Raw genomic sequence first — 144,179 nt, 5'->3', positions numbered from 1 at the left:
TAAATAATTTTTTTAGTTTGTGGGGCCTAAGATAATTTTCCCTTCCCCGTAATGGAAATTACTGTTTGTGAGTTTTCCACCCGTATTCAATTGGTGGCGGCAATACACCTTTTTGAGTGTAGTTCGCCATAAAACCTCACCGAAGAGGAAACTAGCTACTCTTCCTGTCTATTTAATATGTATTATTGTTATTCTAATTAAAAATATCGGGCACAAATATTCGTTATAAAAATGATCATCAATCAACAACTTGCATCACTACATCAAACACGTCTACCGCAAAACAAACATCACCACATCAAGTACGTCTTACCGCAAAACAAACATCACTACTTCAAACACATCAACAGCAAAATAAAACACACAATAAAACATCTTAAATATGTTTTATTTAACTAGGCGAGGCAGTTAATTAAGAACAAATTATTATTTTCAATGACAGCCTACTGGGGGAACTGCCTTGTTTCAGGGGCAGAACAATTGATGTTGACCTTGTCAGCTCAGGGATTTGATCTAGGAACCTTTTGGTTACGGGACCAACCCTCTAACTGTAACAGTATAGCATCCACCTCTCTCCTCGCCCCTACCTGGGCTTGAACCAGGGACCATCTGCACACATCAACAACAGCCACCCTCGAAGCATCGTTTACCCATTGCGCCAGAAAAGCTGTGTGAAATGGCTAGCTAGTTAGCGGTGGTGCGCGCTAATAGTGTTTCAATTTGTGACTTCACTCGCTGTGAGACCTTGAAGTAGTTGTTCCCTTTGCTCTGCAAGGGCCAAGGGAAACAACTACTTCAAGGTCTCAGAGCAACGAGTGACGTCACCGATTGAAACACTATTAGCGCGCACCACAGCTAACTAGCTAGCCATTTCACATCGGTTACATAACCACTAGGCTACCTGCGAACAAATAAAACATAAGAAACATCTCATTATAATGCTTATTTTTTTGTTATAAACTAGGTATAATGTCTTAACAAGATGATGCAATTCGAGCAGAAATATTTGTAATTTTGGTTTGTGTATAAAGTATTTTGCGACAAGATTTTTTTTTAAATCACAATAAGTTCTATGGTCTTCTGGTCTATGGTCATCATTGCAATATTCAAATACAGTATCCTTAATGTCAAAACATGGGTAGTGTTCCAAAAGATTGTTTTGGAGAAAATCTATCGCAGATTTACATTTATAGAACACGTGCGTAAGATTTTTGCCTTGTTTTTTTTTTACAGAAAACATCCCAAAATGTGGACAACATGGAATTACATGGATATACAGTATCTTATGTAGAATCTTAAAGTGCACTTCCTTAAAATTGTTTGGTATACAATATTTGTAAGGCATCAACCAAGTTTTTTTTCCATACAATAACCAGGTTTCCATCCAACCTTTGTATGAGAGAGTAAAGTACCTCGGATAAAACATTTCACGACAGGCCTGAGGGAAACAGCAAATTTGGAGGTGAACTTTGAAAATATTCGACAAAACATCCTAGACAAGGTGGGATATTTTTGTAATAAATTATACGAGAAATGGCGGTGGAAATGCTTTTATGTGCAAATATTGATATAATAACCATCATATGGAAGTAAACTTGGTGTCACGGTCGTCATAAAGAGGGGACCAAGGCGCAGAGTGGTAAGCGTACATAACTCTTTAAATTAAAGAGAGAACAGAACTAAACTAAACTAAACTAACCGGGAAGCAAAATGGCTAGTGCAGAACAGGCAACTAAACATAGAATAACAACCCACAAAATAACCAAGGAATATGGCTACCTAAATATGGTCCCCAATCAGAGACAACGATAAACAGCTGCCTCTGATCGGGAACCAATCTAGGCAACCATAGACATATAAACACCTAGAATTAGAAAAACTCCATGACATACAAAAAACCCCTAGACATACAAAAACCTCTAGACAATACAGAAACTAAACAAACCACCCTTGTCACACCCTGACCTAACCAAAATAATAAAGAAAACTAAGATAACTAAGGTCAGGGCGTGACACTTGGAGTCACACTTTGATATAGTATGATGTATGGTCCTCCCACTACGACTGGGAAAGCATGCAGTTTATTACAATTCAGGATGTACAGTCTGCATTTTTCAGCCAAGCTACATGTCCATCACAAATGCACGACAGGAGTCTTCACGGAGCCTGAGGAGGCTGCAAGCTAAGTGTCAAAATGACCCCCTGAAAGGGTGAAAACACTCGTCACAAATGTTTTGGGATATTGCCTGAGCAAACAGTGGATTTTTACGTTTATTCATAAACGGTAACGTATTCATTTGTTTACCAAAAACAACGGAGAGGGCTGTTAAGTTTGAATGTTGCTAGCTTAGTATTAGGTCTGTTTAACGTTTTATTTTCATTCGTACATGTTTGAGATGTTTTATTTGAAATGATATACAGTGCATTCATAACATTTAATAACCACATAATAATGTTTTTTAATTATTGAGAACAACAACAACATAAATACCTTATTTATATAAGTATTCAGACCCTTTGCTATGAGACTCGGAATTCAGCTCAGGCGCATTCTGTTTCATTGATCATCCTTGAGATGTTTCTACAACTTGATTGGAGTCCACCGGTGGTTAATTCAATTGATTGGACATGATTTGGAAAGGCACACACCTGTCTATATAATGTCCCACAGATGACAGTGCATGTCAGAGCAAAAACAAGCCATGAGCTCAAAGGAATTGTACGTAGAGCTTCCGAGACAGGATCTGGGGAAGAGTACCAAAACATTTTTGCAGCATTAAACACATCATTCTTAAATGGAAGAAGTTTGGAACCACCAAGATTCTTCCTAGAGTTTGCCGCCAGGACAAACTGAGCCATTGGGGGAGAAGGGCCTTGGTCAGGGAAGTGATGGTCACTCTGATAGAGTACTAGAGTTTCTCTGTGGAGATGGGAGAACCTTTCAGAAGGACAACCATCTCTGCAGCACTCCACCAATCAGGCCTTTATGGTAGAGTGGCCAGACGGAAGCCACTCATCAGTCAAAGGCACATGACAGCCCGCTTGGAGTTTGCCAGAAGGCACGTAAAGAATCTCAGACCATGAGAAACAAGATTCTCTGTTCTGATGAAACCAAGATTGAACTCTTTGGCCTGAATGCCAAGCGTCACGTCTGGAGGAAACCTGGCACCATCCCTAGGGTAAAGCATGGTGGTGGCAGCATCATGCTGTTGGGATGTTTTTCAGCTGCAGGGACTGGGAGACTAGTCAGGATCGAGGGAAAGATGAACGGAGCAGAGAAATCCTTGATGAAAACCTGCTCCAGAGCGCTCAGGACCTCAGACTGGGGCGAAGGTTCACCTTCCAACAGGACAATGACCCTAAGCACACAGTCAAGACAATGCAAGTGGGGCTTCGGGACGAGTCTCTGAATGTCCTTGAGTGGCCCAGCCAGAGCCCGGACTTGAACCCAATCTAACATCTCTGGAGAGACCTGAAAATAGCTGTGCAGCGACGCTCCCCATCCAACCTGACAGAGCTTGAGATGGGATCTGCAGAGAAGAACGGGAGAAACTCCCCAAATACAGATGTGCCAAGCTTGTAGCGTCATACCCAAGAAGACTCGAAGCTGTAATCGCTGCCCCACGGTGCTTCACGAAAGTACTGAGTAAAGGGTCTGAATACTTATGTAAATGTGATATTTACGTTGTGTTAATTTTAATCAAACAACCTGTTTTTTGCTTTGTCATTGTGGTGTATTGTGTGTAGATTGATGAGTAAAAAAAAAAACGATTTAATACATTTTAGAAATAAGGCTGTAACATAACATGTGAAAAAAGTCAAGGGGTCTGAATACCTACCGAATGCACTGTAAATGCCAGGAAAATATAATGGAGTGTGTCATGGCAGTCTCATGGAATCCCTTGGTGCTGACATGATTTTCCTACAAGAAACACACATAAAAGACCCAGAGCAGAGGCGTCTGAGATCCAATTGGATTTCTCAAGTTTATCAATTACCCTTTTCTTCCAAGGCTGGAGGTGTTGCTATTCTCTATCGTAAAAATATCCCTTTTCAACTCTCGTCCATGTCTACAGACCTGCATGGTAGGTACATCGTAGTATCAGTGAATATTATCTCTTTCCCTGTCACCCTATTGAACGTCTATGGCGTTGTTGAACGTCTTTCTTCCTGTCACCCTATTGAACGTCTATGGCGTTGTTGACCGTCTTTCCCTGTCACCCTACTGAACGTCTATGGCGTTGTTGAACGTCTTTCCCTGTCACCCTATTGAACGTCTATGGCGTTGTTGAACGTCTTTCTTCCTGTTTTTGAATTGATTTACCAGTAATCTAATAATTGGAGGCGATTTTAATTGATCCGTATCTTGACAGAGTGTCCACACACACTCCACCAGAATATCCCGTCTGTCCAGGTTCTGAATAATCTAATCGTAGTCAGTAATCTAGCGGACATCTAGAGACTGCAACATCCCACAGACAAAGATTCAATCATTCTACTTTCATGTTCACAAGTCTTATTCTAGAATCGACTACTTCCTAATAGATTCCAAACTGATACCCAATGTGATCAATTCGAAATACCATAGCATCTTAATAAGTGATCGCAGTCCAATTATATTGTCCCGCAATCTTTCTTTATAAAAAAACAACAACAGAATTACTGTTGATGGCAGACCAAGCATTCGTTGACTGCATGACAGCCAAGTGGAAGGAGTTCCTCGAGACTAATGACACAAGAGTGGTTTCTGATTCTAAACTATGGGAAACTTTTAAAGTGGTTATGAGAGGTCATATTATTTTATACGAGTCTGCCATTTAAAAAAAAGGGAATCGCATGTGACTGAATAAAAAAACAGCTTTAGAGGCATACAGAACTTCACTCTCTCGGGTCGACTAAAACACATTTTTTTTAAAAGTAAAATATGAATACAACTCTTTTCTTGGTTCTCGGATCAGTAACCTCCTGTTAAAGCTGAGACAAAAAAAAACAATTTGAACTAAGGGACAAAACTGGAAAGGTTTGTTGGCTAGACAACTAAAGGGTGCACAAGCTAATAGACCAATCCATAAAATCCGGTCTGGGTTGGACATGTTGCTGACAGATCCTAAAGAGATAAACAACTGCCTGCAAGAGTTTTACTCCGAGCTATACTGTTCCAGATCCGATGCTTCTAGTTCTGATTTATCAGCCTTCTTTTGATTCCATCAGCCTGCCAAAACTTGATGATAGCGCCAAAAGAGAAAAAGGAATTGGACTCAAATTTCACAACAGAGGTGGAAAAAAATGGAGGCAATAAAAAACTCTCCCACCTGGAAAGGCTGCAGGCCTCTAATGGTCCCCCCTCTTACTCAGGAGGATCACTGACTCAACAGGAAATAACAGTTTAAAAATAACAGTCTCTGCCTTCTGTTTTTAAAAGACAGAGAGGGAAAAGATCCTGCAAATTATAGACCAATAGCACCTGCTCAATTTCGTTTAAAAAAAAAGAAGTGAATCACCAAAGTGCTTGCTAACAGGTTGAACAAACATGTAACAGCCATTATTCATCCGGGTCAGACAGGGTTTTATCCCAGACAGGTTCTCTTTTTTCGAATGTACGCAGGCTGCTTAACAATAACATCCTGTATGCAAAATCATGGTGAAGTCTCCAAGGTTGCTATTATGTCGCTCAAAAAAACATTGATGCTCAAAAAAACATTTGACCGAATAGAAGGGTCATACATGTTCGAAGCACTCACTAGGTTTTGATTTAGATGACTCATTTGCAACCGTGGTCAAAATATGCTCTATGCTTGCCCAAAATATGCTCTATGCTTGCCCAAAATATACTCTATGCTTGCCCAAAATATGCTCTATGCTTGCCCAACATCCTCTATTCTGACCGATGGCGACAAATCCAGTCCCATTGAACTACATAGATTTGTCCTGCAGGGTTGCCCACTCAGTCTTGAGTTCTTCACTGTCGCCCTTCAAACCCCTAGAGATAAAAATAAGGTTTATCCTAATATATAGGTCTTAAGGTAGGACACATAGAAAGCCGCATTTTGTTATATGCAGATGATGCGCCTCTCAGACCCAGTAGCTTCTGTCCGTAGTCTATTACAGCTAATCAATTCATTTGTCAATCTATCTGGCTATAGAATTAAATTGGGGCAAAAGTGATCTCATATGTCTCTCAGGCAATATTACAGCAAGTGAGCTAGAGAGGATACGACCACTTAACTTACCTGGGACATGGTGCATGACCACTTAACTTACCTGGGACATGGTGCATGACCACTTAACTTACCTGGGACATGGTGCATGACCACTTAACTTACCTGGGACATGGTGCATGACCACTTAACTTACCTGGGACATGGTGCATGACCACTTAACTTACCTGGGACATGGTGCATGACCACTTAACTTACCTGGGACAAAAAAATCCCTAGAAACCCAAAGCTCATCCTCAAGGTTAACTACAGGGTGCTGGTGCTCATCCTCAAGCTCAACTACAGTGTGTGCTGGTGCTCATCCTCAAGCTCAACTACAGTGTGTGCTGGTGCTCATCCTCAAGCTCAACTACAGGGTGCTGGTGCTCATCCTCAAGCTCAACTACAGTGTGTGCTGGTGCTCATCCTCAAGGTTAACTACAGTGTTCTGATGCTCATCCTCAAGCTCAACTACAGTGTGCTGGTGCTCATCCTCAAGCTCAACTACAGTGTGCTGATGCTCATTCTCAAGGTTAACTACAGGGTGCTGATGCTCATTCTCAAGGTTAACTACAGGGTGCTGATGCTCATTCTCAAGGTTAACTAGTATGTGCTGGTGCTCATCCTCAAGGTTAACTAGTGTGTGCTGGTGCTCATCCTCAAGGTTAACTACAGTGTGTGCTGGTGCTCATCCTCAAGGTTAACTAGTGTGTGCTGGTGCTCATCCTCAAGGTTAACTAGTGTGTGCTGGTGCTCATCCTCAAGGTTAACTAGGGTGCTGGTGCTCATCCTCAAGGTTAACTACAGTGTGCTGGTGCTCATCCTCAAGGTTAACTACAGTGTGCTGGTGCTCATCCTCAAGGTTAACTACAGTGTGCTGGTGCTCATCCTCAAGGTTAACTACAGGGTGCTGGTGCTCATCCTCAAGGTTTACTAGTGTGTGCTGGTGCTCATCCTCAAGGATAACTAGTGTGTGCTGGTGCTCATCCTCAAGGTTATCTAGTGTGTGCTGGTGCTCATCCTCAAGGTTAACTAGTGTGTGCTGGTGCTCATCCTCAAGGTTAACTACAGTGTGTGCTGGTGCTCATCCTCAAGGTTAACTAGTGTGTGCTGGTGCTCATCCTCAAGGTTATCTACAGTGTGCTGGTGCTCATCCTCAAGGTTAACTACAGTGTGCTGGTGCTCATCCTCAAGGTTAACTACAGGGTGCTGGTGCTCATCCTCAAGGTTAACTACAGTGTGCTGGTGCTCATCCTCAAGGTTAACTACAGGGTGCTGGTGCTCATCCTCAAGGTTAACTACAGTGTGCTGGTACTCATCCTCAAGGTTATCTACAGGGTGCTGGTGCTCATCCTCAAGGTTAACTACAGTGTGCTGGTGCTCATCCTCAAGGTTAACTAGTGTGCTGGTTGCAAAGCTAAAACAAAACATAGAGAACTGGAGAATATTGCCTCTTTCTATGATGGGGAACATTAATGCCGTAAAAATGTTTTCTCTTCCCGGGTTACTCAATCTTTGCCAGAATCTCCCAATTTGTCTTACCTCTTCATTTAAAAAAAAGCATTGGACTCGACAATCATTCCATTTGTCTGAGGTTACAAAGCCCATTGTAGTTGTGAAGGCCACTTGCAAAAGCCCAAGGGAAATGGTGGAGTAGACTTACCCATCTTTAAACAGTATTACTGTGCTGCAAATGCCAGGGCATTAACAGACTAGCATCTGGGTTTCACAGATAAATTGGACAAGGGCGCCCCCCTGTGGATAAATATGGAAGTCAATACTGGAACACATTGTTCTCCTCCAGCGATGCTTTCCTCTAAAGCAGAGTTTCCAAACAGTCTGACAGGCAACAAACAACGTTGTTTTGAGAAATTCTTTAAGATATCTAAACCAGACTAAGCATGTTTATAAGGTGCCTGATATCTCTGTATATATATATATATATCCCCGATATGTTTCAATCATTCTTTTTTGTTCCATCTCAGTTTTTTGTTGAGTGGAGGGAGAAGGGACTGGCCACAATTGAAGATCTCTCCAATTTAAAGAACACATTTCAAAGGGAAAATTCAAAATGTTGAAACCCTCCCTGTACAACATTCATTTTATGATCTGCTACGGCAGCCCTCCTAACTCAAAACACCTAGTCTCACAGTGTTATGATCTGCTACGGCAGCCCTCCTAACTCAAAACACCTAGTCTCACAGTGTTATGATCTGCTACGGCAGCCCTCCTAACTCAAAACACCTAGTCTCACAGTGTTATGATCTGCTACGGCAGCCCTCCTAACTCAAAACACCTAGTCTCACAGTGTTATGATCTGCTACGGCAGCCCTCCTAACTCAAAACACCTAGTCTCACAGTGTTATAATCTGCTACGGCAGCCCTCCTAACTCAAAACACCTAGTCTCACAGTGTTATGATCTGCTACGGCACCCCTCCTAACTCAAAACACCTAGTTTCACAGTGTTATGATCTGCAACGGCAGCCCTCCTAACTCAAAACACCTAGTCTCACAGTGTTATGATCTGCTACGGCAGCCCTCCTAACTCAAAACACCTAGTCTCACAGTGTTATGATCTGCTACGGCAGCCCTCCTAACTCAAAACACCTAGTCTCACAGTGTTATGATCTGCTACGGCAGCCCTCCTAACTCAAAACACCTAGTTTCACAGTGTTATGATCTGCTACGGCAGCCCTCCTAACTCAAAACACCTAGTCTCACAGTGTTATGATCTGCTACGGCAGCCCTCCAAACTCAAAACACCTAGTCTCACAGTGTTATGATCTTCTACAGCTCCCTCCTAACTCAAAACACCTAGTAACACAGTGTTATGATCTGCTACGGCAGCCCTCCTAACTCAAAACACCTAGTAACACAGTGTTATGATCTGCAACGGCAGCCCTCCTAACTCAAAACACCTAGTCTCACAGTGTTATGATCTGCTACGGCAGCCCTCCTAACTCAAAACACCTAGTAACACAGTTTTTATTATCTGCTACGGCAGCCCTCCTAACTCAAAACACCTAGTCTCACAGTTTGTCTGTCTCCTTTTCTCCAACTATAGCAGGTAACTTTGTGGTTAGCGCGTCAGGCCAGTAACTGAAAGGTTGCTTTTAATTATTTTACCTTTATTTAACTAGGCAAGTCAGTTAAGAACAAATTTTTATTTTCAATGATGTGGGTCAACTGCCTGTTCAGGGGCAAAACAGCATACTTGTACCTTGTCAGCTCGGGGGGTTGAACTTGCAACCTTCCGGTTACTAGTCCAAAACTCTAACCACTAGGCTACCCTGCCACCCCTGCTTGAACAAATCCCTGAGCTGACAAGGTAAAAATCTGTCATTATGCCCCTGAACAAGGCTGTTCCTCACTGTTTCTAGGCTGTCATTGTAAATAAGATATTTTTCTTAACTGACTTGCCTAGTTAAATTAAGGTTAAATAAAAAACTATACAGAGGGATCTACTAGTCATCTCAAGGAGACCTGGTTTAAAGAGTTAAATATTGAGATCTCAGATAATCCATGGGGAGAAGCCCTGTCTACAATTCACTCCTATTGCATCAATGCCAGACATCAATGGAAACGATACAAAATCATGCATAGACTTCATTACTGCAAAACCAAATGACATAGAGTTCACCTACCAGGTCTCCACTCTGTGTGACTAATGTAAAGCCTTGGAGTGTACATCAACTCATAATTTTTGGGCTCTGCCCCCTACTTCACAATTTTCGGGGTGAACGTCTTTGATTGGTATTCAAAGGTATATGAACCAAGGCCATTGAACCTGACCCAGAACTTTCTGGCTATTCGGACTGTTCTCCTACGAGGAACAACAGACTGATGTTTGAAATGGTGGCTGCTGTGACACACTGCCCCAGACAATGACAGATCCTCCACCGCCAAATCGATCCTGCTCCAGAGTACAGGACTCGGTGTAACGCTCATTCCTTCGACGATAAACGCAAATCCGACCATCACCCCATGTGAGACAAAAACCACGACTCGTCAGTGAAGAGCACTTTTTGCCAATCCTGTCTGGTCCAGCGACGGTGGGTTTGTGCCCATAGGCGACATTGTTGCCGGTGATGTCTGGGGAGGACCTGCCTTACAACAGGCCTACAAGCCCTCAGTCCAGCCTCTCTCAGCCTATTGTGGACAGTCTGAGCACTGATGAAAGGATTGTGCGTTCCTGGTGTAACTTGGGCAGTTGTTGTTGCCATCCTGTAGCTGTCCCGCAGGTGTGATGTTCGGATGTACCGATCCTGTGCAGGTGTTGTTACACGTGGTCTGCCACTGCGAGGACGATCAGCTGTCCACCCTGTAGCGCTGTTTTAGGCGTCTCACAGTAAGGACATTGCAATTTAATATCCTGGCCACATCTGCAGTCCTCATGCCTCCTTGCAGCATGCCTAAGGCACGTTCACACAGATGAGCAGGGACCCTGGGCATCTTTCTTTTGGTGTTTTTCAGAGTCAGTAGAAAGGCCTCTTTAGTGTCCTAAGTTTTCATAACTGTGACCTTAATTGCGTACCGTCTGTAAGCTGTTAGTGTCTTAACGACCGTTCCACAGGTGCATGTTCATTCATTGTTTATGGTTCATTGAACAAGCATGGGAAACAGTGTTTAAACCCTTTACAATGAAGATCTGTGAAGTTTGGGGGATTTTTTCAAATTATCTTTGAAAGACAGGGTCCTGAAAAAGGGAAATTTCTTTATTATTTTATGTTATTTCATAGCTTTGATGTCTTCACTATTATTTTACAATGTGGAAAATAGTAGCAATTAAGAAAAACCCTGGAATGAGAAGGTGTATCCAAACTTTTGACTGGTACTGTATACATAAAAAAATATGTTTTGTTGTCGTGGCACTACTGTTGTAAGGTCATCATTTTTTTAGTGGTCATAACTCCTACATTAAGGTCACCAGTAAAGTGGATTAAAAAGGTTTGCTGAAAGAGGTTCTCATGCTCAGAAAATACCTGTGGGCAGATTGCTGTTGTACTAGGGTTTGTTTCTGAATCAGATCTTTTTTTTTTCACAGCTTGAGTGTCCTGTGTCTGCCTTAGGCATTCAAATGATTCAGAATCTTATATTTCTGTCTCAACCACAGGTTTCCCCAACAAGGAAAATAAGGAGTAGGTTTATTTGGCTGGTACCGTTTCAGTTCCACATGACAGTAACCACCCTGGCATCATAATGGGCTAACTGGTTTGTTTAGTAACTTGCCACTTTGACAACATCTTCACCACTCTCCCTAATTCAGCCCTTTCATGATCCATGAAAATAATGTGTTGTCCAAGCGGGTAACACATACAACATCCCCAGAGCCATGAGGAAGCAAGTTAATACCACCCAGGGTTGTCTAGTGAAGACCACCCAGGGTTGCCTAGTGAATACCACCCAGGGTTGTCTAGTGAATACCACCCAGGGTTGTCTAGTGAATACCACCCAGGGTTGTCTAGTGAATACCACCCAGGGTTGCCTAGTGAATACCACCCAGGGTTAACTAGTGAATACCACCCACAGTTGTCTGGTGTCTAGTGAATACCACCCATTGTGGTCTGGTGTCTAGTGAATACCACACAGGGTTGTCTAGTGAATACCACCTAGGGTTGTCTGGTGTCTAGTGAATACCACCCATGATTGTCTAGTGAAAACCAACCATGGTTATCTAGTGTCTAATGAATACCTCTCATGGCTGTCTAGTGCTTTGTGAATACCACCCATGGTTGTCTAGTGAATACCACCCAGGGTTGTCTGTTTTCTAGTGAATATCACCCAGGATTGTATGGTGTCTAGTGAATACCACCCAGGGTTGTCTGGTGTCTAGTGAATACCACCCAGGGTTGTATAATGCTTTGTGAATACCACCCAGGGTTGTATGGTTTCTAGTGAATACCACCCAGGGGTGTCTGGTGTCTAATGAATACCACCCATGGTTGTATGGTGTCTAGTGAATACCACCCAGGGTTGTCTGGTGTCTAATGAATACCACCCATGGTTGTATGGTGTCTAGTGAATACCACCCAGGGTTGTCTGGTGTCTAGTGAATACCACCCATTGTTGTATGGTGCCTAGTGAATACCACCCATGGTTGTATGGTGTCTAGTGAATACCACCCAGGGTTGTCTGGTGTCTAGTGAATACCACCCAGGGTTGTATGGTGTCTAGTGAATACCACCCAGGGTTGTCTGGTGTCTAATGAATACCACCAAGGTTTGCCTGGTTTCTAGTTACACCACCCAGGGTTGTCTGGTAAATAGTGAATACCACCCCGGGTGGGGTTCAGTAGGGAGAAAACGTTTTGAAATTAAGCGAAACTGGGGGCGGGACTACCTGGTCTTGTCCAATGAGAAACACAATTTGTAGTTTTCCAAAATAACAACTGTAATAATAAAGACATAAGGCCATAAACAGTCTACAGCCGACTGGGAACATAAGAACATGTTGGCCTTTGAGGAGCTGAGTTGCTAGCTGCTGCTCTTTATATATATATATAATGTAACCTTAATTTAACTAGGCAAGTCAGTTAAGATTCTTATATACAATGACAGTCTACCAGGGAACAGTGGGTTAACTGCCTTGTTCAGGGGGCAGAACAACAGATTTTTACCATGTTGGTGATTTGACCCAGCAATCTTTCGGTTACTGGGCCAACGATCTAACCACTAGGCTACTTGCCACCCCCAGGTAACTGAGCAAGCTGTTGACACCTGGCGCTAACATGCGTCCTTGTTCCTGAACTTGTCCATATTATGATTGTGCTCACACATGTTATTAAAGTGTGTCTCTCATCCGTCCACTGTGTCTGCAGTGTGACCAGATTTCCATGGTCCCTCCCTGTAATTCAAATTATTTGACAGATATTCCATAAAAAAATTAATTACGTTCATATTATTTTAAAGACACATATTAATGTCAATAAGTCAATGGTGCCACTTGTTTAAAAAAAAAAAAGGTGGGGATAACGACGATTTAAATGGTTTCGCTGTCCAGATCCGTCTACACTTGTAAGATATCCAGACACAACGCGTGTCCGACCACCTCCGGAGGATCTGTTCACAACGTGTCTTTTAATCATCTACAAACAGGATGTGGACACAGTCAGGACAAAGGAGGACGCATGTCAGTAGCAGGTATAAAACGTGGCTATAAAGGGAGACTTAACATAAAGACATCATGAAAGCTCATTCATGATTTTAAAAAGTCATTTAAAAAAAAATTATATAAAACTGTAGGCTTTAAGTAAGTGCAGAACTAAATTAATATAATTTAACAGCGCATTTCAAATGAAAATGCAATCCAGTAGGGTGCAACATTAAGTGGACATAGTTCTATCCGGACCTTTCACACTCCTGGATAAGAGCCCCTTTTTCAGCTGCATTAAACCTTGAATTGACTGAGTTTTAACATTTCAGTCATTTAGCTGATGCTCTTATCCAGAGCGACTTACAAGGAAGTAAGTAGTGAGTGCAGACATTATCATACTTTTAGGAATCGAATCCACAACCCTGGCGTTGTAGACGCCGTGCTCTACCAACTAAGCAATGTGGGACCATTTCTTTACTCATCAGTTCACTATGTTGTACACTTCAAAAACCAAGGAAAAATCTAAACTCAATAAAATAAAATATATATAAATATATTTATTTTTTTACATACATGACTGGAGATACATATACAATACTGATCTATGTGTTAAAACATAAATGATCTTCCTGACATAAAACAATTATAATATTTAAAAATGAACTAATTAAAAACGTATAAAACATAGAATGCTAGGACAAAAAGGTTTGGTTTTAAATGACCAGAATTGTTCAAGAAAAGTGATATCTTTTGGAAAAAAAATAAAACAAGCTTACAAAACACTTTTTTCCCCCCTAAGAATATGACTTAAAACATAACAATTTTCCTTGTTCAGTCTTCTGTCTCTGTAGATGCATCATCTCGCAGAGGGGTAAACGCGTCAATCTCTTTGACAATCCTTTCAGCGATAATCTTGTTATTTGCAGCAACAACCCTTCTGGACATGAGATCCAATGGTCCACCTAGAAAAATGAACAATTCATGTTGGAATATTTTTTTTATAGCTGTAAAGAAACTTATATCTTATTAACTATTGATAACGAAAGTAAAACTAGTTAAAGTATTCCCTGCAGGAATTGTTCATTAATTAATTGTTAATGAAAATACAACTGCTAAATTACAACAACAACATTGTCATTTTTACAAACTGATCAAATCTCAGCATCTGGGTAATCGATTGTTATTGAGGATTAATTGAAGTCTATGCTGATCTGTGATTGGATCTTGAGTGCTATTGTGCATAATAGTACTATATACTGTGATTAGTACCACTTAGCAGATACTTCCATACAAAGTGACACACAGTACAGTAAGTGTATACGCGTTTCATCCCTGCAGGAATTGAACCCACAACCTTGGCCGTTGTTAGCGCCACACGGTACCACCCATTTTTACGAGTGAACACGCAAACCATTTGGCCGACGCATCAAAATGGGCTGGGAATATGTAGTAGGGAGAAGCGTTTACACATTGTGAAGAGGACGCTGCCGCGACATCATAATAGAACGTCGTTGCCTGGCAACGTAGATCTGTACAACATAGAAAGTAGCCATTCGTTCTGATGTCACCACTGCATCTTCCCAAGGTATCAAATCAAATCAGAATTGTATTTGCCACATGCACTTTACAGTGAAATGCTTTACTTTACAAGCCCTTAACCAACCATGTAGTTTTAAGAAAAATTATTGTTAAGTAAATAATAGAGAAGTAAAAAGAATATATAAAAAATATAAAAGTAACAAATAATGTGTTCATGGTGCCTATGTTTAAAAAAAATAATGTAACCTTTATTTAATTAGGCAAGTCAGTTAAAAACACATTCTTATTTACAATGACGGCCTACACTGGCCAAACCCTAACCCGGACGATGCTGGGCAAATTGCGCACCGCCCTATGGGACTTCCAATCACGGCCGGATGTGATACAGCCTGGAATCGAACCAGGGTCTGTAGTGACGCCTCTAGCACTGAGATGCAGTGTCTTAGACCTCTGAACCAGGGTCTGTAGTGACGCCTCTAGCACTGAGATGCAGTGTCTTAGACCGCTGAACCAGGGTCTGTAGTGACGCCTCTAGCACTGAGATGCAGTGTCTTAGACCGCCTGCGCCACTCAGGAGCCAAATGTGGGGCGGAGGTCTATGTGCTATCTGGGATATACAGTGACGTACCATCTACATCCATGAGGACGCCCCCTGCCTCTGTGACTATGATGGCCCCGGCAGCGATGTCCCAGCAGTGAATCCCTATCTCGTAGTAGGCCTCCACGCAGCCCGACGCCACCAGACACATGTTTGTGGCCGCTGTGCCCACACCTCGAATCCTAGGAAGATGGGACAGAGAGAGGTTGTGTTCATTACCTTAACAAAATGACAACTAAAACTGGCATTTCTTATTGGACAAGACTATTGCTTGCACAAAGCTTTTCCAGCGTCAGAGTCAGGGTTAATGTCATCAAGTTACCCACACAAAGCAGAGTCTTATCTGATGGTATGAAGGTATACATACCAAATGTGAAAAAACTTCCTGAATAGTATGCAGAGTGGTCCCATACTCATTTCTCAGCTAATGTAGTATGCCATCCTAGTCTTTCAAGAAAACATTTAAATACTTGGCCTCCACGCAATGTCTAATAAGTAGTATGGAAGTATGCCATTTGGAAACGTGGCCAGGGCATTCTTACCCGTGGATGACATTCTAAACGTGGCCAGGGCATTCTTACCCGTGGATGACATTCTAAACGTGGCCAGGGCATTCTTACCCGTGGATGACATTCTAAACGTGGCCAGGGCATTCTTACCCGTGGATGACATTCTAAACGTGGCCAGGGCATTCTTACCCGTGGATGACATTCTAAACGTGGCCAGGGCATTCTTACCCGTGGATGACATTCTAAACGTGGCCAGGGCATTCTTACCCGTGGATGGGTAAACACAGGATCTTCCTCATGCTGGAGAAGATTTTGTCAACCACCTCTGTGTCTCTGTTGGAACCAAACTCAGTAGCAATGATAGACTGGCTGATTTCTGTAATGAGAAAGTTCAGCACTTCAGTGACATTCCTATTTCAGGTTTTTTGGATAGACAGGGTAAGAGAGACAGGGAGGGAAGGTTAGCAGGGGAGTGTGAGGAGGGAAGTAGGTCAGAACTGAATGATGATGTGTATAAAGGATTACAAATTTGTGTTAAGTACTAAAGATGTTGCAAATGCTCGTGAATTGTAATGCTCGTGAATTGTAATGCTTGTGAATTGTAATGCTCGTGAATTGTAATGCTTGTGAATTGTAATGCTCGTGAATTGTAATGCTCGTGAAATGTAATGCTCGTGAATTGTAATGCTCATTAATTGTAACGCTCGTGAATTGCAACGCTCGTGAATTGCAACGCTCGTGAATTGCAACGCTCGTGAATTGCAACGCTCGTGAATTGCAACGCTCGTGAATTGCAACGCTCGTGAATTGTAATGCTCGTGAATTGTAATGCTCATGAATTGTAATGCTCATGAATTGTAATGCTCATGAATTGTAATGCTCATGAATTGTAATGCTCATGAATTGTAATGCTCATGAATTGTAATAGTTATTTTAACAAAAATGAAATACTAGTTTAAATGCAGCACTACAATGTAAATCTGGACTCAAACGGAGTAGGGAAATGTAAATATGTGGCTTCTCACCTAATAAAAGATTGGGAAACACTGGTCTCTAGTAAAGTAAAATATGAATAGTAGTGAACTCAGAGAGACATAGTAATACTAGTATTATACAGCACTATAGATGCACTGGTTGAACTAACTACTGAACCTTTCTGGTCTGACACATTAAGGAGCTGTCCATTGCAGAAGGCCCCCTTCCCTTTCCTGGCTGTGTACATCTTGTCTTCTATGCAGCTGTACACCACTCCAAACTCCAGCTGAGGGAAACAAGAGAGGAATGTCTGTTGCGGTGGCAATCTGAACAGGGATTCACTACCCCCCTATACACCGTGAAAGAGGTTAGGGTACACAATCAACCACAATTCAAAATCCAAAAAGAGAAATCTAAATTCAATAACATTTTAGACTTTTACAGCCCCTTTAATGACTGATGATGAATATACATTATACTGGTTTAAACATAGCCCCTTTAATGACTGGTGATGAATATACATTATACTGGTTTAAACATAGATGATCTTCCCGGTCAGTTGACCATTTAAAAAAAAATCTAATTTATGAAACACAGAATGCTGTAAAAGAGAGAGACAGTCAGACAGAGACAAAAACAGACAGAAAGGAAAGACAGACACAAAAACAGACAAAGACAGACACAGACAGACAGACAGACAGAGACACTCACTCAACTGCAACAATTATGTTGCAGATTTAACACTTGTAGGTGCAAAACTTTGCAATTTTAAAATGAAGAATGAACAATGAAATGTCTCACGAGTTCTCTAGGCTCAGAAAAACTCTGAATGATTAATAGGAAATCTTGCCTTTCTGTCGACTGCAAAGCCAATAGACACGGCAACAAATGGATATCTGTTGGAAGCCATGAATTTCAGAAAGACGGTGTTAAATAAGATAACCAGTGCTACAGTAAGATGAGAAAATGTGCTACATAATGACAGGATTAAATGGAAATCAGCTGTTTGATAAGATATTTTAAAATCGACACAAAACGATTACCACATTTTATTTGAGAAAATAACAATAATTTAATAAATTACCCGTGGACAAAGTTAGTGGTTCCGTCTACCGGGTCGACAATCCAGGTTGGGTTGTCAGTTAGAACACAGGGCTCTCCAGCAGCCACCGACTCCTCGCCTATAAAACTGCAACACAAGGAGAACAAGGTCATGTTCACAAAGCTGCTTAAACACACACAGGAAAAGAACAACCCAGTCGACCTCCATTTGTTTCTATGTAAAGCCAGAGGCGGCTTCGCCTGTGTTTTCAGCTCTCTCTCTGCGTGCAACATCATTAAGGCACTAAAGGAAACAGACTGCAACAGAGAGGGACAATCTGAAATGCTCATTTTCATTTTCCGTAGCACAATGTTTTCTTATTGGACAAGTCTAGATCGCCCCCTCTCCGTAAAACTACCTACTAAACTATCGCCATTAAAGTCCATATAGTCTGCATCATTTAGAAACACCAAACACCTTTATCATGTCTGCATCATCTAGAAACACCTTTATAATGTCTGCATCATCTAGAAACACCACACACCTTTATAATGTCTGCATCATCTAGAAACACCTTTATAATGTCTGCATCATCTAGAAACACCACACACCTTTATAATGTCTGCATCATCTAGAAACACCACACACCTTTATAATGTCTGCATCATCTAGAAACACCTTTATAATGTCTGCATCATCTAGAAACACCTTTATAATGTCTGCATCATCTAGAAACACCTTTATAATGTCTGCATCATCTAGAAACACCACACACCTTTATGTCTGCATCATCTAGAAACACCTTTATAATGTCTGCATCATCTAGAAACACCTTTATAATGTCTGCATCATCTAGAAACACCTTTATAATGTCTGCATCATCTAGAAACACCTTTATAATGCCTGCATCATCTAGAAACACCTTTATAATGTCTGCATCATCTAGAAACACCAAACACCTTTATAATGTCTGCATCATCTAGAAACACCTTTATAATGTCGGCATCATTTCAAAAAAATGATTTACCTTTATTTAACTAGGCAAGTCAGTTAAGAACAAATTCTTATTTTCAATGACGGCCTAGGAACAGTGGGTTAACTTCCTGTTCAGGGGCAGAACGACAGATTTGTACCTTGTCAGCTCGGGGAAACCTTTCGGTTACTAGTCCAACGCTCTAACCACCAGGCTACCCTGCCGCCCCATCTGCATCATCTAGAAACACCATGTATAATAACACCTTTATAATGTCTGCATCCTCTAGAAACACCATGTATAATATCACCTTTATAATGTCTGATTGAACACCAACAGATACTGATTGGGAGGTTCTGTAATATACCTGTAAAAATCCTTCTCCTTTTCTTGGGCTATAAGAAGTGTGCCGGTGTGTGTGTGAGTGTGTGTGTGTGTGTGTATGTGTGTGTGTGTGTGTGTCTCAGGATATGTCTTTATATATGCAAAGCCACAGTAAGTTATTGTACCTGTGCGTGGGGAATTTCTCCTTCACAGAGTCTATAATGAGTTGCTCCACCTTTTGGTCAGTTTTAGTCACCAGGTCCACAGAAGAACTCTTCAACATAACCTTCATGTCATTCTGTACTGCATCCCTTACAAGCTGCAGCAGATAGATACACAGTTGAATACTGGAACTTCTGTCTGAAGCCAAAAGGTCAGTGAAGAAAACCACAAGACAAGCAGCACCACCACACGCTCTGACAGACACAAAGTCAGTCAGTCCGTCAGTCAGTCAGTCAGTCAGTCAGTCAGGACACAAATTAAGACACAAACTCAGTCAGACAGAGACAGTCAGACAGAGACAGTCAAACACAAAAACAGACAGAAAGACAGACAGACAGGACACAAATTCAGACACAAACTCAGTCAGACAGAGATAGTCAGACAGAGACAGTCAGACAAACACAAAAACAGACAAAGGAAAGACAGACACAAAAACAGACACAGACAGACAGAGACACTCACCGAGCCTGCTTTCCTGGCCAGAGCCACAGCATGGTCCATGGCATTCTGCCAAAGGTCAGTCATGGTATGGTGCCTTGATGTAAGAACTATGTCCTTAAAAGGATGCTGTGGAACAGACAGTGAAAAGGTTTTACTTAATACATAAAACATTGATAAAATAACACCTCAAAGTTTATCGATCATACTATGGTTATGTTGGAGAAATTTGCAAATAAACTAGCTACCCCAATACTGGGTCCAGTATGTGCTTGTAGCAATGGAGCTGAAAATGCTGTCAATTCCATCAGAATAAGAGCTTTATGAAACCTGAGGCAAATCCTCCTGTAATTTCAATTTTCCAAGAGCATGACCTTTGTAAAAATAGCAACCCTAGAGGGAAGAACGACTGATTGCTCCTATACTGATGGGAAGAATGTGAAAGTACATTGACAGATTATGGTATAATCATTTAATTAAAACAAATAGCGATATTCTATAATAAAACTGTTTGCATTGCAAATGTTTTCAGATAAAGTCTTGTTTATCCATTTAAAAAACGATTTACAGTACTGATCCGAGATTGGTTTAGCCTAACAGTCCTCGAGCTATATGCGAGGATTTATAACCATTCCATCTTAAAATGTAACACACAACACGTTATCGAGCTAGTCTGTGCACAGAATAGGAAATAAGAGACTGTAACTAGCATACGAATGATCGAGAAAAAAAGAGACTAAAATCTCACCGTTGGGAAAAGTCAATAAGCCACCACTTCCGCATAAAACAATTTTTTTTTTTTTTTTACTTCCGCATAGAATGGTCTTCTTCTTGGCTATTTTGCCCAACAAGACGAATGACGGGTATGTGCTGCCGCTTACTGGCCAGTGTTGCGCCATTGCACGCCATTAGCAATACTGAACAAAACTTTTACACGCAACATGTAACAATTTCAAAGATTTAACTGAGTTACAGTAGTTCATAAAGGGAAATCAGTCAATTGAAATAAATGCATTACGCCCTATTCTATGGATTTCACCATGACTGGGAATGCAGATATGCATCAGTTGGTCACAGACGTTTAAAAAAATAAAATAAAAAGGATACAGATACATTTGAAAAAAAGAAAAGAAAAGGTAGGTGCGTGGATCAGAAAACCAGTCAGTATCTGGTGTGACAAACCATTTGCCTTACGCAGCGCGACACATCTCCTTCGCATAGAGTTGATCAGGCTGTTGATTGTGGCCTGGGGAATGTTGTCCCGCTCCTCTTCAAGCTATGCGAAGTTGCTGGATATTGGCCGGAACACGTTGCAGTACACATCGATCCAGAGCATCTCAAATATGTTCAAAGAGTGACATGTCTGGTGAGTACGCAGGTCATGGAAGAACGGGGACATTTTCAGCTTCCAGGAATTGTGTACAGATCCTTGCGACATATGGCCGTGCATTATCATGCTGAAACATGAGGTTATGGTGGCGGATGAATGGCGCGACAATGGGCCTCGGGATCTCGTTACTGTATTTCTGTGCGTTCAAATTGCCATCGTTAAAATACAATTGTATTCATGGTCCGTAGCTTATGCCTGTTTATATCATAACCACACCACCAACATGATGGACTCTGTTCACAACGTTGACATCAACAAACCGCGTGTTCAGTGTATTTTAAAAATCCACAATCCCCCTACATTATCCATAATCCCCTCAGATATCCACCTCCATTATCCACAATCCCCCTCCATTATCCATAACCCCCATTATCCATAATCCCCCTCCATTATCCATAACCCCCATTATCCATAACCCCCCTCCAATATCCATAACCCCCATACATTATCCATAATCTCCTCCAATATCCCCTCCGTTATCCATAACCCCCATACATTATCCTTAATCACCATACACTATCCATTATCCACCGCCATTATCCATAATCACCATCCATTATCCATAATAAACCTATTAGCTCTACATCACAAAAGGTTAAGGTAAAGCTATAGGTCACAAGTTTAGAGGAGGAAACCACAATGCTATTCACAGTTCAGCGGGTTTGAACACATTGACACCTCTCTCACTATCACAATGGAGAGTAGGAGCGCATTTGAAGCGGTTGTATTTTTTATCATATCCATAATCATATCTCTTATTTGGGAAAATAAAATGTTTATAACAAATTCCCACTAGTTCCCACGATGGCCTATGCCGAAACACGTCAAGATGCTTTAAAGACATTTTAGTTGTATGAAGAGTGCCGTGTTCCTCCTAGTTTTTTTTTAATGCCCAAATAACCCCTTTACCAAATCACATGATCATGAGAAATATTGATCAAGATGTAATAACATGGCAAAGTCAATATTTCAACTTGTGATAACAGGGAACAATGCTTTCTACATTTCAAGAGTATTGTCAATCACTGTTTGGTGGGATACAATTCATAGCTAAGTGCTCTGGACAGGTGACAATGAGGCTTTTAAAGGCATTTCACTCCATGCAGTTCCAACTTGCGAAACCGTCCATGCTTTCCAATGCTGGCTGGTCATTGGTTAAAGTAGGATTCTGTTTCAATGTTGTTGTGGCTGCAGTAACTGACCCTATTGGCTCAAATAGTGCATCTCTTATGGCTCATCTCCAGATGGGCCATATCGCTGAGGAAAGGGGTCCTCCTGATTTGAATGTCATGATGGGCTTGCCTGGTATAATACAAAATACTTGTTTTGAAATATTAGCCAGGCTTGATGGTTGAATGTAGGGCATTGCAACCTGGACTCATGGGCAGGCGTAATATAGTAAATGTAAATCCGAGGACATTCCAATTAGTGTGATATGTTACGAATTACAATTCGTATGATACTGTACGTTTCAGATTGCACTTGGTTGTTGCTAATTTTAGCTAGGTGGCTAACGCTAATGTTAGCTAGGTGGTTAACATTAGCTAGGCTAGGGGTTGGGGTTAGAGTTTAAGGTTAGGGTTAAGAGTTAGGTTAAAGGGTTAGCTAACATGCTAAGTCATTTTAAAGTAGCAAGTAGTTGCTAATTAGCTCAAATGTTCAAGTTGTCCATGTGGAGATTTGAACAGGCAAAAGGTTACTAGACGTTTGCATTATACGCCCATCCATCCACCCTGACCAACCACTCTACTTTCAGTTTTTTTTATGCCTTAATTAACCCTCTGTCTTATGTAATGAGACCAGACTCGGCATCCATCTGATATAGGCAGGCATCAATGCATTCATTAAATGAAATGGTGGCCTCACCAAAAATAACACCAAGATGAGAATTCAATGTGTAGCCTAAACGTTATAACAGTGTCTGTGTTTATTTGGATTTTTAAATTATTTTTTTTAATCTACCTGAATATGATAGCAGATTTTTACTGTACCCAAAACCATTCTGTGATTTTATTTGACCAATATGGGATTGACATTATATGGCATTACTGCATAAATGTAATGGAGATTTAACTGAATTGCGCATCAAGAGATGTTATTATAACCATTTCGTTTCACTATGTCAATGGTAAAAGACATGTAGGTAGAACACACAAACAGTAGGTGGCAGCATAACCTCAACGATGAGAATCCACACATTTGTATATTCAATTAAATTGGTCTTTATTTCACGAAGACGTACCTCTCCAAAGCAATGGCGGTTCATTGTTCAAATGGCTAAACAAGGAGAACGCTGTGCCGTGCCTAATGTCCCGTTTTGAACACTGTCCGTTGCTAGGCATCCCACAGGTGCACTTACTTGGCTTTAGGATCCTCGTTGTCATGGGTACAGGGGAAGGCCTGGACCACCTGTGCGTTTTGATTGGCTACGGCCGAGCTGCTCGCTGCAATAACCTTCCTTGACATCATGTCAAACTCAGTGCCTGATGGTATGAAGAGGAGTAACACTTCAGCGGATACAACATGGAGACTTCTGAACATCTTCACAACTGACATTGATGTCCAAAAGATATGGCTCATGAATTGACATTGTAACAGTGTTATATAGCGCTATGCGTTTCTGCACACACCTGAGTTCCTACTCCCTTACCTGCATGTTTCATTTACATTTCTTCGTCTGTAATGTATGCTGAGCCCTTTGAAAATCATACCTGTATTATTGGGTTGAAAAATGGCACATTTGGGAACTTATAACTGTCTAAATTGCAACGTAGTGTCTGACTTGCCTAGTTAAATAAAGATAAAATAAATAGAGGCACACCGTTGAGGAAAGCCCCTTTGCCCTTCTGAGCACAGTAGAGTTTGTCCTCCACATGGCTGTAGATGATCCCAAACTCAGTCTAGGGACCAAAGGTGAATGATTACTACAGTGTACTATTATGGTCTGGAGAAGTGGGACCAAGTCATTGTTTTACAAGTCCCAAGTCAAGTCCCAAGTCCGAGTCAAGACCATCTCAAGTATCAAGTCCTAAACTTTGTGTTTCGAGTCCTAAACAAGTCATAATGTGCTCTTCACCAAATGTAATACCATTTCATATTCTTAACAAGAGTAATAGTTAGTATATTACATTTACGCAAATCATGAATGCTTAAAAAAAATCTCTATATATTTATTACTTTCCATATACATTTTATATTTCCATGGAAATACATGGGTAGCCATGAGAAAGACACTCCAATAGTGATCGACTATCGAGGATCGTGCCATCGGGCCATGTAGGCTTGTACACAATCGCCCAACCTTAACACACACACTGTCACGCAGTTTTATTCTCTATTTTGGTTAGGCCAGGGTGTGACTAGGGTGGGCATTCCATGTTCATTTTCTATGTTTTGTATTTCTTTGTTGTTTGGCCGGTGTGGTTCTCAATCAGAGGCAGCTGTCTATCGTTGTCTCTGATTGAGAACAATACTTAGGTAGCTTTTTCCCACTGTGTTTTTGTGGGTAGTTGCTTTCTGTTTTTGTGTCTGCACCAGACAGAACTGTTTTGGTTGTTCTCGTCGTCATTTTGTTAATCAGTGTTCAGTTCCATTAAAGGATGAACACGTACCACTCTGCACCTTGGTCCTCACCTTCTTCCACCAACAGCCGTTACACATACACACACTCTTTGTGTGGTTACAGTAGGCGTACAGTAACGTATGTCAATGGTTTTAGGAACAGCAGTAACATCAGGCAGGATTTAGGCTACATACTGCCTAGTGGGTCCTCACTGCCTAGTGGGTCCTCACTGCCTAGTGGGTCCTCACTGCCTGGTGGGTCCTCACTGCCTGGTGGGTCCTCACTGCCTGGTGGGTCCTCACTGCCTAGTGGGTCCTCACTGCCTAGTGGGTCCTCACTGCCTAGTGGGTCCTCACTGCCTGGTGGGTCCTCACTGCCTGGTGGGTCCTCACTGCCTGGTGGGTCCTCACTGCCTAGTGGGTCCTCACTGCCTAGTGGGTCCTCACTGCCTGGTGGGTCCTCACTGCCTAGTGGGTCCTCACCGCCGATGGTGGGTCCTCACTGCCTAGTGGGTCCTCACTGCCTAGTGGGACCTCACCGCCGATGGTGGGTCCTCACTGCCTAGTGGGTCCTCACTGCCGATGGTGGGTCCTCACTGCCTAGTGGGTCCTCACCGCCGATGGTGGGTCCTCACTGCCGATGGTGGGTCCTCACTGCCTGGTGGGTCCTCACTGCCTAGTGGGTCCTCACTGCCTAGTGGGTCCTCACTGCCTAGTGGGTCCTCACCGCCGATGGTGGGTCCTCACTGCCTAGTGGGTCCTCACTGCCTAGTGGGTCCTCACTGCCGATGGTGGGTCCTCACCGCCTAGTGGGTCCTCACTGCCGATGGTGGGTCCTCACTGCCTAGTGGGTCCTCACTGCCGATGGTGGGTCCTCACTGCCTAGTGGGTCCTCACCGCCGATGGTGGGTCCTCACCGCCGATGGTGGGTCCTCACCGCCGATGGTGGGTCCTCACTGCCGATGGTGGGTCCTCACTGCCTAGTGGGTCCTCACTGCCTAGTGGGTCCTCACTGCCTAGTGGGTCCTCACTGCCGATGGTGGGTCCTCACTGCCGATGGTGGGTCCTCACTGCCTAGTGGGTCCTCACTGCCTAGTGGGTCCTCACTGCCTAGTGGGTCCTCACTGCCTAGTGGGTCCTCACTGCCTAGTGGGTCCTCACTGCCGATGGTGGGTCCTCACTGCCGATGGTGGGTCCTCACTGCCGATGGTGGGTCCTCACTGCCTAGTGGGTCCTCACTGCCTGGTGGGTCCTCACTGCCGATGGTGGGTCCTCACTGCCTAGTGGGTCCTCACTGCCTAGTGGGTCCTCACTGCCGATGGTGGGTCCTCACTGCCTGGTGGGTCCTCACTGCCTGGTGGGTCCTCACTGCCGATGGTGGGTCCTCACTGCCTAGTGGGTCCTCACTGCCTGGTGGGTCCTCACTGCCGATGGTGGGTCCTCACTGCCTAGTGGGTCCTCACTGCCTAGTGGGTCCTCACTGCCTAGTGGGTCCTCACTGCCTAGTGGGTCCTCACTGCCTAGTGGGTCCTCACTGCCGATGGTGGGTCCTCACTGCCTGGTGGGTCCTCACTGCCGATGGTGGGTCCTCACCGCCGATGGTGGGTCCTCACCGCCGATGGTGGGTCCTCACCGCCGATGGTGGGTCCTCACTGCCGAGAACAGCAGTAGAGACACCCTGCCCCCCCATGGCCAGGTCGGGTAATACAGGTATCATTAGTCATTACTAACACCAATCAGAACAGCAGCTTCAAATGTCAAACTTGCGCCTTCCTCTTATTTTCTTCTCGCATGTTTTGCAGGTTGCAATCCATTTTTTTGTTGATACAGCGTCGTCTTTATATCGGAAAATATATAAATTAAAAATTATAATTTGGGGTATCATCTTTCCAAGGGCTCCATCTGAACTCACCCGCCGATGTTCCTCTGCACTGACACGCACGCACAACTTTTTCTCAGCTGGCACAATTTGATTGGCTGCTGTCCGATTCAAACTGTAATCCGTTAAATGAAGAGTTGATGCGCTGCACACTTTTTAAGAGCATCATTTTTCATATTTGGGCTTGGGGAGGGTGTCGAGTCATAAGGCTTAAGTCTAAGTCAAGTCACGAGTCATTGGTGTTAAAACTTCTTATGGCTGGGGGGGAAGTATTGAGTAGCTTGGATGAATAAGGTGCCCAGAGTAAACTGCCTGCTCCTCAGTCCCAGTTGCTAATATATGCATATGATTAGTATATTTGGATAAAAAAACACTGACGTTTCTAAAACTGTTTGAATGATGTCTGTGAGTATAACAGAACTCATATGGCAGGCAAAAACCAACCTGGAAGTGGGAAATCTGAGGTTGGTCGATATTCAACTCAGCCCCTATTGAAGATGCAGTGGGAGATTGATCATGTTGCACTTCCTAAGGCTTCCACTAGATGTCAACCATCTTTAGAAACTTGTTTGATGCTTCTACTATGAAGGGAGGCTGAATGAGAGGGGAATGAGTCAGAGGTCTGCCAGCAGTCACGCGCTGGTCACGCGCATTTCACATGAGAGGTATCTCCCGTTATTTTGCTTTTCTGAAGAGAAAGGAATTCTCCAGTTGGAATATTATTGAAGATTTATGTTAAAAACATTCTAAAGGTTGATTCCATACATCGTTTGACAAGTTTCTACGGACTGTAACAGAACTTTTTGACATTTCGTCTGCAACTAGTGAACGTGCTTCATGAGTTTTGATTTGTTTACCAAACGCGCTAACAAAAGTAGCTTTTTGGATATAAATTATGGAAATTATCGAACAAATCAAACATTTATTGTGGAACTGGGATTCCTGGGAGTGCATTCTGATGAAGATCATCAAAGGTAAGTGAATATTTCTAATGTTATTTCTGACTTCTGTTAACTCCAACATGGCGGATATATGTATTTGTTCTCTGAGCGCCATACTCAGATTATTGCATGGTTTGATTTTTCGGTAAAGCTTTTTAAAAATCTGACACAGCGGTTGCATTAAGGAGAAGTGTATCTAAAGTTCCATGCATAACACTTGCATTTTCATCAACATTTATAATGAGTATTTTTGTAAATTGATGTGGCTCTCTGCAAAATCACCGGATGTTTTTGGAACTACTGAACATAACGCGCCAATGTATACTGAGATTTTTTTTATATAAATATGAACTTTATCAAACAAAACATACATGTATTGTGTAACATGAAGTCCTATGAGTGTCATCTGATGAAGATCATCAAAGGTTAGTGATTAATTTTCTCTTTCTGCTTTTCTGCTCTTTGGCTGGAAAAATGGCTGTGTTTTTCTGTGGCTTGGCTCTGACCTAACATAATCGTTTGTAGTGCTTTCGCTGTAAAGCCTATTCGAATTCGGACACTGGTGGGATTAACAACAAGATTAAAATTGTATAGGATACTTGTATGTTTGAGGAATTTTAAGTATGAGATTTCTGTTGTTTTGAATTTGGCGCCCTGCACTTTCACTGGCTGTTGTCATATCGATCCCGTTAACGGGATTTCAGCCCTAAGACCAGGTGACCAGATGTCCCCGTTCACCAGGGACAGTCCCCGTTTTTGATGGCCTGTCCCCGGCTGGAGCTGTCCCCGGAAATGTCCCCGTTTTTAACTGTGCATTAAAAACAGACCGCAAAATGAAATATGTTACTTGGCAAGAAAGACCTGGCAGCAGAGCCTACGGGTTGACGTCTCAATCACATTGTGCTTGTTTTGTCCAGCAGAGGGGGCTGCTCGCTATAGCAGCTTCATTCACTCTTCTTCTTCTACTAACTACTTGCTCGCGATAGTTTTAGAGAAAACTGCTGTGGAAAACTCGGCCAGAAGCAAGCGAATCCACAACATTACCACAAATGTCTTTTCAAGCCAGGTAAGTTACAATTGTTTGAGATACTAGCTAGTGATGTTATAATGTCACAATTTATTATATAGATAGATTGTCTGTTCTATAAGGTTTTAAATAGGCTATGCTAGCTAACGTTAGTTATGTAGACTAAGTTAGCTAGCTACTGTTATGGTAGCTAGGTTAAAAAACGTTCACATGTAAACATGCGGGCTATTTTGAAAATATGATTATATCAAATGAACGCAATTAATTCTGAGAATATTTTTTGTAGATAACAATTTTAAATGGTTTGGCATTATAAGTAGTGTGGAAATATATTGAGAAATGTTCATGGATAACATTAGCAGTGGAGAGGAAGGAGATGAGGAAGACTGGATAGGAAAAAGAGTGAAGGAGATAGAAGAGGAAAGCTGTCACATGGTGACAGAGACAATTCATTTTTCCAAACAATGTTTATGAAAAAAAAATAATAATAAATGAGGCAAACAATGGCAAGCAATCAGAATCTATTAACCAAAGTATTTTATCTAATAGTATGCTATTTATTAACACAGATTGGAGAGGAAGGAGAAGGAGAAATTAAAGGAGTAAAAAATAGTGAAGCAAGGAGAGTGTAGAAGAGTGAGGTGGAAAGGTGAAGAGAAGGACAGGAAGAAAAGAGGAGGAGAAAGATTGGAGGAGAAGAAAAAGTGAAGAGAGTAAGTAGAGTGACACAAGGAGAGTGAAGAACAGACACTATGACTCTTTCCAAGAAACGGAAATGCACTTTTTATAACAGACATGAGAGAATTTCCATTTATACGCTCAGGTCAAGACAATAGAATGGTTCACTGCACCCTTTGTAATTCCTCTCTTTCAATTGGTAGCAATGGTGGAACATCAACAGATGAAAAAGCATAAAGCCTCTCCGATTGGCCGTGTTGGTTTGCCCTCTGTCACCACATTCTTCAAGAAGGTAGAGCCTTCCCAAGAAGAATATGGTTTAGCTGTGCAGGAGGGTGTCTTTGCATACCACACTATGCGACACAATCATAGTTACAGATCTATGGACTGCACAGCACAACTGACACGGAAGCTTTATGAGCCAACGTTTACATGTGCTAGGACAAAATGTGAAGCCATAGTGAGTAACGTGTTAGCACCATGTGCTAGGACAAAATGTGAAGCCATAGTGAGTAACGTGTTAGCACCATGTGCTAGGACAAAATGTGAAGCCATAGTAAGTAACGTGTTAGCACCATGGGCAACTACTTTGGTAACACAGGACCTAGACCAGGTTGAATTTGTGTCCCTGGCCATTGATGTGTCCAATCATGAACATGTAAAGCTGCTGCCAATAGTGGTCAGATATTGTAAGATATATGATGGCAGCACATCTGTGGAAACAAAACTGCCTGATTTTGTTGAATTGAATGGAGAAACAGCAGAGGACCTTGCAGCTGAGGTCCTGGTGGTCATCCCAAAATGTAACCTGGAAAATATTCTCTGCCGACAACAAATACCTTCTTTGGAGGTCTGAATAGGCTGGGGAGGGTCAATGTCCATACCAAAGTTAAAAATGCTCTGCCGCGGGAGGTGATTGGCTGAGGTTGTCCTGCACACGTCATTCATAACACGGCCAGAACAGCTTTGGATATGATGTTGAGTACCTGCTCACAAAGATATTTGGATATGTTCATATTTTCACCGTCAGAGTAGAAAGACTGAAGGGCTTTTGTGAGTTGTTGGCCAGGAGTACCATAACATTTTAGGACACAGCTATGTTCGCTGGATGTCCATGCTCCCTGCTCTAGAAAGAGTGCTGAAAATGTGTCATTCCAATCCTTTTTTCTTTCTGAAGACAAATGCCCTGTTGTCCTGCGAACAATGTTCGAAGATCCACTGACTGAACTTTGGCTGGCCTTTGTCCATGGAAACTTGACACGAATTCCGTGACACGATCAAGATGCTTGGAGGCCAGGACCACTGTGCTGTGGAGTCCGCTGCTATTCTGAGAAACGTTGAGGCAAAATTGACTGCAAGACGTGATGACAACTTCATTCCAGTTTTGGTCAGAGGACTTCTTAAGAGCTAGAGGGAAATGGAGACATGTCTAAAGAGAGCTTCCTCAAAACATCCCAATCGTTCTTCACTACGGCTGTGAACTACTTGCAAGCATGGGGAAAGCACACAGATAATCTAAAAGATTCACATTGTCTCCTTTTAAAAAGGCAACTTCAGCGTGAAGAGATCCAGAAGGCAGCAGGCACACTGCAGGAAAAATGCCCCAATGTGACCATCAATGAGGATGCATTGTGTGACGAGGTTAGGGCCTGCAAGAATTCCTAAAGAGGGGATCGCTTGAAGAATGGAAGCGTGTCTGACTAAGAATCTCTTAGTCAGAGATGGAGCACGGTGGTTACCCACTTCAAAGAGAATGACATCCCACACACTAACCTGGCTAGATTAGCGTCTGTTGTCATGTGCTTACCTGGAAGTAATGCACCAGTCGAGAGAGTATTCACCCAAACTAATGATATATGGACAGCAGCAAGAAATAGGTTCACTGATCCTACCATCAAGTCCATTCTTATTGTGAAGACAAACTTCAACCTCCCCTGCCAGGAGTTCATGGAGAAGCTGGCCAAAGACAGAGCAATCCTGAAGAAAATACATTCTTCTGAGAAATATACAGATTCGGTTGGTATAAGTATATTATGTAGTTACCAATATCATCAGCATCTTATTTCTTTATTATGTTGTTAAGTATTTCATATATACTATTGTCTCTTTTTTTCAATTTTGCTCATGTTCTCTTCTGTTCTTAGTCTACCCAGACCACTGAATGGCTGTTCAGATTGGACAGTTCTGTCTTGTCTATAGTGTTTCTGTAGTATAGTTGTTTTCTCAATCACAATGTGCCTGTTAGACGAAACACATGAAACCGGAATTGTCCCCCTTTTTTAAAAAAAATCCTAGATAATAACATTGGATATTTTAATTATATATTGACCGCCAAACTGGAAATGTCCCCGGTTCTCATTCCAGAAATCTGGTCACTTTATGTTAAAGTCGAAGTCGAGTTGCAAGTCATCATATTTGTGACTCATGTCTGACTCAAGTCCAAGTCATGTGACTCGAATCCACACCTCTGCTGGTCTGTATATCTCATATTTTCAATAATGACACAATTCGCACACGACAAACACTTGCATAATATGGCCGAGCCTAACCGAACAACAGACTGAATGTTGTCACACTCAATCAGCTGGCAAATTTCACAAACACTTCCAGCTGATTGCGAGGAAATGCTTTGGTCAGCTGCCTTCGGTTACATTTGTCTATTTACATATTGTGCATCACCTGCATGGGACAGGAGATTGAAAATACAAGTGACAATTTAGCTAACGAGATTGCAGTACGATAGAAAGAGGGTGTCTATGGGAACTATTTCACGCTCTGAGTATTTTTACATGACACTTCCGGACGGATGCTTGCCTAAACGTCAGACTGTCACCATTTTTACCCCGTGGCTATTCAGTCTGAAATAAGTCTGTCTAAAAATTAAAAATAAACGACTCGAGTCTCTACGAGGCAGAATGTTGACTAAAATGATATTTACACTTACTTGACTTGTTGCACATGCTGTTGGTCCATTTGATGGTAGGTTGGAGGAGATTGGTTATCTGCAGGAAAGCGTTGTCTACCTGACTTTTTGCTGTAGGTTATGTTAAACTTGTTACATTTACCAGTAATGAAGTGTGCGCTAAATACCCGTTTGTATTTTTGACGCTGGCGTCCAACCACCTCGTTTTACAGCAAGTATCCATGCATCTCGTTGCGCTGCTCCTTTGGGAAAATCTATACACTTTTCATTTCTGTCAATCGGGAACACCCCACCAGCGAACATGATTGTCCAAAGCTTTTTACTCTCTACATGGATCTTAATGTCCTCATATTACTAGCCTAATTCTAGGAGGTAGCTCTTTTTTTAGACGTTCTTTAGCTGATGGTTTACATTCGCACAGGAAGTTCTCTGGGAATAACGGTTGCGGAACACTTCCGAACATAGCTCCTTGAAAACGGTTCCCAACTGAGCGATATCATTTGCCGCTATGGCCAAGCTGCAAAGTCAACATTGGCTATATCGTGAAATGTATTGGCTAGAATATGGCTATAAATTAGCCAGAATCGAATATATTTAGAATAGAAGTGTATTGTCCCTCAGAATGGTCCATTTGTATTTTTTTTAGTGCCAACAATAAAACAAGAAGAGGATGTTGTACACAAACGCCTTAATCACACCGATAGTATATGTTTACGCAAAATAGTACGCAGCATCATTTGGATATGTTTGCAACAAATGTTCAACATTCACCTTCCCCTACCATTTCTGTCAAGCCATCTACGCATATATTTTGACGCTTAACTTCGATAAATCCAACGTATGCACAACACAGAACGCAGTGCAACTGCCTCCAACGCAATGCCGCAAGACAAACGCCGTGTTCCATATCATATCCATCACACCAATGCTGTTGCTAAACGTTTCTTAAACAGAAGAAAAATTGGGCGGGAGCTACCTTTATTTGTCCTATAGAAACTTTTGTTTTAGTTGCAAAACGTTTACAAAACTGTTTTGACTAATAATTACACACCTGACATCTCACTGCCATGCTAGATTCAGATTCCAAGAACACAGGATGAGATGTTACTATCCTTTGTGAAAGCACTTCCAAGAGTTAATGAACAGTGAGCCTGGTGAAATTTGGGGAGCGCATCTTCAGTAGTGTACCTTTGGTTCCTAGGGTGTTTCGGCCTTTCACACTATACACCCTCCCCAAAGGCGGCCAGCGACAGGGTGATCAATCCTACGCTTGCGTCCCATTCCCAATTAGTCATAGGAGTTGCCTTGTTGTTGATAGCCAACATCCCCATTGGATGTAGTTAGCACATTCACCACTACGTGGCAGAATTTGACAGGTTTCAGTAGATCAAAGGCGATGGGTTATGTAAAGTTCAGGAATGTGATTGTACTTGTTCATAATGTTGACATTAAACAGGGAAAATTAAATTAAATACATATATAAAATAAAACACAAAGATTAGATTATTTGTGGGCATGTGGTGGTCGATGTAATGCCGAGAATGGAAGCAGGAGACCATATTCTTTGTGGGCATGTGGTGGTCGATGTAATGCCGAGAATGGAAGCAGTAACTATATTCTTTGTGGGCATGTGGTGGTCGATGTAATGCTGAGAATGGAAGCAGGAGACCATATTCTTTGTGGGCATGTGGTGGTCGATGTAATGCCGAGAATGGAAGCAGTAGACCATATTCTTTGTGGGCATGTGGTGGTCGATGTAATGCCGAGAATGGAAGCAGGACACCATATTCTTTGTGGGCATGTGGTGGTCAATGTAATGCCGAGAATGGAAGCAGGACACCATATTCTTTGTGGGCATGTGGTGGTCGATGTAATGCCGAGAATGGAAGCAGGACACCATATTCTTTGTGGGCATGTGGTGGTCAATGTAATGCCGAGAATGGAAGCAGGACACCATATTCTTTGTGGGCATGTGGTGGTCGATGTAATGCCGAGAATGGAAGCAGGAGACCATATTCTTTGTGGGCATGTGGTGGTCGATGTAATGCCGAGAATGGAAGCAGGACACCATATTCTTTGTGGGCATGTGGTGGTCGATGTAATGCCGAGAATATGATCTGTAGAGCAGCCAGGGGAATAATAATAACAATATGATCTGTAGATTAGCCAGGGGGAATAATAATAACTATATGATCTGTAGAGCAGCCAGGGGGAATAATAATAACGATATGATCTGTAGAGCAGCCAGGGGGCATAATAACGATATGATCTGTAGAGCAGCCAGGGGGCATAATAACGATATGATCTGTAGAGCAGCCAGGGGGCATAATAACGATATGATCTGTAGAGCAGCCAGGGGGCATAATAACGATATGATCTGTAGAGCAGCCAGGGGGAATAATAATAACTATATGATCTGTAGAGCAGCCAGGGGGCATAATAACGATATGATCTGTAGAGCAGCCAGGGGGCATAATAACGATATGATCTGTAGAGCAGCCAAGGGGCATAAACACACCTATGAATGGAAGTCACCGTTCCAGACAGAGTTGCATGGCGAGCTCCTTAGTGTCTCATTAGTTTGTAATCACAAGCAGTGTTTTGCATGGACCATTTCCTGAAATGTTTAAAGAAAAAAAAGATATGTTATTTGTGTAAAAACCCAAAAATGGATGTGATCAGCACAGACAAATCAGGAAATCAATTATTAGGAACATAACAGTAATTCATTCTGCAATGAAAATACAAAATAAAACGTATTATGACAGATGACCAACCTTGACTGAGGTGCGGGTTTGACCCTTGTTTACATAGAAGAAATCTAACTCCTCAATGTCTGAGGGCAGAAAAATCATTCATTCCTGATAATTGCACATGTTCATTTTAACATTAGGTAGCGTCTCTGTTTGATTGCGTACTATTTCTATAATAAGAACTTTGAGACATACATGACTCAGAGGCCATCCTCATTTAGGACATTATTTTATTCCACTATTATGTCAATAAAAAATAGAGAAGTGAACACACTTGTTCTAGTGATTGTCTGAGCATAGTTAGTGTACACAATTCTTTAACAAAATGGAACTGGACATTGAATTCCAAAAAAACAACAACCCCACACTTCACTAACCACGGACATGATATGTAGGATTGTCTAGCATTTAAAAAGCTGCAGAAGAATGACATGTAAACAATGAATAAGAGCAGATTTTAGGCTCTAGTTGAAAAGCCAACATAAAAATGAAAAAACAATCTAAAGGTTTTTAAAAGGAAATACAGAACGTTTGCCTCTGGGGCCAAATGGGGTCCCCTTAAATGTACAGAAATATTGCTCATCACCTGATTGGACAGGAAAGGTGCACGCCTCTCCACGGCACTGGTAGAAGCATATTGTTAATTAAAACTAAGGGTTTTATGTGGTTTCATGAGTTAAGAAAAGGACTAACGTTCTATCAAATGAACTGTACAGCCTCTTTAAGCAATGTGGAATGATTGGGAGTTACTGGATCCAGCAATGCCAACTGAAAGGGAGACCTCTTCAGTGGAATGTCACACGTGAACCTTTGACACAAATAAGATAATTATTACTCATAATTAAATTGCATTCCATTTCAAATTCTTGGCCTGACAAAGATACTGAGAAAGCACTAGGAGTTGAGTTTTTTTCATGCTATTATAGTTGTTCCTTTTAAAATGAATATACACTAGTGTTTTATTACATACAGCAGTCATCTGCTTAAAAACGAATCCCTTTTAGAATTAAAATATGTTCTGAAAAACATAACAAAATTTGAAAGTTGAGAAACAGCTTGTAGTGAGGGAATAGGGAGGGGAAAAAAATAACTTAAAAACAGTCTTATGAGTGCTATAATAACATCTATGATAGATTGTCATGTGCACATTACATTACGTGTAGGTGTGGGATACAGGCTTCAGTTTGTAGCCCATTCCCCCCCCCTCAGAAAAAGGCAGGGTTTGTAGCCCATTCCCCCCCCCCCCCCTCAGAAAAAGGCCGGGTTTGTAGCCCATTTCCCCCTCCCCCCCTCAGAAAAAGGCAGGGTTTGTGTGCTCGATGACACAGCGCTTGCAGTGGCGCTTCACGAATCGCAGTGCGTCCAATGGCGCGTCGCAGTCCTGCACGTTGAGCAGCTGCAGGTCGAAGCAGTTGGCCGCCACCACTTGCAGCCCGCGGCCCGTGATGCTCTCGCACGACTTGAGGCTCAGCCGCTTCAGATTGAAGCAGTTGAGCGCCAGCAGTTCCAGGCCTGCATCCGACACCAGCGGACACTTTCCGATGTCCAGCGACTTCAGCTTGGGGCAACTCTTGGCCAGGTACTCCAGGCCGTGGTCCGTGAGGCCCTCGCAGCCCCGCGCGTTCAGGTATCGCAGCCGTGAGCAATACTTAGCGACATACCGAACCCCGACGTCAGTGATCTTTCCACAATGCGCAACGCTCAAGTAGCGCAACCGGCCTTCGAGCTTGGCGATCTCGCGCAGGCCGAAGTCGCTGACGTAGCGGCAGTCGCTGACGCTGAGCTCGCGCACGGCGGGGCAGTAGATGACCAGGTAACGAAGGCCCTCGTCAGTGAGGCGCATGCAGCGCCGCAGGTAGAGGTGGGTAAGCTGGGTGCAGTGGGCGGCGATGGTGTGCAGGCCTTCGTCCTCCAGGGCCAAGCAGTCAGTCATGTCCAGGTAGCGGATGGAGATCTGCTGGCCATGCATTGGCGATAGTTTAAGGGAGACCTCCCGCGTCAGACTGATGCAGGTCACCTTGGAGCAGCCTAGAGAGAGAGAGAGAGAGAGAGAGAGAGAATGTAGTATTTAGGTGTATTCAGGATTTAGAGAGCGTATCAAAACTACCAACAACAAACAAAACAAAAGTGAAATACAGTCGACCACAGAACCCTTTTTTAAAAAACAGTCCCAACAGTCAGAGCATAGCTACTTTCTTATGGCCCACTAATTACATTTTATGGAATTCCATGTCCTGACCATTCTACTCCTGTTTGTTTTAATTCCCAGAGCGATATTAAAACCAGAAGTCTTGAGCATTGAGATCTGCTACTGATCTACAAATGGAAAGCAGCACGGCGCTCCATCTTAAGGGGGGGGGGGGGGGGGGGGCGAATTCAATGTAAAAACACAATGGATAGTAGGGGACACGTCTGGGTTTTCTAGTTCCACACTTCTTTTTTCATGCCGGATGTTTTTAATTGTGACTGGCCACAGCCTTTCTTCTTTCACCAGGCCACCCCTTCCTGAAAAACATGATGTTGAGTTGAGCACCTTTATAAGGCTTCTCTTTCCTTCCTCCTATAACCTCTCAGACTGAAACGTGGGATGCCCAGTTGAGAGGAAAAGGAAGCAAGGTACGACAGCTCTGAGATAGCAAGAAGAACGATTCGGGAAAGTGCTGAGCTGCCAAATAGGTTAGTTGATGGTCTTGCCTTTCGGGAAGTTTATGAAAGCTATGAAGTGGATGGAATGGTTTTGTATCTAGGGGAAACATCTGAGATGTGTTACTCCGCTTTGTTTCTGAACATTTTTCTTCCATTTGAGGCCTAATGAACAGAACCCAGATTCCTTCAACAGAGGGAACTCCAGCAGACCTATGACACGCACCGGGACGGCAACAATCTACTCCGGCAGGAAGAAGGGCACAGGAAGTGGGAAATAAAACACCAGGAAAGAGACTGAAGTCGCATTCCATTCAGTATGCAGTGAGAGTGTAGAGAGAGAAATACTGTGGCAAACAACACTGGGCTCTGGACAGTTTGTACCACAGAGAACATAGGAAGTTTGTTAGGTTGTCTCAGCAGGGTCAAATACATACTGGTATACATGTAACATTTGTGGTGCACTTATCTTGAGATTTGCACTTTTAGGAGTATTCCATTGGTTCGTTCCATTGTGCCAGGGAAACTAGTGATTGAAAGTATTAAATAATGACATTCGACACACAGTATGTATTTCCCCTAGGTCTGCAAAGCTGGGTTGACTTGGACATGGTGTTAACTCAAAGAGGCCCTTTTTTCACAGTGCTAGTCAAATTAGGGTTGTGTTATAAGCCTACATGCATTTTGACTAATCTTTCATAGATTAGTCATTTGACTCATGTCAGGTTTTCTGCATGGGAAATAATACTAACATCTGAACGCATTATTCAAAGAGTAGGTCTTTGAAGAGATGAGAGAAGAACATTCCAGAACATTGTGATCCTGTAAGTCCGACATGTTGTAATGTAAACAGAGATAACGCCGTGGGGGGGGGGGGTTCCTGGGAGTGGGAGGGACAGTCAGAAGTAGTATTCATTACTGCCGGCCCCTGGTTCCTGAAGAACAGGAGAGCTAGGTCATAGGTCATACTTTAGGAATGTACCACCTTACTTACACAAGGTTGCTCTGGTTTGTCTTCTTTAAAATAACAACTCACAAGTTGTTTCAATGTATCCCCTTCCGTACCCGGGAAATTAGTGCATAGAGGTGGCCTTGCTGTATGGGAGACTACCTCTCCAAGAGGAGAGTTGACACCTTAGATACATTAGTCACCATAATGATTTCTGTATGGGAGACTACCTCTCCAAGAGGAGAGTTGGCACCTTAGATACATTAGACACCATAATGATTTCTGTATGGGAGACTACCTCTCCAAGAGACGAGTTGACACCTTAGATACATTAGTCACCATAATGATTTCTGTATGGGAGACTACCTCTCCAAGAGGAGAGTTGGCACCTTAGATACATTAGTCACCATAATGATTTCTGTATGGGAGACTACCTCTCCAAGAGGAGAGTTGGCACCTTAGATACATTAGTCACCATAATGATTTCTGTATGGGAGACTACCTCTCCAAGAGGAGAGTTGGCACTTTAGATACATTAGTCACCATAATGATTTCTGTATGGGAGACTACCTCTCCAAGAGACGAGTTGACACCTTAGATACATTAGTCACCATAATGATTTCTGTATGGGAGACTACCTCTCCAAGAGGAGAGTTGGCACTTTAGATACATTAGACACCATAATGATTTCTGTATGGGAGACTACCTCTCCAAGAGACGAGTTGACACCTTAGATACATTAGTCACCATAATGATTTCTGTATGGGAGACTACCTCTCCAAGAGGAGAGTTGGCACCTTAGATACATTAGACACCATAATGATTTCTGTATGGGAGACTACCTCTCCAAGAGACGAGTTGACACCTTAGATACATTAGTCACCATAATGATTTCTGTATGGGAGACTACCTCTCCAAGAGACGAGTTGACACCTTAGATACATTAGTCACCATAATATCTCTGAGCAGCAGTTTTTATTTATTTATTTAAGGCAGGAGGAGGCTAAGTGTACTTTTCTTTCTTTCACACACAGTTTTTTCTTTGTGGCACTGATTCTGCTGACTGCGGGTATTGGTCTACTTGTGATAACTGTGATATGTGGTGAGGGTTTTTTCCCCTACTGAACCTAGTGAATACACTTGACATTAAGTCTGCTAAATGATTCAAATGTTCAATGTAAATGTAGATGTTTACCTGAAACGTCTAGATGCTCCAGGTTGGGACAGCGCGACACCACCTCGAACACGGCGTCATTGGACACGTTATAGCAGCCCGCCACCTCCAGGCGGCGCAGCTCGGGGCAGCACTGGGCCACCGTGAGTAGACCGCGGTCCGTCAACCTCCGGCACCCGCTCGCCACAAGGGTCTCCAGCATCAGGCACACGTTGGGCGTGTCCTGGCAGAGGCGCCGCGTCAGTACCCGCAACGCCCGGTCGACGTGCAGCACGTCCCCCGTCAGCCGGATGCTCCGCCACAGCCGGGGATCCCACGCCAGGTTGTACCAGCGGCGGCAGACGCGGGCGCAACGGCACAGCTGGTTGGTGGGCAGGCGGGCAAAGACGTCCAGGAAGATCTGGTCCGGCAAGAGGTCGATGGGCACCGATGCCCCCTGGTGGTGGTCCCGGGTGGCGCGGCGGCGTGAGTGGGTGGCGGAGAAGAAAGGGGGAGGGGAGGTGGCGTGCACCATGGCAACCGTCTCAGAGGAGGAGGTGGAGGAGGAGCTGTTGAAGGGGGCCGACAGGGGAAGGAGAGGAGAGAGAGGGTGGAGGTGAGGAGGAAGGATGAGAGCAGGGCTGGGGGTGCTCAATGTCCGCATGCTCAGGTCCGAATCTGGGTGGGAGCGAAGGAGAGAAAGAAAGGGAGAGAGAGCGAGAGAGTGGGTTAATTGTTGCCTCTGTGTGTGTGAAACAACATACTGTCAGGTGACCAATAGGAATGACTCTTTGTTCTCTGCGGCATCAAATTCTTCAGTGCTCACCCTGAGTTGACCTCGACAGCAGGGATGACTTTAGTAGGCATACTGCAACCATCAAATAAACTAAATAATCAATAATGTGTAATCACTGACTACATCAGGGATGGCTGCTGTATCCATTGTACCCAGATAACCACTGTAGACCACGTGAACCATGAATCAAAATGAATTATATCCTACAAACCATGAATCAAAATGAATTATTTCCTACGAACCATGAATCAAAATGAATTATTTCCTACGAACCATGAATCAAAATGAATTATTTCCTACAAACCATGAATCAAAATGAATTATATCCTACGAACCATGAATCAAAATGAATTATTTCCTATGAACCATGAATCAAAATTAATTATTTTCCTATGAACCATGAATCAAAATGAATTATATCCTACACACCATGAATCAAAATGAATTATATCCTACAAACCATGAATCAAAATGAATTATTTCCTACGAACCATGAATCAAAATGAATTATTTCCTACGAACCATGAATCAAAATGAATTATTTCCTACGAACCTTGAATCAAAATGAATTATTTCCTACAAACCATGAATCAAAATGAATTATTTTCTACATTTTTAAACCATGTTTGGGTAATTTGCTCTACAGGAAATGAGGTATGAAAACAGACAGGTCCCGTCTATTATGGCCGTGGGCCTGAACTCTGCAGCGTTCCTTCAACAGTCATGTCTATCTCTGTTACAAGACATCCTTGAAAGTACTTTTCCCCCAATGATCACTTACATAACTCTAATGACTTCAATGATGAGTTATGTCTAATTGGGTTAGGTATACATTGTTTAACCTCTTTGATCTCTAGGGGCGCTATTTCATTTTTGGATAAAAAACGTTCCCGTTTTAAGCGCGATATTTTGTCACGAAAAGATGCTCGACTATGCATATTCTTGACAGTTTTTGAAAGAAAACACTCTGAAGTTTCAGAATCTGCAAAGATATTGTCTGTAAGTGCCCCAGAACTCATTCTACAGGCGAAACCAAGATGATGCATCAACCAGGAAATGATCAGAATTTCTGAAGCTCTGTTTTCCATTGTCTCCTTATATGGCTGTGATTGCGCAAGGAATGAGCCTACACTTTCTGTCGTTCCCCCAAAGTGTTAGCAGCATTGTGACGTATTTGTAGGCATATCATTGGAAGATTGACCATAAGAGACTACATTTTCCAAGTGTCCGCCTGGTGTCCCTGCGTCGAAATTGGAGCGTAAAGCCAGGTGCAATTATTTTTCCATTTGAGAGCAAGGAGAAACCAGGCTTCCACGAAGGATATATCATTGAAGAGATATGTGGAAAAACACCTTGAGGATTGATTCTAAACCACGTTTGCCATGTTTCAGTCGATATTATGGAGTTAATTTGGAAAAAAGTTCACGTTTTGAGGGCTGAATTTTCGTTTTTTTTTTTTTTTTTTTTTTTTTTTTTTGGTAGCCAAATGTGATGTACAAAACGGAGCTATTTCTAATACACAAAGAATCTTTTTGGAAAAACGGAGCATCTGCTATCTAACTGAGAGTCTCCTCATTGAAAACATCAGAAGTTCTTCAAAGGTAAGTTATTTTATTTGAAGGCTTTACTTGTTTTTGTGATAGTTGCCTGCTAAATGCTAACGCTAATGCTAACGCTAATGCTAACGCTAAATGCTACGCTAGCTAGCTACTGTTACACAAATGATTGTTTTCCTATGGTTGAAAAGCATATTTTGAAAATCTGAGATGACAGTGTTGTTAACAAAAGGCTAAGCTTGAGAGCTAGCATATTTATTTCATTTCATTTGCGATTTTCATGAATAGTTAACGTTGCGTTATGGTAATGAGCTTAGGTCTATAAATAGAATCCCGGATCCGGGTTTGGTCGTCGCAACAGGTTAAATGGTCATGCCAAAGATGTCTATAAATCAGAATTTTGCTGCTTTGCTAGCACAGACTGGAACATGTTCCGTGATTCTTCCAAATGGCATTGAGGAGTACACCACATCAGTCACTGGCTTTATCAATAAGTGCATCGAGGATGTCGTCCCCACAGTGACTGTACATACATACCCCAACCAGAAGCCATGGATTACAGGCAACATTCGCACAGAGCTAAAGAGTAGAGCTGCCACTTTAGAGGAGACTTTAACCCGGAAGCTTATAAGAAATCCCGCTATGCCCTCCAACGAACCAACAAACAAGCAAAGCCTCAATACAGGACTAAGATCGAATCGTACTACACCGGCTCCGACGCTCATCGGATGTGGCAGGGCTTGAAAACTATTACAGACTACAAAGGGAAGCACAGCCGAGAGCTGCCCAGTGACACGAGTCTACCAGACGAGCTAAATAACATTGATGCTCGCTTCGAGGCAAGTAACACTGAAACATGCATGAGAGTACCAGCTGTTCTGGAAGACTGTGATCATGGTCTCCGCAGCCAATGTGAGTAAGACTTTCAAACAGCTCAACATTCACAAGGCCGCAGGGCCAGACGGATTACCAGGACGTGTATTCCGAGCATGCGCTGACCAACTGGCAAGTGTCTTCACTGACATTTTCAACCTCTCCCTGTCTGAGTCTGTAATACCAACATGTTTCAAGCAGGCCACCATATTCCCTGTGCCCAAGAACACTAAGTTAACCTGCCTAAATGACTACTGACCCATAGCACTAACGTCTGTAGCCATGAACTGCTTTGTAAGGCTGGTCATGGCTCACATCAACACCATTATCCCATAAACCCTAGACCCACTCCAATTTGCATACCATACCAACAGATCCACAGATGATGCAATCTCAATCGCACTCCACACTGCCCTTTCCCACCTGGACAAAAGGAACACCTATGTGAGAATGCTGTTCATTGACTACAGCTCAGCGTTGAACACCATAGTGCCCTCAAAGCTCATCAATAAGATAAGGACCCTGGGACTAAACACCTCCCTCTGCAACTGGATCCTGGACATCCTGACAGGCCGCCCCCAGGTGGTAAGGGTAGGTAACAACACATCCGCCACGGTGATCCTCAACACTGGGGCCCCTCAGGGGTGCGTGCTTAGTCCCGTCCTGTACTTCCTGTTCACTCGTGACTACACGGTCAGGCACAACTCCAACACCATCATTAAGTTTGCTGATGACACAACAGTGGTAGGCCTGATCACCAACAACGATGAGACAGCCTATAGGGAAGAGGTCAGAGACCTGACCGTGTGGTGCCAGGACAACAACCTCTCCCTCAATGTGATCAAGACAAAGGAGATGATTGTGGACTACAAGACAATTAGGACCAAGCACGCCCCCATTCTCATCAACGGGGCTGTAGTGGAGCAGGTTGAGCGCTTCAAGTTCCTTGTCGTCCACATCACCAACAAACTAACATGGTCCAAGCATACCAAGACAGTCGTGAAGAGGGCATGACAAAACATATTCCCCATCAGGAGACTGAAAAGATTTGGCATGGGTCCTTAGATCCTCAAAAGGTTTTACAGCTGCACAGAGCATCCTGACGGGTTGCATTACTCCCTGGTATGGCAACTGCTCGGCCTCCGACCACAAGGCACTACAGAGGGTAGTGCGTACGGCCCAGTACATTACCGGGGCCAAGCTTCCTGCCATCCAGGACCTCTATACTAGGCGGTGTCAGAGAAATTCTTAAAAAATGGTCAAAGACTCCAGCTACCCCAATCATAGACTGTTCACTCTGCTACCGCACAGCAAGCGGTACCGGAGCACCAAGTCTAGGTCCAAGGGGCTCCTAAATAGCTTCTACCCCAAGCCATAAGACTCCTGAACAGCTAATCAAATGGCTTCCCAGACTATTTGCATAGCCCCCCCCCCCTCCCCACGTCTGTCTGATTGAGGTACTATAATTACAGTCTGTCTGTCTGTCTAATTGAGGTACTATAGTTACTGTCTGTCTCTCTGTCTGTCTGTCTCATTGAGGTACTATAATTACTGTCTGTCTGTCTGTCTGATTGAGGTACAATAATTACTGTCTGTCTGTCTGTCTGTCTGTCTGATTGAGATACTGTAATTACAGTCTGTCTGTCTGTCTGATTGAGGTACTATAATTACAGTCTGTCTGTCTGTCGGTCTGATTGAGGTACTGCAATTACTGTCTGTCTGTCTGTCTGTCTGATTGAGGTACTACAATTACTGTCTGTCTGTCTGTCTGATTGAGGTACTATACTTACTGTCTTTCTGTCTGTCTGATTGAGGTACTATAATTACTGTCTGTCTGTCTGATTGAGGTACTATAATTACTGTCTGTCTGTCGGTCTGATTGAGGTACTATAATTACTGTCTGTCAGTCTGATTGAGGTACTATAATTACTGTCTGTCTGTCGGTCTGATTGAGGTCCTATAATTACTGTCTGTCAGTCTGATTGAGGTACTATAATTACAGTCCTTCGGTCTGTCTGATTGAGGTACTATAATTACTGTCTGTCTGTCTGTCTGATTGAGGTCCTATAATTACTGTCTGTCTGTCGGTCTGATTGAGGTACTATAATTACAGTCCTTCGGTCTGTCTGATTGAGGTACTATAATTACTGTCTGTCTGTCTGTCAGATTGAGGTCCTATAATTACTGTCTGTCTGTCGGTCTGATTGAAGTACTATAATTACTGTCCATCGGTCGGTCTGATTGAGGTACTATAATTACTGTCTGTCTGTCTGTCTGTCTGATTGAGGTACTATAATTACTGTCTGTCGATCTGTCTCATATTAGGTACTATAATTACAGTCTGTCTGTCTGAGGTACTATAATTACAGTCTGTCTGTCTGTCTGTCTCATTGAGGTACTATAATTACTGTCTGTCTGTCTGTCTGTCTGTCTGATTGAGATACTGTAATTACAGTCTGTCTGTCTTTCTGATTGAGGTACTATAATTACAGTCTGTCTGTCTGTCTGTCTGATTGAGGTACTATAATTACAGTCTGTCTGTCGGTCTGTCTGATTGAGGTACTATAATTACTGTCTGTCGGTCTGTCTGATTGAGGTACTATAATTACAGTCTGTCTGTCTGATTGAGGTACTATAATTACAGTCTGTGTCTGAGGTACTATAATACTGTCTGTCGGTCTGATTGAGGTACTATAATTACAGTCCTTCGGTCTGTCTGATTGAGGTACTATAATTACTGTCTGTCGGTCTGTCTGATTGAGGTACTATAATTACTGTCTGTCTGTCTGTCTGTCTGTCAGATTTAGGTCCTATAATTACTGTCTGTCTGTCGGTCTGATTGAGGTACTATAATTACAGTCTGTCTGTCGGTCTGATTGAGGTACTATAATTACAGTCCTTCGGTCTGTCTGATTGAGGTACTATAATTACTGTCTGTCTGTCTGTCTGATTGAGGTACTATAATTACTGTCTGTCTGTCTGTCTGATTGAGGTCCTATAATTACTGTCTGTCTGTCGGTCTGATTGAGGTACTATAATTACAGTCCTTCGGTCTGTCTGATTGAGGTACTATAATTACTGTCTGTCTGTCTGATTGAGGTACTATAATTACTGTCTGTCTGTCTGTCAGATTTAGGTCCTATAATTACTGTCTGTCTGTCGGTCTGATTGAGGTACTATAATTACTGTCCATCGGTCGGTCTGATTGAGGTACTATAATTACTGTCTGTCTGTCTGATTGAGGTACTATAATTACTGTCTGTCTGATTGAGATACTGTAATTACAGTCTGTCTGTCTGATTGAGGTACTATAATTACAGTCTGTCTGTCGGTCTGTCTGATTGAGGTACTATAATTACTGTCTGTCTGTCTGTCTGATTGAGGTACTATAATTACAGTCTGTCTGTCTGATTGAGGTACTATAATTACAGTCTGTCGGTCTGTCTGTCTGTCTTTTCTATCTGTCAGTCAGTATGTCTTTCTAATACTCAACCAACTTGTGTTTCGAGGGGTTTAGCGAAAGCACAAAGTGTTTTCACTTGCATGGACTTTTTCTATGTGTCACATGTTTGGTGGATGTGTTTCTGCAGGTACATGACATTTGACCACTTGCTATTTTTGATATTGGAGTAGGCTATCCTCAAGCCATTCTCAACACACCATGGTGTTCACCAACCATAAACACACCATGGTGTTCACCAGCCTCAAAACATCTTCAAGGTCCATTTATGTGAATATACTATTATAGCCACAGCAATAAGAACCAAAATCTTCCCTCTTTTTCATTTTGTCTTGGAGATTAGTATTCCAGACCCTTCTGAGGTTTATCCCCACACTCTGATGAAGAACACAGGCACAACGTCTGACAAAATGCCCTCGAAATGTCAAGTTCCTCCAGACTGAAACTAACAAAATGGCCTCAAAATGTCAAGTTCCTCCAGACTGAAACTAACAAAATGGCCTCAAAATGTCAAGTTCCTCCAGACTGAAACTAACAAAATGGCCTCAAAATGTCAAGTTCCTCCAGACTGAAACTAAACAAAATGGCCTCGAAATGTCAAGTTCCTCCAGACTGAAACTAACAAAATGGCCTCAAAATGTCAAGTTCCTCCAGACTGAAACTAACAAAATGGCCTCAAAATGTCAAGTTCCTCCAGACTGAAACTAACAAAATGGCCTCGAAATGTCAAGTTCCTCCAGACTGAAACTAACAAAATGGCCTCAAAATGTCAAGTTCCTCCAGACTGAAACTAAACAAAATGGCCTCGAAATGTCAAGTTCCTCCAGACTGAAACTAACAAAATTTCCTCAGTTGCAACATGTTTTTTATTTTCTCCAATTAGACCAACGGACCAGGAGGAAAGTCTTAATCAAACATTGTGGAGAAACAAAACAAAACTAGATCAAACACATAAGCTACTGTACATGTTCTACTTTGACAGAAGAAATATTGTGGCGCACGTCTATTGTTTTGGTCCTATTAAGTATTAGTGAGTTTTTATTTGGTCTCATTTGACGCAAGCAGAGCTTATAGGGGCAGCTAAAGACAAGAACGGGACTGGACCTTCTCAAACACAGCTTATAGGGGCAGCTAAAGACAAGAACAGGACTGGAGCTTCTCAAACACAGCTTATAGGGGCAGCTAAAGACAAGAACGGGACTGGACCTTCTCAAACCCAATTGGTTTGAATACTCCAAAGGTGATTTTGAGAAAAAGGAGTCTCCTTTGAGATATAACCGTATTTAAAAAACTAAAAACAATAACCAGTTTTACTGATCTCAAAAGACCGTCAGTTGAGAATGCAAAAAATGTCATTTTCTCAACCAGCACGGAAGGTGTGGGAGTCCTGCAAACACTCAACTTAATCTAAGGCTAGTCGACCCTGTCCCCGTATAGATAGTTTGTAGCTACACTGTGTGATGACTGTGGCCCTTTAGCTACACTGTGGCCCTTTCACCATTCATCATTTTAACCCTCAATAGTCAAGTTCAGGATCTGGTTAGAGGGTAAGGTAGCATATATCCTAGATCTGTGCTTGTGAAAAGCCTTCAACGAGCGTCAGCCAAGTTGCTGCTCACAGAGCAAAACATATGACACTTGTCAACAAAAAAAAAGAAGGTACTTCTGAGCTCATTAAAAAGTAAGAACGATACATCTGTTGACCAACCGTCTCTTGAAGATTGAGAAATAAAGGACAAAATCATGCCTGTCGTGTGATATATCTACAATATGGCAATTAGAGCACTCAATGAAAATGTAGCAAAGAAATATGGACTCTTTCATCTCACGAGAGCATTAACAGTAATTACTCCAAAATACGAGAAGCAACTGAGATTGCAAGTTTATCTCACATACTGAACCCATTGTTGCAGTCTGGAAAGAATCTTTCCCCCTCTTTGAAAGTCGAAAACGAGATGTCTTGAGCGCGGGGCCAAAGCTACACAATTATTCGGTGGGCTCCTCGAGTCCTGTCGTGAAGGTGAGTTAAGAAGAGGTCAAGCCTGTTGTTGACTTTCAACAAGTTTCCCTGGAGGTGTGTGGTCAGCAGAAGTTATAGTCAAAGCATTGGATGGGTGTAATCATGGGCTATAGAGGGAGTTTTTTCATTCCTTTCTTCCGACAGACGTTTCCTTTAGGGTTAATCCTTTAATCCACAAAAGGAGATGAAGAAGTGTGCATTTAGGGAGAACGGACAGAGAATTGGCACGCAGGACATGTCATTCCTACAGACCTAGGACGTCACACCAACTTTAGACCTACTACAGTGTATATAGGAACTAAAACACAATTATTAATTTTTACCATTATTTAACAAGGCAAGTCAGTTAAGAACAAATTCTTATTTTCAATGAACTGCCTTGTTCAGGGGCAGAACGACAGATTTGTACCTTGTCAGCTCGGGGATTTGAACTTGCAACCTTTCGGTTACTAGTCCAATGCTTTAACCACTAGGCTACCCTGCCGCCCCATATTGTTCCATAACGGGATAGTCCTCGTATGTTTGGCGTCTCCCCCTCTCGTGCTCTCTCTCACTCACTTCATCTCTGTTTCTATATCTCTCTCCTCTCTCTCTGGTGTCTTTGAACAAAATTCATACCTCCAGCCCTGACAATCATGATCACTTTCCTCGGCAACTCTAAAAAGAAATTCAGAGGCCTAATAGCCTATTGAGTTTCACTAGAAATGCTTCATATGTTTTGCATAAAGAGAAACAGACAGTGATTTCACAGGTCGTTATTCACACAGGCTTGACCCATTGGTTTCTATGGTAACCTGACTCACCACCACACCCGGGCTAACAGGCTAGTAGGAAACTCACCACAGCACCAAGGCTAACAGGCTAGTAGGAGACTCACCACAGCACCCTGGCTAACAGGCTAGTAGGAGACTCACCACAGCACCCTGGCTAACAGGCTAGTAGGAAACTCACCACAGCACCAAGGCTAACAGGCTAGTAGGAGACTCACCACAGCACCAAGGCTAACAGGCTAGTAGGAGACTCACCACAGCACCAAGGCTAACAGGCTAGTAGGAGACTCACCACAGCACCAAGGCTAACAGGCTAGTAGGAGACTCACCACAGCACCAAGGCTAACAGGCTAGTAGGAAACTCACCACGGCACCAAGGCTAACAGGCTAGTAGGAGACTCACCACAGCACCAAGGCTAACAGGCTAGTAGGAAACTCACCACAGCACCAAGGCTAACAGGCTAGTAGGAGACTCACCACAGCAACAAGGCTAACAGGCTAGTAGGAGACTCACCACAGCACCAAGGCTAACAGGCTAGTAGGAGAGACCTGTATCCTAGAAACATACTGTTCTCATAAGAAACAAATTGACTGTTTGGTGGTGTCACAATGGAAAAGCAAGCGCTTGGAGGGAAATGACCCGTCTCAGAAGTGACGTCGGATTTCTTTTATCCTGTTCTCAACATGCAATTGCCCTGCCTTCAGCTTTTCCTCTTTCTTTTTTTTCAAGTACACTAAGCGTTATGTACTTTTATTTTGGTTTTCAGACAGAACAAAACATATCTGTATACAAAGAAAACAAACAACTTAACATTCCTCAGTCATAGACCCACTAGATCAGGGGTGTCAAACTCATTCCGTGGAGGGCCTAGTGTCTGCCGGGTTTTTGGTTTTTCCTTTCAAATAAGACCTAGGCAACCAACTAGCGACCTTAATTCATCAATAAAAAAGTTGTGTTTAAACCCGCAGACACTCATCCCTCTGTGGAATAAGTTTGACACGTGCACTAAACTAAACATGATGTTGGCGGGTACTTAATGCCCAACCTTTAACATAAAAAAAAGTAAACTGCCCAGAAGCTAGGACGAATATGCATATAATTGGAAGATTTGGATAGAAAACACTCTAAAGTTTCTAAAACTGTTAAAAGTATGTCTGTGAGTATAACAGAACTGATATTGCAGGCGAAACCCTGAGGACAAACCATCCCTCTCCCAAAACAAAAATTTCAGCCTACTACTGTTTTCAATGGCTGTCACTTTCAATATAAGGCGAAGTCCTCCCAGATTGCAGTTCCTAGGGCTTCCACTAGATGGCAACAGTCTTTAGAAAGAGTTTCATGCTGGTTTTTGGAAAAATGAGCCAGAAATGGTAGTTTTTCTAGGTGGCTCCCATTTTGGCTGTAGTGTTTCCAAGCGCGTGGAAGAGAGCGCGTTCTTTGGTATTTTTCTCCGGTAAAGACAATAACGTTTCTCAGTCTTGAATTTTATTGTTTATTTCCGTATTAAGGTACCTAAGGTTTGATTATAAATGTTGTTTGACTTGTTTGGAAAAGTTTATTAGTAACGTTTGGGATTAATTTTGTATGCATGGAGGGAAACTGGGTGGATTATTGACTGAAGCGCGCCAGCTAAACTGTGTTTTTATGGATATAAAGAAGGACATTATCGAACAAAAGGACCATTTGTGATGTATGTGGGACCTTTTGGAGTGCCAACAGAAGAAGATCAAAGGCAAGGCATTCATTATATCGCTATTTCTGACTTTCAAGGCACACCTGCCTGGTTGAAATATGTTTTCATGCTTTTCTATGCAGGGCGCTGTCCTCAGATAATCGCATGGTGTGCTTTCGCCGTAAAGCCTTTTTGAAATCTGACACAGCGGCTGAATTAACAAGAAGTTTAGCCTTATTTTGATGTATTACACTTGTTATTTTATGAAAGTTAAATATAATTCTGTAGTTTAAATTTCGCAATTTCACCGGATGTCCCACCTGCCCATAAGAAGTTAATGATGGAGGATAAATTTGATTTCCAATTAAGTATTTATTTTCTTTAATTGATTGATGAGAAAAGTATGGTCCAACCCTTTGGGTATATCACCGTACCCTTGAAATATGCAGATTAAAATTAAACTTACAGTGTAAAACATCTGACAGCCATCTTTCAAACTCTGCCCATAACTTTAGGACTTCATAGCACTCCCAGAAGGCATGAATCATTGAGTCATTGTTAGTTTTACACTTAAGACATGACTCTGCCTTTGTGCTGTTGAATTTGTGAATTTTGTATAATACATTCTGTACATTAGTACAGTAGGTGGAGTGAACCAGGGCAGAGTTTGATCCAGTAGGGGGAGTGAACCAGGGCAGAGTTTGATCGAGTAGGGAGAGTGAACCAGGGCAGAGTTTGATCGAGTAGGGAGAGTGAACCAGGGCAGAGTTTGATCGAGTAGGGAGAGTGAACCAGGGCAGAGTTTGATCCAGTAGGGAGAATGAACCAGGGCAGAGTTTGATCCAGTAGGGGGAGTGAACCAGGGCAGAGTTTGATCCAGTAGGGGGAGTGAACCAGGGCAGAGTTTGATCCAGTAGGGGGAGTGAACCAGGGCAGAGTTTGATCCAGTAGGGAGAGTGAACCAGGGCAGAGTGAATGCACTCCAGGTAGCAAGTTGGTGAACTGGAACTCGTGTCGATGTCTACAGTGTTTCCGATCAGTCACTATGGCTTTTTCCTTGCACACACACACACACACACACACAGAGAGAGAGAGAGCATTGCAAGAAGAACCCCAAGAGCTCCGGCAGCCGGCGAGGACCGGCCTGCCTCGCATGAGAAACACAGAAGGCATTTTAATTAGAGCAAGGTGCCCCGCTGGCGGCCACACAGCAAATGGCAGCAGCCCCGGCAGGCTCGCTGAAGAAAGACGAAGGGCCTGCCAGCTAGCTGCTAGTTTGTCTGGGAGAGGGGGATGGGAGAAAGGGGAGAGGGAGGGAGGATGGAAGAGAGGGAGGGGGGATGGGAGAAAGGGAAGAGGGAGGGGGGATGGGAGAAAGGGGAGAGGGAGGGGGGATGGGAGAAAGGGAAGAGGGAGGGGGGATGGGAGAAAGGGAAGAGGGAGGGGGGACGGAAGAAAGGGGAGAGGGAGGGGGGACGGAAGAAAGGGGAGAGGGAGGGGGGACGGGAGAAAGGGAAGAGGGAGGGGGAATGGGAGAGAGGGGAGAGGGAGGGGGAATGGGAGAGAGGGGAGAGGGAGGGGGGATGGGAGAGAGGGGAGAGGGAGGAGGATGGGAGAAAGGGGATAGGGAGGGGGGATGGAGGAAAGGGGAGAGGGAGGGGGATGGGAGAAAGGGGAGAGGGAGGGGGGATGGGAGAAAGGGAAGAGGGAGGGGGAATGGGAGAGAGGGGAGAGGGGAGAGGGAGGGGGATGGGAGAAAGGGGAGAGGGAGGGGGGATGGGAGAAAGGGGAGAGGGAGGGGGGATGGGAGAAAGGGGAGAGGGAGGGGGGATGGGAGAAAGGGGAGAGGGAGGGGGATGGGAGAAAGGGGAGAGGGAGGGGGGATGGGAGAAAGGGGAGAGGGAGGGGGGATGGGAGAAAGGGGAGAGGGAGGGGGGATGGGAGAAAGGGGAGAGTGAGGGGGGATGGGAGAAAGGGGAGAGGGAGGGGGGATGGGAGAAAGGGGAGAGGGAGGGGGGATGGGAGAAAGGGGAGAGGGAGGGGGGGATGGGAGAAAGGGGAGAGGGAGGGGGATGGGGGAGAGGGAGGGGGGATGGGGGAAAGGGGAGAGGGAGGTGGGATGGGAGAAAGGGGAGAGGGAGGGGGGATGGGGGAAAGGGGAGAGGGAGGGGGGATGGGGGAAAGGGGAGAGGGAGGGGGGATGGGAGAAAGGGAGAGGGAGGGGGGATGGGATGGGAGAAAGGAGAGAGGGAGGGGGATGGGAGAAAAGGGAGAGGGTGGGGGGATGGGAGAAAGGGAAGGAGGGGGGATGGGAGAAAGGGAAGGGGGAGGGGGGATGGATGAATGAATGAGAAGGGGGAAGTGGGGATGGATTAATGAATGAGAAGGGGGAAGTGGGGATGGATTAATGCAAAGGGGGAAGTGGGAATGAATGAATGAGAAGGGGGAAGTGGGGATGGATGAATGCGAAGGGGGAAGTGGGGATGGATGAATGAATGAGAAGGGGGAAGTGGGGATGGATTAATGCAAAGGGGGAAGTGGGGATGGATGAATGAATGAGAAGGGGGAAGTGGGGATGGATGAATGCGAAGGGGGAAGTGGGGATGGATGAATGAGAAGAGGGAGGACGCATGGATGAATGAATGAGCGCAACAGGACAGAGCGAAAAGCCATCCGAGGAGACTGGATCTCTGAGTAGCAGGAGGAACTACGTCAGTGCCTATGTCACTGCCGCCCCCAAAAAAAATACTAAATAGGAGCTAGCAAGATGAGTGCATTTCACAAGTGGCTAGTTTACATCAACTACCTTCACTAAAACAACTGCAAAAAGTTTTGCCTGCCTTGATTTGTTGGGAAGAGACCCCCGGAATATTCACTTTTGTCAATTGATGTTCATTAAAAATGCAATGTTTGAAAGCAAAGTTGTTGTTTTGTTTTTTTTACTTGCCCTTTTCTGAGTGAGCAGCCTACACTTTTGGTGGGTCACATGGTGAAAGGACTGTTTTTAGCCTCTCACTTTTTAAATTGTTTTCATACCATATTGTTATCTTTCTTTTACATTGTTGCTCCTCTCATAAGCCAGCCACTGCAGGTTGGAATGGGCTACTGAATGAAAACCCATATGAATCTACCTCGATCAACAAGGCAGCTGCTCCCAAAATCCTCTCTCTCTCTCTCCATCTCCTATTTCTTACACTCTCGGGCCCTGTTAAGAGGATACATCCTATTTTCCTCCTGTCCTTGAGGAAAGGGGTCTCTGTGTGCTGACCTGTGTCTGATGATTCCACCTACAGCTGCAAGATACAGAATACTTCCCTGATTTTTTAGAAGTCACAGTCAGAGGATCCCCAGAATCATAAGGGAATAGATAAGGAGGAAATCCTTTATCCTGGATTTCTGGAAAAACCCAGGAACACCCTACTGCTTTCATAAATCTTACTGGGACGATCTCTTGTGCAAAACTCAGTTGTCTATTGAAAGCAAATGGGTGACTCCCTTAAAAAGTTTACCTCACATAGAAAGAAGTACACAGAGTGAACTCTGCTTGAGATCGACGATTCCGAGTGAAACTGTGCCAAAGGTATCTTTGCTTAGGATTTGTTTCAGTGCAAAGTAGATAGGACATGGCAGACTGTGGAATAAACCAGTGAGTTAGGCCTACAAAAGGTACTAAACTTTATAAAGCATTATGAGACAGAGAGGAAGAGTAAAGGGCCATTAGACCATGGGAAAGTGAGAGACTAGGTAGCCACATTATGAGGTACATTTGTATGTGAACTATTCCTTTGAAGGGGTCTGATTTCTTTGCGGCTGTCCTTATTGAGTCATCCTGTTCTGGCTAACCCCTAAAGCCTTTTTTCCTATAGAGGCATTGGGGTTCTTTATGAAATCCAAAAACATCATAAAAAAATATAAAAAAATATTTAAACATCTGGTCTGAAAACACTGACTTTGCCACAGCAGAGGGGAAGAGAAAAGAGAAACCACTTCAGATGACTTTCTCTTTCCTTTGAATGATGGAGCCTTGCTAGTGGTCTGTAAAGCAGAGAGGATCTGGAGAAGTGTTCTGAGACGCTGTGTGTTAGGAGAGATCCTCCACTCCAACACAAACAGACCCAGACACGCTGAACAAAGCTAGACCCACTGGCCTCGACATTAGTGGAAATGAGATGTCTGAAAGAAGAGAAGATACATATGTTTGTTATTTTTCCTCTCTGAAAGCGTGCAGCTCTAATAAACCCCATTTTAATTAACTGGAATGGAAAAATACAGAAGAAATCTTCCAGAACGGTATAAAAATAACTGTAGTCCATTTCAAAATGGTTCCAAGATGAAAAAAAGCATACTGCTGAGTGACTAATGTGTGTCCTCTTTCACAGAAGTATTGCCAGCTGTCTCCTAATTCAAAACAAATATTGGTACTACTCAGCTATGTATAATTGTTTTAAGAAAGTCATACCAAGCAAAACTTTGCTATTTGACTTTGAAGTTTAAGACACCTTCTAATTTGAGGTCTAAGGCACTGCATCTCAGTGCTAGAGGCGTCATCACAGACCCTGGTTCGATTCCAGGCTGTATCACAACCAGCCGTGATTGGGAGCCCCATAGGGCGGTGCACAATTGGCCCAGCATCATCTGGGTTTGGCCGGGGTAGGCCGTCATTGTAAATAAGAACTTGATCTTAACTGGTTAAATAAAATACATTTTTGTCAGTAAACAATCTCCATGTACAGTACCAGTCAAAAGTTTGGACACACCTACTCATTCAAGGTTTTTCTTTATTTTTACTATTTTCTACATTGTAGAATAATAGTGAAGACATCAAAACTATGAAATAACACATATGAACTTATGTAGTAACCAAAAGTGTTAAACGAATCAGAATATATTTTATGTTTGAGATTCTTCAAAGTAACCACCCTTTGCTTTGATGACAAATTTGCACACTCTTAGCATTCTCTCAACCAGCTTCACGAGGTAGTCACCTGGAATGTATTTCAATTAACAGGTGAGCCTTGTTAAAAGTTAATTTATGGAATTTCTTTCCTTCTTAATGCGTTTGAGCCAATCATTTGTGTTGTGACAAGGTACGGGTGGTATACAGAAGATAGCCCTATTTGGTAAAAGTACCATATTATGGAAAGAACAGCTCAAATAAGCAAAAAGAAACGACAGTCCATCATTACTTTAAGACATGAGCGTCAGTCAATATGGAAAATTTCAAGAACTTCTAAAGTGTCTTCAAGTGCAGAAACCATCAAGCGCTGTGATGAAACTGGCTCTCATGAGGTCCGCCACAGGAAAGGAAGACCCAGAGCTACCTCTACTGCAGACTTTCAGAGGATACGTTCATTAGAGTTACCAGCCTCAGAAATTGCAGCCCAAATAAATGCTTCACAGAGTTCAAGTAACAGACACATCTCAACATCAACTGTTCAGAGGAGACTGCGTGAATCAGGCCTTCACGGTCAAATTGCTGCAAAGAAACCACTACTAAAGGACACCAATAAGAAGAAGACTTGCTTGGGCCAAGAAACATGAGCAATGGACATTAGACCGGTAGAAATCTGTCCTTTGGTCTAATGCCATGTCTTTGTGAGACGCAGAGTAGATGATCTCCTCATGTATAGTTCCCACCGCGAAACAGCAGCCAACAAGTGTTCAGCATATGTGGGAATTCCCTCAAGACTGTTGGAAAAGCATTCCAGGTGAAGCTGGTTGAGAAAATGCCAAGAGTGTGTAAAGCTATAATCAAGGCAATGGGTGGCTACTTTGAAGAATTTGTTGAACACTTTTTTTGGTTACTACATGGTTCCATGTGTGTTATTTCATAGTTTTGATGCCTTCACTATTATTCTACAATGTAGAAAATAGTACAAATAAAGAAAATCTCTTGAATGAGTAGGTGTGTCCAAACTTTTGACTGGTACTGGGGGACATTCAGACGAGTCTTGTGAGGCCTGTGGTTGTCCTAGAGCAAAACATGTACGTGTTTGTGAGAGTATCACCTTTACACAGAGGGGTCATATTAGTGTGTAGCCCAAATTCTTCGGAATCTACAGACAGAAGTTGGCAGATGGGCTATACCGACTTCAGACGAGTCCCAAGACTCTTGTGGGAGTCGTAGAGCAAAACGGAGAACACCTTGTGTTTGTGAGAGTCTCTTTTTCCAATGAGAAGACCAATTTTCAGGATGTCTCATGATCTGCCAAACACTGCTCTCTCTCTCTCTCTCTCTCTGTCACCTTTCAGGATGTCTCATGATCTGCCAAACACTGCTCTCTCTCTCTCTCTCTGTCACCTTTCAGGATGTCTCATGATCTGCCAAACACTGCTCTCTCTCTCTCTCTCTCTCTCTCTCCTTTCACCACTGATGCGGAAGTGTTACAGTGGATTGAGACCAACTTAAACTGACAGATTTTTATGGTGATTTTTTTATTGTGTTAATTAGATTTCCGTGGGAGCGCGGACATCAACCTTAGTGCATTCATCCCAAAAAAATTACGAACTGTATGCCTCTCTGCTAAATGACTAAAATGTAAAATGTACCACCTGGGCACACCTGTAGATCTGAGAGGAGCAGATATGTGGATAGCCATAAGCTATATGGCTAGTATTCCATCTACAGTAGAGGGAACCCCTAACCCTATCAGAGGGAGAGTTGTAGCTACTACCATGTAGAGGGAACCCCTAACCCTATCAGAGGGAGAGTTGGAGCTACTACCATGTAGCGGGAACCCCTAACCCTATCAGAGGGAGAGTTGGAGCTACTACCATGTAGAGGGAACCCCTAACCCTATCAGAGGGAGAGTTGGAGCTACTACCATGTTATTTACACTCTCCGGTCCAGAGAGATGGAGGGTGGAGTGGATGCTCACCGCGGGTAGCAGAGCAGCTTGGAGCCAAAAGCCTATTATACTACAGCATCAACTTAAAGTATACTAATCTCTACAACGGAAGAAAATGTCTAATCTGCAGCCCAGGGAACACAACACACATCTCAATGGAAACATGTTTAGCGCCAGACCAAGGCACCAGCAGTGACTAGGGTCAGTTTTTACACTGTCATAAATCGGAGGATGTAGGAATCCCCTTTCGAGTTGACACTACAGTTTAAAGTCCTCCTTCCCGCAGAGCCACAATAATCCCACGGACCACTGTGACATGGTGTATCTACACCCACAGATCCCCCCCCCCCCCCATGTTTGTGCTTTGCCCTAACAACAACACACACACACACACCAAAGAACACCAGCGACCGCCCATGTCTCTCAGCAACTACTGCAGTAGGAGTTCTGGCTGAAGACATGCTTCTTTAGGCCCCAGCAGTAAACCACTATGGTCACGTGAATTGAAATCATACAGTATTTCTGAAAATGCCAGAGTTGCAAATTTTGTCCCCAAAAAAAAGGGGGGCCATTCTGACTCCGTCCTCTCTCTCTCTCTCTCTCACACACACACACACACACACACACACACACACACACACACACACACACACACACACACACACACACACACACACACACACACACACACACACACACACACACACACACACACACACACACACACACACACACTTTAAAAACAGACATCAAACTGATGTAAAAGTCCCCAATCAAAAGCCTGTAATTCTGAGGTTTTACATTGGTATAAAAGTCCCGATCAAAATTCTGTAATTCTGAGGTTTTCCATTGGTGTAAAAGTCCCCAATCAAAAGCCTGTAATTCTGAGGTTTTACATTGGTGTAAAAGTCCCAATCAAAATCCTGTAATTCTGAGGTTTTCCATTGGTGTAAAAGTGTCCATTCAAAAGCCTGTAATTATGAGGTTTTCCATTGGGGTAAAAGTCCCAATCAAAAGCCTGTATTCTGAGGTTTTCCATTGGTGTAAAAGTCCCCAATCAAAAGCCTGTAATTCTGAGGTTTTCAATTGGTGTTAAAGTCCCAATCAAAAGCCTGTATTCTGAGGTTTTCCATTGGTGTAAAAGTCCCCAATCAAAAGCCTGTATTCTGAGGTTTTCCATTGGTGTAAAAGTCCCCAATCAAAAGCCTGTAATTCTAGGGGTGTAAAAGTCTACTGGTGTTGTCCATGTAATGTCAAGGTGACACTAGATACGCAGTTCAAGGACATGCATGACCGCTCAATGAAAAGGAAGTGACTCCGGTAGAAGTGGTCAACAGTGTCGCTAACCCCAAACTCCAGAATAGTAGGGCAGTTGACCAATACAATGGCTGCTGCCTGTCAATAAAAACAGAATAAATCAAATTATACCCAAACACCATAGAGTATGGGGTACAAAAATATATATATATATTTTTTGTAATTATACTTGATAGGTGAAAAACTATACAAGACACCATAATGATGTGATTAACAGCACTAGCTGATGCTGTGTACTTCCCCCATCACTGTCACCTATTTGGCAAAAGGAGATTAACAGCCCCTTCGACTACAGTACAAATCCACAGATCAAGTGTTAAGCTTATCCTAGCTATTGTCTCAGCTAGGCTAAAGATGCTATAGTCACTGATTAAAAACAAAGAAGAAAAAAAAGTTGTATCTTGTCTTTTCTTACTAGCACTGACTTTGCTAATAGCTACTTTAATAAGGGAAAATGAATACTTGCTACGACTGAGCTGGGTGAAGACAACCACATATCAATCTTAAAATGAAATGCAACTTTAATAAGGGAAAATGAATACTTGCTACGACTGAGCTGGGTGAAGACAACCACATATCAATTTAAATAAGAGCGTCTGCTAAATGACTACAATATAAATGTCGAATGTTGATTCCAAAAGGGTGTGTTGTTTTTTAGTCAGTGTGGTTTAAGTTTTTCCCCGACTCCGTTCAAAGCCAAAAGGTAGAAAAGACCGCAAACCACAGAGTTTTCCACCCAGAAATCCACCAAGATTGATTTGGTCTACTTAGAAAGTAGCTCAAGATTGTCCCAAAAAATGTCACATCTCCATAACTCCATAACTAAGTTTACAGCTTACAATGAAATATATATTGCAATGCTAATTTCTCAAATTAGGCAGGTAGCCTTGTGGTTAGAGGCAGGTAGCCTAGTGGTTAGAGGAGGCAGGTAGCCTAGTGGTTAGAGGCAGGTAGCCTAGAGGTTAGAGGCAGGTAGCCTAGTGATTAGAGGCAGGTAGCCTAGTGGTTAGAGGCAGGTAGACTAGTGGTTAGAGGAGGCAGGTAGCCTAGTGGTTAGAGGCAGGTAGCCTAGTGGTTAGAGGAGGCAGGTAGCCTAGTGGTTAGAGGCAGGTAGCCTAGTGGTTAGAGGCAGGTAGCCTAGTGATTAGAGGCAGGTAGCCTAGTGGTTAGAGGCAGGTAGCCTAGTGGTTAGAGGAGGCAGGTAGCCTCATGGTTAGAGGCAGGTAGCCTAGTGGTTAGAGGCAGGTAGCCTAGTGATTTGAGGCAGGTAGCCTCGTGGTTAGAGGCAGGTAGCCTAGTGATTAGAGGCAGGTAGCCTAGTGATTAGAGGCAGGTAGTCTCGTGGTTAGAGGCAGGTAGCCTAGTGGTTACTCGAATTCCCGAGCTGACAAGGTAAAAATCTGTCGTTCTGCCCCTGAACAAGGCAGTTAACCCACTGTTCCTAGGCCGTCATTGTAAATAAGAATGTGTTCTTAACTGACTTGCCTTGTTAAATAAATAAAACACAAAAGATAATTTGCTTTGCTATTCCATGGGCAAAATGATTATTTCAGTTTCAGGAATGCCGTGTTCATTATTTCAGTATATGAACCTATTTTCTTGAACAACAGGCCTCTTTTCCTCCAGTCAGCCTCACTCCACAACATTGTTCCAACCCTGTTCACAGTGCTAAGCCAAGCCAAAGCTGAGTCGCGCTGTGGGCTGCACCCACCACAGCTACTGGAACCATGCTAGAAAGGACAATAGGGAAAAGACAAGAAACACACTAGCATAGTACAGTTCCATAGTGTATAATAGGTACAACACTATGGCCGTGAATGTGTTCACGTTAAACTTTTTAACATGTTTTTTTTGTTGCATGATAAACCTGTGAACCGAAGCAAATCTGCTTGGAATGTTTTGTTGGATGAACAACGTGTCTAAGGAGTGGTCTCAATACAAACACATGCATGACATTTTCTCTTCCAAAAAAACCCCAACAAGTTTCCCTTTTCTGATCAGCAGCCTTGTTAAGACAGATTTAGGGCATATGAAGTACTGTCACCGTAATAGTCTGTTTACGATGGAAATCACAGTCAGGGCGTGCCCTCCCCCCCCCCTTAAAATAACCCTTAGTCTCAAACGTGCACAGATCTTTTGTGGGGGGCTCAAACAAACAAACAAACAACCCCCCCCCCCCCCCCCCCCAAAAAAAAGACAGTCCTACAGCTGCGATCATAGACTTGTTAAGCAATTATTAGTCTACTTTTATTACTTAGGTACATTAAAACAATACATCCCCGCATCTTAATGGCAGATTAAATGAATAAAAAACTGACCCTTAGTCTCAAACTAATTTAATATTTAATAAATCTATAGTCATGTAGCACATATCTGTTACATGTATTGCTTTGCCTAATTTAGACAGGTGGAAATGGGCCTAGATGGACAACTCTTTAGACTGGTGGAAATGGGCCTAGATGGACAACTCTTTAGACTGGTGGAAATGGGCCTAGATGGACAACTCTTTAGACTGGTGGAAATGGGCCTAGATGGACAACTCTTTAGACTGGTGGAAATGGGCCTAGATGGACAACTCTTTAGACTGGGGGAAATGGGCCTAGATGGACAACTCTTTAGACTGGTGGAAATGGGCCTAGATGGACAACTCTTTAGACTGGTGGAAATGGGCCTAGATGGACAACTCTTTAGACTGGTGGAAATGGGCCTAGATGGACAACTCTTTAGACTGGTGGAAATGGGCCTAGATGGACAACTCTTTAGACTGGTGGAAATGGGCCTAGATGGACAACTCTTTAGACTGGGGGAAATGGGCCTAGATGGACAACTCTTTAGACTGGTGGAAATGGGCCTAGATGGACAACTCTTTAGACTGGTGGAAATGGACCTAGATGTATAGGGACAAATTTAAATGTTTCTAACAGATAAAACTATAAAAAGTATATGCATGACCATGGTAGCAATTGAAAGAGAACACAAGAGATTATGGGGAAATTATCAAACCAAAATGCGAGGACAGTTTACCGGACACAAGACTGAATACAAACATTACACTGTTCACTGTTTACTGTGCATTAGAAATTGCAATCTGTGTCAGGTGAGCATCATCTGAAAGCTTATTATATTGCCAACATGGCTGGCTAAATTATAAAATACTAGATTACAGTGTTAGGCTTTCACAAATCACTTCAGGCAAACATACGGTTCATTCGGAAAGTATTCAGACCCCTTAACGTTTTACACATTTTGTTACAGCCTTGTTCTAAAATGGATTAAATATGATTTTTGTTCTCTCATGAATCTTCACACAATACCCCATAATGACAAAGCAAAAACATGTTTTTATACATTTCTGGTCTGATGAATCCAAGATTGAACTCTTTGGCCTGACTGCCAAGCTTCAAGTCTGGAGGAAACCTGGAACCATCCCTACTGTGAAGCATGATGGTGGCAGCATCATACTGTGGGGATGTTTTTCAGCGGCAGGGACTTGGAGACTAGTCAGGATCGAGGGACAGATGAACGGAGCAAAGTACAGAGAGATCCTTGATGAAAACCTGCTCCAGAGCGCTCATGACCTCATACTGGGGCGAAGGTTCACATTCCAACAGGACAACGACCCTAAGCACACAGCCAAGACAATGTAGGATTGGCTTCGGGACAAGTCTCTGAATGTCCTTGAGTGGTCCAGCCAGAACCCGCACTTGAACCCGATCGAACATCTCTGGAGAGACCTGAAAAAAGCTGTGCAGCGACGCTCCCCATCCAACCTGACAGAGCTTGAGAGGATCTGCAGAGAAGAATGGGAGAAACTCCCCTAATACAGGTGTGCCAAGCTTGTAGCGTCATACCCATGAAGCCTCGAGGCTGTAATCACTGCCAAAGGTGTTTCAACAAAGTTCTGAGTAAAGTGTCTGAATACTTATGTAAATGTAATATTTCTGTTTTTTATATATATATATATATATATATACATATGCTAACATAAAAAATAAAAAATGTTTTTGCTTTGTCATTATGGGGTATTGTGTGTAGATTATTTAATCCATTTTATAATAAGGCTGTAACGTAACGAAATGTTGAAAAGGGGTCTGAATACTTTCCTGATTAACTGTATATTGGAGTCATGAATACATTTAAGTGCGTGTTCCACGACAACTTTTCTTCACAATACGACAAACATTCTGTTTCAGGACAACCCAGGTCATAACAGCATGTCGTCCTTGTAACTGTGGATCAAACAGGCTCATTCTGTTTCAGGACAACCCAGGTCATAACAGCATGTCGTCCTTGTAACTGTGGATCAAACAGGCTCATTCTGTTTCAGGACAACCCAGGTCATAACAGCATGTCGTCCTTGTAACTGTGGATCAAACAGGCTCATTCTGTTTCAGGACAACCCAGGTCATAACAGCATGTTGTCCTTGTAACTGTGGATCAAACAGGATCATTCTGTTTCAGGACAACCCAGGTTATAACAGCATGTCATCCTTGTAACTGTGGATCAAACAGGCTCATTCTGTTTCAGGACAACCCAGGTCATAACAGCATGTCGTCCTTGTAACTGTGGATCAAACAGGCTCATTCTGTTTCAGGACAACCCAGGTCATAACAGCATGTCGTCCTTGTAACTGTGGATCAAACAGGCTCATTCTGTTTCAGGACAACCCAGGTCATAACAGCATGTCGTCCTTGTAACTGTGGCTCAAACAGGCTCATTCTGTTTCAGGACAACCCAGGTCATAACAGCATGTCGTCCTTGTAACTGTGGATCAAACAGGCTCATTCTGTTTCAGGACAACCCAGGTTATAACAGCATGTCGTCCTTGTAACTGTGGATCAAACAGGCTCATTCTGTTTCAGGACAACCCAGGTCATAACAGCATGTCGTCCTTGTAACTGTGGATCAAACAGGCTCATTCTGTTTCAGGACAACCCAGGTTATAACAGCATGTCGTCCTTGTAACTGTGGATCAAACAGGCTCATTCTGTTTCAGGACAACCCAGGTCATAACAGCATGTCGTCCTTGTAACTGTGGATCAAACAGGCTCATTCTGTTTCAGGACAACCCAGGTCATAACAGCATGTCGTCCTTGTAACTGTGGATCAAACAGGATCATTCTGTTTCAGGACAACCCAGGTTATAACAGCATGTCGTCCTTGTAACTGTGGATCAAACAGGCTCATTCTGTTTCAGGACAACCCAGGTCATAACAGCATGTCGTCCTTGTAACTGTGTATCAAACATAGCGATCATAAAACATGGATACTGTAAATTACATGATGAGTTTTAGGACATGGAAATGTGAAGTGAACATTTGGACTCATGGGTGTGTGTGGTTTTGCTTGTATGACATCAAAGCAGTAATATATTATAATCCTCAATGTCTCATCTTTCGACATCTGGATTTACAGCATCATTTCAGACAACAAATGCTGAAAAGTTGCCCAATTAGCAGGAAGGGATGGGGGGCAACTTTACGTCGCTGCCGCAGTGCTCTAGCTTAGAACAGCTGTGAACATCACGTCATGCATAGTAGCATGTGTAGCCCCCTGTGTTTCATTTTAGGCGCTTATCAATGACCATATCTGCCAAAATTATCGATTACTTTAACGATGACTTGCGGGCAGTGGGTTTCAAAACAAAAACTACGCAACATTTATGGAAATTATACTACCAAACAAAAGGGCACTTTGGAGACTAGAAGAGCAAAGGTGCACATGCTCTGCACAGGTAGAGCCCGATCTGTAGAGCGACCCGGTCTGGACATACCGGACTTGAATGTTATTCTTTCTATGTGTTACGTAATCCACCTTGAACCTAGGATCCTATGCCATGCTTCCATCAAAAGGATATCGCGCAGCTTGCTTAGCGAGTACTGCTTCCTCCGGATCAGGTTCATACCGAGGATCCAACCCAGGACCGTGGGAAGGCCCTCCTGAAGCTTCTTACCCAGTCCCACCACCGAAAAGCTATTTGGCAGTGCAAGTAGAGATACTTCAGGTTGAGGAGTGAGTTTCACAGATCCCCATCTGCTACACTTCCACCAGTCGCCTGCAATCCAAAGAAGACCGTTGTTGGCCAGCTAAGCTGAAGTCTTTGCGTCTCGGGTAGGGTGATGTCACTGTCCATGAAGGCTACTTATCTTCGGCAGCAAAACCAAAATGTCCGTCTCTCAATTTACCTTTCTATTGGACCAGGGAAAGGAAAATTGTCTTTCTTCTGTATATTAGAACATAGTGGTAAACCGGGTGGGAATCTAATTCTTAAATTAAAGGGAAAGCATTGCTACTGTACTTGTAGCATTTCAGTAATTGCGCTAACACTAGTTAGCATAGCCTTGCAAAACTAGCGCTTAACGTCCTTCATATTGCACGCAGAGACATAAAAATGGTACCCACGAATTCATCTGACTCTGGGTAAGTAAAACAAGCCTTAACCCTTAAATGCCAGAATCTTGTAGTATCCCTTTAAAACATTATGCCTTCCTATCAATTTCTTTGTAAAAATGTTCCCCACCTGCTTTGTTTTCAATTAAATCAGGAAAGAGGGAAGGAGGATGTGTGTATTTACATTATGTGTCACGTGTGCTCCCTCTCCGGTCACTAGGCTGCTCGTCATGGTGCACACCTGCCACCAACGTTAGGCACACCTGCGCGTCATCAGACTCACCTGGACTCCACCTCCCTGATAACCTTCCCTATATATGTCACTCCCTTTGGTTCCTTCCCTATATATGTCTCTCCCTTTGGTTCCTTCCCTATATATGTCACTCCCTTTGGTTCCTTCCCTATATATGTCACTCCCTTTGGTTCCTTCCCTATATATGTCTCTCCCTTTGGTTCCTTCCCTATATATGTCACTCCCTTTGGTTCCATCCCTATATATGTCACTCCCTTTGGTTCCTTCCCTATATATGTCCCTCCCTTTGGTTCCTTCCCTATATATGTCTCTCCCTTTGGTTCCTTCCCCAGGTGTTATTGTTTCTGTTTCGTGTCTGTACGTTGTTCGTGTTTCGGATTATGTTGCATGTATTCATTAAAACACTCACTCCCTGAACTTGGGGTGGCGGCATCATGTTGTGGGGGTGGCAGCATCATGTTGTGGGGGTGGAAGCATCATGTTGTGGGGTGCTTTGCTGCAGGAGGGACTGGTGCACTTCACAAAATAGATGGCATCATGAGGTAGGAAAATTATGTGGATATATTGAAGCAACATCTCAAGACATCAGTCAGGAAGTTAAGGCTTGGTCGCAAATGGTTCTTCCAAATGGACAATGACCCCAAGCATACTTCCAAAGTTGTGGAAAAATGGCTTAAGGACAACAAAGTCAAGGTATTGGAGTGGCCATCACAAAGCCCTGACCTCAATCCCATAGAAAATGTGTGTGCAGAACTGACAAAGCATGTGCGAGCAAGGAGGCCTACAAACCTGACTCAGTTACACCAGCTCTGTCATGAGGAATGGGTAAAAATTCACCCAACTTATTGTGGGAAGGTTGTAGAAGGCTACCCAAAACGTTTGACCCAAGTTAAACAATTTAAAGGCAATACTACCCAGTACTAATTGAGTGTATGTAAACTTCTGACCCACTGGGAATGTGATGAAAGAAATAAAAGCTTGAAAAAATAATTCTCTCTACTGTTATTCTGACATTTCACATTCTTAAAATAAAGTGGTGATCCTAACTGACCTAAAACAGGGAATTGTTACTAGGATTAAATGTCAGGAATTGTGAAAAACTGAGATTAAATGTATTTTGCTAAGGTGTATGTAAACTCCTGACTTCAACTGTAAATATATAGATGAGCGATGGCCGAGCGGCATAGGCAAGGTGCAATAGATGGTTTAAATACAAGTATTTACATGTGATATGAGTAATGTAAGCTTTGTAAACATTCTTAAAATGGTATTATTTAAAGTGACTAGTGATTCATTTATTGAAGTGTCCAGTGATTGGGTCTCAATGTTGACAGCAGCCTCTCTGTGTTAGTGATGGATGTTTAGCAGTCTGATGGCCTTGAGATAGAAGCTGTTTTTCGGTCTCTCGGTCCCAGCTTTGATGCACCTGTACTGGCCTCGCCTTCTGGATGATAGCGGGCAAAGAAAGTGTTTTGTTTGTCTGGAAAAGTGACGTCGGTGTCCGTGACGTGGCTGGTTTTCTTTTTTTGTAGTCCCTTATTTCCTGTAGACCCTGCCACATACGTTTCGTGTCTGAGCCGTTGAATTGCAACTCCATCTTGTCCCTGTACTGGCATTTCGCTTGTTTGACTGCCTTGCGGAGGGAATAACTACACTGTTTATATTCAGTCATATAGACCAGACCTCTTTCCATGGTTAAAAGTGTTTCATCATCCATCCACGGTTTCTGGTTAGGGTTTTAATAGTCACAGTGGGTACAACATCTTCATTGCACTTCTTTATAAACGTACTCACTGAGTACAGCGTATAGATGTTGTTCTCTGACTCCAATAAAGTTGTAGAAACATCTCAAGGATGATCAAAGGAAACAGGATGCACCTGAGCTCAATTTCGAGTCTCGTTGCAAAAGGTCTGAATACTTATGTAAATAAGGTAATTCTGTTTTTGTTTTATACATTTGCAATTTTTTAAAATAAAAAACCTGTTTACACTTTGTCATTATGGAGTATTGTGTGTAGATTGATGAGATGTTTTTATTTATTTAATTAATGTTAGAATAAGGCAGTAACTTAACAACATGTGGAAAAAGGAAAGGGGTCTGAATACTTTCCGAATGCACTGTATCTAGCTCAATACATTTGGTTATCAAAATAACAGCTTTGAACGATGTCAAAGTAACTGGTGGAGATGAAACAGTTGTTTATACTTTGGTTAAACACTAGCTTTCATGTTTGTTTATTTAGCTATACAAACAATCAAAAACTGCACACCTCCGAGAACAAGCCACATTGACCAGCTGGCAGCTAATAATGCAAGCTAGCAATCAGAACGATTGGGAACTAACTAACTAACTAACTAACTAACTATTTTTACATGACACCATGGCACGGGTATGAATTTTAAGCCAGAGCCTTACCCATGCCCACAACATTCAGGCCTTACCCTTATTAGGCCTGACTGCTTCTTCCAAATTTAAGGCAAACCCCCTTTCTGAAACCAGAAATAACTTCCTCAGTTAGTAAATCAATTAGCTGTTCCTCTCTGTCTGTCACTCGCTCCTTGCGCAGCTCACTCTGCATGCGCTCTGCTCATGGTGGCTCTTTGTGTTTGTGAGTATCCTTAGCAACAGCTTCACTTGGGCTGCTCTGATCAATGAAGAGACATGAGAGAGCAGTTGGCTACTTTTTGTCACTCTAAACTTCCACAAAACTCAAGGAACATTATTATTTTAGGTGAAATAATCACTCCTGTCTTATAATTTAACGAGGTTGAAGCACTTCTGACTCCATGTTACGATCTTAGTCAGATATGACTGTATATAGTTGTGTCTTCTTTAATGTTAAACTGCTTACAGTAATGTTAATGTTCTCTAGGACCAAACTGTCAACATTACTTATGAGTGTCACGTTCTGACCTTAGTTCCTTTGTTACGTCTTTTGTTTTAGTAAAGGTCAGGGCGTGAGTTGGGTGGGTTTGTCTATGTTCCGTTTTCTATGTTGTGTGTTTTTGCGTTTGGCCTGGTATGGTTCTCAATCAGAGGCAGGTGTTGTTAGTTGTCTCTGATTGAGAATCATACTTAGGCAGCCTTTTTTCCCACTTGTGTTTTGTGGGTGTTTAATTTCCGTGTCTGTGTTTGTTCCACACGGAACTGTTTCGGTTTTGTTATTTCACTTGTGGTTTATTGTTTTGTTTCAGTGTTCTCTTGTTTTAATAAAGAGCATGAACACGTACCACGCTGCGCATTGGTCCTCCGATCCTTACTACTCCTCCTCGTCAGAGAGACAGCCGTTACAATGAGGTTTCAAGAAAAACCAAGACGGTCTTGTTTCGAATTAACGAGTGAAACTGGCATTTGTGTATTCATTGTATTATTGTCAATTTGCTTAAACACTGAACAAAAATATAAACGCAACATGTAAAGTGTTGGTCCCATGTTTCATGAGCTGAAATAAAAGATCCCAGAAATGTTCCATAGGCACAAAAAGCTTATTTCTCTCAAATGTTGTGCACAAATTGGTTTGTATCCATGTTAGTGAGCATTTCTCCTCTTCCAAGACAATCCATCCACCTGACAGGTAAGGCATATTAACAAGCTGATTAAACAGCATGATCATTACATAGGTTCACCTTGTGCTGGGGAAAATAAATGGCCACCGTAAAATGTACAGTTTTGTCACACAACACAATGCCACAGATTGCAATTGGCATGCTGACTGTTGGAATGCCCACCAAAACTGTTTCCAGAGAATTGCATGTCATGAAACAAAGCTGACAATGTCAGTTCTTCCATGGCCTGCATACTCACCAGACATTTCACCCATTGAGCATGTTTGGGATGCTCTGGATGGACGTGTACGACAGCGTGTTCCAGTTCCCGCCAATATCCAGCTACTTTGCACAGCCATTGAAGAGGAGTGGGACAACATTCCACACGCCACAATTAACTACCTGATCAACTTTATGTGATGGAGATGTGTCCGCGCTGCATGAGGCAAATGGTTTGTCACACCAGATACTGACTTGTTTTCTGATCCAGACCCTTACTTTTTTTAAGGTATCTGTGACCAACAGATGCATATCTGTATTCCCAGTCATGTGCAATCCATAGATTAGGGCCTAATTCCTTTATTTTGAATTGAATGATTTCCTTATATGAACTGTATCTCAGTAAAATCTTTGAAATTGTTGCATGTTGCATTTATATTTTTGTTCAGTAATGCAAACTGTCATGACCACAAACCATTGTTAAAGTCAGGAAACTGACTTGACAGAATGCTAGCTAACTAGCTCAGTGCATTAGGAAAGTATTCAGACCCCTTGACTTTTTCCACATTTTGCTACATCACAGCCTTAATCTAAAATGTACTTTTTTTAATTTTTAAATGTTTTTAAAAATGGAAACACGATGCACCTGAGCTCAATTTCAAGTCTCAAAGCAAAAGGTCTGAATACTTATGTAAATAAGGTATTCATGTTTTTATTCTATTTTATTGCAGACATTAAAAACAAATATTTGTCAATATGTGTGTAGATTGATGAGCAAAAAGTTTTTAATTTAATCAATTTTAGAATAAGGTGTGGAAAAAAATGCGTGGAAAGACAAAGGGTATGTTTGAGCCTTTATAATGTCAGAACATTCAGCAGGACTGCCACCATTTTGTATTAGTGACAATGGACAAAATCTATACAGTAGGGTATCACCAAATATTTTTTGCTGATTTTTATATCGATGTCGTTTATGTTAGCTCGAGTCGGTTATGCTGTACCTGCAAATTTCCTCCTGTTCAATTGTTGTTCATCAGTCTCTTTCCCACACAATTTATAATATTGTCACCCATCAGACTATTATCAATTAAATGGCGTATTTATGCTACATCTATTATATGTGTGAAGTTAGTTTTGATATAGTTTAGGTGTAGTTTCGATGGGCTATTATCAGCTGGGCAGGTAACTGTCGTGAATAAGGGGCAAGGGGGGGGGGGGGAATGTCCTCCTAAAACTGCTTATAACACATTCTGTTTGTGATATTGAAATTCAAAATATGTATAGTGTATTAAATATACTTATTTTGGAAAAGGACAGAGTGGAACATGAGTAAAAACAAACAAAAAATGCAGAGATATTAGTTTTAAATTCACATGATGTTCAAAATACGTCCTAAAAAATAAAGAAATATTCACACGTTTGAGCTTAAATTTCACATGTGAAACCATGTTTTCACTTGTATTAAAGAGTTCAAATGTTAAAATTTCACATGTGAGAATCGGATATGCAGTTTCACAAAAAACCTCCAAGTGAAAATCTCACTTTCACATGTGAAATTGCAAGTTCAAGTGAAAATCAATCACGTAAAAAAAAAAAATCTGATTTGCAGATTTACATGTAAGAAAACTCCACATGTTAAAATTTCATGGAATTGCATTTTTACATGTGAAAAACATTCACATTTGAAAATCACATTTGCTGTGATTTTACATTCACATGTAAAATAGCTACACATGTTAAAATCTAATTTGCAGTTTCATGTGTGAAATTGTAAATGGATGCAAAAATATTTGTACATTTTTTTTGAATGATAAATAAAATACCTCCAATGGCAATTTAATTTGTGTTTTGACACATTCATTCCAGAAACAAAGCACCCTTCACCCCATTGATGGTTTTCCTCTGAAACTAAGCAGGGTCCTAGTCGGTCCCTGGATGTGAGACCAGATGTAGCTGGAAGTATTGCAAAATAATACTGTGAAAAATAAACGTGTGGAGAAAAATAAAATCACATTTGAATTTAAAATGTGACACTTCATGAAAACCACGTGTCTGGCTTTGTTTTTAGTAGGGGCGTCGTTGGCGGTGCCTGAGTATTACCACGGGTATTGTGGTAATATTGAGGCGTGTGTTTGTTTGGTGAAAATATGAGCACACACTGTAAATCATACACATAGATAGTGAGAAACAGAACGTGCATGTTTTCGTTTTTAGGGTTGGAATTTGCCTTGTTAATGTTTGTGCGCGTGTATGTTTGTGTGGTCCGCATTAGTCGTTTGTTTTTCTGCCTTCCAAAAAGGAGGAGACAGACAGACAGAGGGAGGGAGGGAGGGAGGGAGGGAGGGAGGGAGGGAGGCAGACAGACACAGACAGACAGACAGACAGAGGGAGAGAGACAGACGGACAGAGGGAGAGAGAGACAGACAGAGGGAGGGAGAGACAGACAGACGGACAGAGGGAGAGACAGACAGACGGACAGAGGGAGAGACAGACAGACGGACAGAGGGAGAGACAGACAGACGGACAGAGGGAGAGAGACAGACGGACAGAGGGAGAGAGAGACAGACAGGCAGAGGGAGAGACAGACAGACGGACAGAGGGAGAGACGGACAGAGGGAGAGAGAAACAGACGGACAGAGGGAGAGAGAGACAGACAGGCAGAGGGAGAGAGAGACATGCAGAGACAGACAGACAGACAGATAGACAGACCGACAGACAGGCAGAGGGAGAGACAGATGGACAGAGGGAGAGACAGACAGACAGGCAGAGGGAGAGACAGACATGCAGAGACAGACAGATAGACAGACCGACAGACAGGCAGAGGAAGAGACAGGCAGAGGGAGAGACAGATGGACAGAGGGAGAGACAGATGGACAGAGGGAGAGACAGATGGACAGAGGGAGAGAGAGACAGACGGGCAGAGGGAGAGAGGGAGGCCATGTAAACATATGTTTCCCATGCCAATAAAGCCCCTTAAATTGAATTTGAGAGAGAGAGAACAAGCCAAAGCAATGTCGGTCTGATTTTATCAGATGTAATTATCTATGTTGGCTTTGCTACCCCGTTGTTATTGGCTAGGTTGGCTATGCTAATCCGTTGTTATTGGCTAGGTTGGCTATTCTACCCCGTTGTTATTGGCTAGGTTGGCTTTTCTACCCCGTTGTTATTGGCTAGGTTGGCTTTTCTACCCCGTTGTTATTGGCTAGGTTGGCTTTTCTACTCCGTTGTTATTGGCTAGGTTGGCTTTGCTAATCCGTTGTTATTGGCTAGGTTGGCTTTGCTACCCCGTTGTTATTGGCTAGGTTGGCTTTGCTACCCCGTTGTTATTGGCTAGGTTGGCTATGCTAATCTGTTGTTATTGGCTAGGTTGGCTATGCTACCCCGTTGTTAATGGCTAGGTTGGCTTTTCTACCCTGTTGTTATTGGCTAGGTTGGCTATGCTACCCCGTTGTTATTGGCTAGGTTGGCTTTGCTACCCCGTTGTTATTGGCTAGGTTGGCTATGCTACCCCGTTGTTATTGGCTAGGTTGGCTTTGCTAATTCGTTGTTATTGGCTAGGTTGGCTTTGCTAATCCGTTGTTATTGGCTAGGTTGGCTTCTCAACCCTGTTGTTATTGGCTAGGTTGGCTTTGCTAATCCGTTGTTATTGGCTAGGTTGGCTATGCTACCCCGTTGTTATTGGCTAGGTTGGCTTTGCTAATCCGTTGTTATTGGCTAGGTTGGCTTTGCTAATCCGTTGTTATTGGCTAGGTTGGCTTTTCAACCCTGTTGTTATTGGCTAGGTTGGCTTTGCTAATCCGTTGTTATTGGCTAGGTTGGCTATGCTACCCCGTTGTTATTGGCTAGGTTGGCTATGCTACCCCGTTGCTGAACGTCATCATTTTTCTCATGCTCTTCACAGCTTTAATGCAGCATATGTTCTCCCCTGTAAATCCCCTGCTGAAAACAACCAAGCACTTCAGTTGTGTTTCCCTGTGAGGCCTATGCCCAGGCTATGACCTGTCCCATCCCATTAGAAAACAATGAGCCTCGCTCTTTTTTAGCTAAACTCAATGAGCTCTTAAAACTATTGTCAAGAGGTTTATAAGGAACTAGCAGATTGTCTTAAAGCGTAAATGGCCTTGGCCTTGTCTGTGTTAAGACCCTTATACATACAAACTCAGCTTTTACCAGGCCAACTCTAGACCCATTGACACAGGACTTACAGAAAAGCCATAGAAATCAAACGAAGTGTTTTGATCAAGTCAAAACAGCTTGCATTGTTTCAGAATGCATGTAGAGGTGCATTTGCTCTCTCTCTCTGGTGCTCTCTCTCTCTGGTGCTCTCTCTCTCTCTCTCTCTCTCTGGTGCTCTCTCTCTCTCTCTCTCTCTCTCTCTTTGGTGCTCTCTCTCAGATACATACTGATAGTGAGTACTCACCTAGATACATACTGCTAGTGAGTACTCACCTAGATACATACTGTTAGAGTAGTAAGACTGGCCCCACAAGCAGTAAGACTGGCCCCACAAGCAGTAAGACTGGCCCCACAAGCAGTAAGACTGGCCCCACAAGCAGTAAGACTGGCCCCACAAGCAGTAAGACTGGCCCCACAAGCAGTAAGACTGGCCCCACAAGCAGTAAGACTGGGCCCACAAGCAGTAAGACTGGCCCCACAAGCAGTAAGACTGGGCCCACAAGCAGTAAGACTGGCCCCACAAGCAGTAAGACTGGCCCCACAAGCAGTAAGACTGGCCCCACAAGCAGTAAGACTGGCCCCACAAGCAGTAAGACTGGCCCCACAAGCAGTAAGACTGGCCCCCAAGCAGTAAGACTGGCCCCACAAGCCTTAAGACTGGCCCCACAAGCCTTAAGACTGGCCCCACAAGCAGTAAGACTGGCCCCACAAGCAGTAAGACTGGCCCCCAAGCCTTAAGACTGGCCCCCAAGCAGTAAGACTGGCCCCACAAGCAGTAAGACTGGCCCCCAAGCAGTAAGACTGGCCCCACAAGCCTTAAGACTGGCCCCACAAGCCTTAAGACTGGCCCCACAAGCAGTAAGACTGGCCCCACAAGCAGTAAGACTGGCCCCACAAGCAGTAAAACTGGGCCCCAAGCAGTAAGACTGGCCCCAAGCAGTAAGACTGGCCCCAAGCAGTAAGACTGGCCCCACAAGCCTTAAGACTGGCCCCCAAGCAGTAAGACTGGCCCCACAAGCAGTAAGACTGGCCCCCAAGCAGTAAGACTGGCCCCACAAGCCTTAAGACTGGCCCCACAAGCCTTAAGACTGGCCCCACAAGCCTTAAGACTGGCCCCACAAGCCTTAAGACTGGCCCCACAAGCCTTAAGACTGGCCCCACAAGCCTTAAGACTGGCCCCCAAGCCTTAAGACTGGCCACACAAGCCTTAAGACTGGCCCCACAAGCCATAAGACTGGCCCCCAAGCAGTAAGACTGGCCACCAAGCAGTAAGACTGGCCCCCAAGCCGTAAGACTGGCCCCCAAGCCATAAGACTGGCCCCCAAGCCTTAAGACTGGCCCCCAAGCCTTAAGACTGGCCCCCAAGCCTTAAGACTGGCCCCCAAGCAGTAAGACTGGCCCCACAAGCAGTAAGACTGGCCCCACAAGCAGTAAGACTGGCCCCACAAGCAGTAAGACTGGCCCCACAAGCAGTAAGACTGGCCCCACAAGCAGTAAGACTGGCCCCACAAGCAGTAAGACTGGCCCCACAAGCAGTAAGACTGGCCCCACAAGCCGTAAGACTGGCCCCACAAGCCATAAGACTGGCCCCACAAGCAGTAAGACTGGCCCCACAAGCCGTAAGACCGCTGAACAATTAATCAAAAGGCCACCAGGACTATTTACATTGACGATGCCACCCCCCTTTGTTTTCACACTACTGCTACTCGCTGTTTAATATCTATGCATAGTCAGTTTACAAATTACCTCAACTGACCTGTGCCCCCGCACATTGACTCGGTACCGGTACCCCCTGTATATAGCCTCCACATTGACTCGGTACCGGTACCCCTTGTATATAGCCTCCACATTGACTCGGTACCGGTACCCCCTGTATATAGCCTCCACATTGACTCTGTACCGTAATACCCCCTGTATATAGCCTCCACATTGACTCTGTACCGTAATACCCCCTGTATATAGCCTCCACATTGACTCGGTACCGGTACCCCCTGTATATAGCCTCCACATTGACTCTGTACTGTTACCCCCTGTATATAGCCTCCACATTGACTCTGTACCGTAATACCCCCTGTATATAGCCTCCACATTGACTCTGTACCGGTACCCCCTGTATATAGCCTCCACATTGACTTTGTACCAGTACCCCCTTTATATAGCCTCCACATTGACTCTGTACCGTAACACCCTGTATATAGCCTCCACATTGACTCTGTACTGGTACCCCCTGTATATAGCCTCCACATTGACTCTGTACCGGTACCCCCTGTATATAGCCTCCACATTGACTCTGTACCGTAATACCCTGTATATAGCCTCCACATTGACTCTGTACCGTAATACCCTGTATATTGACTCTGTACCGTAATACCCTGTATATAGCCTCCACATTGACTCTGTACCTTAATTCCCTGTATATTGACTCTGTACCGTAATACCCTGTATATAACCTCATTTTTTATTGTGTTACTTTATTATTATTAAAAAATATATAAATGTTTTACTTTAGTTTATTTACTAAATATTTTCTTAACTCTATTTCTTGAACTGCATTGTTAGTTAAGGACTTGTAAGTAATCATTTCAGGGTAAGGTGAGTTGTATACCTGTTGTATTTGGTGCATGTGACAAATAACATTTGATTTATAAAGTCACTTTTCATTAATAAAAGCATTGCCCCAAACGGCTAACCACTTCCAACTGTTGATACTCAGTTGTTCACATTTCATAAACCCCCAACCCACAACATTTCTGAGAATGGTAGAATGGTAGTATGGTAGAATGGTAGTATGGTAGAATGGTAGTATGGTAGAATGGTAGTATGGTAGAATGGTAGTATGGTAGAATGGTATTATGGTAGAATGGTAGAATGGTAGAATGGTAGAATGGTAGAATGGTAGTATGGTAGAATGGTAGTATGGTAGAATGGTAGTATGGTAGAATGGTAGTATGGTAGTATGGTAGAATGGTAGTATGGTAGTATGGTAGAATGGTAGTATGGTAGGGAGTCCAAAGAAGATGAAGGAAGTCAAAGGCAAATTGCTAGAATAGGGAAATTACTCATGATATTTCTTGGGAGAATTCAAACATTTCTACACAAGAGATGGAGTCAGAGGGTCGGAGTCAGAGGCCGAGTCTTCTCTGGTCTCTACTCCTCCCGTTACGGGGTCTGAGACGCCGAAGCTTCCCACAATTAGCTGTGACAAATTGAAAACTCTAGTCATTGGCGACTCCATTACCCGCAGTATTAGACTTAAAACGAATCATCCAGCGATCATACACTGTTTACCGGGGGGCAGGGCTACCGACGTTAAGGCTAATCTAAAGATGGTGATGGCTAAAGCTAAAACTGGCGAGTGTAGAGAGTATAGAGATATTGTTATCCACGTCGGCACCAACGATGTTAGGATGAAAGAGTCAGAGATCACCAAGCGCAACATAGCTTCTGCGTGTAAATCAGCTAGAAAGATGTGTCAGCATCGAGTAATTGTCTCTGGCCCCCTCCCAGTTAGGGGGAGTGATGAACTCTACAGCAGAGTCTCACAACTCAATCGCTGGTTGAAAACTGTTTTCTGCCCCTCCCAAAAGATAGAATTTGTAGATAATTGGCCCTCTTTCTGGGACACCCACAAACAGGACCAAGCCTGACCTGCTGAGGAGTGACGGACTCCATCCTAGCTGGAGGGGTGCTCTCATTTTATCTACCAACATAGACAGGGCTCTAACTCCTCTAGCTCCACAATGAAATAGGGTGCAGGCCAGGCAGCAGGCTGTTAGCCAGCCTGCCAGCATAGTGGAGTCTGCCACTAGCACAGTCAGTGTAGTCAGCTCAGCTATCCCCATTGAGACCGTGTCTGTGCCTCGACCTAGGTTGGGCAAAACTAAACATGGCGGTGTTCGCCTTAGCAATCTCACTAGGGTAAAGACCACCTCCATTCCTGTCATTATTGAAAGAGATCATGATACCTCACATCTCAAAATAGGGCTACTTAATGTTAGATCCCTTACTTCAAAGGCAATTATAGTCAATGAACTAATCACTGATCATAATCTTGATGTGATTGGCCTGACTGAAACATGGCTTAAGCCTGATGAATTTACTGTGTTAAATGAGGCCTCACCTCCTGGCTACACTAATGACCATATCCCCCGTGCATCCCGCAAAGGCGGAGGTGTTGCTAACATTTACGATAGCAAATTTCAATTTACAAAAAAAAAAAAGACGTTTTCGTCTTTTGAGCTTCTAATCATGAAATCTATGCAGCCTACTCAATCACTTTTTATAGCTACTGTTTACAGGCCTCCTGGGCCATATACAGTGTTCCTCATTGTGTTCCCTGAATTCCTATTGGACCTTGTAGTCAGAGCAGATAATATTGTAATCTTTGGTGACTTTAATATTCACATGGAAAAGTTCACAGACCCACTCCAAAAGGCTTTCGGAGCCATCATCGACTCAGTGGTTTTGTCCAACATGTCTTTGGACCTACTCACTGTCACAGTCATACTCTGGACCTAGCTTTGTCCCATGGAATACATGTTGTGGATCTTAATGTTTTTCCTCATAATCCTGGACTATCGGACCACCATTTTATTACGTTTGCAATTGCAACAAATAATCTGCTCATGCCCCAACCAAGGAACATCAAAAGTCGTGCTATAAATTCACAGACAACACAAAGATTCCTTGATGTCCTTCCAGATTCCCTCTGTCTACCCAAGGACGCCAGAGGACAAAAATCAGTTAACCACCTAACTGAGGAACTCAATTTAACCTTGCGCAATACCCTAGATGCAGCTGCACCCCTAAAAATTAAAAACATTTCTCATAAGAAACTAGCTCCCTGGTACACAGAAAATACCCGAGCTCTGAAGCCACCTTCCAGAAAATTGGAACGGAAATGGCGCCACACCAAACTGGAAGTCTTCCGACTAGCTTGGAAAGACAGTACTGTGCAGTACCGAAGAGCCCTTACTGCTGCTCGATCATCCTATTTTTCTAACTTAATTGAGGAAAATAAGAACAATCCGAAATTCCTTTTTGATACTGTCGCAAAGCTAACTAAAAAGCAGCATTCCCCAAGAGAGGATGACTTTCACTTTAGCAGTGATAAATTCATGAACTTCTTTGAGGAAAAGATTATGATTATTAGAAAGCAAATTACGGACTCCTCTTTAAATCTGCGTATTCCTTCAAAGCTCAGTTGTCCTGAGTCTGCACAACTCTGCCAGGACCTAGGATCAAGAGAGACGCTCAAGTGTTTTAGTACTACATCTCTTGACACAATGATTAAAATAATCATGGCCTCTACACCTTCAAGCTGCATACTGGACCCTATTCCAACTAAACTACTGAAAGAGCTGCTTCCTGTGCTTGTCCCTCCTATGTTGAACATAATAAACGTCTCTCTATCCACCGGATGTGTACCAAACTCACTAAAAGTGGCAGTAATAAAACCTCTCTTGAAAAAGCCAAACCTTGACCCAGAAAATATAAAAAAACTATCGGTCTATATCGAATCTTCCATTCCTCTCAAAAATTTTAGAAAAGGCTGTTGCGCAGCAACTCACTGCCTTCCTGAAGACAAACAATGTATACGAAATGCTTCAGTCTGGTTTTAGACCCCATCATAGCACTGAGACGGAACTTGTGAAGGTGGTAAATGACATTTTAATGGCATCGGACCGAGGCTCTGCATCTGTCCTCGTGCTCCTAGACCTTAGTGCTGCTTTTGATACCATCGATCACCACATTCTTTTGGAGAGATTGGAAACCCAAATTGGTCTACACGGACAAGTTCTGGCCTGGTTTAGATCTTATCTGTCGGAAAGATATCAGTTTGTCTCTGTGAATGGTTTGTCCTCTGACAAATCAACTGTAAATGTTGGTGTTCCTCAAGGTTCTGTTTTAGGACCACTATTGTTTTCACTATATATTTTACCTCTTGGGGATGTTATTCGAAAACATAATGTTAACTTTCACTGCTATGCGGATGACACACAGCTGTACATTTCAATGAAACATGGTGAAGCCCTAAAATTGCCCTTGCTAGAAGCATGTGTTTCAGACATAAGGAAGTGGATAGCTGCAAACTTTCTACTTTTAAACTCGGACAAAACAGAGATGCTTGTTCTAGGTCCCAAGAAACAAAGAGATCTTCTGTTGAATCTGACAATTAATCTTAATGGTTGTACAGTCGTCTCAAATAAAACTGTGAAGGACCTTGGCGTTACTCTGGACCCTGATCTCTCTTTTGAAGAACATATCAAGACCATTTCAAGGACAGCTTTTTTCCATCTACGTAACATTGCAAAAATCAGAAACTTTCTGTCCAAAAATGATGCAGAAAAATTAATCCATGCTTTTGTCACTTCCAGGTTAGACTACTGCAATGCTCTACTTTCCGGCTACCCGGATAAAGCACTAAATAAACTTCAGTTAGTGCTAAATACGGCTTCTAGAATCCTGACTAGAACCAAAAAATGTGATCATATTACTCCAGTGCTAGCCTCTCTACACTGGCTTCCTGTCAAAGCAAGGGCTGATTTCAAGGTTTTACTGCTAACCTACAAAGCATTACATGAGCTTGCTCCTACCTATCTCTCTGATTTGGTCCTGCCGTACATACCTACACGTACGCTACGGTCACAAGACGCAGGCCTCCTAATTGTTCCTAGAATTTCTAAGCAAACAGCTGGAGGCAGGGCTTTCTCCTATAGAGCTCCATTTTTATGGAACGCTCTGCCTACCCATGTCAGAGACGCAAACTCGGTCTCAACCTTTAAGTCTTTACTGAAGACTCATCTCTTCAGTGGGTCATATGATTGAGTGCAGTCTGGCCCAGGAGTGGGAAGGTGAACGGAAAGGCTCTGGAGCAACGAACCGCCCTTGCTGTCTCTGCCTGGCCGGTTCCCCTCTTTCCACTGGGATTCTCTGCCTCTAACCCTATTACAGGGGCTGAGTCACTGGCTTACTGGGGCTCTCTCATGCCGTCCCTGGAGGGGGTGCGTCACCTGAGTGGGTTGATTCACTGATGTGGTCATCCTGTCTGGGTTGGCGCCCCCCAAGGTGGGAGAGAGAAGTCAAGGTGGGAGAGAGAAGGGAGGGTGGGAGAGATAAGGGAGGGTGGGAGAGCGAAGGGAGGGTGGGAGAGCGAAGGGAGGGTGGGAGAGAGAAGGCAGGGTGGGAGAGAGAAGGGAGGGTGGGAGAGAGAAGGGAGGGTGGGAGAGAGAAGGCAGGGTGGGAGAGAGAAGGCAGGGTGGGAGAGAGAAGGCAGGGTGGGAGAGAGAAGGCAGGGTGGGAGAGAGAAGGCAGGGTGGGAGAGAGAAGGGAGGGTGGGAGAGAGAAGGCAGGGTGGGAGAGAGAAGGCAGGGTGGGAGAGAGAAGGCAGGGTGGGAGAGAGAAGGCAGGGTGGGAGAGAGAAGGCAGGGTGGGAGAGAGAAGGGAGGGTGGGAGAGAGAAGGCAAGGTGGGAGAGAGAGCACTGGTTGGTGTTCTGCGTGGTCCTCCCTGCTAGAATCTGCAGGAGAAATCTGATATACGTTGGAGGTGGACCAAGTGCATAGCCTGGGCTGGACCCAGCGCATAATCTGGGTTGGACCCAGCGCATAATCTGGGCTGGACCCAGCGCATAGTCGGAGGTGAACCACAGTTCACCGACAGACACACACGCCACCATATACGCTACCGCCACCCACCCATCTCAGAGGAGAATGCAGCCACACAGGCTCCTCCATCTACGCCCCAAGGCCTGGCTCAAACTTACATAAGCAAGGCCTGTAACACACACCGTGTTTCTCAGCACTCAAAGATTCTCTGTGATTTACAGGAAATGCATTTTAACATTTACATTTTAGTCATTCAGCAGACGCATTTATCCGGAGCGACTTACCGTTAGTGCATTCAGCTTAAGATCACTAGGTGGGACAACCACATATCTCTGTCATAGTACATTTTTCATCAACAAAGCAGCTGTGTTCTTTCGACAAAAATAAATAAATAAACATGTCAAAATGGTTCACTTTAGTCCATATATCTCTACGGTTATTCACCTGAAGTCCATATATCTCTACGGTTATTCACCTGAAGTCCATATATCTCTACGGTTATTCACCTGAAGTCCATATATCTCTATGGTTATTCACCTGAAGTCCATATATCTCTACGGTTATTCACCTGAAGTCCGTATATCTCTATGGTTATATACCTGAGGTCCATATATCTCTACGGTTATTCACCTGAAGTCCGTATATCTCTATGGTTATATACCTGAAGTCCATATATCTCTATGGTTATTCACCTGAAGTCCGTATATCTCTATGGTTATTCACCTGAAGTCCGTATATCTCTATGGTTATATACCTGAGGTCCATATATCTCTACGGTTATTCACCTGAAGTCCGTATATCTCTATGGTTATATACCTGAAGTCCATATATCTCTATGGTTATTCACCTGAAGTCCGTATATCTCTATGGTTATTCACCTGAAGTCCATATATCTCTATGGTTATATACCTGAAGTCCATATATCTCTATGGTTATATACCTGAAGTCCATATATCTCTATGGTTATATACCTGAAGTCCATATATCTCTACGGTTATTCACCTGAAGTCCGTATATCTCTATGGTTATATACCTGAGGTCCATATATCTCTACGGTTATTCACCTGAAGTCCGTATATCTATGGTTATATACCTGAAGTCCATATATCTCTACGGTTATTCACCTGAAGTCCGTATATCTCTATGGTTATATACCTGAGGTCCATATATCTCTACGGTTATTCACCTGAAGTCCGTATATCTATGGTTATATACCTGAAGTCCATATATCTCTACGGTTATTCACCTGAAGTCCGTATATCTCTATGGTTATATACCTGAAGTCCATATATCTCTATGGTTATATACCTGAAGTCCATATATCTCTACGGTTATTCCCCTGAAGCCCCTGAAGTCCATATATCTCTACGGTTATTCCCCTGAAGCCCCCGAAGTCCATATATCTCTACGGTTATTCCCCTGAAGCCCCCGAAGTCCATATATCTCTATGGTTATTCACCTGAAGCCCCTGAAGTCCATATATTTCTATGGTTATTCACCTGAAGTCCGTATATCTCTATGGTTATATACCTGAGGTCCATATATCTCTACGGTTATTCACCTGAAGTCCGTATATCTCTATGGTTATATACCTGAAGTCCATATATCTCTATGGTTATATACCTGAAGTCCATATATCTCTACGGTTATTCACCTGAAGTCCGTATATCTCTACGGTTATTCACCTGAAGTCCGTATATCTCTATGGTTATATACCTGAGGTCCATATATCTCTACGGTTATTCACCTGAAGTCCGTATATCTCTATGGTTATATACCTGAAGTCCATATATCTCTACGGTTATTCACCTGAAGTCCGTATATCTCTATGGTTATATACCTGAAGTCCATATATCTCTATGGTTATATACCTGAAGTCCATATATCTCTACGGTTATTCCCCTGAAGCCCCTGAAGTCCATATATCTCTACGGTTATTCCCCTGAAGCCCCCGAAGTCCATATATCTCTACGGTTATTCCCCTGAAGCCCCCGAAGTCCATATATCACTATGGTTATTCACCTGAAGCCCCTGAAGTCCATATATCTCTATGGTTATTCACCTGAAGCCCCTGAAGTCCATATATCTCTATGGTTATTCACCTGAAGTCCATATATCTCTATGGTTATATACCTGAAGCCCCTGAAGTCCATATATCTCTATGGTTATTCACCTGAAGTCCATATATCTCTATGGTTATATACCTGAAGTCCATATATCTCTATGGTTATTCACCTGAAGCCCCTGAAGTCCATATATCTCTATGGTTATTCACCTGAAGTCCATATATCTCTATGGTTATATACCTGAAGTCCATATATCTCTATGGTTATATACCTGAAGTCCATATATCTCTATGGTTATATACCTGAAGTCCATATATCTCTATGGTTATATACCTGAAGTCCATATATCTCTATGGTTATATACCTGAAGTCCATATATCTCTATGGTTATATACCTGAAGTCCATATATCTCTATGGTTATATACCTGAAGTCCATATATCTCTATGGTTATTCACCTGAAGTCCATATATGTCTACAGTTATTCACCTGAAGCCCCTGAAGTCCATATATCCCTACGGTTATTCACCTGAAGCCCCCGAAGTCCATATATCTCTATGGTTATTCACCTGAAGCCCCCGAAGTCCATATATCTCTATGGTTATTCACCTGAAGTCCATATATCTCTATGGTTATATACCTGAAGCCCCTGAAGTCCATATATCTCTATGGTTATTCACCTGAAGTCCATATATCTCTATGGTTATATACCTGAAGTCCATATATCTCTATGGTTATTCACCTGAAGCCCCTGAAGTCCATATATCTCTATGGTTATTCACCTGAAGTCCATATATCTCTATGGTTATATACCTGAAGTCCATATATCTCTATGATTATATACCTGAAGTCCATATATCTCTATGGTTATATACCTGAAGTCCATATATCTCTATGGTTATATACCTGAAGTCCATATATCTCTATGGTTATATACCTGAAGTCCATATATCTCTATGGTTATATACCTGAAGTCCATATATCTCTATGGTTATATACCTGAAGTCCATATATCTCTATGGTTATTCACCTGAAGTCCATATATGTCTACAGTTATTCACCTGAAGCCCCTGAAGTCCATATATCCCTACGGTTATTCACCTGAAGCCCCCGAAGTCCATATATCTCTATGGTTATTCACCTGAAGCCCCTGAAGTAATAACAGAGGAAGAGACTGTAGAAATACTTTTACATTTGGACCATTTCTCTCCTTTTAGACAACTCTGGATTTGGATTGATACAGTGCGAATAAAACCATTTGAATCAAATCAAATCATATGTTGTCACATGCGCCGAATACAACAGTGAAATGCTGAATACAACAGGTGTAGTAGACCTTACAGTGAAATGCTTATTTACAATCCCGTAACCAACAATGCAGTTTTAAGAAAACACCCCCCCCCCCCAAAAAAAAGTAAGATATAAAAGTAGCAAGTAGCAGGGGGTACTGGTACAGAGTCAATGTGGAGGCTATATACAGGGGGTACTGGTACAGAGTCAATGTGGAGGCTATATACAGGGGGTACCGGTGCAGAGTCAATGTGGAGGCTATATACAGGGGGTACTGGTACAGAGTCAATGTGGAGGCTATATACAGGGTATTACGGTATAGAGTCAATGTGGAGGCTATATACAGGGTGTACCAGTACAGAGTCAATGTGGAGGCTATATACAGGGGGTACCGGTACAGAGTCAATGTGGAGGCTATATACAGGGGGTACTGGTACAGAGTCAATGTGGAGGCTATATACAGGGGGTACCGGTGCAGAGTCAATGTGGAGGCTATATACAGGGGGTACTGGTACAGAGTCAATGTGGAGGCTATATACAGGGGGTACTGGTACAGAGTCAATGTGGAGGCTATATACAGGGGGTACCGGTACAGAGTCAATGTGGAGGCTATATACAGGGGGTACCGGTACAGAGTCAATGTGGAGGCTATATACAGGGGGTACTGGTACAGAGTCAATGTGGAGGCTATATACAGGGGGTACTGGTACAGAGTCAATGTGGAGGCTATATACAGGGGGTACCGGTACAGAGTCAATGTGGAGGCTATATACAGGGGGTACCGGTACAGAGTCAATGTGGAGGCTATATACAGGGGGTACCGGTACAGAGTCAATGTGGAGGCTATATACAGGGGGTACTGGTACAGAGTCAATGTGGAGGCTATATACAGGGGGTACCGGTACAGAGTCAATGTGGAGGCTATATACAGGGGGTATTACGGTACAGAGTCAATGTGGAGGCTATATACAGGGGGTACTGGTACAGAGTCAATGTGGAGGCTATATACAGGGGGTACCGGTACAGAGTCAATGTGGAGGCTATATACAGGGGGTACTGGTACAGAGTCAATGTGGAGGCTATATACAGGGGGTACCGGTGCAGAGTCAATGTGGAGGCTATATACAGGGTATTAAGGTACAGAGTCAATGTGGAGGCTATATACAGGGTATTAAGGTACAGAATCAATGTGGAGGTTATATACAGGGGGTACTGGTACAGAGTCAATGTGGAGGTTATATACAGGGGGTACCGGTACAGAGTCTATATGGAGGCTATATACAGGGGGTACTGGTACAGAGTCAATGTGGAGGCTATATACAGGGGGTACCGGTACAGAGTCAATGTGGAGGCTATATACAGGGGGTACCGGTACAGAGTCAATGTGGAGGCTATATACAGGGGGTACTGGTACAGAGTCAATGTGGAGGCTATATACAGGGGAGTACCGGTACAGAGTCAATGTGGAGGCTATATACAGGAGAATCTCCCACCTCAGCTGTAGATCTCTGCAGTTCATCCAGAGTGATCATGGGCCTCTTGGCTGCATCTCTGATCAGTCTTCTCCTTGTATGAGCTGAAAGTTTAGAGGGACGGCCAGGTCTTGGTAGATTTGCAGTGGTCTGATACTCCTTCCATTTCAATATTATCGCTTGCACAGTGCTCCTTGGGATGTTTAAAGCTTGGGAAATCTTTTTGTATCCAAATCCGGCTTTAAACTTCTTCACAACAGTATCTCGGACCTGCCTGGTGTGTTCCTTGTTCTTCATGATGCTCGCTGCGCTTTTAACGGACCTCTGAGACTATCACAGTGCAGGTGCATTTATACGGAGACTTGATTACACACAGGTGGATTGTATTTATCATCATTAGTCATTTAGGTCAACATTGGATCATTCAGAGATCCTAACTGAACTTCTGGAGAGTTTGCTGCACTGAAAGTAAAGGGGCTGAATAATTTTGCACGCCCAATTTTTCAGTTTTTGATTGTTAAAAAAGTTTGAAATATCCAATAAATGTCGTTCCACTTCATGATTGTGTCCCACTTGTTGTTGATTCTTCACAAAAAAATACAGTTTTATATCTTTATGTTTGAAGCCTGAAATGTGGCAAAAGGTCACAAAGTTCAAGGGGGCCGAATACTTTCGCAAGGCACTGTATCTCCCTCACAAGCTTTAAGCACCAGCTGTCAGAGCAGCTCACAGATTACTGAACCTGTACATAGCCCATCTATAATTTAGCACAAACAACTACCTCTCCCCCTACTGTATTTATTTATTTTGCTCCTCTGCACCCCATTATTTCCATCTCTACTTTGCACATTCTTCCACTGCAAATCTACCATTCCAGTGTTTTACTTGCTATATTGTATTTACTTCGCCACCATGGCCTTTTTTTGCCTTTAACTCCCTTATCTCACCTCATTTGCTCACATTGTATATAGACTTATTTTTCTACTGTATTATTGACTGTATGTTTGTTTTACTCCATGTGTAACTCTGTGTTGTTGTATGTGTCAAAATGAGTTGCTTTATCTTGGCCAATTGTAAATGAGAACTTCTTCTCAACTTGCTTACCTGGTTAAATAAAGGTGAAATATATATTTATTTTAAATCTCTGGAGAGACCTGAAAAAAGCTGTGCAGCGACGCTCCCCATCCAACCAGACAGAGCTTGAGAGGATCTGCAGAGAAGAATGGGAGAAACTCCCCTAATACAGGTGTGCCAAGCTTGTAGCGTCATACCCAAGAAGACTGGAGGCTGTAATCGCTGTCAAAGGTGATTCAACAAAGTACTGAGTAAAGGGTCTGAATACTTACGTAAATGTAATATTTCCGTTTTTTATTTGTAGTAAATTTGCTAAAATGTATAAAAACCTGTTTTTGCTTTGTCATTATGGGGTACTGTGTATAGATTGATGAGGGGGGAAGAAAAGGTAATCCATTTTAGAATAAGGCTGTAACGTAACAAAATCTGGGGTCTGAATACTTTCCGACTGCACTGTACCTGCAGGTTTTACATTCTACATTTGCAAAATGAATTTTCTGCTATCTGTTGTACGTTGACTGTTCCGCAAAATCAACCACACAGTTCCCCCTAAAAAAAACACAGTTCCCGCCCAAAAAACACAGTTCCCCCCCAAAAAACACACAGTTCCCAACAAAAAAACACAGTTCCCCCCCAAAAACACACAGTTTCCCCAAAAAAACACACGGTTTCCCCCCAAAAACACACGGTTTCCCCCCAAAAACACACGGTTTCCCCCCAAAAACACACGGTTTCCCCCCAAAAACACACAGTTTCCCCCCAAAAAACGCTGGTAAAAAAACGGTAAAGAAAATATCCCTCACTATTACAGCACAACTGCCAATGAGCCTAGTCCATTGTGTTACGTTACTCCGAATGACCTTAAATGAGCCTAGTCCATTGTGTTACGTTACTCCGAATGACCTTAAATGAGCCTAGTCAATTGTGTCACACTACTGCTAATGACCTTAAATGAGCCTAGTCCATTTTGTTACGTTACTCCGAATGACCTTAAATGAGCCTAGTCCATTGTGTCACACTACTGCTAATGACCTTAAATGAGCCTAGTCCATTTTGTTACGTTACTCCAAATGGCTTTAAATGCCACGTGGCCAATATTAGCGGAGTTCAAGAGGCACATAAGCATAAGACATTGACTCATTTGAGGGAAATTGGCTCTATTTCTGACTCCTTCCTATACTGAACAAGTATGTGAGGAATGTGAATGAAATCATAGCAGAGAACTGGAACACAGACTCAAGTGCAGAGAGAAGTTGTGCCAAGTGTACAAATCTGATGTAAGGTCACAATATTTGAACACACAGAAAATAAGAAAACTGGACTGACCACTGAGCTGGCCACTGTCTGGGTGTGAGCATACAGGCACGGTCAAGTTGCGGTCAACCTCTTTTAAAAAAAAGTTTTACTACGACCCATTTCCTGGAACAAGCTACCGGTTGACTGTTCAATACACAGTTCCAACATCACAATTGTCACGCCATAGAGAGGCTTTTATTCTCTATTTTGGTTAGGCCAGGGTGTGACTAGGGTGGGCATTCTATGTTCATTTTCTATGTTTTGGATTTCTTTGTTTGGCCCGGGTGTGGTTCTCAATCAGAGGCAAGCTGTCTATCGTTGTCTCTGATTGAGAACCATACTTAGGCAGCCTTTTTTCCCACCTGAGTGTTGGTGGGTAGTTGGCTTGGTTGTTTTGTCATTCAGTGTTCTGTTCTATTATGATGAACACGCTGCACCTTGGTCCTCACCTTCTTCCACCAACAGCCAGTACAACAATAACATTGTTGAATTCGACGTTTGAATAGTTTATATTTCTATGTCACTGTCCCCAAGGATCATAATGCGACTTAAATACAGTTTCCAGGATGGATAAAGGTAAACACAGATTAAAAGATATAGATACAGATATAAAGTACCTAATTAGAAAGTTCCTCCTTGCTATAGAATAACACACGCACGCGATCCCGATGGTCTATTTTATGTGCTTATTACGGCTCATTCACGCACGCACACACACACATTGCTTGACTGCCGTGATGGCGATAAGCACAATATCGTTTGCGAACTGCTGTGCGAACTACCGCCCTTACAGGGGAGTGTATGCCACCCTCGTCAATCTGCCGCAATAGGCAGCCGCCTCATCCTGCCTACTGGGCAGGCCGGGCCCTGGAAGCAAGTCTCTGGAGCCACTGAGCGGAAGGGGTGTGTATGAGTCCTGCTGTAGGACTCATTGGGCCAGCACTAGCAGGTCAAACCAATAACTAAAATGAATGAGTCACTCAGAAAAAAACTAATCATGACTCTCGAGTCAGCAAAAATAATTGTTCAAAAAAGAACGAATCGTTTGCGAACTGCACATCACTAACACACACACACACACACACACACACACACACACACACACACACACACACACACACACACACACACACACACACACACACACACACACACACACACACACACACACACACACACACATCCTTTGGAGGTTTATCACAAGGGCAATGGTGAAAGGAGAGGCCCCACTAGGAACAATGTTATCTCACAGAGTGCTCTAACCAGGCCACACACTGCCATTTCAAAAGAGCCCATCACAGTTTTTTTTCTGGATCAAAACGAGGCGTAGGTGATGGGGCACGGCCATGGGCACCAATTTTTTGTTGTTGTTTTAAAGCTAATTTCCTGCAATTCTACACATTTCTGCCATGCCTTATGCTATCTGAGTGACTCCAACATTATAACAAAATCAATGGGGGCCCCATGCCATGACAAAAAATACTCCAAAATGCATCATTTTGGGGAATTTGAGATTCTCTCTGACTGTCCAGCTTTTATTTTGGTGATTGTTAGTTCTCAAATGTGATCTTATTGAAAAATATATATGTCTATTATATTTTCTGCATACTTTAGATCTTGTTTTACACACACGCTGCCATTTCAATAGAACTCATCAATGTTCTCTCACAGAGAGCTCTAACCAGGTCACACACGGCCATTTCAATAGAGCCCATCAATGTTATCTCACAGAGAGCTCTAATCAGGTCACACACGGCCATTTCAATAGAGCCCATCAATGTTATCTCACAGAGAGCTCTAATCAGGTCGCACACGGCCATTTCAATGGAGCCCATCAATGTTCTCTCACAGAGAGCTCTAACCAGGTCCCACACGGCCATTTCAATAGAGCCCATCAATGTTCTCTCACAGAGAGCTCTAACCAGGTCCCACACGGCCATTTCAATAGAGCCCATCAATGTTCTCTCACAGAGAGCTCTAATCAGGTCACACACGGCCATTTCAATAGAGCCCATCAATGTTCTCTCACAGAGAGCTCTAATCAGGTCACACACGGCCATTTCAATAGAGCCCATCAATGTTCTCTCACAGAGAGCTCTAACCAGGTCACACACGGCCATTTCAATGGAGCCCATCAATGTTCTCTCACAGAGAGCTCTAATCAGGTCACACATTGCCTATGTTGCAGTTGCTGCCATTCCCCAAATGTTCCATCTTAGCTCGTGGAGATGGAGGATAGTTTATCAGCCGATTTACTCCTGGCAGAGCGCTATTAGCTACAGCCACTTTAATCTCGTGAAGGAACCAAATCTCGCTAGCTACTCCATTTGATCCTGGGGCGAAAGTGTTCAAATGGAAACTGGTTAGAAAATGTTTTATGACCTCATTTAAGCCATTTTTTTTTTTTCACGTTGGGAATCCATTCCTGATAGCTACAGTTGTAAGTAGCTTACAAGCCTGCAACAGTCACCATTTTGTGGCTGAATTGGAGCCACAGGCCAAGACCACAGTCACCACGGGTCAGTGCTGAGGGTGCCTTCTCTAGAATACAGGCCGTTTTGGCCTTGCTACACCATTGTTATTTTAGAGAGGAGAGGACAGCCCTCCCTGCTATTATTTTGGCGGCTGGAAGTTCAGTGTGTGTGTGTGTGTGTGTGTGTGTGTGTGTGTGTGTGTGTGTGTGTTAGAGAGAGAGAGAGATAGAGAGTGTGTGTGAGAGAGAGTGTGGGCTGAAGCAGAATAGACAGGCAGACAGGCAGACAGACAGGCAGACAGGCAGACAGGCATACAGGCATACAGGCATACAGGCAGACAGGCAGACGCCTCTTCTAATCTTGGGAAACAGTTCTCATCTCTCCTCCCTTCCACAGACACACGCTGGTACACACACACACACTCTCTCTCTCTTTCCAAAGCAGCACCACAGAGTTGGAGTCAGTATTCTCCCTCCGCAGGGCCAGAATTTACTGTTAACAACAGAGTTGGAGTCAGTATTCTCCCTCCGCAGGGCCAGACTCTACTGTTAACAACAGAGTTGGAGTCAGTATTCTCCCTCCGCAGGGCCAGACTCTACTGTTAACAACAGAGTTGGAGTCAGTATTCTCCCTCCGCAGGGCCAGACTCTACTGTTAACAACAGAGTTGGAGTCAGTATTCTCCCTCCGCAGGGCCAGACTCTACTGTTAACAACAGAGTTGGAGTCAGTATTCTCCCTCCGCAGGGCCAGACTCTACTGTTAACAACAGAGTTGGAGTCAGTATTCTCCCTCCGCAGGGCCAGACTCTACTGTTAACAACAGAGTTGGAGTCAGTATTCTCCCTCCGCAGGGCCAGACTCTACTGTTAACAAACCAGAAAAAGAGAACAGCTCACAACAGCAGTGATGGCAGTTTGTTTTCCAACAAAGTATCTCTCAAAAAAAAAAAAACTTGGTTTTGTCCAAAAATAGTCAACAGTGCAGGAAAAAGAGAGGGAGAAAAAAGACAACATGTAAACAGATTTGGCCTAACGAGGTCCAGATGCCCTTACCTTCGCTGGTAGCTGCATTCTTGGGAGCTTTGGTTGACGTCTGATCCGTACTTGAACTCAGGTCGGAGGAAATACTGGAGCTGCCTTTACCTAGAGGAACACAGGATCAAATCAGGACGGGACGTATCACAGTGGAACACACCACGAAAAAGCCAACCAGACAGGCAAACAATCCCACTAAAAAGTCAACAGCGGACGGGTACACCAAGTAGTCTTTTCAGCAGTTTTAAACCAAAGTCACTAACATCCTATTTGATTCCAGGTTGAACCCTTTCCAGAGGGTTATATCTGGAATTAAAAAGGGCTTTCTACTATGGGAACAGTCTAAGAACCCTTTCCAGAGGGTTATATCTGGAATCAAAAGGGCTTTCTACTATGGGAACAGCCTAAGAACCCTTTCCAGAGGGTTATATCTGGAATCAAAAGGGCTTTCTACTATGGGAACAGTCTAAGAACCCTTTCCAGAGGGTTATATCTGGAATTAAAAAGGGCTTTCTACTATGGGAACAGTCTAAGAACCCTTTCCAGAGGGTTATATCTGGAATTAAAAAGGGCTTTCTACTATGGGAACAGCCTAAGAACCCTTTCCAGAGGGTTATATCTGGAATCAAAAAGGGCTTTCTACTATGGGAACAGCCTAAGAACCCTTTCCAGAGGGTTATATCTGGAATCAAAAGGGCTTTCTACTATGGGAACAGCCTAAGAACCCTTTCCAGAGGGTTATATCTGGAATTAAAAAGGGCTTTCTACTATGGGAACAGCCTAAGAACCCTTTCCAGAGGGTTATATCTGGAATCAAAAAGGGCTTTCTACTATGGGAACAGCCTAAGAACCCTTTCCAGAGGGTTATATCTGGAATCAAAAGGGCTTTCTACCATGGGAACAGCCTAAGAACCCTTTCCAGAGGGTTATATCTGGAATCAAAAAGGGCTTTCTACTATGGGGACAGCCTAGGAACCCTTTTTTTTCTAAGAGTGTAGACTGGACCCAGATCTGTTTTTAGGCAACTGACACATTATTTTGAATCCCGTTTAAGTCTGAACGAGTGACACTAGTATGTCAACTTGAAAATTGATGGTTGTACCTTGACATTAACATATTCCAAATCAAGTATAACGGGGCATTCAGTATAACAAGGAACAATGTGTCAAATCATGTGGTATTACTTTAACACCCATACATAAGCATTGTAGTGGACAGTTCAGGTACAGTTGTAACATTAAAGAATAAACTCTTTGTTGTTTCCATCTGAGATGACAGGTTGGGATCCACTGCAGGGCGAGTCCCCTTGTGGGCTCTGGTTCAAAGATGACAGGTCATGGGATCCACTGCAGGGCGAGTCCCCTTGTGGGCTCTGGTTCAAAGATGACAGGTTGGGATCCACTGCAGGGCGAGTCCCCCTTGTGGGCTCTATTTCAACGATGACAGGTTGGGATCCACTGCAGGGCGAGTCCCCCTTGTGGGCTCTAGTTCAAAGATGACAGGTCATGGGATTCACTGCAGGACGAGTCCCTCTTGTGGGCTCTGGTTCAAAGATGACAGGTCATGGGATTCACTGCAGGGCGAGTCCCTCTTGTGGGCTCTGGTTCAAAGATGACAGGTCATGGGATTCACTGCAGGGCGAGTCCCTCTTGTGGGCTCTGGTTCAAAGATGACAGGTCATGGGATTCACTGCAGGGCGAGTCCCTCTTGTGGGCTCTGGTTCAAAGATGACAGGTCATGGGATTCACTGCAGGGCGAGTCCCTCTTGTGGGCTCTGGTTCAAAGATGACAGGTCATGGGATTCACTGCAGGGCGAGTCCCTCTTGTGGGCTCTGGTTCAAAGATGACAGGTCATGGGATTCACTGCAGGGCGAGTCCCTCTTGTGGGCTCTTGTTCAAAGATAACAGGTCATGGGATTCACTGCAGGGCGAGTCCCCCTTGTGGGCTCTGGTTCAAAGCACGGTGCCATTTGAAACACACTACAGGATCTAAGGTCAGTTATGCAGCATGTTTATAATCCCATTCACAACACAAACAAAACAGTCCTCGCTACATTTCACCATAAAAGGTAAGAGTCTTGCACCTCTAACATGATAAAACTATCCATTACAGTGCTTCTATAATGGCTATAAGGCCCCTTCTACATTACAGTGCTTCTATAATTGCTATAAGTCCTCTTCTACATTACATTACAGTGCTTCTATAATGGCTATAAGGCCTCTTCTACCTTCAAGGCATATCCACATATGGGAGAAGTCAAAGACCGACAGACAGGAGGACATGAGGAAGTGGCCTTTACACAGAATTACTTCCAGGTGACATTCCTGTCTCCTTCTCTCTCTTTCTCAGTCCATCCTGTTGTCAGAATAGTCCGTATGTTGTTGATTTTTCATCAGAATAGTCCGTATGTTGTTGTTGTTCTATGAGAATAGTCCGTATGATATTGTTTAATCAGAATAGTCCGTAGTGTTTTGTTTAATCAGAATAGTCCGTAGTGTTTTGTTTAATCAGAATAGTCCGTAGTGTTTTGTTTAATCAGAATAGTCAGTAGTGTTTTGTTTAATCAGAATAGTCAGTAGTGTTTTGTTTAATCAGAATAGTCCGTAGTGTTTTGTTTAATCAGAATAGTCAGTAGTGTTTTGTTTAATCAGAATAGTCAGTAGTGTTTTGTTTAATCAGAATAGTCAGTAGTGTTTTGTTTAATCAGAATAGTCCGTAGTGTTTTGTTTAATCAGAATAGTCAGTAGTGTTTTGTTTAATCAGAATAGTCAGTAGTGTTTTGTTTAATCAGAATAGTCAGTAGTGTTTTGTTTAATCAGAATAGTCAGTAGTGTTTTGTTTAATCAGAATAGTCCGTAGTGTTTTGTTTAATCAGAATAGTCCGTAGTGTTTTGTTTAATCAGAATAGTCCGTAGTGTTTTGCATTGTGGAGATCAAAAACATGCTCAGTCTGTCTCAAACTATAAAGAAGTGGCCCACAAACTCTGCACAAATACAACTGAAGTACTAAGATAAGATGTTATATTGTCACATACAGCAGATAGGTGCAGTGTAATGTGTTGTTTTACAGGGTCAGTCATAGTAGTATGATAGGTGTTGTTGTACAGGGTCAGCCATAGTAGTATGATAGGTGTTGTTTCACAGGGTCAGTCATAGTAGTATGATAGGTGTTGTTTTACAGGGTCAGTCATAGTAGTATGATAGGTGTTGTTTCACAGGGTCAGTCATGGTAGTATGATAGGTGTTGTTTTACAGGGTCAGTCATAGTAGTATGATAGGTGTTGTTTCACAGGGTCAGCCATAGTAGTATGATAAGTGTTGTTTTACAGGGTCAGTCATGGTAGTATGATAGGTGTTGTTGTACAGGGTCAGTCATAGTAGTATGATAGGTGTTGTTTCACAGGGTCAGCCATAGTAGTATGATAAGTGTTGTTTTACAGGGTCAGTCATAGTAGTATGATAGGTGTTGTTTTACAGGGTCAGTCATAGTAGTACGATAGGTGCAGTGTAATGTGTTGTTGTACAGGGTCAGCCATAGTAGTATGATAGGTGTTGTTTCACAGGGTCAGTCATAGTAGTATGATAGGTGTTGTTTTACAGGGTCAGTCATAGTAGTATGATAGGTGTTGTTTTACAGGGTCAGTCATAGTAGTACGATAGGTGTTGTTTCACAGGGTCAGTCATAGTAGTATGATAGGTGGTGTTTTACAGGGTCAGTCATAGTAGTATGATAGGTGTTGTTTTACAGGGCCAGTCATAGTAGTATGATAGGTGTTGTTTTACAGGGTCAGTCATAGTAGTATGATAGGTGTTGTTTTACAGGGTCAGTCATAGTAGTATGATAGGTGTTGTTTTACAGGGTCAGTCATAGTAGTATGATAGGTGTTGTTTCACAGGGTCAGTCATAGTAGTATGATAGGTGATCTGGAACCATTTGACCCGGTGTAGATCAGTGATCTGGAACCATTTGACCCCGGTGTAGATCAGTGATCTGGAACCATTTGACCCGGTGTATATCAGTGATCTGGAACCATTTGACCCGGTGTAGATCAGTGATCTGGAACCATTTGACCCCGGTGTAGATCAGTGATCTGGAACCATTTGACCCCGGTGTAGATCAGTGATCTGGAACCATTTGAGCCGGGTGTAGATCAGTGATCTGGAACCATTTGACCCGGTGTAGATCAGTGATCTGGAACCATTTGAGCCCGGTGTAGATTAGTGATCTGGATGATAAGTTTCAGATCTGACTTGTTATTTCTGTTACCACATCTGCTCCCCCTCCATTTTTTTTCTACTCCCGGTTTCCCTTCCAGTTTACAGTAATTAGAATGACTTATCTTGCCTCTAAGAAAAGCACATTTGAACTCAAGTAGCTAATTCTATTACCCACACTGGGCCTTATTATCCATGTCTAGTTGAGGTGGAAGGAGTTTTATGTGTAATTCTATACCCCTTACTACTGATACAAGGTCCAATAGTTTCTCATGACCCAAACGGTTAATGTTAAGAAGTTAATCTGATCCTAGATCTGTGGTTATGGGCATCTTATATCTCAAGCTATTGCTACAGTGGAAATTTGCTGGTGTCATCAACGTGAGCCAGTTGGGAGGACGACCCAAAACGTAACCTTATAAGAAGGAGCTGGTTTATTGGTTTGCTTACCGCAGGTTTAAAACTCCAGCCAACAAGTCACTCAGCGGGAGAAGAATGTGGCAGAGGCATATTGCATAAAAAATATTTTTTAAATTAGTCCCTGCTCTGAGTTTTGCATTTGACAACAAATGAGAAACTAAACAATGAAATGGATCTATTATATATATATATATATATGCATATATATATATATATATATATATATATATATATGCATATATATATATATATATATATATATATATATATATATATATATATGTATGTATGTATGTATGTATGTATGTATGTATGTATGTATGGGAACACACAGGTCGACCAAGATTTAATTCCCAGGTGAGGCACAATAGCCTATGGTCAGAATCTAGTCTACTGTAAATCCTTATTCTCATCTAATTCCCTAACTAATCATGTTAATGTTGAACTCCACAAAGGGGTGAACATATACCAACATAGCATCAACTATACCAGACTCATTACTGCTGCGATCCCGGGTAGTGAACCAGGTCTCGTAATATCCAACACATACAAAATGGATGAAATATTACCGTGCCATATAAATATAATTACAGAATGTTGATTTGAATGGGGATGCATGTTCTAGAAACTCTATTTCTATGGCATTCCTAATTCCTCTTACCAGCGTAAGAGGCTGGTAATAACACTTCCTGTATGAGTGGCATTTTGGCCACATGGCCTGTACAGGAATAGGGAATGACAACTTAAGCTGGTGTTTTATCCCACCTCATTACACGGAAAACAACTTTGGTCACCAGCTGTCGATTTTTCTCTTTCACACCTCAATTATTGTTGCCGACAGCCACTGTCCAGTAAAACGGTATGAGGTTTTATAACATGAAAAAAAACACAAGGACAACATTCTTGGTACAAATAGCTTTGACAGCTGCATCACAAGCACAAGGTCATTTTGGGTAGTGAGGAGGGCTTGACCCACAAGCACAAGGTCATTTTGGGTAGTGAGGAGGGCTTGACCCACAAACACAGTATAATTTTTTTTTTAATAATTTTATACTGTGTTTGTGGGTCAAGCCCTCCTCACTACCCAAAATTATACTGTGGACCCCACTCCATAATAGTTTTAGTCCATACTCCTGCTGTCCATAACGTCCCGAGCGGTCATTAAGGAGGGTAACCTATCTAGGGACGCTAAGGAGGTGGACTAAAACGATTATGGAGTGGGGTCCACGTCCAGCGCCAGAGCCGCCACCGCGGACAGATGCCCACCCAGACCCTCCCCTATAGGTTCAGGTTTTGCGGCCGAAGTCCGCACCTTGGGGGGGGGGGGGGGGGGGTACTGTCACACCCTGACCATAGTTTACTTTGTATATTTCTATGTTGTGGTTGGTCAGGGTGTGATCTGAGTGGGCATTCTATGTTACATGTCTAGTTTGTCCAGTTCTATGTTCGGCCTGATATGGTTCTCAATCAGAGGCAGGTGTTCGTCATTGTCTCTGATTGGGAACCATATTTAGGTAGCCTGGGTTTCACTGTGTGTTTGTGGGTGATTGTTCCTGTCTATGTGTTTTCACCAGATAGGCTGTTTAGGTTTTCGTTACGGTCTTTATTTTGTAGTGTTTGTATTGATTCGTGTTTTACGTTTGTTTATTAAAACATGGATCGAAATCTACACGCTGCATTTTGGTCCGACTCTTCTTCTCATATAGAAAACCGTTACATGCGTGATCGTGAGAAGAGAGAGATGTCGTGTGGGGAAACGGCTTTTTTCACTCGATCTGTCCAACTTTTCACCTCTAAAAATCTAAATAAAACACTACAAAGGGTTTATATAATGTGTCATTACATACCTTTTTTGAAGGTTTGTGTTGAATTTGAATCGTGCTTTTAGGGCGGTGCTAAAGTGATCTTCAGAAGTAAACAGCGGCTTTGAGAGTCATGATGGCTTGCAGTGACGATGCAAAAAAATGACTAGGTATCCCCCCCTTACCCTGTCCCTTTCTTGTTTTTAAACGATGAGAGAAGTGCCTGGTGTAGGGAGACTAAGACAGAATGAGTTGCTTTATGCGTGCTGTACGTTACGACGTGACACGTCAAGATGTAGCGTACAGCATCGGAGAGGCCCGTTTTTTAAATTACTTTTCTCCAATACTACAGAGCCGTTACCATGAATAGAAACTTGGTTCACACCCCAGATTCTGATGTCAACACAGTCGCTACAGTCCCATTAGATTTCATTGCAGCCTCGTTTGAATGTCGCGGTTGCGCAAATTTGTACGGAATGGCGTTCATCACTGTTAGTACGAAATCGGGGGAACTATTGGCACAGTAACTGTTGTCCTTATGACCAATAAGCATACTACATACTCAACTTACATCACAAATAGTAGCGTTAGTACGGTTAGTATGAGTATTCGGACACAGCTACAGTGTGACGCCAAGCAAAAATCAGCGCACATGAATACCACTCATTTCAAACAGCTGTCAAAACCAGTCCCCTAAAAGGTATGACAGATGAGGCCATTGAAAGTGTAAAAAATATAAATAAATTTGACAATGGCAACAGAGAAGCATATTTCTTTATTTTTTTGCTGTTATTTTAGGTTTTCCCTGCATAAAAGTAGAATGAGAACGATTGAAACACTAATTTTTGTCTACGAGGGTTAGTTCGCCCCCCCCGCCCCCCCAAAAAAAATTAGGCCTATACGATTTTCCACTTTTAACTTGGCTGTTGTCAAACAACAGACCATTTCTCCATATTTGTGCAATTCAGTTACTTACAGCAGCCTCTGGTTAGCATTACCGTATACAGGACCTGACATAATTGAAACCAAGAAGACCATATAAAGCAGGAACATGGCCTTAAAGTAGCTCCAAAGTAGTTTGGATTTCGTTGATATCATTAATGATAATTTCCACTGTGCATAACACTTGTCAGCGATCTGCAAAATCTGTAACATTTTGTTGCAAGTGAGATACAGTGCATTCGTAAAGTAATAAGATCCCTACCCTTCTTCCACATTTTGTTAAGTTATAGCCTTATTCTAAAATGGATTAAATGATAAATCTACACACAATACCCCTTAATGACAAAGCGAAAACATTTTTTTCAAAAAACCTGATTTTAAACCGAAATGCCTTATTCAGACCCTTTGTTATAAGACTCTAAATTGAGTTCACGTGCATCCTGTTTCCATTGATCACCCTTGAGATGTATCTACAACTTGATTGTGGACCACCTGTGGTAAATTTAATTGATAGGACTTGGAAAGGCTCTCACCTGTCTAGATTTGATAGTGCATGTCAGAGCAAAAACCAAGCCATGAGGTCAAAGGAATGGCCCGTAGAGCGTCGAGACAGGATTGTGTCAAGGCACAAATCCGGAGAAGGGCACCAAAACATTTCTGCAGCATTGAAGGTCCCAAAGAACATAGTGGCCTCCATCATTCTTAAATGAAATAAGTTTGGAACCACCAAGACTTTTCTTAGAGTTGGCCACCAGGCCAAACTGAGCAATCAGTGGAGAAGGGCCATGGTCAGGGAGGTGACCGATGGTCACTTTGACAGAGCTCCAGAGTTCTTCTGTGGAGATGGGAGAACCTCCCAGAAGGACAAACATCTCTGCAGCACTCTACCAATCGGGTCTTTATGGTAGAGTGGCCAGACCGAAGCTACTCCTCAGTAAAATGCACATAACAGAATCCACTGGGATTCTCTGCCTCTAACCCTATTACAGGGGCTGAGTCACTGGCTTACTGGTGCTCTTTCATGCCGTCCCTAGGAAGGGTGCGTCACTTGAGTGGGTTGTCACTGATGTGATATTCCTGTCTGGGTTTGCGCCTCCCCTTGGGTTGTGTCGTGGCGGAGATCTTTGTGGGCTATACTCGGCCTTGTCTCAGGATGGTAAGTTGGTGGTTGAAGATATTCCTCTAGTGGTGTGGGGGCTGTGCTTTGGCAAAGTGGGTGGGGTTATATCCTTCCTGTTTGGCCCTGTCCGGGGGTATCATTGGATGGGGCCACAGTGTCTCCTGACCCCTCCTGTCTCAGCCTCCAGTATTTATGCTGCAGTAGTTTGTGTCGGGGGGCTAGGGTCAGTTTGTTATATCTGGAGTACTTCTCCTGTCTTATCCAGTGTCCTGTGTGAATTTAAGTATGCTCTCTCTAATTCTCTCTTTCTCTCTTTATTTCTCTCTCTCGGAGGACCTGAGCCCTAGGACCATGCCTCAGGACTACCTGAAATGATGACTCCTTGCTGTCCCCAGTCCACCTGGCTGTGCTGCTGCTCCAGTTTGAACTGTTCTGCCTGTGGCTATGCAATACTGACCTGTTCACCGGATGTGCTACCTGTCCCTGACCCATTATTTGACCATGCTGACAACCATTGACCAACATTTGAACATCTTGGCCATGTTCTGTTATAATCTCCCCCCGGCACAGCCAGAAGAGGACTGGCCACCCCTCATAGCCTGGTTCCTCTCTAGGTTTCTTCCTAGGTTTTGTCCTTTCTAGGGAGTTTTTCCTAGCCAACGTGCTTCAACACCTGTATTGCTTGCTGTTTGGGGTTTTAGGCTGGACTTTGAAGGGCTATATAAATAAATTTTATTTGATTTGAACAGCCCGCTTGGGAAAAAAAGGCACCTAAAGGACTCTCAGACCATGAAAAACAAGATTCTCTGGTCTGATGATACTAAGATTGAACTATTTGGCTTGAATGCCAAGCTTCAAGTCTGGAGGAAACCCTGGCACCATCCCTACGGTGAAACATGGTGGTGGCAGCATCATGCTGTAGGAATGTTTTTCAGCGGCAGGGCCTGAAGACTAGTCAGGATCGAGGGATGGACGAACGGAGCAAAGTTGAGAGATATTTTAATCAAATTTCTTTGGTACTTTTAACCCTTTTTCTCCCCAATATCGTGAAGATATCTCACTTCCTGTTTTGATTTCTCCTCAGGATTTTTCTAAATCGGTAGTCACAATCCTGTCCCATTGCTGCAACTCCCGTACGGACTCGGGAGAAGCGAAGGTCGAGAACCGTGCGTCCCCCGAAACACGACCCTGCTAGGCCGAACTGCTTCTTGACACACTCCTCTCTTAACCTGGAAGCCGTACAAACGGCAACCGAGGTCAGCTTGCAAGTGCCCGGCCCGCCACAAGGAGTCACTAGATAGAAGAAGGACATCCCAGCCGGCCAAACCCTCCCCTAACCTGGACAACGCTGGGCCAATTGTGCGCCGCCTCCTGGGACTCCCGATCACGGCCGGCTGTGACACAGCCTGGGATCGAATCGGGTTGATCCCACACAACAGGAGTGGCTTCGGGACAAGTCTCTGAATGTCCTTGAGAGGCCCAGCCAGAGCCCGGACTTGAACACAATCGAACATCTCTGGAAAGACCTGAAAAAAGCTGTGCAGCGATGCTCCCAATACAACCTGACAGCACTTGAGAGGACCTGCAGAGAAGAATGGGAGAAACTCCCCAAATACAAGTGTGCCAAGCTTGTAGCGTCATACCCAAGAAGACTCATGACTTGTAATTGCTGCCTAAGATGCTTCAACAAAGTACTGAGTAAATGGTCTTAATACTTATGTAAATGTGATATTTCCATTTTTTTTATATATTTACACATTTGCAAAAATGTCTATAAACCTGTTTTTGCTTTGTCATTATGGGGCATAGTGTGTAGATTTATGGGGGGGAGGGGGAGGGGACTATTTAATCAATTTGAGAATAAGACTAACGTTAACAAAATGTGGAAAAAGTCAAGGGGTCTGAATTACTTTCCAAATGCATTCTATGGGAAATTTCTAATGCTACATACAGAGTCAAATCACATCGAGAAGACCAACAAGAAGATAACATGTATATTCTTCATGCTTTAATTTATACAAAGGGTATTTCTGAATCTGTGTGTCTATTCTTTGCTGAACTGTCAAAAGATGTCCATCACCAGAACGGGTGTGATCATTTCCACCACTAGAACAGGTCAGATCATTTCCACCACCAGAACAGTCAGATCATTTCCACCACCATAACAGGTCAGATCATTTCCACCACTAGAACAGGTCAGATCATTTCCACCACCAGAACAGGTCAGATCATTTCCACCACTAGAACAGGTCAGATCATTTCCACCACTAGAACAGGTCAGTTCATTTCCACCACCAGAACAGGTCAGATCATTTCCACCACTAGAACAGGTCAGATCATTTCCACCACTAGAACAGGTCAGTTCATTTCCACCACTAGAACAGGTCAGTTCATTTCCACCACTAGAACAGGTCAGTTCATTTCCACCACTAGAACAGGTCAGTTCATTTCCACCACCAGAACAGGTCAGTTCATTTCCACCACCAGAACGGGTCAGATCATTTCCACCACCAGAACAGGTCAGATCATTTCTGAGTTCTGGTGAGAAAGGTTAAGCTTTTCAGATGCTGCTCTATGGGATGTGGTGTGATCTGTTTTCTTTAAATCAATAATTCAAACTATTTAAAATGAATAGAACTTTTAGTCGGTTATACCTGAGATATACCAACGACAAGGCTACCAATGGCCCAATGTAAATCAAATGGCAGGAAGCTTGGCACCGGTGATGTACTGGGCCATACGCACTACCATCTGTATGAAATGTAATGTAAATCGAATTTAGATAGGCATATCTAGGACAGACAGTTTCAGATCAAATCAGCTTTTTTTCGGGATATAGCAATATTTCATAGCTATACATAACTGGCGACACTGTATAAAGAAAGATCAGGTCAATTGTGTAGCCTGGATGATTATATTACTGAAACAATGTAGCCTGCAAAATGGTATGACGTTGCCACAAGTATGGCTTCAGAACGTACTGTAAAACTCGTTCCTTTTCTCCAGTTGCACTTACCCTCACTCCCACTTTGTTTCCCATTGTTCGCACCCATCCTGTGTAATGCATTATCTATTCACAGAGCTCGGAGGTATCCATCAAATAAAAAGTATTCCTACAAAAACGTGCGCGTTATATGAGGAGAAATGCGCGTGGATCCTCTTTTTTTTCCCCAGCGGAAGATAGTCCCCCAAAAAACGTTCTTCTCAAACCATAAATCCAAACATAGTCAGCATGTCATTACAGATATTTTTTTACTGAATACATTTTGATTTTAAACTAAATTCTTACAAGACGTGCAGGTAATAGTGCACGATTCCAACAACTGTTGAAGGCTAAAAATGTATTTTATCTCCGAGTGTTACAAATGGAAACTTATTCGCATCCAGTATTTGATATAAACAAAACCCGAAACTTGTTGCGTCAAGACGCAATGCCACCACTCCTGCCGAGTATGAAACCGTTACCATTTAGACATACTTTCGGCGGCCGCGAGAGGCAACGGCGATTTGCTGTAAACCCCCCCTTTCCCCGGTGTCAATAGCCTACCATAGGAATGAGGAGAGGTAGGCTACAGTTTTAAAGAGACAGTGGACCCAAAAAGAAGTAACAACCCATGATTACGTTGATATTATCCAGATACTTAAATAAGATCTTGGAAAATGAACTCAAAGATTGTTATAATATTCATTGGGGATTTTGGCGTAGCTGCAGAGGTGCACCACATGAAGCAACTTGGACAGTTGCTTGCAACAAAGTTGCATTTGGGTTTGCTCCCAATCATTGGTTGTCTCTTTAAAAAAAATGCCTGCAACTTACTTGCAACTCATTACACGTTGTAGCAAAGTGAAGTGCACCCGTGTGTGCATGCGCAGATACTCTGTGTGACATACATGAGAGAAAAGTATGTATGTAACAGATTTTGGGGTATCGTGGGGATCGGCTCCCCCTGGTGGACAGTTTCTCATCCAGTGATCCAGACATCCAGGCCAAGGTCCAGTACCAGCAGAGCTGAACCAGTGGTCAAACTGTCTGGGCCCGTGTGAACAACCCGAGGGATAGAGGCCCTCCACTGCATGTGCGGTCAGCTGATGTACTCTTATATATATAAAATATATATATATATAATAATAATATATAGAAATATATATATTTTTAATTATATATATATATATAATTTTAAAAATATATATTTTTATCTATTATTATTATTATTATATTTTTTTTTTAAATATTTGAACATTAATTTTACTAGGCAAGTCAGTTAAGAACAAATTCTTATTTACAATTACGGCCTACCCCGGGCCAAACCCGGACGATGCTGGGCCAATTGTGCGCCACCCTATGGCACTCCCAATCACGGCCCATTGTGATACTGGCTGGAATCGAACCAGGGTGTCAGTAGAGACGCCTCTAGCACTATGATGCAGTGCCTCCGGGAAGTTTTCAGTAAAGCTTGTGCTACCTCCCTTCCTCCACATCGTCCTTATGATTGTGCGATTTTACCTGCTCCTGGGCACCACACCGCCTCGAGGACGGATTTATTCCCTGTCTGGCCCTGAGACCAAGGCTATGGAGGAGTACATTGATAACTCTCTGGCGGCTGGAAGCATTCGCCCTTAGCCCTCTCCTGCCGGCGCAGGATTTTTCTTTGTGGGAAAGAAGGACAAGACCCTGCGTCCATGTACTGATTACCGGGGTGTCAATGACATCACAGTCAAGAACTTTTCCCCGCTACCACTCCTCTCCTCAGCTTTCGAACCTCTCCAGGGGACAACCATATTTTCTAAACTGGACCTCCGAAATGCCTACCACTTTGTTCGGAGACGCGAAGGAGACGAGTGGAAGAGTGCATTCAATACAGCAAGTGGACACTATGAGTGCCTGGTCATGCCGTTTGGACTCACTAACGCTCCTGCTGTCTTCCAGGCTCTGGTTAACGATGTGCTCGGGGACATGTTGTATCGTTTTGTTTTTTTGTGTACCTTCGACGACATCCTGTTTTTCTCCTATTCTGCCCAGGAACACGTTCTCCATGTGTGACAAGTTCTTCAGGAGAACCAGTTGTTTGTTAAAGCCGGAGAAGTGAGAGTTCCACCGCTCCACAATCACTTTTCTGGGATACGTCATTTCCGAAGGGAATGTTCAGATGGGATCTGGAAAAAGTGAGAGCAGTGGTGAATTGGCCCCATCCAGGGTGCAGCTACAGCGGTTTCTGGGGGTTTGCTCATTATTACCTCCATTTCTTTCGGGCTACAGCAACCTGGCGACTCCCCTCTCTGCACTCACCTCTCCCAAGGTACCGTTCACTTGGTCCCCAGAAACAAACAAGGCTTTTGTGGATTTGAAGCAATGATTTACCACTGCCCTCATCCTCATCCATACGGATCTGACCCATCAGTTTGTGATGGAGGTTGACGCTTCCAGCGTGGAAGTAGGGGCCGTTCTTTCCCAGCGATCCGTAAAGGAACAAAAGCTTCATCCCTGTGCCTTCATGTCCCATTGTCTCAACTAGGTGGAGAGGATCTATGACGTTGGCAACCGGGAACTCTTAGCAGTAAAGATGGCCCTGGAGGAGTGGAGGCATTGGCTGGAAGGGGTGCAACATCCATTTTTGGAATTTGGAATAACTCCACACAGCCAAGCGCCTTAACTCTAGACAAGCCCGGTGGGCTCTGTGAATCACTAGGTTTAATTTCACCATCTCCTACCGCCCAGGGTCCAAAGATGTGAAGCCGGACACCCTTTCCCGCCTGTACAGTTCCGCTCCCACACCCTCGGAATCAGAGACCATTCTCCCTGCCTCATATTTTCCGGCTGTGGTTGTCTGGGGTATTGAGGCTCTGGTTCGCAAAGCACAACTTTCCCAGCCAGACCCCGGGGGAGTCCCGGCTTACCGGATGTTTGTTCCCGATTCGGTCCGGTCCCAAGTCCTGGAATGGGCTCACTCCTCCAGGCTTACCTGTCATCCTGGTGCTTGCATTACCTTGGCTTTCCTCCGCCAGCGCTTCTTGTGGCCCACCATGGCTCCTGATGTCTCGGCCTTCGTCACCACATGCATGGTGTGTGCCCAAAGCAAGACTTTGCAGCAAGCTCAGTCTGGTCTCCTTCAGCCACGTCCTGTTCCTCATCGGCCCTGGTCTCATATTTCCCTGGATTTTGCCACTGGGCTTCCTCCGTCAGATGGCAACACCACCATCCTGACGGTGATTGACAGGTTCTCCAACGCCACCCATTTCATCCCTCCTCCTAAATTACCTTCAGCCAAGGAGACAGCCCAGTTCATGGTGCAGCACGTCTTCCAAATCCATGGACTCCGTTCGACATTGTCTCGGATCGGGGTCCTCAGTTTTCGCCCCGTTTCTGGAAGGTGTTCTGCACCCTTATCGGGTCGTCGGCCAATCTGTCCTCCGGATTTCATCCCCAGTCCAATGGCCAGTCGGAGTGAGCTAATCAAGATATGGAGACGAAACTCCAGTGTCTTGTTGCCAGTAACCACACCACCTGGAGTCAGCAACTGGTCTGGGTGGAATATTCCAGGAACACTCTCCCCTGCTCAGCTACTGGACTACCTCGAATGCTCCATGGGAAATCAGCCCCCGCTCTTCCCAGAACAAGAAGCGGAGGTCAACATACCTTCAGCCAAGATGTTCGTCCGTCACTGTCGGCGTACCTGTAAAAGAGCCTGGGCAGCTCTTCTCAAGACAACCTCCAGATGTCGTTGACAAGCAGACCGCCACGGACTCTGGCTCCTCGCTATCGGCTCAGGCAGAGGTCATGGTTGTACTGTCACACCCTGGTCTGTTTCACCTGTCCTTGTGATTGTCTCCACCTCCTCCAGGTGTCACTTATTTTCCCCAGTGTATTTATCTCTGTGTTTCCTGTCTCTCTGTGCCAGTTCGTCTTGTATGTTTTCAAGCCAACCAGCGTGTTTTTTCCATGCTCCTGTTTTTTAGTATCTTTTTCTAGTCTTCCCGGTTTTGACCCATGCCTGTTTTTTTCTGGACTCCGTACCCGCCTGCCTGACCCTTCTGCCTGCCCTGACATCGAGCCTGTCTGCCACTCTGTACCTCCTGGACTCAGAATCTGGTTTTGACCTTTTGCCTGTCCACGACCATTCTCTTGTCCACTCCTTTTTGATTATATATAAACTACAAAGACTCTAAACATCTGCATCTGGTTCTCGCCTTGTGCCCTTATAAAACCTGTGGTTGTCAGAGGTGACATCTGAAGAGGCCGTAAACCTGTGGTTGTCAGAGGTGACCTCTGAAGATGGTGTAAACCTGTGGTTGTCATAGGGGAGCCCCGAAGATGCCGTAAGCCTGTGGTTGTCAGAGCTGACCTTTGAAGAGGCCGTAAACCTGTGGTTGTCAGAGCTGACCTCTGAAGATGCAAGGTCAGAACCCTCTGAAGAGGAAATGCAGCTCTTGGACACACAGGAAGATGAGGTTTGACTATTAGATGTTCAACATTTCTTTTGAAAATAATATTTAAAAGATGCACTATGCAGAAATTGCTCTGCCATTTCCTGATTCCTAAAATTATAATAGTTTGGTTAATTTCACTTTATTTGACAAAACAAGCAAGTATAGTGTAGAGAATTATTATACCATCTAAACCGATGTGAAATATGTTTTCCATAACCAATAACATTGCATTTTCAGCTGTTTGAAGCTGGTGTACAAAACCCAAAGTAAAAGATGCAAAAACTAAACTTAAGAACTGGAAGCATAGAAAAATTGCACATACTTGCAAATACACCATAGTGCCCTCCAAGCTCATCACTAAGCTAAGGACCCTGGGACTGGGCACGACAAAATGTGGAATAAGTCAAGGGGTATGAATACATTCTGAAGGTATTGTACATATTACCTCAAATACCTTGACTAACCCATACCCCTGCACATTGACTCGGTAACTGGTACCCCTTGTATATAGCCTTGTGGTTGTCATTGTATTACTATTTTTCCTTTAGTTTATAAAGAAAATGTTTCTTACTTTTTGTATATTCTGCATTGTTGGTGAAGGGCTCATAAGTAAGCATTTCACTGTAAGGTCTACTACACCTGTTGTATTCAGCATTTCACGGTAAGGTCTACTACACTTGTTGTATTCAGCATTTCACGGTAAGGTCTACTACACCTCTTGTATTCAGCATTTCACGGTAAGGTCTACTACACCTGTTGTATTCAGCATTTCACGGTAAGGTCTACTACACCTGTTGTATTCAGCATTTCACGGTAAGGTCTACTACACCTGTTGTATTCAGCATTTCACTGTGAGGTCTACTACACTTGTTGTATTTCACTGTGAGGTCTACTACACCTGTTGTATTCAGCATTTCACTGTGAGGTCTACTACACTTGTTGTATTTCACTGTGAGGTCTACTACACCTGTTGTATTCAGCATTTCACTGTAAGGTCTACTACCCTGTTGTATTCAGCATTTCACGGTAAGGTCTACTACACCTGTTGTATTCAGCATTTCACGGTATGGTCTACACATGTTGTATTCGGCGCATGTGACAAATACAATTTGATTTGATATGAATCACATTAAATAAATCATCTTCAGAAATGACTTTGTCAAAGCAACTGGGGCTTTATAAAGATAGTGAAACTTGGAGAAATGTTGGGATTAATTGGGTTAAAATCTTCCTAGAAGTGACAAAGGGTTGACTGTCCCTCCGTTGAGTTTCGGCACTTTAGCAGGCCTTTATTTATAATAAAAATGGCCACTTCATTTAATAACAGGCTTTTAAAATTCAATATCGGTTCATCATTTCTACCTAAAATATCAAAGGGATTTGCAAGAGGCACTCTTTTTGTGGAATGACCCATTGTAATTGTATTGTATTGTATTGTATTACACCCTATAAACATTTTCTGGTTTCAGACGATCCCGCAGGTGAAGAAGCCGGTTGTGGAGGTCCTGAGCTGGCGTGGTTACATGTGGTGTGTGGTTGTGAGGGCGGTTGGACGGACTGCCAAATTCTCTAAAACAATGTTGGAGGAGGCTTATGGGAAAATGAACATTCAATTTCTGCACATTTTAGAGTGGCCTTTTATTGTCCCTAGCACAAGGTGCACCTGCGTAATGATCATGCCATTTAATCAGCTTCTTGATTTGCTACACCTGTCAAGTGGAAGGATTATTTTGGCAAAGGAGAGATGCTCACTGAAGGGGATGTAAACAAATTTGTGCTCAACATTTGAGAAGAAAATAACTTTGTGTGGATAGATTTTTTTGGGGGGAAATCTTTTATTTCAGCTCATGAAACATGGGAGCAAAACGTTACATGTTGCTATTATATATTTGTTCATAAATGCTTCCAAATTTCAAGGCCCCCCCCCCCCCCCCAAACAAAAGTGATGTTAGCTGATGAAGATTATGTCATAGTCCTGAGATCTTGTATGTTTTGTTCTAAGTCTGTTTACAGCAGACCTTATTTTCAGCGTTTTTCCAAAACCCATACAAAAACTGAATTCGTTTCTCCAAAGGGTTTGTTCAACAGAACCATGGCAGAGTCAGTGCCTACAAAAAGACAAAATTACTATTACTCTCAATTGTGGTCATGGTTAGAAGGGAACCAGTTGTCTGCTGTGTGTTGAATTGTGTAGTTGTGATTTTTTTTTTTTTTCATTTTCAAAGAGGCTGAATTTTCGGTGGAAATAGCACATACATTGATGAAAATGCGTTCACTTGTGATTTGTAGATTCAAATAAAGTAAGCCTATTTTAAATGGTGTGAGAGTAGACCTACTTCAACTCCAAGGTAGATGGCGACAGAGGTATTTTTTCCCCACTGTTTCACTGCATTCTGCTTGATATGAGCAGAGCGCGACCACCGACCAGACAGCTGAGAGAGGCGGACAAGCACCGTCACCGGGCCCGGGGTACACGTATCAAGGTAGCTGCAACGCAGCATAGTAATTTACCGGCTTTTTTTTGACCGTAAGTGTTTTTGAATAATTATGATACATTTTCATACTGTGCGGTGTTTCGTTTTGTTAAAATTAAAACCCAAACATAATTTCAATTTGACAGGCACACTACAGTCGGTAGTGTAAGCAAACTTTAGCTATAGCTAGCTAGCTTGCTGGTTAATGTTGCTAATGAAACCATATGTTAGCTACCGACAACCACTAGTAAACGGGAAAAACGAACGAGATACTAATTGTTAGCATGTTGTAAGGGCGTTTTTTGTTGTTGTTTGTCGATAAAACACATAGCTGACCTGTAATAACGGGCTTCTACTCAACTGATGTTAATTTGTTACAAAGTTAGCTGTGTCACAGGCGGTGCATCAGGGAAAACATTCCGTATAGCACTAGGAACAATGAACTCCGCAAGCAACTGGTGCTCTAGTCCTAAAACTACAGTGTTTTCAGAAAGTATTGACACACCTTCTTTTTCTCCACATTTGTGTTATGTTAACAGCCTGAATGTGAAAATGTTTTAAATGAATTCATTATTTTTTTGTGGTGACTGCCTTCACACAGCTCCCTATATTGTCAAAGTGGAATTATGTTTGTTTTCAACCCCTTTTATTATTGGCAAAAATAGATCAGTTCCGGAGTTAAATAAGTGCATAACAAGTCACATAATAAAGTTGCATGGACTATGTGCAATAATAGTCTAACATGATTTTTGAATGACTACCTCCATCTCTGCACCCTACCACATAAAAATAATTGTAAGGTCCCTCAGTCGAGCAGTGAATTTCATACACAGATTCAACCACAAAGACCAGGGAGGTTTTCCAATGCCTCTGTAGATGGGTAAAAAATAAAAAGCAGAAATTGAATATCCCTTTTGAGCAGTTAATTACACTTTGTAGTGACTGGGTGTATAGATACACCATCCACAAAGACACAGGCGTCCTTTCTAACTCTGTCGCCGGAGAGGAATGATTTCACCATGAGGCCAATGGCGACTTTTTAAAACCAGTTAGTTTAAAATTGCTGTGATGGGATAAAACAGGATGAATCAAGAACATTCTAGTCACTCAACAATGCTAAACTAAATGACAAATATTCCAAAAACATGCATCCTGTTTGCAACAAGGCACTAAAGTAATACTGCAAAAAAATGTGGCAAAGCAATTCACTTTTTGTCCTGAATACAAAGTGTTATGTTTGGGGCAAATAGAACACATTACAGAGTACCACTCCATATTTTCAAGCGTAGTGGTGGCTGCATCGTGTTATGGGTATGCTTGTAATCAATAAGGACTGGAGTTTCAGGATGAAAAAAAAAAAAAGAAACAGAAGACAGGGAAAGTTCCTGAGTGACCCGAGTTAGTTTTGACTTAAATATACTTGAAAAAAGTATATGGAAAGACCTGATAATGGTTGTCTAGCAATGATCAACAATTAATTTGACAGCTTGAAGACTTCTGAAAGAAATGATGGGTAAATGTAGCAAAATCCAGGTGTGGAAACCTCAGATTTACCCCAAAAGACTCACAGCTGTAATCGCTGCCAAAGGTTATTTTCTAAAGTATTGACTGAGGGGTATGAATACTTATGTAAAGGAGATATGTGTTTCTATCTCAATAGATTTGCAAACATTTCTAAACATGTTTGCACGTTGTGTGTGTGTGTGTGTGTGTGAAAATATCGATTTAAATCAATTTTGAATCCAGGCAACAAAATGTGGAACAAGTCAAAGGATGTGAATACTTGCTTCTACACCTGCTTCACCGTGCTTCTACACCTGCTGTTTGGGGTTTTAGGCTGGGTTTCTGTACAGCACTTTGATATATCAGCTGATGTTAGAAGGGCTTTATAAATACATTTGATTCGAATACTTTCTGAAGGCATTTTATCTAAGACAACTGGCAATCTGCTGCTCCCTATAAATTATTCTCTTACAAATAATTATTACAAATAATAATAATACGGTTTGGATACTGATGTGTTTACTCGCCCAGTTGGAATTCCGTCTCTGTTTGACTCGTTTACGATTAAGTTCTGAAAGTGCCACGTGTGATTCTAACACTCACTAGTGTTATTACGTAAATTGACATAGCTCAATGTGGAGTTTGTTGATTGATTTGAATGTTCCATCCCATGCTGAAACAAACAGTATATTCAGGCGCTTTGGTTAAATTGAATGTTGAGTAAGGCTAGACGTTGTAGTTTGTGTTGATACGCAAAAATGATTGAAGTTGTTCGTATCATGTTTTTGAAATCCAATGGTTGTATTAGTTTTTCACATTTACTACATTTACAGATCAATGCAGAGTCTGCATGCTTAAGAACATACAAGTTTTGTTATTGGTGGTGTAAGCAACCACCCTAATGTGTGAGTCTATCCTTGGTCTGTCTCTTCAGGAATAATGCACCAAAGATGGCTGCCACACACTCCATGCTGCAGGAGCGTATCCAGGTGGCCCAAGAGCTGCTCAAGCGTGTGGACCAGCTCTGTGCGAGGCAGGTGCGCGATGTGGAGGGCCGGGCCAAGCTCTGCAGCAAGCTGCGAGCCGAGCTCAAGTTCCTGACCAAGGTGGAGGCGGGCAAGGTGCTCATCAAGGAGTCCCACCTGCAGAGCACCAACCTCACCCACCTGAAGGTGGGTCTTGTTTATATATTGTTTATATATTGTATATATATTGTTTATATATTGTATATATATTGTATATATATTGTTTATATATTGTTTATATATTGTATATATATTGTTTATATATTGTGTATATATATTGTTTCTATATTGTATGTATTTTCCAATTGAATTATGTTGAAACGGTTCCTATTTTTAGAGTGCCCAGTGGACAATTAGTCTTGCTCTATAGCTGTCCATTGTTTTACCCATCTGACAACGAGGACCATATTGAAAATATGTTGGTTGACTTTTTTGGTTTAATCTTCACTGGTTTTTTACTGTGTATCGTTGTATTCACATCCAATTTGTTTTTGTAAATCTGTCCAATAAATCTATTTGAAAACAGGCCATTGTGGAGTCGGCGGAGTCACTGGAGATGGTGGTGAGCGTGCTGCATGTGTTCGCCTACGAGGACGGCGGCGGCGCCAAGCAGACGCTGGTGGTGGACGTGGTGGCCAACGGCGGGCACACCTGGGTCAAGGCTATTGGGCGCAAGGCAGAGGCACTGCACAACATCTGGCAGGGTCGGGGCCAGTACGGCGACAAGAGTGTGGTGGAGCAAGCTGAGGACTTCCTGCAGGCCAGCCGCCAGCAGCCTGTGCAGTACAGCAACCCACACATTATCTTTGCCTTCTACAATGGCGTCTCCAGCCCAATGGCCGACCGCCTGAGAGAGATTGGCATCTCGGTGCGCGGGGACATCGTGGCGGTAAACTTGGTGATGGCGGAGGAGGAAGGAAGCGAGGAGGAAGAGGGGGAGGGAGCAAACAAGGAGGGTATGGAACACTGCTACGAAGAGGAAGAGCGAGAAGGCAAGGCAGCGGAAGAAGATGAAGACGTTGAAAACTTTGTCGAAGAAGACGACGACGCAGAAGATGTCGAGCACACGCGAGTTGACCGCGACACCATCGTGGCCAGCCTGGCATTCCCCACCGGGGTCAAGGTAGATGTGTGCCGGCGGGCCAACCTGGACATCACTACACTCATCACGTACGTGTCGTCACTGAGCCACGGCCACTGCCGCTTGGCCTTCAAGGAGCAGGTGCTGACTGAGCAGGCAGCCCAGGAGCGTCAGGACAAGGTCCTCCCTCGCCTCCAGGAGTTCATGGCGGGCAAGGAGCTGTACGCGTGCCAGTCGGCCGTAAACGACTTCCGCGTCATCCTGGACACGCTCGGCGGCCCCGGCGAGAAGGCGCGCGCCGATGAGCTGCTGAGGCGGCTACGGGTGGTACCCGACCAGCCGTCGGAGCGCACCCAGCGCCTCACTGCCAGCTCCAAGGTGAACCCCCGCTCGCTCATGATTTTCGGCACGGGCGACACACTACGGGCAGTCACAATGACGGCGAACAGTGGCTTTGTGAGGGCGGCGGCCAATCAGGGCGTGCGGTATAGCGTGTTCATCCACCAACCGCGCGCTTTGACGGAGGGCAAGGAGTGGAGGGCCACGCCCATATGAGAGAGGGAGAACTAACACCCCCACAGCGGCAGGAGGAAGAAGACTGATGATGAGCGAAGGGCTCCGACAGTGAACAGGAAGGAGAAAATTAAGGAAGGAGACAATGTTTGTGGAATGTACCACTGAACAGACATTAATTAAAGGGGTGTGGAATATACCACTGAAGAGTAATTAAATGGGTTGGGTGACTGCCAGAACAGTGAACTCTCTTCTTTTTCTTTTTTTGGGGGGCGGGGAGGGGAGGGAGACAAAATATATATCACAGCTTTTTTTTTGCTCTGTGTCACTGAAATGTAAAGGCATTGTGCTCAGTTGTTGAAAAAACCACTACTGGTTTAGTTTAACACGCAGTCGGTACAGGAGCATTTTTTTTGCAACAACTGCAGACATTGGCGATAGTTGTTGTGTAGCCTATACTGTATATGCAAAAATAGTTATTGATATGATGAAATATCAGCTTATTGTATTTTAGGGCAATTTAAAAAAAAATGTGCTGAGGGTGAATTAATATTTTGTTTTATTGTATTGCAAGTCTGAATTACATGTGAATAAAGCATCTCTAAAAAAAAAAAATGTAGACATGCAATTTCATTGAATTAAGCTATTTCATTAAACATTGTGTGTGTGGTTCTAAACTGCTCCGATGACCACTTCATTGTGAGACCAGTGCTGAATTTACAGTACTTTTTAATCCAATTAACCATTTCAAGGCAAAGCTATCACACTATATTATTGTGTAGGCCTACAATTTAAGACCGTATGCTTGAAAACAAAACTGTTGGATACTTAACCTCTCGTTATTACCAATCACATCGGCCTACTGGTTAATATAAACTCGGCAACAAAAAAACATCCTCTCACTGTCAACTGAATTGGGGGGGGGGGGGGGGGTCAAAATCAAAAGTCAGTATCTGATGTATCAACAGTATCTGGCCACCAACTGCATTAAGTACTGCAGTGCATCTCATGGACTGCACCAGATTTGCCAGTTCTTGCTGTGAGATGTTACCCCACTCTTCTACCAAAGCACCTGCAAGTTCCTGGACATTTCTGGGAGGACTGGCCCTCGCCCTCTGATCCAACATCCTAGATGTGCTCACGGGCTCTTCTCTGGCCATGGCAGCACACTGACATTTCCTGTCTTGCAGGAAATCACGCACAGAACGAGCAGTATGGCTGGTGGCATTGTCATGCTGGAGGGTCATGTCAGAATGAGCCTGCAGGAAGGGTACCACATGAGGGAGGAGGATGTCTTCCCTGTAATGCACAGCGTTGAGGTTGCCTGCAATGACAACAAGCTCAGTCCGATGATGCTGTGACTCACCACCCCAGACCATGATGGACCCTCCACCTCCAACTCGATCCCACTCCAGAGTACAGGCCTCGGTGTAACGCTCATTCCTTTGACGATAAATGCGAATCCGACCATCACCCCTGGTGAGACAATACCGCGACTCGTCAGTGAAAAGCACTTTTTGCCTGTCATGTCTGGTCCAGCATCGGTGGGTTTGTGCCCTTAGGCGACGTTGTTGCCGGTGATGTCTGGTGAGGACCTGCCAGTCCAGCCTCTCTCAGCCTATTGTGGACAGTCTGAGCACTGATGGAGGGATTGTGCGTGCCTGGTGTAACTCGGGCAGTTGTTGTTGCCATCCTGTACATGTCCCGCAGGTGTGATGTTCAGATGTACCGACGTGGTACGTGGTCTGTCACTGCGAGGATGATCAGCTGTCCGTCCTGTCTCACAGTAGCACTGTCTTAGGCGTCTCAGTACGGACATTAAAATGTATTGCCCTGGCCACATCTGCAGTCCTCATGCCTCTTTGCAGCATGCCTAAGGCACAGTCACGCAGATGAGCAGGGACCCTGGGCATCTTTCTTTTGGTGTTTTTCAGAGTCAGTAGAAAGGCCTCTTTAGTGTCCTACGTTTTCATAACTGTGACCTTAATTGTCTACCGTCTGTAATCTTAACGACTGTTCCACAGGTGCATGTTCATTCATTGTTCAGTGAACAAGCATGGGAAACTGTGTTTAAACCCTTTACAATGAAGATCTGTGAAGTTATTTGTATTTTTACAAATTATCTTTGAAAGACAGGGTCCTGAAAAAGGAAAGTTTCTTTGCTGAGTTTAGTACCTACAGTGCATTCGGAAAGTATTCAGACTCCTTCACTTTTTCCACATTAAGTCAGCCTTATTCTGAAATTAATTCAATTATTATTTCCCCCCCCCCCCCCCCCCAAAATCAATCTGCCCCATAATGACAAAGTGAAAACAGGTGTTTAGACTTTTTGCAAATTAAACAGAAATAGCTTTATTTACACCATTTCCTATGGGATTTGAAATTGAGTTCAGGTGCTTCCTGTTTCCATTGATCATCCTTGACGTTTCTACAACTTGTTTGGAGTCCACCTGTGGTAAATTCAATGGATTAGAAAGACACACACCTGTCTTTATAAGGTCCCACAGTTGACAGTGCATGTCAGAGCAAAAACCAAGCCACGAGGTTGAAGGAATTGTCCGTAAAGCTCAGAGACAGCATTGTGTCGAGGCACAGATCTGGGAAATTGTACCAAAAAACGTCTTAAATGGATCAAGTTTAGAACCACCAAGACTCTTCCTAGAGCTGGCAGAAAGGCCAAACTGAGCAATTGGGGAGAAGGGCCTTGGTCAGGTGCTGTGGGAATGTTATTCAGCGACAGTGACTGGAAGGATCGAGGAAAAGATGAATGGAGAAAAGTAAAGATAGATCCTTGATGAAAACCTTCTCCAGAGCGCTCAGGACCTCAGACTGAGGCGAAGGTTCACCTTCCAACAGGACAACACAGGAGTGGCTTTGGGACAAATCTCAATGTCCTTGGGTGGCCCAGCCAGAGCCCGGACTTGTAACCAATCGAACATCTCTGGAGAGACCTGAAAATAACTGCAGCAACGCTCCCCATCCAACCTGACAGGGCTTGAGAGGATCTGCAGAGAGGAATGGGAGAAACTCCCCAAATACAGGTGTGCCAAGCTTGTGGCGTCATACCCAAGAAGACTCGACTGTAATTGCTGCCAAAGGTGTTTCAACAAAGTACTGAGTGAAGGGTCTGAATACTTATGTAAAAATTATTTTTTTTACATTTGTAATACATTTTCCAAATATTTAAACAAAAAAATGGTTTGGTCGTTATGGGTTATTGTGATGTCATTAAGGGGTATTGTGTGTAGATTTGAAGGGAAAGGGGGGGGGGGGGGGTGCAATTTTATCAATATTAGATCAAGGCTGTAATGTAATAATGTGAAGCGGTCTGAATCCTTTCAGAATGCTCCTCGCTCTACTTGCCTTTCAGGAGGAAATGTTTTGCCTTGTCTATATTTTGGGGGATATGTTTGGAAAGGGGTCATATTTTTCCCAGGTGGTATCTTTTTAGGTCCGTTTTGAAATTGTCAAGTGCTAATATTGAAATATCGCCGCTTGTTCAGCTGAGGGGTATACAACAAAACGGGATCTTTCAGTTAGCCAGCAAACTTTCCTAAATGGTCTGTAATAACACTTTTTTATTTTATTTAGGAAAGATGGCTTGAAACGGGAATGGTCTAATTCACTCAACAACCAAAACACACATCTAAGTTTAGCTTTCTGGTTGTTAATCAAAGTTCGCTGGCTAACTCATAAATCCAGCTTTACACTATACACATCTGAGATGTAAAATGAGGCTAGATCAACTGTCCAATGGGATAAGGCTACGTGTACAGTGTTATGAGTATCTGGGTTATAATTTGTCCGTTTGGAAGGAATTATGCCACATTCAAAACAACTGGGAACTCTGGAAAAATACGAGGTGTAATCATGACGTCAGTAATCTTCAGGTCGGAAAGTCTGAGCTCTTTCCAGAGGCCCAAGTTGGAACCCCCCCACACTCACACACTCACACACACACACACACACACACACACACACACACACACTTTGTCATTGTGCAAATGTTGCTTCTCACATGATGATATGGAGGGTCAAGGAAAAAGATGTCATACTCAAATGGTCATACTGTAGCTACGTTAAGCTCGTAGAATTACCGTATGACATGTTGTAAAGCAAAACATCTGACATCACCACAGTCCTGTGTGGCTCAGTTGGTAGAGCATGGTGCACTGAATATTAGACTATAAATGTCATTTCTGTGGCATGAAGGAGACCATTTTGCATTTGTTTTTTGCCTGTATTTATAGTATAATTTATTGGATTGACATACAGAATTTTGTTTACATTTTTTATTTAGGGCCGGTTGTACTATTTAATGGTTTTGATATAATGATTTATTTCAGAAATTCTGACATAAAGATGTAGTATATTTAATTCAACTGCTAATAATACTAGGTACAGTTCATATTCACAAATGCAATGGTCTAATTCAAAACCTAAATTTTTTCACTTTATAAATTATTTTAAACAATATGTAACTACTTTAACTAAAATGAAAAACAAAAAGCCAATTAAAACGTGTTGTATGATTAATGAATATAATTAGTTTGTTTAGGATTCCTGGCAATGTAAATAGTTTGTATGTATGCTTGTTTGCATGTGACTATTCGTCTTTTGTTTGTTGATATTTGTTAATTAAAAATAAAAAGTAGAGCATGGTGCTTGCAATTGGGTTGTGGGTACGATTCCCACGGATGACCAGTATGACAACGTATGCACTCACTATTGTAAATCACTCTGGATAAACGCTCGTGCGTCTGCTAAATGACTAACATGTAAAATGTTGAAATCATCATTAGTTGTTGGGAGCAATGACGTATATAAACCCTGGATTACTGATGCTATGTATTGGCCAATGAGATGCTTTGAATTATCTGGTCGGTGATATTGACACTCCCCAGAAGAAACTGTCTGTCCTCCGTAAAAAACAATAATGATATTCTACAGATTGAGTGTTTACTAGTCACAGGGTTGCAGGTGTGATTGCAGGGTACAGGGAACATTTTAGGCTCTGACTTCCATTTTTTAAAAGCTATATAGAAGGCACTATATACAGTATTTCAAATGTTTAAGGGACAAAATAGCATGTATTGAAGTATTCTTTGTAACAGTACTTTATAAAATATATATATATATATATATATATATATATATTTTAAAGTTAACATTTTTAGCTCACATATCATTTAAAAGTATGCATCGCGTGTCTGTCATATAATAAACGTGGCAAAAATAAAATGTAGACAAATGCATTTATTGTTTCCAAAATAGTATTTAAAGTGGTGGGAGTGCCAAGATGGAGGCACGGTGGCTTCAAAGCATCGTCCCGTCAGTCAAATAGTGGATATATAAATCATTGGTTGGGAGAGGCAAGAAGCTAGCATTAGTCTATTTTTCCCGGTTGTTTACAACAATATGGGCTAGAAAATATTTGTACAAACACTAGCTACATGCGATGTATACTGGCATCATCATATTTTGTGGAGGAACTTTGATGGTGAATGATTTTAGTGATGTTCACAAACCATAGCCACACCCCTCGCCTACAGTCATTTATTCCACGAAAAACACCTGTCTGCGTAGGAGCAAAGGATTATTCTTAATTTTTTAGAAGCAATTTGGAAGAAATACCCGAATGATCATAGTCAATAAGGTGAACGGATAATTATTTTTATTTTTTTTATAGGCCTATGTGATTTAGATTTATTGTCATTTTGATGTATTCGACATTTGTGGACAGCTTGAACAACGCACGCCTTCAGCATCACCATCACCGGCGGGGGCGAAATGTCTAAGCAAGCTTGATAAATAATGATGGACTTGACAGAGGTTTTTTCTTTCTTTCTTCCCCCTTTTCTTTTTTAATCAAAACTAACTTGGACGAGCCTTGAGAGCCGGTAAACATATACATTTACTTTACAAACGTAGCATATCTCATAATAGCTACGGGTGCGTACAGTGTCGTCGTTTGACCTGATATTTTGTTTTGCGACCAACTACTATAATCCAGTTAGTTACAGTAGCTAACTAACGTCGGCTAATTTCGGCTAACGTCGGCTAACTTCGGCTAACGTTAGCCGAGCAGCAAGTGAGTTTGTTTACACACGGTACACGACACCTTCATTCTGGTAAGCAGGTGCCTCGCTATAACTAACTAGTCAGCTAGCTACATAAAAGCAGTTTGTTGAAAATGTTTATAAATTATGGCAAGCATAACACTAGGTGTATATTACTAGTTAACTACGGTAATAGCTAGCTAGCTATTCAAATGTAGCCAATGAATGGATGCTTTTATTAGCTGGCGATGTGGTCACCGACAACGGCCTGAACAACTAGCCTATGGCTAGCCAGTAACTAGTAAGCAAATGCACTTGTCGATAGCTAATTTTCTAATCTATTTGATGAAATTACGACACGGTGTAACATTGAGGCTTTAGCTTATTATGGTCAGTAACAACTTGTAATGTATTGATTTCTAACCATATTGTTAAATGCATGCACCAACAAACTGGTTGACAGGCTTGATTATCGGTTCAGTATTTAAATATGCATCTCCTAGACACGTCAGTCTCTTACACTGGGTAAACATACCAACCACACCCATTCCTATATATGCGCATAAGTTACATGATGCCAACTTGTTTACTAATGGCTGTTGATTTGACACTTGTTGTATGTGAAGCTCAGGACAAAGATGTTGTGCGCTCTTCCTATGATTTAATTGTGGTGGTAAGCGAAATGTCTCGCAAGTGGGGATCGAAGCTACTTGGTTACGTGGAATCAGATTCACCTTTTTGTTTTCTCTTACCTTTGTATTCAAACCCATTCGACTGAAGAGGCAGGTTTATAATGGATAAGGTGTTTGAAACCTGGCTAGGTGCATGGACATGAATGACTTCACATTTGTCGTGAAAATGAGAACAGTGTATGCTGCACTACCTGGACTTTTTTTTAAAAATTTGGGAGCACCTGTGCCCCTTACGGAGAGTAACAAATCACCAATGTAATAATTGTTGTCATGATTTCTTCGCTGTCCAGGCAGCCTCTGTAGAATGCAAATATGTGGTGGAACAGAATGAAAAGCAAAAGGAAGAGCTTGTTCACGAGATGAGCTTCAAAAGTAGTTGGATTCATATAGCCCGAATGTAGACTCGAAATAATGTGTAGACTGCAAGGAATCCCAAACAGATAGTATTTGACGAACACAATCATTTCCAACCTTGATTTTATTTTATTTAACCAGGCAATTCAGTTAAGAACAAATTCTTATTTACAATGACTGGCCTACCCCTGCCAAACCCTAACCCAGACAACACTGGGCCAGTTATGCGTCGCCCTATGGGACTTCCAATCTCAGCCGGATGTGATTCGAACCGGGGACTGTAGTGACGCCTCTTGGCACTGAGATGCAGTGCCTTAGACCGCTGCGCCACTCGGGAGCCCATTGGGATACAATCAATTTATGGCTTCCAGAAAAATCATTTAAAGCATGGAAAAACCTATTTTCCGTCCGTGTGTCAGGTAAAAGTAACCCCTATTGAACCCCTATCTTAGTATGTAGATTTGTTTTTCATCTCTAAAATTGTGCCAGCATTGCAAGCTTTTTTTTTAAAAGGAGATACAGGGGACGTGCTTAAGATCATCAATAACTAGAGATGCGACACTGAAAGCAACTTGGTTACACTTGACATTCTACTCTATTATCCTGCATGACGCAGGCCTACGAGCGCTCTCTCAACACTAGACCGGAGGGTATCTTACCTTATTCTAATTCTTTATTCTGTCTCTCACTGAAAAGCCCTCGCATCAAATGCCTTCCAATATGCGGGCAGTTTCCACCAACAGACTCTGGGGACAGAGTGATGAGAGCTGCATTCACGCCTAACGATGCTAATTTATTTATGGGACGCAGAGGAGACCGTTTTATTATGTCCACACAAAAAAAAATATATGTATTTCCAGAATGGCAAGCTTTGGCAAAGTTGCATCCTCATGGTATAGAACGGTACTGACGCTCTTCTCTCAGGTTTAATTTCTTATGAACTTATCTGACCCCAGTCTCAAATTCACAGCATGTATACATTTGAGGGGGATAGACTTCTTGGATCTTACAATCTACAAAAATAAAGAAAACAAATTGGAGTTAACCATCTTCCCGCAAGCTGCAGAGTAGGAATACACTTTTACAGTCAGTAACCACCTTAAGCAGAACATACCGGTGGGTCAATTCCTAAGACTTTGAGGTAACTGTAATACAGACAGAGGTTAAGTGCAAAGGTCATGATTTTGCGCACCAGTTTCCTGCAACCCGATACAGTAAGTGTTATGCCTTGATCACACATACAGCGTCATTCCGCAGCATCATCTGGATATGTACGCAACAACAACAGTTCAACATTCACCTCCTGCTACCATTTCTGTCAAGCCGTCTACACATACAGTCTGATGCGTACGTTTGATATATCCAACGAATGCATCACACAGAACGCACTGCAACTGCCTCTGAAACGCAGCGTTACATTGCACAATTAATGTTTTTCTGGTGTACCAAAATGCATTGATGCTGTCGGTGTGATCAAACAGGCCCGGGGAGAGAATGAACGTTAAAAGCCTTCTCAATGACACTAATAGAAACCAAGACAAAACGGCATTGTGCCAGTCGTGACAAATCCATTGTTTTTGAAACACTGGAACATCCTCAAGTCATCAAAATTAATTTTTATTTTATTTATTTCACCTTTATTTAACAAGCTAGTTGAGAACAAGTTCTCGTTTACAATTGCGACCTGGCCAAGATAAAGCAAAGCAGTTCGACACAACGACACAGAGTTACACATGGAGTAAAACAAACATACAGTCAATAATACAGTATAAACAAGTCTATATACGATGTGAGCAAGTGAGGTGGGATAAGGGAGGTAAAGGCAAAAAAAGGCCATGGTGGCAAAGAAAAATACAATATAGCAAGTAAAATACTGGAATGGTAGATTTGCAGTGGAAGAATGTGCAAAAGTAGAGAGATAAATAATGGGGTGCAAAGGAGCAAAATAAATAAATACAGTAGGGGGAGAGGTAGTTGTTTGGGCTGAATTATAGATGGGCTATGTACAGGTGCAGTAATCCGTGAGCTGCTCTGACAGCTGGTGCTTAAAGCTAGTGAGGAAGATAAGTGTTTCAATTTTCAGAGATTTTTGTAGTTCGTTCCAGTCATTGATTGGCAGCAGAGAACTGGAAGGAGAGGCGGCCAAAGGAAGAATTGGTTTTGGGGGTGACCAGAGAGATATACCTGCTGAAAATCTATGAGATTTAACAATATTGCCCCCTCGCATTTGTTATCCTAACGCCTCGATCACACGACGTGGCCACTGTGTACAGTGCCTTCGGAAAGTATTCAGACCCCTTGACTTTCCCCCCCTTATCAATATACACACAATACCCCATAATGACAAAACAGGTAGACATTTTTGCAAATTTATATTAAAAAAATACCTTGTTTACCTAAGTATTCAGACCCTTTGCTACAAGACTTGAAATTGAGCTCAGGTGCATCCTGTTTCTATTGATCATCCTTGATGTTTCTACAACTTGATTTGAGTCCAGCTGTGGTACATTCAATCGATTGGACATGATTTGGAAAGGCACACACCTGTCTATATAAGGTCCCACAGTTGACAGTGCATTTCAGCAAAAACCAAGCCATGAGGTCGAAGGAATTGTCCGTAGAGCTCAGAGACAGGATTGTGTCAAGGCACAGATCTGGGAAGGGCACCAATATTTTTTTGCAACATTGAAGGTCCCCAAGAACACAGTGGCCTCAATCATTCTTACATGGAAGAATTTTGGAACCACCAAGGCTCTTCTTCGGGCTGGCCGCCCAGCCAAATTGAGCAATCGGGGGAGAAGGGCCTTGGTCGGGGAGGTGGAACAAGAACCCGATGGTCACTGACAAAGCTCCAGAGTTTTTCTGTGGAGATTGGAGAACCTTCCAGAAGGACAACCATCTCTGCAGCACTCCACCAATCAGGCCTTTATGGTAGTGGCCAGACAGAAGCCATTCCTCAGTAAAAACATTTTTTAAAAAGGCCCATGACAGCCCACTTGGAGTTTGCCAAAAGGCACCTAAAAGACTCCGACCATTAAAACAAGATTCTCTGGTCTGATGAAACCAAGATTGAACTCTTGGGTCTGAATGCCAAGCGTCACATCTGGAGGAAACTTGGCACCATCCCTACAGTGAAGCATGGTGGTGGAAGCATCATGCTGTAGGGATGTTTTTCAGCAGCAGGGACTGAGAGACTTGTCAGGATCGAGGGAAAGATGAAAGGAGCAAAGTACAGAGAGATCCTTGATGAAAACCTGCTCCAGAGCACTCAGGACCTCAGACTGGGACGACGGTTCACCTTCCAACAGGACAACGACCCTAAGCACACAAGCTAAGACAACGCAGGAGTGGTTTTGGGACAATTCTCTGAATACAGGTGTGCCAAGCGTGTAGCGTCATACCCAAGAAGACTCGAGGCTGTAATCGCTGCCAAAGGTGCTTCAACATAGTACTGAGTAAATTCTCTGAATACTTACGTAAATGTGATATCTGTTTTTCTTATTTTTATAATTTGCCAAAAATTCTAAACCTGTTTTTGCTTTGTCATTATGAGGTATTGTGTGGAGATTGGGGGGTTTTTATCAATTTTGGAATAAGGCTGTAACGTAACAAAATCAAGGGGTCTGAATACTTTCCAAATGCGCTATATATTTTGACAACACAACCAATACTAACTCTGTTTTACCACCTGAGAACAGGTAAAGAAAGCCAAAGCTTCATTAATTATAGCACCACAAATGGTATAAACATGCTCAAATGCATCTGCTGGTCTGCTTATATTTGTCCAACTAAACAAGCATTGAAACTCCGCTTCGCAAAACATAAGGCTGATATTAGTAATAAAAACATGGCCACTGCAAATCACTTTGACCTCATTACCTTGGTGATTTTGAGTCTTGTGTCCAAACGAAAATGGTATTTTTGCTCAGAACATTTTGGGGGAGAGCATATAGATTCACCCGAAGGCAAAGTTTGGCCCACGTACCACCTATTGGGCAACCCTGCTGTATGTTGATACCATGGATTGTCAGTCCTTGCATTCCATAGCTCTATGAATTTGAGTGGTTACATTTCCCCAGCGCTATCCTTCAATCTTTTACCGAAACAGTGGCGGAGAGGTGCTTTATTGTTTCAAATGCCGATTGCCGTGTTTTTCCATTGTGGTCCGATTCATTATGCACTCCAAAAAATGTTACATTTAGTAGCACATGTGCACCTTGTAATTACAACAACAACAAAAACCGTTTTAAAAAAATGTCACCACAGAGCCCAGAACAGTCCTACATTGATACTGGGGCTACGAGATGTCAGACAGGGCACAGGTTTTGAGGTGACCAGGGTTTATTTCGGAGAATATTTGTGTATAGAGAAAGATTTGGTTTCAGAATACTTTTACAGAACATTTCAATTGTGTAGTCATTAGGCCTAATAGTCTTCAAGGTAGTGTTTCACTTGTCTGTGTGAATTTGAGTTGATCACTGAACTGATTGCCAGCAGCATACCACCCTGTATCCCACTGCTGGCTGGCCTTTGAAGCTAAGCAGGGCCGGTCCTGGTCAGTCCCTGGATGGGAGACCAGATGCTGCTGGAAGTGTTGGAGGGTCAGTAGGAGGCACTCTTTCCTCTGGACATTGCCTTGTGCTGTCTTTCAAATGGGACATTAAAACAGGTGTCCTGACTCTGATCACTTAAGAATCCATGGCCCTCATACCATCATGGCCACCTAATCATGGCCAGTGTCCAATTGGCTCATTTATCTCTCCCCTGTAACTATTCCCCAGGTCATTGCTGTAAATGAGAATGTGTTCTCAGTCAACTTACCTGGTAAAAGGGTAATAAATGAATAATTTGCAAGTTAACATGAAAACAAATCGAGGGTTGGCTAACACTTCGAAACTTGTTGGCCATTGTTTTGGCTGTGGGGCCATTGTTTTGGGTGTGTTGGCCATTGTTTTGGGTGTGTTGGCCATGTGGGAAACAATTGGCCAGGGAGAGTCCTATTCCCAATATGGAAACTTAAATGGGACCCTATTCCTTATATACTGCACTACTTTAGACCAGAGCCCTATTCCCTATATAGTGCACTAGTTTTGACCAGAGCCCTATTCCCTATATAGTGCACTAGTTTTGACCAGAGCCCTATTCCCTCTATAGTGCACTAGTTTTGACCAAAGCCCTATTCCCTCTATAGTGCACTAGTTTTGACCAGAGCCCTATGGCACCCTATTCCCTATATAGTGCACTACTTTAGACCAGAGCCCTATGGGCTATGAGGGCACTATGTAGGGAATAGGGTGCCATTTGGGATTCAAAGATGGATAGTGTTTCTAACAGGATGTTTAGCCACTACACTATTTTCTAAAAACACAACCGCTAGCTAGCTACTTCCGGCAGTCATTCAAATAACAAAACAGAGGGGCATCTGGAATTTCCATCACACTGTTAACGATGCCCACAGAACTACCCGCACAACCTTGAGGGACTATAAGAATGTCAGTCAGTACTAGACGTGTTTTACAGTGAAGCTTGGAGGCCACAGCTGCCATTGACAGTGAAGCTTGGAGGCCACAGCTGCCATTTACAGTGAAGCTTGGAGGCCACAGCTGCCATAAACATTTTAGGTCATTTAGCCTAGCAGACGCTGTTATCCAGAGTGACTTATAGTTAAGATGAATGCACTAAAGATAGCTAGGCGAGACAACCACATCCCAGTCATACTAAGTCAAATGTTCCTCAAAGTAGCCATCAGCAAAATTGGTGCTAGTAAGGGAAGGTGCTAGTGTTTATTTTGGCCTACAATTTATTAAACACACAACGGGGAAAACCATTGTCCGTGTTGGAATAGGTACTAGTACTTGCCTTCTGATTTGCATTCAATTCACTAATTGTGTACGTGACAATAAGAACGTTTTATACAATGTGAAATATACAAATAAATAGTAGTAATGCTTCAAATGCCAGAATGTCATTTATTTCGGCTTTTCGTCTAGTACGAATTTGCTGCATGCTACTGAGGAAGAGATATTTTCGGACCCACTCGTGTTTGACGAGCTAATAAATCAGATAAATTGGGGAGGTGCAAAATGAACGAATGAATCAACGCAATTGGATAACACATTTAGTATACGTGAGCCTAGTATGTTTTATTTATAACTGCATACGTTTACTAAACAGTACGTTCAAAATAGTACGTAGTACGATTTAGTACACAATATGTAGTTTTAGTAAGAGGAGGAAGGGAAAAAAATTATTCAACCTTTTATTTAACCAGGCAAGTCAGTTAAGAACAAATTCTGATATACAATGACGGCCTACCCCGGCCAAACCCTAACGCCACTGGGCCAATTGTGCACTGCCCTATGGGACTCCCAATCACGGCCGGTTGTGATACAGCCTGGAATCGAACCAGGGTAGTAGTGTAGTGACACCTCTCGCACTGAGATGCAGTGCTTTAGACCGCTGCGCCACTCGGGAGCCTTCACAAGGGCTGGGGAGTGGAGACACCACCCAATTTACATCACACAAATGCCATTGGCATATAGGTTACATAGGCAAATGACAGACTGTCAGTTGGTTGAGCTTGTTTGCCATCTGGGTTTGGCAGTGTTGTTCAGACGGAGATACACTCACTGCCCTCAGGGTAGGGTTGGGCGATATGGGCAAAAATATATCATTTTTTAAATATATTTTTTTGGCGGTATGAAGGTATTTTATGTTTCTGAATAATGAACGATTAGAATGACATTTTCTGAGTAATGCGTGACTTGAATAGCAGAAAAATTATGTATTTTAATTTTAAATGGGCTTTCTCCATTTTGATGGGTTTTATACTCAACCAAACTAGGACAAAACTGACAGTGAAGTAGAACATTTTAACATTGAATCAAAACTATCGCTTTTGACTATTGTAAAAATCCATACAGGTATACACGATATGTCATCCAGCCCGACAGAGATCCATGCACTGCCCTCAGGGTTCGTGATCAAAGGAATCCCTATTTCTCACCTCTCCGTTGTGAGGATTCAACTAGGTGCAGATCTAGGATCAGCTTCCCCAGTAAACCATTAGTCTTAACCATTAAACTGACCCAGGATCAGTGTGTAGGGACAACTTTAATGGCTGATGTATGAAGCTAATAAAGTGAGCTCTGATTTTCCAGCAGATAGCAAAGAAATAATACTACTTCCTCTTCCTTCTCCTAAACTGATCCTTGGGACCTCCCTCTGTACCCCTTGCGTTTCCACGTACTTGCTAGATTCCAACTCCTGATTCAACCATTGCTATTCTATGGTGGGAGCTACCACAGATCCTAGACCAATGTCTATTACGGACATGGTGAGCAGATGACGTCACTGTCTAGGCTGTTCTCTTCATTTGATTAGCTATTAAAAAGGCAGACCGGTGTAGCATGCATTGCTAATTGCGGCACTCCCTTGCATATTTCGAGGGCTAGCTTTAAAAACTCAGGGAAAATTCTGGAATTCCATCGATGACATTAGAGCTAGTGATTTGGCACCCTAGTTCCACTCGGTCCAGTTCAAGAAATAGGCCTACCTCTCTAGTTTTTCACAGTTGATCCAAATGGCCTTTTATCATTGTTTTGTAATAATGTACAGGGTCATTTCATTTAGGCAAAATGTTTTGCAACGGAAATCGATCCGTTTCTTAAAATGTACAGATAGCCCAATACTTTACAGATTCGGGAACGTTTTCTGCCGTTTCATACCGAACATGAATATGTAACTTTTTGTCCGACTTGTCCAAATTCACATAGAAATGTAAGATATAGGTCTGTCACTCATTGAAAGCAGGTCTAAGAAGCAGTATGAACTGATCTATTCACGTTATTTCTATGCTTCCCGTTCTTAAGTTTCGGGTTTTTGCGTCTTACATCCGGTTTTGTACGCCAACTTCAGAACAGCTGAAAATACAGTATTTTTGGTTGTGGAAAAATATATTTCACAGCAGTTTAACTGGTACAATGATTCTCTACACTATACAGTGCCTTCGGAAAATATTAAGACCTTTGGCAGAAATGACAGCTTCGAGTCTTCTTGGGTATGACACACAGCTACAGTGCCTTGCGAAAGTATTCGGCCCCCTTGAACTTTGCGACCTTTTGCCACATTTCAGGCTTCAAACATAAAGAAACTGTATTTTTTTGTGAAGAATCAACAACAAGTGGGACACAATTATGAAGTGGAACGACATTTATTGGATATTTCAAACTTTTTTAACAAATCAAAAACTGAAAAATTGGGCGTCAAAATTATTCAGCCCCCTTAAGTTAATACTTTGTAGCGCCACCTTTTGCTGCGATTACAGCTGTAAGTCGCTTGGGGTATGTCTCTATCAGTTCTGAATACTTTCCAAAGGCACTGTACCTGCTTGTTTTGTCACAAACTGAAATTAGGCTAAATATTAGATATTTTAGCAACCAGGAAATGGAGGAACAATTTCTGTATAGTGCAGCTTAAAAAGACCGTTATGGCCTCGTTTGAGGTGACTAAACCCTTACCCAGGTTAGGAGGGTTTTTGATCAACCGATATCAGTATGCTTAAGTCTTTAGTAGATATTGTATTGACTAGGATTATTAAAGGACTTATGGTTGATCAATTGGCCATTGGCCCCACCACCAGAAACACAGCCTAGGGCTAGATAATGTGATGGCTGACATTTCCACTGCCAGGGTATCAATCAGCCCATTGTCACACTTATCGTGTACTTTAGATTCTAATGTAGGCCTTTTGTCCTAAATGTGAGCCTCCGAACTTGGACCCATCACCCACATGGGTGATGTCATGGCATCTGTTATGCCAGTCCCCAGGCTGGACCACCCGGTCATGGTCTGCTGCCGTCGACAGTGACCTGATACTACAAGCTACTACTATACCACACTACGCTATACTATATAAGCCTAGCCTAAATCGCTTGTACTGTATTGTTAGAAGGTGCCGCTAAACCCTCAAGCGTTAAAACATTCCCCAGAGTCTTGTTGCCGATAAGTACTTGTCGCAGTTGGGAGGCCGTTTCCTTCTCTTGCCTGAACAAAAGCGCTACCTGCTGCGTGCCCGACCCCGTAGCGATGAATCTACCGTTTTCTACTTGTAGAATCACAATGATCGTCATTGGCCGACCACTTGACTTAGCATATCGGAGAGCACAAACTCCCCACATGTGGGAGTCAACAGGGGTGACAAGAGACAGAGGGCATTTTCTCCGTACATCCACGGTTAAATGTCATGAGACAGTCACGCTTCATAGGCAATATAGGTTATGGGATCATAGCTAGCAATCCCAATCCCCAATCCCCTTATCCCCACTGATAAGTATTGGGGCTCCCGAGTGGCACAGCGGTCTAAGGCACTGCATCTCAGTGCTAGACACATCACTACAGACCCTGGTTCGATTCCAGGCTGTATCACAACCGGCCATGATTGGGAGTACCATAGGGCGGCGCACAATTGGTCCAGCGTCATCCGGGTTAGGGTTTGGTTGGGGTAGGCGATTAATGTAAATAAGAATTTGTTCTTAACTGACTTGCCTAGTAAAATAAATAAAGACTTCCTTCGAGCTTGCTAACCACTGTAGCTAGTATTAACATTCTAAAAGAAAACTCCAGTCTGAACCTAAGACTAAAACATGTAGAAATAACAAACCTATATTTTTGAAATAAATTTACCTATTTTTCTACAATCACAATATTTAAATTAATTATTAGCAGATTAGGTTTATTTTGTGATCTTAACATTCAAGAATATGGGCAAAATTGAATGATTGACAATGAAAAAGGTGGGAACTGTTCCCTTGTCATATAATTGGAACATTTTAATATCAATATATAGAATTACAAATATTTTTCCAAATTGCGACGCAAATATTGGACGGCGACAGACAACCTGGTTCAATTTGAGGCAAAACCAGTTGAGAAGCCCTGGCCTAGGGCCTGTATATGTTCAAAAAAAGGGACAGTAAACACTGAAATAGCGAAGGATTTCTTGTTAAACATCCCCCCCCCTCCCTAAAACTACACTTCTGACTCATGTGAAATTTAATGAGGGAATGGCCAGCTGCTGAGACAAAAGGGGGTGTTGTTGTGCTCTCTCCCGCCTACTCTCTGGCTTTAGAAAAGAGTGATTGTGTCCTGATGTAGCACTTAAACAGTGTTTGCTTAAAACAAACCCAACAACTGCATATAAACAATACCAACCCTTTAAGCCTATCAATGGCTAGGAGAACTGGTTTGGCCTCAGGACACATTGACCAGTTTTTGGAGGCAGAGGACCTTGCAGCTGCTTGTTGTTGTTGTTGTTGTTGTTGTAAATAACGACGAGCCTCTTTTTACATCTTTTATGACAGATCCTCAAATGAAATAGGACTTATCGTCCCTTTAAAAATAAAAAAAATTGTTACAGGTAGGCCTAGACTTCACAAGACAATACTTTTCCTTTTCCTACCTTGAACTGAGCAACCATCAACCGTCTGATTTTAGAATGCACGTGTGGTCGTGTGAAAAGGTGTTCAACTAAATGCTACGTCAATGTTTAGAGTAGCATCTTAAAATGCTAGATGGACATGAATGAAACACTGGGTGAATTAAAAACTTTTGTTTTCTAAAGTTCAGGTAATCTAAATGATCTATGCCAACATTGGCCTACTGTATGTCTGGGGATGTTTTTTTTTTTTATATGATGGGAAAGTTTTAAAGCTTAAAGATTACTACTTTGAACAGTGCCATGTATTTATTTCATTTTCTTCTTCACAGGGACTGTTGGATCACCCTTAATGCTGAGACATTACCACCCTCTCCCGATTCCCTGACTTTCAAACCAACCTTTTGCCTCGGTTCCGTCTCCCCTCTCCCCCTCCTCCTCCTCTCCCTCTCTTCTTTCCCTCCCTGTGAGTGAGTCTGTGTGTGAGCAGTCATGACGACCAACAAGCCCAAGGGGCAGAACTCTCTGGCCCTCCACAAGGTGATCATGGTGGGGAGCGGAGGAGTGGGCAAGTCGGCCCTCACCCTACAGTTCATGTATGACGAGGTGAGCCACTGATGTCATCAACGGTCTCCACACACCTGTTACAATAATCATCGTGTTGTTTCCTTCCTTCCTTCCTTGAAATAAATTCACTGTTCTGACACGACATAACCAGTGAAATCAATGCAGTGGAAAGCTTGCATTCACCAAGCCAGTCAGATCAGTGATTACTTCAAGGAAAGAAGAATGCTTTTTTTAAAGAATATTCAAAACGGGGCCAAGATGTCCATGAAAATGGACACTCCTGGTCACTGATATCAATTGTGGAAACTCCCCACTAAGGCCCCATTGTCCACTCTCAAAAGGACTTTTCTCTTCCTCAATTCTGTCAGGTGATGGTCTGCTTGGGCCAAAATGACATTGTGGTTTAATCTTTAAAACATTTTGTTATAACGTAAACCTGGACTTCTAAAGAAACTCTTCCTCAATATGTCCCATCTTTTTCTCCTACTTCTCTCCATCAGTTTGTGGAGGACTACGAGCCCACCAAGGCGGACAGCTACAGGAAGAAGGTGGTATTGGACGGAGAGGAGGTGCAGATCGACATCTTGGACACAGCGGGCCAGGAGGACTATGCCGCCATCCGAGACAACTACTTCCGCAGCGGTGAGGGCTTCCTCTGCGTCTTCTCCATCACCGAGGCCGAGTCGTTCGCCGCCACCGTTGACTTCAGGTAATAAGGATGGGCTTTGAAATGAAAAGGAGAGACCAGGTTTTGGGGTAGGTCAATTCAGGAATGAGTTCCATTCGCTCTCCAGAGATCTATAGGATGATATGACCCCTCTCCTCTCCAGAGATCTATAGAATGATATGACCCCTCTCCTCTCCAGAGATCTATAGGATGATATGACCCCTCTCCTCTCCAGAGATCTATAGGATGATATGACCCCTCTCCTCTCCAGAGATCTATAGGATGATATGACCCCTCTCCTCTCCAGAGATCTATAGGATGATATGACCCCTCTCCTCTCCAGAGATCTATAGGATGATATGACCCCTCCTCTCCAGAGATCTCTAGGATGACATGACCTCCCTCTTTCCTCTCCAGAGATCTATAGGATGACATGATCTCCCTCTTTCCTCTCCAGAGAACAAATCCTGCGAGTGAAGGAGGATGAGAATGTTCCCTTCCTCCTGGTGGGTAATAAGTCAGACCTGGAGGAGCGGAGGCAGGTGAGCGGCGAGGAAGCCAAGGCCCGGGCCGAGCAGTGGGGCGTCAGCTACGTGGAGACCTCCGCCAAGACCCGTGCAAATGTTGACAAGGTGATAGGGCCTTTATTTAATTATTTATTTATTTTACATACAAGGGGGGTTGTGAAATTGTTAGATGACTTGTTAGATATTACTGCACGGTTGGAACTAGAAGCACAAGCATTTCGCTACACTGGCATTAACATCTGCTAACCATGTGTGTGTGTGACCAATAAAATTGTATTTTATTTGGTTTCCCAGGCACAAAGCCTATTCCAGGCCAAAAAAGCCCCTTCATTCCAGGCCAAAAAAGCCCCTTCATCCCAGGCCAAAAAAGCCCCTTCATTCCAGGCCAAAAAAGCCCCTTCATTCCAGGCCAAAAAAGCCCCTTCATCCCAGGCCAAAAAAGCCCCTTCATTCCAGGCCAAAAAAGCCCCTTCATCCCAGGCCAAAAAAGCCCCTTCATTCCAGGCCAAAAAAGCCCCTTCATTCCAGGCCAAAAAAGCCCCTTTCATTCCAGGACTTGGCCTAATGGTTTTTCTATTTAATTGACTGATTATGCACTCCCAGACCTCTACACATTCATACTGACTCCACACACACACACTGCTGTTTATCATATATCATGATGCCTAGTCACCTAACCCCTACATATCTACCTTCATCACTCCAGTAACCCTGCACATTGTTAATATGGTACTGGAACTGACCCTGTATATAGTATGGTATTTAACTGACCCTGTATATAGTATGGTATTTAACTGACCCTGTATATAGTATGGTATTAACTGACCCTGTATATAGTATGGTATTAACTGACCCTGTATATAGTATGGTATTAACTGACCCTGTATATAGTATGGTATTAACCTGACCCTGTATATAGTATTAACCTGACCCTGTATATAGTGTGGTATTAACTGACCCTGTATATAGTATGGTATTAACTGACTCTATATATAGTATGGTATTAACTGACCCTGTATATAGTGTGGTATTAACTGACCCTGTATATAGTATGGTATTAACTGACCCTGTATATAGTATGGTATTTAACTGACCCTGTATATAGTATGGTATTAACTGACCCTGTATATAGTATGGTATTTAACTGACCCTGTATATAGTATGGTATTTAACTGACCCTGTATATAGTATGGTATTAACTGACCCTGTATATAGTATGGTATTTAACTGACCCTGTATATAGAATGGTATTTAACTGACCCTGTATATAGTATGGTATTAACTGACCCTGTATATAGTATGGTATTAACTGACCCTGTATATAGTATGGTATTAACTGACCCTGTATATAGTATTAACCTGACCCTGTATATAGTATGGTATTAACTGACCCTGTATATAGTGTGGTATTAACTGACCCTGTATATAGTATGGTATTAACTGACCCTGTATATAGTATGGTATTAACTGACCCTGTATATAGTATGGTATTAACTGACCCTGTATATAGTATGGTATTAACTGACCCTGTACCCTGTATATAGTATGGTATATAGTATGGTATTAACTGACCCTGTATATAGTATGGTATTTAACTGACCCTGTATATAGTATGGTATTAACTGACCCTGTATATAGTATGGTATTAACTGACCCTGTATATAGTATGGTATTAACCTGACCCTGTATATAGTATTAACCTGACCCTGTATATAGTGTGGTATTAACTGACCCTGTATATAGTATGGTATTAACTGACCCTGTATATAGTATGGTATTAACTGACCCTGTATATAGTATGGTATTAACTGACCCTGTATATAGTATGGTATTAACTGACCCTGTATATAGTATGGTATTTAACTGACCCTGTATATAGTATGGTATTAACTGACCCTGTATATAGTATGGTATTAACTGACCCTGTATATAGTGTGTTATTAACTGACCCTGCATATAGTATGGTATATAGTATGGTATTAACTGACCCTGTATATAGTATGGTATTAACTGACCCTGTATATAGTATGGTATTAACTGACCCTGTATATAGTATGGTATTAACTGACCCTGTACCCTGTATATAGTATGGTATTTAACTGACCCTGTATATAGTATGGTATAAACTGACCCTGTACCCTGTATATAGTACGGTATTAACTGACCCTGTATATAGTATTAACTGACCCTGTATATAGTATGGTATTAACTGACCCTGTATATAGTATGGTATTAACTGACCCTGTATATAGTATGGTATTTAACTGACCCTGTATATAGTGTAATTACTCTAGTGGTCCTGTTTTACTTTAAAGTACTCCTGATATTACTTCATTGTAGGGAAATAGCTAGCAAGAGGCATTTCACTGTACTTGTGCACATGACCAAAAAAAAGAAGGAACTTCTATGTCAGTAGCTTACTGACAAATACAAGATCCTCAATAGAACACTCACCTGACCCTCTCCACCTAAATGTCCACGCGGATGGTCAAGTGGCCGTGATCACCTGTATTTGTGGATTCGCTGTTGGATCAATCAGCTAATTAGTGGGGTGTGGTTTGACAACTCATGATTGTTCTTAGCAATGCAATCCAACGATCGTGAGATAGACCTGTAATAGGTCAATGATTTAATTGAAGGGATAATGACAGCAATCCATGCTTTGGTTTCAGTTTCGTAACGTTAGCATTTGAAAACAGTACGGGGGGGGGGGGGGGGGGGGGGTATGGATTGCTGTCAAACCTTGTCCTTAGACTGCTTACAGTGTAGGAAACCCTAGTTAATTTGGCCATAACAATTGTTTGTGATATGTGGTGGGTGAGGTCATATAAATGAGTATAGGAGGGAGGCAAACTACCAAAGAAATGTTAATGCTGTCTATAAACTTCTGCACAGAAATTATTTTACAGCATCATAACTAGGCCTGTTTTTGTATCTGTTCATGAAGCTATGTTCAGTATTTGGCGACCCGCCCCCCGCCCAGCAGTGAAAAAACAAAATCAGTGACCAAGAAAATTCTCTTCCTTGCAGGTATTTTTTGACCTGATGCGTGAGATCAGAGCCAGAAAAATGGAGGATGGCAAAGAGAAGAACGGAAAGAAGAAGAGGAAGAGCCTGGCCAAGAGAATCAGAGAGCGATGCTGTATTTTATAGTGGCATGAGGCGTTCTGTTCATCGGCTTCCTTCCTTCCCGAGCCCTCTCCACCTTGCCCATTCCTCTGGGTCGTGTTCATTTGGTACCAAATGGAAGAAAATGGACTGAAACAGGGAGGGACTGCCTGGACTTGTCTAATAACAATTGCTCATTTTAGCTTTCTGTTGCAAGAAGTTAAAATATCTGTTGCGTTCTGTAATGAACATTACCCAGGTTTCCCTCTCAGAAGCCATGGCCAAGGGAGAGAAAATCCTGTCTTTTTTATTTATTATTATTATTTTTAAAGGTGAGTTCACTAAAGGGGAGTTTGTCATCCAATTATAGTAAACACTAAAATGGTAAGACTACAACTGAAACCAAAAAAGGAATTTGAGGCCACAAATGACAAGACTTTACATTTACTTTCAATTGTAATATTTTATCCCAAGAACAGTAATGACCCCTCTTTTAATTATCGTTCTGAGAGATAGTCAATTTAGGAAAACTTAAAACGAGTGGCTGGCTCTGACATCTGAGGTATGCCACTGGTGTAGCAGTCACAAACAAAAGATGCTATCGGAACGCTCACACAATGTTTGCAGTGTGATAGTAAATCACTATAGTCCCTTTTGTATAGCTCAGTTGGTAGAGCGTGGCGCTTATTACGCCAGTGTAGTGGGTTCGATATGTTCCGGGACCACCCATACGCACGCATGACCAAGTCACTATGGATAAAAGAGTCTACTAAAAAAGGGCACATTTATTATATCTCATGGCTAATTTCAAATGCTGCTACATTCAATGTCACTCCAGGAAACTCCACTTCACACAGAATAGACATGAAACCTAAGGGTGTTTAATTGAAAGATATTGAATGGGATCCCACAGTCAAACTTAAACTCTCTTGCACTGGAATGTCTCTCTGCCATCTGGTTAGTCTGCTGTGAAATGTGACACTTTGGATCGTGCTATACAGGCCAATGGTTGAGGGGATTATACTATACAGGCCAATGGTTGAGGGGCTAATACTATACAGGCCAATGGTTGAGGGGCTTATACTATACAGGCCAATGGTTGAGGGGCTTGTACTAAAGATTACACAATAGGCTGCTTTCCTGGACATGTGAATCCTTAGCCACTAAAAATTGTTTTTCAGTTCACACTGAGCTTTTCACACCTGCTTTATTGTCCAGCACTAGGCTTAATCGGTGTCTGGGAAACCAGGCCGATATAGTCGCCTTCATTTAAGAGGATAGTCTTTTGGTGACCATAGTTACATTAATATGCAAAGGAGTAATGCTTGTAGTCTAAACCAGAGGTTGTTTTTAGAAAATTGGCAGTGTCTCGTTTTGTGTTTCAGCCTGGCCTAGGTAATCAAGACTTAAAATAGAAAGGAGGAATTTCCAATGACTCCCTAATAAATTAACAGGTGATAAAAATTAGGCCTGAAAGCACAAATCGGTGTCCTGGAAAATGGTTATGACTGGCTACTTCAGTACATTACCATTTAAGACACCAGTACATTCTGTAACCCCCGAGTCCATATTCCACTTGTTTAGATCCTGCTATAAAATGTCAGGAGGAATGTGCAGGCCCCTCCATATAACATAAAATGGGAATCATTCCATTGATTGCAGTTTCTATCCTGTGGATTATGGACTTAAAGCTCAACCCTGGCCCCTTAAAGATATGTCCAATTTCATTTAGATGGATCATCATACACCTCTATCAGAGTATTCCATAACACAACTATCCGTGTGTAGAACATGCAATTGGAAAATGTAATTTAGGTTTCTATCCCAAGGCACATCTGTATCCCTTTAACTATAGGCAGGGTAGCGTAGTGGTTAGAGGGTTGGACTAGTAACCGGAAGGTTGCAAATTCAAACCCCCGAGCTGACAAGGTCGGGGGTTTGTCGTTCTGCCCCTGAACAGGCAGTTAACCCACTGTTCCTAGGCCGTCATTTAAAATAAGAATTTGTTCTTAACTGACTTGCCGAGTTAAGGTAAAATAAAACATACCTTATATCACAGAGGTCCTCTGTATAGTCTGATAAATAACCTTCTGTCGTTTTGTTCTTCGGCATGGGTTTTTTCTGCCGTTTGTGCACAACCCCCCCTCGCCTCGCCGAGTTCTGCGATGACAAAACTGAACGTACTATGCAGACGCCTTAAGGCATTGGGATTTTCTCACAACCGAAAACCTTGCTGCTAGACAAATGTCTATCGTGCCGTTGAGAGTCAAGGCAAGGCTATACAGACCAATAACCCCGACTGATTGTTCCATGTACTCATTTACAATATACACACACTTAAGTAGTTAATATAGACACCTTTTAATTTCAAAATAAGCTACTTTTGATATTTGAAGACAGTTAACACGGGAAAATGCATTTCAGAAAATGATGGCGTGAACATCCCTAGTTGAGAATCTTCCACGTTAACTGTGCTGCTGTGTCATATAGATGGGTCTTTACTCCAGTCCTTGGATGGAATGTACCAATGAACTTGAGGAGACGCACTGAAATGGGAAACTATTGCACCAATGGCCCATTATGCTTAAGGCTCCGTCTTGTTTGAAAGTGTGAGAACTGACAACTTTTTTTTTTTTTTTATAATATTTTTTAAATGAAGTTAACAGTCGCACACCGCAAATAATATCTTACACCATCTCCGCCGATGTAACATAGGCTCTGGTCCAGTACTTTTCTTACCAAGACAATTATTGTAACCTGGGTCTCGTTCATTAGGCACCAAATGGAATGAAACTGGGAGGAACTATGAACTTCTCAAATAAGAAAGACCCGTTTCTCGTTGAAAAACATTTCCATTGTGTGCCCTAATGAACACGCCCCTGGTATCCCATGCTATTGTTCTGTTTGTATGAGGCTTGATATCTAGGAGCAATGACGCTATCATTAAGTCTGTGCTGCCCGCTGCCCTAATGCTGGCCGCTGGTAGCAGAGGTCCTTTCAACTCATAACACGTGGAATAGTGTAAATTGACTGGAAAATTAAGGAAAGGGGAAATTAAATAACTTACAATGTCAATGTTTCGTCTTTTTCTTGGGACAACCTTACAAGATGAACAGCTATAAAAAGTTAAAGCAAACTTTAATAGAAATTTCAAACCAGAGTAAACTACATTTTCACATGTGAGTGATGGGTGGGTGTGTGTATATACATAGACAAAAGTATGTAGTACTGTTGCATAAGGGACAAGCACCATGTCAATTTGTAAAATCATATATCGAGACTTAAAAGTTAAACAGATTATATAAGGACGCCACTCATGCATTTACATAATCGAGTAGGCCTAAGTCTTTGGCCAATCATAATGAAGTAATAAATGGATCAGGTTTATCCAACACTTTACTACCAACCGAGGTACTCAAAGCACTTCACATAGTACGAGGGAGAAAAAAAACAATCACCTCGCCCACCTGGGTGATGCATAGCGACCAACGCTCACCGCCCATCAGGTGAGGAGTGATATGCCAATTAGAAATGAGGGGGGGTGATTAGGTGGCCTTGATGGAAATGGGACGAGGTTGGGAATTTAGCCAGGACACCAGGGTTAACACCTCATGACCAGAGAGTCAGGACAACCATTTAACATCCCATCCAAAAGACTGCACCCTACACAGGGCAAAGGGTGATACGCTGCGGGCAATTGTCTTAAGTCAAACTAATCACAACCATTTTTTACCATTTTTTGAATTTACTACAAACAATTACACCAAACTTCCAAATTATATTTCTCGACAATAAGAAAACACATATCCTTTAGAATACATATTTACACATGTAGAAACCTGAGGCAGTGACAAGTCACTGGTTTATATTGCCCATCTTGAAATAGCAGTAAAATACATTTCACATGTAATATCATTAGAAATAGGCCTAGAACAAATTAGAGGTTTATACAGTCCATCATAACAGGCTAGACCCAACTAATCAATCAGTTCTTCCAACGCAATGCTAACCTGTGGAGATCAGGGCCCGTATCCACAAAAACATCAGAGTAGGAGTGCTGATCTAGGATCTGTCCACGTAATCTTATTCACTATGGTTTTATTTAAAAAAAACAAAAAAAAACAAGGCAACACTGATTGTAGAGCAGCATTCCCACTGGGATATGCTTTGTGGATACAGACCTAGAGATTCACAGCTGTCCTTCCGAGGGGTAAAAGTAAATAAAAAAGATCCCCTTACTAATCAACACGTTATACTGACACAATGTTAAAAATGGGAAACATATGATTAAAAAGGTACACACAGACATACCATATATGGTATTAAACTAGCCTGCAAAAATGGATAAAACAAAAAAATTCACTAAAGAATTTTTTGAATATAATTGATTCCCTGTGTTTGGTTTTTAGTATGCTGCCATTTGCCCTGAAATTGAGAAAGTCTCACGATCAGGTTTAAAAAGTAAAGGTGTGATCACAAGGTGTGCTGGAAAAGAGCTTCAGATAGTGGACAGTGTGTGTCCGCTAACAATTGCTGGTGAATCCTCTGACATCTTCAAAGACTGCTGTACTATATAGTCTGTGTTATAGGCAACTTTTACCACACTTCAATGGTTTTTGGTAATAGTCCGAAACAAAAGAAAAGGACAGGGCAAATATGAAACGGAAAGGTTTGAGGCCTCATCTGCATGGTTTGAAGGGGAAAGTCCTAGTTGAAATATCTCCCTGGCCTGCCTGTATGTGTGGTTTGCTGTTGGGAGCTGGTTGTGCTCGTGACCGGCACTGGCTGTAGGCTAGCCCATGGGTCCTGCAGCATAGAAGCGTTGTAAAACTTCTCCACACCACCTTGTGCCCCCTGGCCTCTGCCACCACGCGGCCCAAACGGAGTGGAATGCCGAGGGGAACCCTTCAGGGGAAAGAACCATCACGTTATGAGACATCGAAACTATAAACCAATTAGATTAACTAAATAAAATGATGGGGGCGTCCGGAGGTCAATTACAGACACGTGTGAGAAACAGAAGCGCCGTGGAATCGAAACTAAAAATAAATGAGAAACGCCAAAACATACTATCTACTCAAATCATCATGGTGGTAAAAATGGCGTTTCGTCGTCTTCTACTCACGAATCATTTAGGTTATCGTTGGACAGACAAATATATTTGTTATATCAAATGTGTAACGTGAATTACACCGTGCCTGCGTCAATTCGGAGGCGTCCGAGTGGGAAATAGCAGGTGAAACAAAACCCGATCTACGAGAACACAGACCAGAGGCGCTAAAATAAATAACAATTTATAACAAAAAGGGTTACTTAGTAAGCAACAACAAAAAAACATTCAATAGTTACCTGATAACCCATATGTTGTCCAGGACTTTGTGAGTGGTATGGAGAATTTCTGTACGAAGCGCCACGAGGACTCGGATTCTGTCTACGCGGTGTATACGCTGGAGATGAGCCGTTGTTAAATCTTCCTTTACCCCCACTTCCACTGTGATAACCCCTATTACCGTTACCACTAAAGTCTCTTGGAGGAGTATTTGGAGAATCAAACTGGCCAAATCTAGGCGGTCCAAAAGACGGAGGGGGACCACCACGAAATCCCCACGGTGGAGAAGGATGCATTCCCACCGCGCTGTTGTCGAATCCTGTCGGGCTTCTGAAACCACCTCGCGATCCCATTCCGCCCGGACCGGGTTGTCTGAAATCCGGTCTGTGCATTTCCAAAAATCTAAACCTAAGCTATTTCTAAGAGAAAAAAAACTATCTTTGCTCTCTTGGAAGCAAATGCCAAATGTATGTTTTCAAACCTCTGTTTACGCGTTTAGAAAACCGGAACAGGAAATACTATAAACAGGAAGAAGGGAAAACGTATCCTTCTCCGTCGTTGGCGTTTTAAACAATATCAACATTTAGTTGTGTTCTGCCACCTTCAGGTGGAAAAGGATCAACAGCAAGCAACCAAAGCGAGTAGAGGTCATCAAGCAATTATTTCGTTCGTTAAAAACATTGGCAGTCAAACCATGGAGCATTTAGCTATTTGATTTGGAATTTTTGGAGCCCTTTAGGTATATATACAAATATATATAAAAAATTATAATTAAATATTGAATTTGGCCTTTAATACCATATCCCATACAAATGCATGGGAATAACACATATATAAATGGCAAAAACACATACAAAAAAATAAATAATAAGGAATACGTTTTTGAAGTATCTGTCCTACATCTAGCATATTTATATATATTTTGTACACATATTTAGCCACTTTTTTTGAGGTAGGCACAAAACGACCTCCATACTTCCATTCATTTTTTTAACGAGTCCGTAGAGTGGTCATACTAGTTTGTAGGCCAAACCGTTAGGACACTACAGGCGTTTTCATGTGAAAACCGATTTTCGGGAACTCTCATGATCTGACAGACACAGCTGTAGCTCGGCCACCTTCCACTGCAGATGTGGAAGAGCGCCTCAGCCGGATGCGGTGGATTGAGAATCAACCCATTCATTAAACCGATATCTCTAGTTTAAATTGACGGATTTTGATGTGGATTTTTATTATAATAATTCATGTATTATTATAATTTATTATAATATCATACAAAGCCTTCAGAAAGTATTCGTACCCATTGATTTATTCCACATTTTGTTATGTTACAGCCTGAATTCAAAAGGCATTACATATGATTTTTTTAACACCCCATAATGACAAAGTGAAAACATGTTTTTAGAAATGTTTGCATATTTATAGAAATATGTAATTTACATAAGTATTCACGGCCCTGAGTCAACACGTTAGAATCACCTTTGACAGCAATTACAGCTGTGAATCTTTCTAAGTCTCTTAAGAGCTTTGCACACCTGGATTGTACAATATTTGCAGATTATTCTTTAAAAAATTATTGTCAAGTTGGTTGTTGATCATTGCTAGACAACCATTTTCAAGTCCTGCCATAGATTATCAAGCCGATTTAAGTCACAACTGTAACTAGGCCACTCAGGAACATTCAATGTCGCCTTGGTAAGCAACTCCAGTGTATATTTGTCCCTGTGTTTGGCCTATTGAAAGGTGCATTTGTCTCCCAGTGTCTGTTGGAAAGCAGACTGAACCAGGTTTTTTTCCAAGGTTAAGTTTTAGCTCTATTCCGTTTCTTTTTATATCCTTAAAAACAAGATGCAGACACCACCATGCTTAAAAATATGAATAGTGGTACTCAGTCATGTGTTGTG

At 42.8% G+C, this 144,179-nt stretch overlaps 5 protein-coding genes across 7 annotated transcripts; 2 read left to right on the top strand and 3 right to left on the bottom strand.

The window, feature by feature from the left end:
* Window positions 1-13,846: 13,846 nt before the first annotated feature.
* On the bottom strand, window positions 13,847-20,700 carry LOC139377220 (inositol monophosphatase 1). Of its 2 annotated transcripts, XM_071120222.1 has the most exons (9): window positions 20,659-20,700; window positions 19,935-20,039; window positions 19,436-19,569; window positions 17,996-18,100; window positions 17,762-17,807; window positions 17,089-17,197; window positions 16,204-16,312; window positions 15,458-15,609; window positions 13,847-14,252 (listed from the first exon to the last, which is right to left on the bottom strand). In XM_071120222.1, exons 2-9 carry the CDS (start codon window positions 19,995-19,997, stop codon window positions 14,122-14,124), a joined length of 849 nt encoding a protein of 282 aa, XP_070976323.1. In that variant the 5' UTR covers window positions 19,998-20,039; window positions 20,659-20,700; the 3' UTR covers window positions 13,847-14,121. The 2 variants fall into 2 exon arrangements, with proteins under 2 accessions (XP_070976323.1, XP_070976322.1); XM_071120221.1 differs by lacking the exon at window positions 20,659-20,700 and having other exon boundaries at window positions 19,935-20,076.
* A 14,578-nt stretch (window positions 20,701-35,278) lies between these two features.
* LOC139377219 (F-box and leucine-rich repeat protein 7) lies at window positions 35,279-103,984 on the bottom strand. Its single transcript, XM_071120219.1, has 4 exons — window positions 103,533-103,984; window positions 92,035-92,124; window positions 39,850-40,485; window positions 35,279-37,090 (listed from the first exon to the last, which is right to left on the bottom strand). The coding sequence occupies exons 1-4, from the start codon at window positions 103,567-103,569 to the stop codon at window positions 36,354-36,356; spliced, it is 1,500 nt and encodes a 499-aa protein (XP_070976320.1). The 5' UTR covers window positions 103,570-103,984; the 3' UTR covers window positions 35,279-36,353.
* A 6,358-nt stretch (window positions 103,985-110,342) lies between these two features.
* c20h7orf25 (chromosome 20 C7orf25 homolog) lies at window positions 110,343-114,995 on the top strand. Of its 2 annotated transcripts, none has more exons than XM_071117679.1 (3): window positions 110,343-110,424; window positions 112,853-113,090; window positions 113,470-114,995. In XM_071117679.1, exons 2-3 carry the CDS (start codon window positions 112,869-112,871, stop codon window positions 114,577-114,579), a joined length of 1,332 nt encoding a protein of 443 aa, XP_070973780.1. In that variant the 5' UTR covers window positions 110,343-110,424; window positions 112,853-112,868; the 3' UTR covers window positions 114,580-114,995. The 2 variants fall into 2 exon arrangements, with proteins under 2 accessions (XP_070973780.1, XP_070973779.1); XM_071117678.1 differs by having other exon boundaries at window positions 110,370-110,468.
* Window positions 114,996-120,309: 5,314 nt separating this feature from the next.
* LOC139375805 (ras-related protein Ral-A-like) lies at window positions 120,310-140,021 on the top strand. The gene is made up of 6 exons (XM_071117676.1): window positions 120,310-120,668; window positions 132,410-132,683; window positions 133,145-133,353; window positions 133,769-133,943; window positions 136,869-137,947; window positions 138,008-140,021. The coding sequence occupies exons 2-5, from the start codon at window positions 132,570-132,572 to the stop codon at window positions 136,989-136,991; spliced, it is 621 nt and encodes a 206-aa protein (XP_070973777.1). The 5' UTR covers window positions 120,310-120,668; window positions 132,410-132,569; the 3' UTR covers window positions 136,992-137,947; window positions 138,008-140,021.
* Window positions 140,022-141,417: 1,396 nt separating this feature from the next.
* On the bottom strand, window positions 141,418-142,773 carry LOC139375806 (M-phase specific PLK1 interacting protein). The gene is made up of 2 exons (XM_071117677.1): window positions 142,296-142,773; window positions 141,418-141,851 (listed from the first exon to the last, which is right to left on the bottom strand). The coding sequence occupies exons 1-2, from the start codon at window positions 142,665-142,667 to the stop codon at window positions 141,654-141,656; spliced, it is 570 nt and encodes a 189-aa protein (XP_070973778.1). The 5' UTR covers window positions 142,668-142,773; the 3' UTR covers window positions 141,418-141,653.
* Window positions 142,774-144,179: the final 1,406 nt, after the last annotated feature.

The sequence above is a fragment of the Oncorhynchus clarkii genome, chromosome 20 (assembly GCF_045791955.1).
Source record: "Oncorhynchus clarkii lewisi isolate Uvic-CL-2024 chromosome 20, UVic_Ocla_1.0, whole genome shotgun sequence".
In the NCBI taxonomy this organism is placed as follows: Eukaryota; Metazoa; Chordata; class Actinopteri; order Salmoniformes; family Salmonidae; genus Oncorhynchus; species Oncorhynchus clarkii.
This window is presented reverse-complemented; position numbering and strand designations above follow the sequence as displayed.

Bases quoted from the DNA above. Each gene is read 5' to 3' on its own strand.
- LOC139377220 (XM_071120222.1), bottom strand. From the start codon at position 19,997: ATGACTGACCTTTGGCAGAATGCCATGGACCATGCTGTGGCTCTGGCC. The intron at 17,198-17,761 runs GCAAGATTTCCT...TGTTTCCCTCAG, and splicing joins GCTTTGCAGTCGACAGAAAG to CTGGAGTTTGGAGTGGTGTA. The intron at 14,253-15,457 runs GTACGTCACTGT...TCATTTTTCTAG, and splicing joins CGTCCTCATGGATGTAGATG to GTGGACCATTGGATCTCATG.
- LOC139377219 (XM_071120219.1), bottom strand. From the start codon at position 103,569: ATGGGTGCGAACAATGGGAAACAAAGTGGGAGTGAGG. The intron at 92,125-103,532 runs GTAAGTGCAACT...GTGTTCCTCTAG, and splicing joins GAAACAAAGTGGGAGTGAGG to GTAAAGGCAGCTCCAGTATT. The intron at 37,091-39,849 runs GTAAACATCTAC...CTCTCTCTCTAG, and splicing joins GGAGCATCTAGACGTTTCAG to GCTGCTCCAAGGTGACCTGC.
- c20h7orf25 (XM_071117679.1), top strand. From the start codon at position 112,869: ATGGCTGCCACACACTCCATGCTGCAGGAGCGTATCCAGGTGGCCCAA. The intron at 113,091-113,469 runs GTGGGTCTTGTT...ATTTGAAAACAG, and splicing joins CCAACCTCACCCACCTGAAG to GCCATTGTGGAGTCGGCGGA.
- LOC139375805 (XM_071117676.1), top strand. From the start codon at position 132,570: ATGACGACCAACAAGCCCAAGGGGCAGAACTCTCTGGCCCTCCACAAG. The intron at 132,684-133,144 runs GTGAGCCACTGA...TCTCTCCATCAG, and splicing joins TACAGTTCATGTATGACGAG to TTTGTGGAGGACTACGAGCC. The intron at 133,944-136,868 runs GTGATAGGGCCT...TCTTCCTTGCAG, and splicing joins CCCGTGCAAATGTTGACAAG to GTATTTTTTGACCTGATGCG.
- LOC139375806 (XM_071117677.1), bottom strand. From the start codon at position 142,667: ATGCACAGACCGGATTTCAGACAACCCGGTCCGGGCGGAATGGGATCG. The intron at 141,852-142,295 runs GTAACTATTGAA...TTTCCCCTGAAG, and splicing joins GACAACATATGGGTTATCAG to GGTTCCCCTCGGCATTCCAC.